Source organism: Epinephelus lanceolatus, chromosome 3 (assembly GCF_041903045.1).
Source record: "Epinephelus lanceolatus isolate andai-2023 chromosome 3, ASM4190304v1, whole genome shotgun sequence".
Lineage (NCBI taxonomy): Eukaryota > Metazoa > Chordata > Actinopteri > Perciformes > Serranidae > Epinephelus > Epinephelus lanceolatus.
This window is the reverse complement of record NC_135736.1, coordinates 49256978-49401156: the sequence shown is the minus strand read 5'-3', so window position 1 is coordinate 49401156 and position 144179 is coordinate 49256978. Positions and strand designations below refer to the sequence as shown.

Genomic DNA, 144179 nt, shown 5'->3' with positions numbered 1-144179 from the left:
TTAAACCTTAAGATAGCTTGCTGTTACATGAATACAAATCTCTTAATACTAGAATACCATCCACAGACAACTTGCTCCACTTGTAACTGCAAATTTCTGTTTGACTGCATTTTAGATTTTCGTCAGATCAAACAACCTGACAAAACTAAAAGCATGCATTTACTGACACTTGTGAGAAAAGAGGCATCTGAACAAATGTTTATTCTATTTATGTCACACAGATATGATTGTTCCAGTATCGGAGCCACGACACATCTTACTTTACCAACACTTGCTTCAATCATACCTTCAAGATAAGTTCATGTGTGCACAAGAGGGGTGGGCACAGAAGAAGGATGAGCAGCGTCTGGATGATATCTACACAGAGCTGTACATCACAGCTGGAGGTGACGTACACATCAACACACAGCATGAGGTCACACAGATTGAGGCAAAGAGGAAGCCAACAGATACAGAGAAAACAATCAAAGCCAATGATATGTTCAAACCCCCCTCTGGAAGATATAAACCCATTAGAACAGTGCTGACCAATGGAATCGCAGGAATTGGAAAAACATTTCTTGTGCACAAGTTTGTGTTGGACTGGACTGAAGGAAGAACCAATCAAGATGTGCATCTTGTTTTCCCCTTCACCTTCCGCCAGCTGAATTTATGGAAAAGAGAGAAGTTGTGTTTGGCAGAGCTCATTCATGAATGTATCAGGGAGACCAAAGACATCACGAGAGAAGCTCTTAATTACATCTTTGCAACTCTGCAGTCATCAGGAAACACCAACTTTGACAAGAGCAGGTTCAAACTTCTCTTTGTGTTGGATGGACTGGATGAGAGCCGCCTTCAACTGGACTGTTCTAATAATGAAAACCAGGAGGCAGACTTTGATGTGACAGACTTTGATGTGACAGAGTCGATCCCGGTGGATGTTCTGGTAACAAACCTCATCAAGAAGAATCTGCTTCCCTCTGCTCGCCTCTGGATAACCACACGACCTGCAGCAGCCAGCAGGATCCATTCTGATTTTGTGGACATCATGACAGAGGTTAGAGGATTCACTGACCAGCAGAAGGAGGAGTACTTCAGGAAGAGATTCAGAGATGAGGAGCAGGCCAACAGAATCGTCTCCCACATCAAGAAATCACGAAGCCTCCACATCATGTGCCACATCCCAGTCTTCTGCTGGATCACTGCTACAGTTCTGAAGACCAGAGAGGAAGGAGAGCTGCCCAAGACCCTGACTGAGATGTACACAGGGTTCTTGAAGTTTCAGGTTCATCAGATCAAAAAGAAGTACGGCCAAAAACAGTGCCTTCACTACGTTAAATCATTAGCAAAACTGGCTTTCCACCAACTGGAAAAGGGCAACCTGATCTTCTACGAGAGAGATCTCAAAGAGAGTGGCATTGATGTCAGTGGAGCCTCGGTGTGCTCAGGAGTGTTCACAGAGATCTTCAAAGAGGAACGTGGGAAGGATGAAGATGAAGACAAGATGTTCAGCTTTGTCCATTTGAGTGTTCAGGAGTTTCTGGCAGCTTTATATGTAGAGAGGAAACTCATTAACAGAAACAAGAATGTGATGTCTGAACCAGGGCAAACTTGTGGTGGACAAGTGAGAAAGGTTTTCAGCAAAACGTCTATGACAGAGGTCCACATGTTTGCTATTGACAAGGCCTTACAGAGTCCAAATGGACACCTCGACTTGTTCCTCCGATTCCTCCTGGGTCTTTCACTGCAGACCAATCAGAAACACCTACGAGACCTGCTGAAAAAGAAAAGAAGCTCAGAGACCAATCAGGATACAGTCGAGTACATCAAAAGTCGGATCAGTGAGAATCTGTCTCCAGAGCAAAGCATCAATCTGATCCACTGTCTGAATGAACTGAATGATCGTTCTCTAGTGGAGCAGATCCAACAGTACCTGAGTTCAGGAAGTCTGTCCACAGATAAACTGTCTCCTGCTCAGTGGTCAGCTCTCGTCTTCATCTTACTGTCATCAGAAAACAACCTGGACGTGTTTGACCTGAAGAAATACTTTGCTTCAGAGGAGGTCCTTCTGAGGCTGCTGCCAGTGGTCAAAGCCTCCAACAAAGCTCTGTAAGTGCACAAATAACTGCAGATACTAACTGTATTACATGTGCAGGGTTGTTCTTAAACAATGAATGTCTCAGTCAACTGATAGTTCCAAGATTGAAGTCCACAGATAAATTAAAATTACAGTGTAGTTCATTAAAAAAAACATTTCTGTACATTATCCTGATCTCAGACAAATATTGTGATTTAAAAAAAAACTGTTAGTGTAAAGTAATTCATAATTGTTTCGACTCATTAACTCAATAAAAGGCCCTGACACACCAAGCTGATGGTCAGCTGTCGATCAAAGTTGGGCCGTTGGTGAGCGTCTGCAGCCCTCGTCAGTGTAGTGTGTCCCGCTCTGATGGTCTTATTGCCGCTAGTCAACTTTTTTTTCCTACTGATGCAGCATGTTGAATCAGCATTGGCCATGGCGGAACCTGTCGGTAAATATAACAGTCAGTTCAGCTCAGCGCACAAAAACAGAAACGGAAGTGAGAAAAGTAAACGAAGAGCTAAAATCCAGAGGGAGTGAGACCAAAACAAACTTGTTCCATAAGGTCAGATTATTTTTCTTTATCAGGAAACGTTTCTGCTAAAGAGCTCAAAGATAGTTTGTGTAATTGGTAGAATATGCTCTGTCCTTCCAACACTGGATTGTTTTGTTAATGTTCTAACTGGCTAACTAGCAGCAAGATGGTCTCCTGGTTTCCCTGTTTGAATAAGGATTATATATTACCACCATTTGCTGGTGTGGAGAGTTATTTTCTCTTATGCAGGCGCAGAACATATGTGCTGGTTGCCACCTACTGTAGTCTTTGCAGTGTGTTCATGTGCAACGTTTTTGGAGGAGACAGCAATGTCAGATGACGCAGCAAGGGGCCTTCTACACTGCTAGTTCTCTGAAGTCAGTTTGGTGTGTCTGAGCCTTGAGGGCAACCACAGAAATGCAGTTTTCACACTGTGGACAATAGAACCAGTATTCATGTTTTTCTCTATTACTAACTCTCCTCCAGGCTGAGTGGCTGTAACCTCTCAGAGAGAAGCTGTGAAGCTCTGTCCTCCGTTCTCAGCTTGCAGTCCTCTCATCTGAGAGAGATGGACCTGAGTAACAATGATCTGCAGGATCCAGGCGTGAAGCTGCTCTCTGTTGGACTGGAGAGTCCACACTGCACACTGGAGACTCTCAGGTCAGATCCCACTGTGATACTTTTGTGTGACACTGTTTTGTGCTTCGAACATTTAATGTTCTTCTCAATCTTTTCAAAAAAAATTGCAGGGTTAGGGTTGGGGTTCAGAATTCATTTTTGAATTTGTGAAGGGATTCAAATTAAAATGTGGTGTTGCTCTTTCAAGGTTTTATATATAACTCTTTGCATGTATTGCCAATGGGTGAACGGCTTATATATTGAGACTAGGGCTGTCAAACGATTAATTTTTTTAATCGCGATTCATCGCAGAATTTCCATAGTTAATCGCGATTAATCGCGTTTTGAATTGCATGTTTAAAATTCTGTTATTTTGCATTTCAAGGCAGTTTTAAGCCCATAATGTAAAGCATTTCTTACCAGAGTGTCTTAATTGGGAATCAAATGAACACAAAGAAAGAATTTCCTTTTTGACCTTTTGTATTTTCTTTCAAAAAAAGTGCCATGTAGACCAACTTAATACAATACCTGAGTCTTCTACGATGTTGACTGGTCTGCAGTCAGTTGCCACCCATTTAGCGATCGCTTTAGTTAACTTCTTCGACGTATTTTCATCCATGGGTCTGCGGCGACTCCCATGCTCCAAAATGGTACTTTGGCGGAGCTGAGGCTCACTTGGCTGGGGTGCACCAGCTGCACCCAGGTGTTTAGCGTGGAGGTGGTAACTCAAACTCGACGTACTCCGGTGGTATGAAATAAAAACAGGAGGACTGTCCTGATAGTAAATTGAAAGTTTCAAAAAATGTTCAAAAATGCAGTCCAAACTGAAAAGTCCGAGGCACTCCGTGGTAATATTAAAAACCCTTTATTTAAGCACAGGGATATCTACGCGTTTCAACTACACGAGTCTTCATCAGGATATGAACCAGTCGAATTACAAACAGGTGTTTAAATCACATCAGGAGTGTGTGAAATGATCATGTGACTGGATCATGTGACAAATCAATCAGCCTATGCTGAGAACAGAAAGAAGATAAGTAAATAAACGTATAAGTGGCAACAGTTGCATGACTATGTGTGAATCACAGCAGTCGTCAGAATAGTAAAAAATACAAATACACAATTTATACATGTGTGACTGTCAGATTTCAACAGCAGTGGATAGCAAGACATTTATACTATAATAATAGATACACTATGGCTGTCTACAATAAGCTGAAGGGCAAAGAGTCTAAATTTTGGGAGACTAAATGACAGTGGTACTGCAGACTCAAAATAATGAAAGTATTTAAACTGAATATTTTATAATAAAGACTACAGTGACTGAATGATCCATGTGACCCTGTAAATAAACAAATAGTTCCTGTTACTTTAAATGTATTGAGTAGTCCATAAAGCTAAACAAATAAACACCTGTAACAGAAAACAATAAATACAAGCAATATTACAAGAAGGGAGAAAAGTCTGTCTCTTCATTGAGACCAGGGTGAGCAGTGGCCTTCAATGTATAAATCCAAAAGGTCTCATGCTGTAGGAGGCGCTTCAGTCTGTCCCCTCCTCTCAGACTGCTGGGAACTACCTCAATGGCCTTGCATTTTAAAGTGTCAGGACTGGTGTGACCAGCAGTTTTGTAATGTTGGGCCATGGGGTAGTTTGGGTTTTGAGTTCGTATGGCGTATTTATGTTCAGCCAGTCTTTCTTTGAGCTTTCTTTTTGTGCGGCCAACATAGAAGCAGCCACATTCACACTCCAGTCGGTAGACAACATGTGTTGTGTTACAATTAGCAAAACTGCGGCAATGAAATGTCTTTTGACTGGAAACATCAAAGAAGGCATTATCTCTTTTTATATTATGGCGGTGTCTGCATGCCCCACACCTAAAAGTGCCTTTAGGTTTGGGGAACCATGACTTGGGTTTGGAGACAGAAAGGTGACTCCTAACCAAGGAGTCCTTCAGAGCAGGGGCCCTTCTGAAGCAGAAGCCCGGAGATTCACTGAAGGCGGAGCGGAGGGTGTCATCACTCAGCAGAATGTCCCAATTTTTGTTAACAGTGTTTTTGATTTGGTGTGCCATGGTGCCGTATTGAAGGGAGCAAAAGATCTTAGGAGGCTGTTGTTTTTTTTCAGGTCTTTTGTCTAAAAGAGCATTTCTGTTCAATGTTTAGCTCTGGTCAGAGCGTTGTTAAGAGTGTCTTTTTTGTAGCCTCTCTGTTCAAAACGGAGGTGCATATCAGCAGCCTGATGCTGGAAATCATCATCATTGTCACACAGTCTCCTCAATCTTTGAAACTGACTGAACGGAATATTAGAGATATGATGTTTGGGGTGGAAACTGTCTGCTTTAAGAATGGTATTTCTGTCAGTACTTTTTCTGTAGATTGAGGTGTGTAGACATCCATGGCTGTCGATAGAGATTTTCAAATCAAGAAAATTGATCTCCTTCTTACTGTAGTCCAGGATTGTCAGGGGTCAGGACTTGGTCTCAAATGTAAAAAATGCTGGAGAGCTTCAAGACCATCACAGTGATCAATGTTCGTATAAAGGGACTCAACATCCATGGTAACTAGGTAAGTGTGGTAAGTGTATTTCTGCAAGTTTTTTAAGGACATCTGTGGTGTCTTGGAGGTACGCTTTCAAAGTACAGGTTGAGGGTTCCGTCACACTGTCGATGCCACTAATAATGGGTCGACCAGGTGGGGAGTTGAGATTTTTATGAATTTTAGGAAGTAGGTAGAAAGTAGCAAGTCTGGGGTTGGGGGAGAACAGGAAGTCACGCTCCTTGTTGTTGATCCATTGATTCTCACATGCATTGTCCAAAATAATTTTGAGATCTTGTTTGATGGATGCAATGGGATTTGAGAAGACTGGGGCATAATATCGTGTGTTGTCTGAAAGCTTCATTGATGTAATCTTGCTTACCCCAAATCACTGTAGCTCCTCCCTTGTCTGCTGCTTGTATTACAATGTCCTCATTATCGTTCAGCCACTGGATAGCTTGTCTTTCACCCTGGGTCAGGTTGGAGTATGACGCTCTTCTGTGGGTGTGAAAAAATTTTTCAACGTCATGGTCCACTTTTTTCATGAACGCATTCAGACATGCATTATTGTTTAGTGGAAAGAAAGTTGATTTGGGCCTGAAAGGGCTGTGTGGTCCGTTAACATTGTTAGCAGTTTGCACAGCAGCAGTTGTGGAGTTAACATTTCTGTTATAATACCAGGCCTTTAGATGTAAATTGCGGTAAAATTTAAACAGGACGACTTTAGTCTGAAATTGGTTTGTACTGTGAGTGGGGGCAAATGAGAGGCCATGAGATAAAACTTTCATGCAGTCAGGGGAGAGAGGTGTACCTGAGATGTTGATTACAGTCCCCTCGTTTGAGGCCGACGTGGTCGCAGCTCTCTTCTCTCTCTTCCTCCTCTTTCTGCCTCGTCTGGTCTTCTTTTTCGGTGGGCTTTGGAGGCTGTGCCTTGTAAAAAAGGCGAAGTTGAGGTGGAGGCCAACGGCCCCTCGTCCTCACTGGCGGAGGCACTGCTAGGCAGACTAAAAGACACGGAGCGTGCTCTTTTATTTCTCTGAGACGAACGGTGAGGTGAACGTGACCAGGTGTATACAGTACCTTCTTTGTAGTCTTGTTTATCACGCTTGAATACGACTCCGGTGGTAGTTAAACTCCGTTTGACACAGGTTGCATTTTACTTTTTACTTGTCAACTGAACTGTCTGGAAGTTTTTTAAAGTTAAACAAGCCGTTCAAAAGTCCAGTAGCACTCTTTCTTTCCATCACCGTGGTAAGTTTACTGCAGGAAGCCGCTTCGAAGCATGATGCTACAGCTAGAGGAGCCGACTACGGGTGAGTAGAAGGGACAAAAAGGCTCGCGAAATTAAAATACGATTAAAAAAAATAAACGCGTTATAGATTGCATTAATCTAATTGCGATACGCGTTAACGCTGACAGCCCTAATTGAGACCTTCCCAGACTTTGTTAGTTGACTGTAACAGCTTGTGGACCACCTCATACGTTAAGGACTCAGGATGAATTTTCGAGGAAAATCCAAAGCATGACATTTACGATGTTCCTGAGCGCCATAAATGTAGTTCTAACCTCTTTAGTAGTTCTAACAGTGTACAACACTAGCTAGCGTTAGCTTAGAAATGGAGTGTGCTTGTGTCAATTTGACCGACACCCACCACAACAAAGAGTACACACATGCTGTGTTTCTGTGCATTTTGCAGCAGCAGGGAGATGGACTTTCAATCAGCGATGTAGTAACTTGATGGTCAACACAAGACCCAGCAACAGGGGTCTGATCCCAGATCGCCCTGGCCGAGACCCAGCGCTGAGGTTTGCACTGGCTGAATTTGAGTTGGTTGGACTGAAGGCAGGCTCCAGTGACTTCATTGTTCAGGGCTTTGAGGCCAATTTTTGTAGTGGCATTGCGGTGGTACGGCAGTTTCCAGGGTCCATCATGTGTTGCTGAAAATACTTTTTCCAACGGACTTACATTGGTAAAGAGGCATTTATAAATCAGGGATACATTTTTTTAACATCAGAACCCCATGAAATGATGTATTTTACTAGCCTCAAGATTTTGTCTATTTGGTCCAGTAACATTTGGGAAGTCTAAAGCTGAGCTGAGATTAAATTATCTTCTCCCCATCAATTTATCAAAGAGCTAAACAAAAAATCCAAGAGGATATGCTGACATGTGAAATATATCGTGATTTTGGTGTTTTAGCTGGCTAATGTTAGCTAACTAGCTAATGCAAAAGACCCATGCAGTGTAGCTAAGTTATAGCTAGTTGGCTAACCTAAGCTCACTTGCTGATGTTGTAGCTAGCAAAATACTATCTGACTGGATATGTTAAAGCTTACAAATTTACTCCACCAGCTAAGGGGATCCATGTTACTGACGTATGTATTATGACAAACAGTTGATTTAGCCAGCAGAGTGCGTGCGGGGGCAACAGGATGCTGACTCCAACTTACCTAATGGTCACCTGCATCAATAATAACAAGGATTTTTATAAAAGTTATGGAACCTTTAAGCACACAAAGTAAACCCAAGTAGAAGTGCTGTATAAATGTTTATAACAGTTTTTACAAAACGAAGTGATGTTTTACCAGTGGTGAATTTGTATGCTTCATCTGATATGAAACTAGATCACAGAGCACAGATTCAGGGCTGGGCGATATGTTCAGAAATTCATATCTCAGTATTTACAGGCTGACTGGCGATACACAATATATATATATATCTCGGTATTTTCTACAAAATGAGCTCCATGTTGTCAGCTGCAAGTCAAAGCCACATTTGAGATGTCACAATCACTTTTATTAAAACAGACTGTGATCAAAATAAAATTCAAAGACTGAAAAAAAAAAAATAAATAAACAGCTGCACAACACATACATTAAAATGATATAAAATAAACAGCAGGGCTGTACGTTACCAAACAGGTGGAAATGCAGGCAGGCTTGTTCGCTAGATAGCACCGAGTTTCCAAGAAACCTGATCTGAATGGGTTTAATAACTAAAGCTAATTTGGTGGAAAAGAGGTCAAATATATGACCTGACAAGGACTGATGATCCATCCTTGACAGTGGACCCTGTTCACTGACTCTGAACATAAGGGACGTTACAGCAAAAGGTAAAGAAAATATATTTTTTTACTTATTTGTATTTCAGCTTGAGTCACTCCAGGCTCACAAAGAAATGCTGTCAGGAGCTGTCCTCAGTTCTCGGCTCCCAGTCCTCTCATCTCAGAGAGCTGGACCTGAGTAACAACAACCTGCAGGATTCAGGAGTGAAGCTGCTCTATGCTAAAATGGAAAGTCCACACTGTGCGCTGGAGACTCTCAGGTTAGATTATACTGTGGTGCTTTTGTGTAGCAACATGTTGAGGAAACATTTTTATGCTACCTCGCTAGAGCTGACAAAATCTGCAAACAACAGTCGCTCATTGCAGCCTACAAAAGCCAAAGTTGTATGCCAGAGCAAGATCCTCCAAGACTAATTACTAACTCATCGATGGAAATAAGCAGATTTCTAAAAAAAAAGATTTAAATCAAACATTGTGGACAAAAGAAACTGTGTTAGAATTTGACTTTATCTCTGACTCTCCTCCAGGCTGAGCAGCTGTAATCTCTCAGAGAGAAGCTGTGGAGCTCTGTCCTCAGTTCTCAGCTCCCAGTCCTCCAGTCTGAGAAACCTGGACCTGAGTAACAACAACCTGAAGGATTCAGGAGTGAAGCTTCTTTCTGTTGGACTGGAGAGTCCACACTGTACACTGGAGGGTCTCAGGTCAGATCCCACCGTGATGCCTCTATGTAACGTTGTATTGTGCCTCAAACATTCATGTTAGCTGTTAATTGGATGCCTATTGCCCAAACAGAACTTTATATTTCATGACCATCACAGTGATTGTGGCTACACTGTCAGTAGTGTTTATAATGAGCATGTTCAGATCCTCATATGTTCGCACTTTGAATCCTAAAAATATTCAACAAATGCACTTGACAAATACAGAAAACTGTGTCCTATCCACCTTATCCCTAGCCCTCACATAACCTTGCATAAGTTGTGGGCCTGACTCTCACTGCTGAACCAGAACTGGTGTTTTCCAGTGTTAACAGTTGAGCTAATCCTTTTTCCTGAAGGGATTGGGAAATAAAACGTGGAACTTCAAATGGCACAATGTGAAATGACCGTCTTAAAACATTGGTTGTTTACCTTTTTAACCAAGCGTGTTAGTGATTAGCTTGCCTTGCTACGTTAACATGTTTTAAAATGATATTGTTATATATTGTTAAATGGAACAAAGTCCAAGCCAGCTTACAGTAAATACTTTCTCCTTCTAAAAGATAATTTTATGATTTCTTCTATGACTCAAACAGACACTAATACATTCAGCAAACAACTGAAATGATTTGGTAATAACACAAGCTCCATGAAGCATTATTCAATGTTACATTTCACAACTAATGCTCGACTCGTCTGCCTTCACACATCTTTATAACTGCTGAGTTACATCAGAGTTCTGCTGAGTGACATATACAGAGGCAGCAGACCCCAGTAATATCAGTAATATAATGAAGTAGTAAAATAAATAACTTAATTTTTTTTTTTTGATCTGAAAGAAGTACAGTAAATTATTGACACATTTTCAGTCTAGATGATTAAACACATAATTGAAGGTATGCTGCTGAGCTGATTCTAGAACGAGCAGTTTTCTGATGTAGGATGAGAATGTACCTCCAAAGGGTCAAAAGTCAATTTCACTGTGACATCATAATGTTCTCCATGAACGCTTTTCTGTCCATTACGCAGCGTCATATCTCAGGAACAGAAGGGGAGAGATTTGGTCAGATAATGAAAACAGACTTAACATATTTGCGGATTGGGAGTTCCTTTTAAAGCCACTGCAGTAGATGTAAGGTCACAGAAGACATTGCCAAAAATTATCAAAATCATGTTGAAACGGCAACAGGCAACATGTGGAACTTGTTTCAATGCTATTACAACAATTTCAGTTCACATCTGATTTTCAAAGCCAAATGTTATTTGTGATACCAAAATTTTGAGTCACTGTCCTGGCTCCACAGTCCTATAGTTCTGACACACCAAACTGAAACACAAGAAAACAATGTTCACCTTATTTTATATTTTAGGTTGAGTCAAACCAGGCTTACAGGGAAATGCTGTCAGGAGTTCTCATCAGTTCTCAGCTCCCAGTCCTCTAGTCTGAAAGAGCTGGACCTGAGTAACAACGACCTGCAGGATTCAGGAGTGAAGCTGCTCTCTGCTGGACTGGAGAGTCCACAGTGTGCATTGGAGACTCTCAGGTCAGGATCTGTTGTTTAACACATTCAAATGTTGCTGGACATACAGGTTTATCACTGGTGAGATCCAACAATTGTAGGATTTTACTGTGTATACTCAGGAACACTGAGATAACAACTTTGTGCAAGAACATTTCTAAAACGGACTTGTTTTTTTTTTCTTTTCTTTTTTTAGCAAATTTTTTTTTAATGCTTCAGCAAAGTCACTTAGCAATCAAAATGTTAACTGACTGTTTATGATGGATTCTGGGGTGAATCACACAGTGAGGAAATCTGGCACTAAGCTAATTCTTATTGGCCAATTTACACTTTAAGAAGAAAGGACGCCCACTGATACACACACAAAAAAAATAAATCTGTGTGTGTGTGTGTGTGTGTGTGTGTGTGTGTGTGTCCAGGCTGTCAGGCTGTCTGATCACAGAGGAAGGCTGTACCTCTCTGGCCTCAGCTCTGAGATCCAACCCCTCCCATCTGAGAGAGCTGGACCTGAGCTACAACCATCCAGGAGACTCAGGAGTGAAGCTGCTGACCGCTGGACTGGAGGACCCACACTGGAAACTGGACACTCTCAGGTATGAGCAGACTACAAGAGCTCACAAACTGCTTGTCACACTGTCAAGCTGAGGACTGCTGGTTCACAGTCTGAGTGATCCTAAATCCAAGTGAAGGTTTAAGAAAACCGCTGATGAGGAAGGTTCTGAAGGTTCATTCTGACTTTGTTTCCCCCTCCAGGTTGGAACACAGTGGAGAGCAGAGGCTGAAACCTGGTCTGTGGAAGTGTAAGTGTGTGTGTGTGTTGACTTTGATTCAAGAAAACAAGGCAGCACATGTTAAAGTAGTTTAAACCAACAGATTGTGTATCTGCATTGTCAAGTTTTGATCTAATTAACAGTCAGTCTGATAATAAAGCAACAAATAAACCCGTCACGTGTGTGAGATGATGAACTGCTGCTGGTTTGTGTCTTGTTCTCTCCATCAGATGCCTGTGAACTCACAGTGGACATGAACACAGTAAACAGAACGCTCAAACTGTCCGACAACATCAGGACGGTGACAGCAGTGAGAGAGGAGCTGCCTTATCCTGATCATCCAGAGAGATTTGACTACTGGCCTCAGCTACTGTGTAAAACTGGTCTGACTGGTCGCTGTTACTGGGAGGTGGAGTGGAGAGGGGATGTTGACATATCGGTGAGTTACAGAGGAATCGGAAGGCGAGGAGACAGCGCTGACTGCATGTTTGGAGATAACAGTCAGTCTTGGAGTCTGCACTGCTCTGATTGTCATGGTTACGCTGCCACTCACAATGACAGAGAAACACACCTCTCCTCTACCCCTTCCTCCTCCTCCTCCTCCTCCTCCTCTGTCTCTAACAGAGTAGCAGTGTATGTGGACTGTCCTGCTGGCACTCTGTCCTTCTACAGAGTCTCCTCTGACTCACTGATCCACCTCCACACCTTCAGCACCACCTTCACTGAGCCTCTTTACCCTGGCTTTGGCTTTGGATGGCCTGGTTCAGTGTCTCTGTGTTCACTGTAGGAGGGAGAGTCTCCTCCTGTGCAGAGAAACACTCGCACTGCTGACACACACACACACACACACACACACACACACACACACACACACACACACACACATTTTTTGTAAATCATACTGGCTCAAAATTATGACAAGTCAAGTTTTAATGGTTTTCAGATTAAGATAAGCGCAGAAATAAGTACACATGCATAGAGGAAGGTTAAAAAGGAATTAAAAGCATATTAACATGCAGTACGTTGCAAACAAATTGACATTGTGGTAGCAGCAGAGAATAGTTCATGTAGAGTGATGTGATACCTGCAACGGTGTACACCAGAATACCATATAGTGGCATGCAAAAGTTTGGACACCCCTGGTTGAAGCGTCTTCTTAAATTTCGTTATAAAGGTATAACTTTACGCTGACAAGAGTACGCGCATAGTTCTACATATGCACATACACACACGCTGACATACACTCATGCACATACTAACATTGACTGCCTCATATTGGTCAGATTAAACCTGTGACCCTGCTGGGGTCTGCAGGACTCCAGTTCAGTGGACCGGGGGCCTTTATAGGCAGTTATGGAGATTTACAGTCAGGTCCATAATTATTTGGACAATGATACAGTTGTCATCATTTTGGCTCTGTACACCACCACAATGGGTTTTAAATGAAACAATGAATACCTGCTTAAAGTGCAGACTCTCAGCTTTCATTTAAGGCTTTTTTCAAAAATGTAGTATGAACCGTGTAGGAATTACAACCATTTCTTCACACAGTCCCCCAGCTTTAAGGGCTCATAAGTATTTGGACAAACTAACATAATCATCAATTAAACAGTCAGTTTTAATACTTGGTTGCAAATCCTTTACAGTCAATGACTGCCTGAAGTGTTGGACACATAGGCATCATCAGATGCTGGGTTTCTTCCCTGGTGATGCTCTGCCAGCCCTTTACTGCAGCCGTCTGCACTTCCTGCTTGTGTTTTGGGTGTTTTGCCCTCAGTTTTGGCTTCAGCAAGAGAAACGCATGCTCAGTTGGATTCAGGTCAGATGATATGACTTGGCCATTGCAGAACATTCCACTTCTTTGCCTTAAAAATGTCTTTGCTTGCTTTTGCAATATGCTTCAGGTCAATATCCATCTGCACTGTGAAGCATCGTCCAATGAGTTTTGAAGCATTTGGTTGAATCTGAGCAGATAATGGTGCCCCAAACACTTCAGCTTTCATCCTGCTGCTCTTGTCAGCAAGACAAGACTTCACTAGAATAAATACAGAGGGTTTATCACAAGATGCAAACCATTGGTTAGCCTTAAAAATGGAAGGCCAGATTAGAGTTTGTCAAAAACCATCTAAAAAGCCTGTACAGTTGTGGAACAGCATACTATGGACAGATAAAACAAAGATCAACTACCAGAATGATGGGAAGACAAGAGAAGGAAGAAGGGAAGGAACTGCTCATGATCCAAAGCACACCACCTCATCAGTGAAGCATGGTGGAGGTACTGTTATGTCATGGCCACGTATGGCTGCCAGTGGAACTGGTTCTCTTGTATTTATTGATGATGTGACTGCTGAGAAGAGCAGCAGGATGAAAGCTGAAGTGTTTGGGGCACCATTATCTGCTCAGATTCAACCAAATGCTTCAAAACTCATTGGACGATGCTTCACAGTGCAGATGGACATTGACCTGAAGCATATTGCAAAAGCAAGCAAAGACATTTTTAAGGCAAAGAAGTGGAATGTTCTGCAATGGCCAAGTCATATCATCTGACCTGAATCCAACTGAGCATGCGTTTCTCTTGCTGAAGCCAAAACTGAGGGCAAAACACCCAAAACACAAGCAGGAAGTGCAGACGGCTGCAGTAAAGGGCTGGCAGAGCATCACCAGGGAAGAAACCCAGCATCTGATGATGCCTATGTGTCCAACACTTCAGGCAGTCATTGACTGTAAAGGATTTGCAACCAAGTATTAAAACTGACTGTTTAATTGATGATTATGTTAGTTTGTCCAAATACTTATGAGCCCTTAAAGTCGGGGGACTGTGTGAAGAAATGGTTGTCATTCCTACACGGCTCATACTACATTTTTGAAAAAAGCCTTAAATGAAAGCTGAGAGTCTGCACTTTAAGCAGGTATTCATTGTTTCATTTAAAACCCATTGTGGTGGTGTACAGAGCCAAAATGATGACAACTGTATCATTGTCCAAATAATTATGGACCTGACTGTACCTTCCTTACCCCAGAAGAGGGAACTATACTGGAAAATACCAAAAACAAAAAGCCACAATGGCTGAAAGAGGTGTACCTCCACTAAGAAATGTGCCCACACTATCACCCAAGAGTGTGTGTTTGATCCTACAACATTTATTTCTTGCCTCTGGGGATCATATCAGCGTCTTGCAGTCTGACCTCGTGAATCTATTATATATTTTTATCCAGACCAGGTTTTATATTTACATTATTTTATCATTGCCAGTATCTTACCTCAGGTTTATTTATATGTTTATGGGGATGGTAAGCTGTACTAAGTTAAACATTACAAGGGTGCTCATACTGCACTCATAGTCGCTCTTTGTTATCCTGCAGTGTAGTGTGTTGTGTGTAGTGTGGAGGAGGTCAGGTTACAGTCACAGGCCTATGAGAGGTAACATCTGGAGGATATTGGAATCAAAGAAGGTTAAAACAGGAAATTGTTTTTGAGTGTTTGAATTGTCATTTTACACATTAACACAGTTCCCCTATATCATAATGCAGTTACTGATTGATGCTTTATATTGCTATGTTTTATTCTGATGATTATTAAAGGGTTTTCAGTTTGGCCCATATGTGTGTATGTGCTGTTCCTGGGGTTTTCCCAGACGAGCAGGTGGCAATACAGAAGACATGTGAGTCAAACTTCCCCACATGGGGTTGATGGACAGATATTGTTGGACAGCCAATTACTATGGGATTTATTGAAAAACTGTCCGTCGTGTCACCAAGAACTGGACTAGAGAGAATATGAAAAGGGTTGGTTTTTGGTGATCGAGACCTTTTTCAAGGCCTGCAGATGCCCATGTCTCTCTGAATAATATCTTTGCTCCGAGAGTCTCTGGCAGAAAACTTTGCAGTAGATAAAATCTTTAGACTTCCCTTGTGAAACCTACAGCCAGTGAAAGTTTGCTGAGAGCGGTTCTTATGTTGAAACCAAAGCAGTAAATGTCAGCTGGCTTTAGACAGATCTCTTTTGGAAAATAAAGAGATCTTAATTTAGGTGAGACATTATTGACAAATTGACAATCCAAATTTAAAATCAGATTGGCCTGATTTTCAAGGCAAATAAAATCTATCCAGACCAGTTCGACTATTTTTATCTTTTACTTTAACTTTTATCATTTTGAGTTTTTGACATTGTATTTGATTTAAGTTGATTTTTAGCTTTTTATACATTTGTTTTCTTTTGTATCTAAAATAAATACTCAATTTGAGAGAATAAAAATCAAGTAACAGCTTGAGACATATTTTCCTGAGTTTTTATTTCTTGCGAGGTGGCCTTACCCTGAGATAGTACCCTCATCCGGGTGATGCTTAAACGATAGCTTGCCTCTCACTGTGGTAGCACTCGTGTTCTTCACACAATCAGGCCAGTGGTAGTGTAAAATAAGAGGCCCCTCTTGGCCCCCTCCCCTTTCTGTAGCCGAATACTTGATAGTTTCAGGGCTTATACATTGCCCTCAATTCAGGGATGAGGCCAGTGAGCAGAGATCACTTGGTATTGTAAATTTAAACTAATACTTCTATCACTTAACAGACCGATTGGCACCTTAGGCTACATAGGGGCCCATGCCAGCAATCGAATGTCAGACAGAGAATCTAGCCCAGTTGGCTCCCTGAGGGCTATGGGCCCGCTAGCATAGTCCATTCAATCCATGAGTGTTGTGGCAGCAGATTAAAACCGTATCGTCACCGGCAGGACATTCTAAGTCTATCTAATCTAAAGAGAATTTCATGATACATTTTTAGACTATGCAAGTCTAAGAGTGCCTACTAATCACACAGGTGGGCTCGGCGGCCATGTTGGACAATCACACAGACAGGTGGGCTTGGCGGCCATGTTGGATAATCACACAGACAGGTGGGCTCGGCGGCCATGTTGGATAATCACACAGACAGGTGGGCTCAGCAGCCATGTTGGATAATCACACAGACAGGTGGGCTCAGCAGCTAACCAAAAACACAACACAGACTTAAATAAAATCAAAATGACACTTACTCTTTGTAGGTTAGCTGGGCGGTGGTAGATCAGTCTGTAGGGACTCCACGTGGGAACCAGAGGGTGGAGGGGTCAAGTCCAGAACACGCTTATTGTCTGAAGATCTACCTAAAAAAAACAACAAAAAATACAACAACCTAGAATTACCGCCCAGAGGTTGTACGACTCTGTACACTGGTCAGGTTTCTCTGACAGTCTCCATCCATGTCAGTGAAAACATGGATGCTTCACACACAGAAGATCTATACAATCAGCACAGTTTCAAGATTAGCGTCACCAATTCAGTATCTGACCAAATGTCTCCCCTTCTGTTCCTGAGATATGACGTTAAAACATGATGATGTCACAGTCAAGCTGACCTTTGACCTTTTGACCTTCATTATTTTATCCTGTTAGATGTTTGTGTCAAGTCTGGTCATTAATAGCACATGAATAATAAGTTATGGCCAAAACATGTTTTGTGAGGTCACAGTGACCTTTGACCTCCGGCCACCAAATTCTAATCAGTTTATTTTTCAGTCCTTGTGGATGTTTGTGTCAAATCTGAAGAAATTCCCTCATGGTATTCTTGAGATACGGCGTCCACAAGGATGGGATGAACGGAGAGAGAGATTGTGAACATTATTGTCCATGCAGACAACGATTTGTCAGCATGGAGAGCTACCATGGCTTTTGCCTATTAGGCTGAGATTATTATGTGTTTGTCAGCTGACAGTTATGTGGATGCTGCCGCTGGCTGACAGATTACACTGCATTCAAACAGCTTTCTCTGCCCTCGCCGTTACGTGTTAAGCAGTGCACAGGCGCACTGAAATGGAGCGGGCCCACTGACAGTCCTGGGAGTCCTGTAGAGACTTTTCCTCAGATAAAACTTAGTGTCTATCTGTCTTTGTTTAAAATGTACATTTTGCTCCGAGTTTTTGTCGACTTTCTGAGTTGTTGCTGCTCCAACTGAAGGGGGCGTTGATGTGAATTTTCCGGTTGGAAGCACAATAAATGGATTCCCCTCCTGTGCTTGTATCCTGGGACAAGGACAGTAGTCCAGTTAAATGTCCTCATCCAGCTGGAACTGTAGCTCCACTTCACTGTGGAAATGTACTGAGTGACCATGATTTTTGATTCAGCTTTCATCTAGTAATGCATGAAATTTGTAAGTTTGGCTGAACTGAACTCTTTAAACAACATTTTTGGGGGCTGAGGAGTGATGACACCGACCCCTGCTGTGGATAATGTCACTTGAAGGCCTCATTGATACTGGTTCTCTCTCCAAACTCATTTGAAACATTGGCAGCCCTGACACAGGCCCCTCAATGACTCTGAAGCTACAACAGTTACAGCCCTGTCATGTCAAGACAGTCAACAAAACACAAACATGGTTACATTAAAACAAGCACAGCACAAACTACAAGAAATAAACTGACTGCTGCTCACTGCTTATCACTTAGCAAGAGTCCTCATACTGACCTTGTGTTTTTCTTCAGTGTGAAAATGTCATCAGCTTTAGAGTTCAGTCTGATTCACACACTGCTGCTGATTGGAAACACGGGGCAGCTGCCTTCCTTCCTTTGCAGCAGGTTTAGTAACAGGTGTGTGAGTCTTGTTAGCTCGTTAATCAGAATGAACGTGCTGCTTGTTCAGCCTCTGAGTGGAGTCTGAGACTGATTCAGCATTTTAAACACAAAAAGAGACGTCAACTCATTTTGACACTCATTGTTGAACATGTAGGATTTCACCTTCCTGGAAACTGGGGAAATGTTGTACAAGTGGGCGGGACTAAAAACTCCAGTCAATAAAACTCTATCCCGTTGGTTGCCTCACATTTCAACCCTGTTACTACAGAAACTACAGGCATACTTGCCAACTCTTCCAATTCACGCGGGAGACTCCAGATTTTTAACCCTATCTCCCGCGATGCTCCAGGTCAGTAATTTCTCCCGCTAATCTCCCGATTTTACAGTGAAGGAAACAAGTAATATTGTGGGGGATATTTGTCGCAGTATCTGGCAACCCTGGCCTGCCTGCGCATATGAGGCAAGCCGGTGACGTGACTCAGTCACTCGCTGGAGGCAGTAGGCTCGATGACCACCAGTCTCTGTGTTGCTAAATACTTCAATAATTAAAACAGTCCAGTGTTAACACACAGTAGACTCTGTGTAGTTTATGATGAATGTATTCAGTCTCTGACGACTAAACTTCACCATCAGTCACACATGTTTTCTGTTCACACAATAAACCTTCAAATCAGACAAATACAATCTTAGTCTCTAAAATTCAATAAAAATTAGTAGTTTATCTTAAACATCATCTTGTTGAGTCGACATCTGAACCAATCAGCTGTTAGATCAGGTGAGAGCCAGGCGGTGCAGTCGGTGGAGAGCAACTGCAGCGCCTGGCTCTAAAAACTGCGGCCGCCTCGCTCTCGCGGTTTTTTCACCGTCCACTTTTGTAATACGTCAGAGCAAGTCGGGATGAAGTCGGACACAAAACTAACCAGCATGCATTGGCATGCACTCATTTCAACAATTAAAACTGCTCATTTTTTTCATTGTCCTCAATGGTAAACAGAATAATTTATTGAATATCAAATAAACAACATTTTCAGAACAAGTTTCCTTCATCAGGTTTAAAATAGAAGGCAAGAAATGACGACAATTATACGCACACCTGGCGAAGGAACCTTGTTCCTTGGGCCGATACACCGATGAAAAAAATCTCCCTATTTTTCACAACCCAATGTTGGCAAGTATGTACAGGCCTAGCACTGTCAAGCAGAGGAATCAGTGGAACATTTAGTTTTGCGTTGCCAAAAATATTGTCAAGACCATGAAATATTAAAGAGGGAAACCAGGAAGCTGCGAGTGAAAGAATTCAGTTTTAAAAAACGTATTTGACATGGGTGGAGGAGGACTGTTACAATATTTGTAAGAAACTGGACTGACAAAGAGAATTTATTTTTTGTTTTTGATAGTAGGTGGCTGTGATGCACCATGACACTGGCTGCCATCCGCCGTAAAACCTATAAGAAGCAGAGGAAACAACGGGCCTTTCTGACACCGGACCCTGCCCACTCCCACTTCATCTCAGAGTGTCACTCCATTTATAGTCACCTTAACAGCTGAATGAAGCTCCCTGCATCAAGGTGTAGGGTGTAAACACAGCAGCAGCTTTGGGACAAACTGCAGAGGAAAAAGGGATTTGCTGTTATATTTGGTTACCATGGAGAAAAGTCAAATTACTCCCATTTTCTGTTGTTTATATGTATCACTTTTATTTGATTTGTGCTGCTGTTTACTGGAACTTTGGTAGCGTATATCATCCCTTTGCCATTACAATAAATAAATAAATCGATAAATAACAATAATAATCAATTAACAAACTAGAAAAGCACTCAGAGAGTGCAGACCTCCGCCAAGTAGGTGATATTCCCTCCCCCTCTGCATCATATTTTGCAGCCTGCATCACAATTAGGTTATTTGCATCACTATCATTATTAGGTTATATATGCCGTCACCATGGAGACACAGTGTGTATTTATTTTGTTTTTATTTTGTACCAACACAGAATATAATATGTTTTTTTGTATTTTTCACTTTCTTTTTTTCCAACACAGAACATTAATTTCAACTTTAGAATTACAACAATATTTAGCAAGTAGAACAAGACGTGCATTCTGGCCACTAGATGGCGCTATTTTCACCATCTTTAGAAACTGGAATTGCTGCTGAGGCTGTCAGACCATAGACTTTATTTATTATTTTATCCACTTTGCTTCAACCGATCACCACCAAAATTTTATCATCTGTTCCTTGGCCCATTATCCATAATGAATAAAACATACACATGTATTAAACTTATCCCTGAGATTCACTGGTGATATTTCTTGTCTTTTACATTTGTAAAAATCTTCTTGTTTTTCACTCTGATGTTTAGGAGCTGTTCGGTTTTGCAGCGGTTCCTGTTACACTTTACTTACGTAGAGATTAGAGAGGTGCAGATTGATCCTAAATATAATTAAGTATTTAAGATGTTAACAGTATTATGATGACAGTATTAAACGTCTTTCTTAGTTTGAACAGTTTGCTTTATCTCAAAGCAATGTAATAGTGTAATGTACAATGTTACAGGAACTCACATGACAAAGAGGAACCTGAATAAGATGAAGTTGGAATTTCACTTCTGTGTTCACACATGTGCATTTCCTCATTCTCTACTTCTGATACACTTACTGACTCAAACACAGCAGCCAGACTGCAGAGTGACCTGACTCTGATGTTGTCGACACGTTCTAATGTTCTCCAAACTTTCAGGTAAGAGTTTTGTGATTTTCTTTCTATGCTTTGGCTCATTATGTTGATACAGTGATGCAGTTCTGATCTGTCACTTATTCAAAAATATTCAAATCAATATTTTTGAGACAAATCCCTGATTTCTTAAATGTCCTGTGTGTAGGATTTTGGGGGATGTATTGTCAGAAATGGAAACGATATAATGAGTCTGTTTCCTTTACAGGGTCTAGACTATCACAGGGCTGACACACAGAGACAGACAACCATTCACACTTATGGACAATTTAGAGTCTACCACATGTCTTTGGACTGTGGTACGACATAACTGTCCAGACTCTGCACACCAGTCACACCAACACAGCCCCTGTGTCAGCCAGTCAGAACTCACTGTTGTCGCACTCATACATTCGTGTTACAGTTTTCTTTCAGTTAACAAAACTGCCTGATTTTAGCAGGAGGCCACGATGACGGCAGAGGACCTTTTGAACGCTCTGGAGGATCTGAAAGACGATGAATTTAAGACCTTCAAATGGCACCTGCAGCAGCCTGACATCCTGAGAGGCTACCAAGCCATCAAAGTGTCCAAACTGGAGAAAGCAAAAAGATGGGACACAGTGAATGTGATGGTGAGCAGCTATAAACCTGATGGAGCTCTGAAGGTGACCAAGAAGGTCTTAGAGAAGATCAACAGGAATGATCTGGTGCAGAGTCTGTCAGACACCAGCTCAGGACCACGAGGTCAGTCACACTTTTTCACGTCAGTTGACATGAGCAACACAATACTTGTAGAGGAACAGGCTCTTAGAAGCTCATTGTATTCACCAAAGAAGAACAATTGGAGGCCTGATCTCATAATTATGAGAAAAGGTTCAGGTTATTAATCATGAAAGGCATGATGACACTACCTGATTTAATAATCTAAATTTCTCCTCAGCAGTGTTAATTTTGATGACAAAAACTATGACAAAACAACCTTTTTCTGCGGTGAAAGTGAGATGATGATGAGCTAAAAACAGATCTCAATAATAAAAACTAAAGACGTGATGAAAATGCAATTATCTTCAAATGCTGCAATAGACAGGCTGGTAAATAATATATATACATTTATATATATAATATAAATAGTCTGCACCAGGATGTTTGGGTTGGTGCGAGTTGTGAGCTGTAATTCAGCAGTAAATAATCAGCCGTGTGTGTCTGACTGTGGATGGTGGAGCTGCTGAATGGATTTGTGGAGTTTGTTAGTTGCAGCGGTGGCTGTTAGCAGTTAGCAGCTAGCTCCGCTCGCAGCCTTCACAGCTTCACCCCGCAGGACTCCACTCAGTCCGGACTGGAGAAGGTTTGTGGGTTGATGGTGTTTGACAGGCAGGTAGGAGGCTCAGTTATCTGTGAGTGTAGCTGTGCTGTAAGTAAACAGTCTGAACTCAGATCAGTTTTCTCTGACAGAGATGAAAGTTTAGTTTGAATCACCAACTCTGTGAGAGGACACCAGTTTAAACCTCCAGGCTAATATGTTGCACATGAAGAAACAAGTTGTGTTTCTGCTTCTTAACAGTCACATGGATAAGTCAGAGTTTACAATGAACCTGGGGACAAATCCTAGTTGGCTCACATTAGTTATTTGTTGAGAGCATAAATAGAGAGATGTTGAGCTTTTCACATGATGATCGGTAAGTGTGTGCTCGTAGATCAGCCCTTAAACCTGTCACACACTGCTGGAGACATGACACACACATTATTTTATACAACCTGTCACCTTGAGTCTGATTTATGATCCATGAATCACTGGATTAGTTTGAAGATAAGAAACATATAGAAAACATCAGGACTGAATGTTGTTATTGTGCCTTGAGTTAATAACCTATGAGATGTCCTGATGACGCAATGCACTTTTGCACATGAGGCTTATGGACATGAAATAAAGCAGTAGTATTCTGTATGTCATCATCAGAGAGTTCATGGAACACATAACCTGTCTCACACAGTGTCCGTGGATGTCAGTGATGTTGGAGAGACTTCAGAGAACAGAGGAACTTCCTCCTCTCAGAGAAAAGGTAAAGCTGCTATATTCTCTGGTTTGTATTAAAGCCCTGAGAGGTGAAGTAAAGTAAAGAGAAAGTGCAGTTTGAAAGTTTGAAATAATGAAACATAAGTTTTACTTTGTGTGTGAGGCATCATGAGTTTGTTACAGTAAAGTAAAGACAGGGAAACTCCCTGAGATTCCCTGAGTATCATGAAGTCTTAAAGTCTAAATTCAGTTCCCTCCATAAAATAAAAAAATAAAATAAAAAATCCCTACAAGCTTTTAAAAATCTTAAATTCCATTTTGTGCTGCAGGACGCTGTTCCAACCCCTTTTGTTTTGTTTGGTGGAGTTTCAGTCAGCAGCACCAGACCTGCAGCAAACACTGTCACTGCTGCAGCGCTAAGAAGCTCAGTCTTTACTTCTGATGTACAATACACACATGGACAACATACACACAGTGGTTGGAGTGAATTTGGTGCTTTGATTGCTATGACATTATTTACATTTGAATGATGACTAAAGTCTCAACTTGAACGCTTGTTACTCAAACAACTGTGAAGACTTCATATCGAACATGAGTGATGGTTTCAAGAACAGCTGCTAATCAATAAAAGAGGAATTCTGACAATTAGTCATTACGTAATTTGCAATATTATGAGATTTATATGCTGTAATATTTTATAATCAAACCTTCCCAAAAATGTTCTATATTTAGAAAATGAGCATGAGAAATGCTGAATAAACAGAATCTGATATGTAGCCAATACAGAGTGAGAATAAGACCCTACATCAGATCTGTCATGGTAAGAAAAGAGACTAAACCACCGATGAGGACGATACGTCTTTGGGATTTGAACATTTATGTGAAAACAGTAGAATCTGCTCCTCTAATGGCACAGAATTTACTCCACAGATGCTCAGTTATGATTTAATTGATCTCTGTCGTGTTTTTTGTTGATTGAACGGACAGTAATATCCCATTCAGACTGACACTAAAGGCCAAAGTGCATTAGTTAGGCTTTTTCACGGTGGAAATGCCTGATTTTTAAGTCTGCTTTAAAAATGTTAGTACAGACCATAGAGAATGAGATGGTTAAACTCAAAAAATGGTTTGATATAAACAAATTATCGGTGAATTGGAATAAAACTAAGTTTATGGTGTTCACAAATAGAAAAAAGGAAGAACGTGTTTCTTTGTCTATTAATTGTGTTGTGATTGAAAAGGTTTCAGAAATTTGTTTTTTGGGTGTAATAGTGGATGATAAACTAACATGGAAACCACATATTGCTTATGTACAAAAAAAGTGTCTAGAAATATTTCTGTTTTAAGTAAAGCAAAATATGTATTAGATTATAAAGCAATGAGGATTTTTATATTGTTCACTTATTGTGCCATATTTGAGTCATTGTATTGAAGTATGGGGCAACACATATATGAGTAACACAAAGCCATTGTTTTTATTACAGAAAAGAGCAATAAGAATGATATACAATGTTAATTTCAGGGAACACACAAATGAGTTGTTCAATAAATCAGGATTGTTTAAGTTTAAAGAATTAGCTGAATTAAGGACATTGTTGGTTGTGTTTAGAATGAGAAATGAACTTTTGCCTGCAAATTTGCAGAGATTATTTGTTTTAGTATCACAGGATGAAAATCATAGAAGGAGGTTTAATTTTAAAAGCAAAGGGTAAGGACTAATGTGAAGCAAATGTGTATTTCTGTTGTGGGTGTCAGAATTTGGAATTCTTTGGAATTGGAAGAGAAGAGCTGTACAAATATTTTTCAGTTCAAGAGGTTATTTAAGGAGAGAATAGAGAAGCTATATAAGAACATGTAATGAAATAGTTTAACTTATGGATCTTGGATTTGTTTATTTTCTTTGACCATCGTGTAAACTTTTTTTTTTTTTTTAACTGTAATAGCTGTAATGGGAACTTATCTGATGTAAGCAGTTATATATTTTAAGAAAGAGGCAGGTATTATAAGTTTACTTCATCCTGCTCCTTTCCAATCACTTAGATTGGAATGAATGAATAAAATGAAATGAATAAAAAATGAAATGAAAATATTGCCAAAAAAAAGTCAGCACATGGCTAATTGAAGCCAAACATTACACCTGTCGTGATATTAAACTATTTATCATATAAGATTCAGCCATTTAAGCATTCTTCCTTAACTTTGAAAAACAACCCTTGTTTCATTTCAGATGTACTTCCTGTCAAGTTCCCTGCCTGTGTGATTGCCTGTGATCTGTGCCCCATCTTATTTGCCTTAGTTTGAGAGTTCCAGCATTTTTGTTTAAGTATTACTACTGTGTGTTTAGGCCTTTTCCCGGGCCGATTGTCTGTATACCAACCTGTGCTCAATTGAACCCCCAAACTGTTATCCTTATCATTGTATCATCACTCTCACTCTCTGCATCTCACCCAACAAACTTGTATTTCTGTCCTCACTAACCCCTACTGAGCAACACAGGTTAATTATTTGATGCCATGCCAGTGTCATTTATCATCATTTATCAAGATTTTGCTTTTTAACTTTATGATTTTGTTCAGTAACTTGATAACTGTTCTTGCTTAGTCAAAACAGATAGTGCCAACAAACGCCCAGTTTGTTAACAAACTGTCCAGATGTTACAACTTGAACAAACTGACCAATGAACTCTTTCAACTGTGAACTTCACATCTTCATGCTCTCAGGGTCACATATCAGGTGCAATGAGACCAAAGGGGGGATGTTGGGATCACTGGACTCCACAGATTTGTTTGTGCAACTCTAAACTGGACATATGAAGACTTTTATTGTAAGCCCAGTCCTCTTAAAATGGTAGCTGGACTGCATGTTCTTTGTATTATAGAACAAAACAAAAGCATTTTGCACTCAATTTGCTGTTTCACATCTCAGTATGAAGTTCCCCTGTAATCTAGTTTTCATTCATCATTGGTCAAATGTGCGACCTGTGCAGTGTCACCAAGCCAAGAAAAGAACATTTTTGTTCTCTTTTGTTTTGGCATTGCTCTGTGCCTGCTCATGCAGCCACACTAAACTGAGCTTAATGATGGAGGAGCCCAAATAAGTTAGTGCCAAATTCTAACTCTGCAAAGATACTGAGCGAGTGGTTTTGAAACACAAAAAAGCAAAGACTGCACTGGAACCGCAAGCCTTCTAAGCCAGGTTCATCCACAGCAGAGGACTGCTGGCAAACAAGTAGCACAAGACAGCAACTCTTTCTTCCATTCATGGACTGGTAACTTAACAAGTGGGCATATCATAAGTAGCCTACAACAGTAAAGGCAAAGCAAGACTGTACCTTTGGTCAGTGTATGTGTAATGTGCTGTATTGATTTGACATTTTTCAGTAAGTTTGTTGTTGTAATCTTTTAGCAAGGTCATTGGATAACTGGCTTTGCTAAAGGCAGGTTAATGTAAGTTAGCTTATGCGTCACATAGACACAGTCTTGCATGCAATTTAACATCCCTTTTACTAACCCAGCACCTTTATACGACATAGATCTCATACACATATACTCTGATTTGGCTTTTGAACTTAGCTACTCTCATATAAGGAACTCAAATTTCTCGCTTCTCACGTTCCCATTGTTCCTTTGTCCTGACTTACCACATGTGGTCAGAGCCAACCTCCCCAACCACCTTATAGTTTTTTAAATAGTTTATGTAGAATAAGTTTATAGTTTGTTATAGATTGACACTGTTTTACAAAACCAGAACGCCATGGTGGAGATGGGTTTGCCTTTTTTAGGGCATGTATGGAAAATAGCAACATTTTTGTTTTAATGTGAGTTCTTCTTTGAACATGGGTGTATTTCCAGGTGGCAGTCGGGCCCCTCCACCCCATGGGCCCCAGTGCAACCGCACTGCTTGCACTGTCTATATTTACGTCCCTGTTTCTCTCCTGTCAGCCATTTTGTCTTTGTGTGTTCTCACAAACACCCTCCCGGTCTTTGTCTCTCTCCCCCTCTGTCTCTGTCTCTCTCTCACACACAAACACACACATACACACACACACACACACACACACACACACACACACAGACATTTACACATCCACATGTAAATTAAATCATATTACTTAATTAAATTAATTGTTATTTTTAATATTAGTCATTATTTCTGATAGCCATTTTTATACTTTGAACGAGTGCTCAATATGTAGTTTTTCTGTCGTGGAACTGCCTCTACAGAGCTTGTTAAGTTTTGTTACTTCTGCGACGTGCGACTAAGTCGACAGCTCTGTTTTTCTTCTTATTTATTTATGTTTATTTTAACAACAACGTTAACATTGCAAATGAAAATATCTTTCTTCTGTCAGATTTAGTGAAGAAGATTGCACACACGAATCATCTGTCTCAAGTCAAAGTCAAGTCTCAAGTAATGAATACAAAGTCAAAGTCATGTCGAGTCTTTTAATGACGTTAGTCAAGCAAGTCTCAAGTGATGATATATGCGACTCAAGTCTGACTCGAGTCAAGTCATGTGACTCAAGTCCTGCATCTCTGCAGACAACACAGGACACCCACAGAGGTCCTGTCTCCATTCTTTGACAGGTCAGAGGCTCCACTGTAGATCAGACTTGGCTCTGACCGGTGGAGGCATGGACAAAGAACCTCTGGGGTAACAGTTTGTCTCACAGATGCTCGACCAGATTGAGACCTGGGGAATGTGAAAGCTAGGTCAAATGCCTTGAGGTCTTTGTCACCTTCCTTGGGTCATTCCTGAGCAGTTTTTGTGGTGTGGCATGGTGCACTGCCTTTCTGGGGGGCTACTTCCATCAGGGGTACTGTTGCAATGAGTGTGGGTACTTGGTCTATGACAACATTTAGATGGGTGGAGTGTAGGGTTGGGTCGGTTCTCGGTAACACCAATTCAGTCCGGTACTCCGTCTTGGACTGGGTTTTATTTTTTGAGACCGACCGGGCCGCATACTTGGGCAGAACATACGCGGAGCGGACATCGCGGAGGTCCGCCCGGTAAAAGTGAACGTCCGCAAGCCCTGTGCGCGCAAAGCACGACCGCGCGGACTTCGCTCCGCGCACCAGTGTCACACAAAAGACTGTTCGCCATGTATTTTTCACATCGCGGGGATTTTTCACAGACATTTTTACACGTAGTCCACTCCGCTTATAGTAAGCCCGAGTCTGTGAGCACCTATGTCTGCCTCTTCACCAAGCGCGAGAGGGGGGTGGGGCGGGGACTGAGCTAGGAGGTGCGAGTGCGCATGCACCTCTACTGTAGCCTGGAGTTTGTTTAATAGTGACGGGGAGTCGATGATGGTGGACAATTTAGTCTCAACGAAATCAAAGAATGCACCACTATGGCAACACTTTGGCTTTGAGCCAGACAAAGGAGGCAACCCTTAGGCCCGTTTCCACCGCAGGAACTTCGGGGTAATTTTACGGGGCCGGGGCCGTTGGTGCGTGTCTCCACCGCAGGAACCACCCCCGAAGGACAGAGTTCCGGAACTTTTACGGGGGCTAAACAAGTCCCTGCCTCGGGGTAGGTACTCAGACCGGCCCCGAAAGACTCCTGGCTGGGGCTTGGGGATTACTTGGTGCTGATTGGATATACTCAAGGAGGGATGTGACGTCAACAGAAAGCAACAAAATAGCCGGCATTTTTTAAAACTCCGCAGATGAGGGTTAGCTCGTTCATATAGCTTCCGCCGCCATGTAAAAAACTCACTAAATGGCCCGTGAAAAAAAATATTTGTTCCAGCGGATATCTTAGTTACAACATGATTGAGCTAGCAAAGCAGTTTTGTGTTGCTATGTGTGGTATTTATTCAGTTATGGGAAATCACGATGTCTAGAAAGCATCAGTGGCTGCAGCTGACAGGGACAGCTAACAGCAGCATCTGTTAAAAGCCTCCCGTTGTCGGATACGACATGAAACTACTCCAGTTATCTCAATCATGTTGTAACTAAGACATCCGCTGGAAAAATAATTTTTTTCACGGGCCATTAAGTGAGTTATTACAGACATCGCTATCGGCTAACGGCTAACCTACATCTCCCCGGTCAAAATGGTCGCGCAACGATTACGTCACATCCAGAGCCCCTAACTTTACAGGAACCTTCCTCCGACTCCGCTCTCTCAGTGGAGACACGGCAGTTGAGAGGGCCGAGCGAGAGGACGTTCCTGTAGTAGTTCCTGCCCCCCAAATAGTACCAGGAACTTCTTCAGTGGAAACGGGCCTCTTGTTTGCACTGATTGAGTAAGCTGCAATATTTATTTGTAAGGAATAAAAGAAACAACTTGTTACTGTCACTCTGTTGTCCTAAGGTCGTTTTTTATTTTAAATGAGTCAATTGCGCCCCCAAGTGGCGAAAATCCGGTATTACCAACTTGATGCGTTTTTTTTTTACAAAAACCGAACCGTTTTTTTTTTTTCATACCGACCCAACCCTAGTGGAGTACGTAAAAGGCCATCCACATGAATGCCAGGACCAAAGGTTTCCCTGCAGATCATTGCATTGTACTGAAATGATCAATTTTATTTACTTCACCTGCCGGTGGTTTTGATGTTTTAGCTGATCGGTGTATAGTCCACTGTTAGGCTCTGGTTTTCTTATTTGTGACACTGATAATGTTACAAAAGCAATTACACTTTACACCTCTGTAGTAAAGCCCTGTTAGTAGCTGGTACAAGCATTACAGTTCTCAGCAGGATGAAAAAATTCCAACTTCAACCAAACTGACCCATGTGAGTTGGAACCAGGACCTAGCATATTCGAGATCATCACATAAAACACTAAGCCCAAGCCCAACCAAGCCCAACACCCCCAAAAAACACTAGCTGACTTCTAATGCTCAGGATTCACTGGCTGTGTGACTGTATATCCCTGCCAGAGAAGCTCCCTGCTCCAGGAGAGGAAGGACAGAGAGCCCAGCACGGAGCCTGGCTGCTGTCCGTTGCTGAAACAGATTATCTCCCCCCACCACCAGTACGATTTGGGCATAGAGACGTGGAATAAAATGCATTTCCTATGGCCGATTTTCAAAAAAAGTTGCTCTGCATTTGGATGGAAACTTGACTACTGCCTGAATTTGGTCAACTGGGGTTTTAATCTGACAAAAAATGTGCACTTCTGGGCATGTGATAGAGAGCAAGAGCACTTATTTGGACAAAACAAGAATCGTGACACTGATGCTGCAGGACTTGTTTGTGACAATTTATGCAGCAGATGGCAGCAACACCAGCAGCTGCTCAGTGGTTATCAGCAGGGCTGTGGTTGTACTGGGCAGCTCCCTGTTGCAAATGTTTAATCGCTGTAAATCTGAGGTGTATAAAAGGGAATGTGTTCGAATTTAAACCTTAAGATAGCTTGCTGTTACATGAATACAAATCTCTTAATACTAGAATACCATCCACAGACAACTTGCTCCACTTTTAACTGCAAATTTCTGTTTGACTGCATTTTAGATTTTCGTCAGATCAAACAACCTAACAAAACTAAAAGCATGCATTTACTGACGCTTGTGAGAAAAGAGGCATCTGAACAAATGTTTATTCTATTTATGTCACACAGATATGATTGTTCCAGTATCGGAGCCACGACACATCTTACTTTACCAACATTTGCTTCAATCATACCTTCAAGATAAGTTCATGTGTGCACAAGAGGGGTGGGCACAGAAGAAGGATGAGCAGCGTCTGGATGATATCTACACAGAGCTGTACATCACAGCTGGAGGTGACGTACACATCAACACACAGCATGAGGTCACACAGATTGAGGCAAAGAGGAAGCCAACAGATACAGAGAAAACAATCAAAGCCAATGATATGTTCAAACCCCCCTCTGGAAGATATAAACCCATTAGAACAGTGCTGACCAATGGAATCGCAGGAATTGGAAAAACATTTCTTGTGCGCAAGTTTGTGTTGGACTGGGCTGAAGGAAGAACCAATCAAGATGTGCATCTTGTTTTCCCCTTCACCTTCCGCCAGCTGAATTTATGGAAAAGAGAGAAGTTGTGTTTGGCAGAGCTCATTCATGAATGTATCAGGGAGACCAAAGACATCACGAGAGAAGCTCTTAATTACATCTTTGCAACTCTGCAGTCATCAGGAAACACCAACTTTGACAAGAGCAGGTTCAAACTTCTCTTTGTGTTGGATGGACTGGATGAGAGCCGCCTTCAACTGGACTGTTCTAATAATGAAAACCAGGAGGCGGACTTTGATGTGACAGAGTCGATCCCGGTGGATGTGCTGGTAACAAACCTCATCAAGAAGAATCTGCTTCCCTCTGCTCGCCTCTGGATAACCACACGACCTGCAGCAGCCAATCAGATCCATTCTGATTTTGTGGACATCATGACAGAGGTTAGAGGATTCACTGACCAGCAGAAGGAGGAGTACTTCAGGAAGAGATACAGAGATGAGGAGCAGGCCAACAGAATCGTCTCCCACATCAAGAAATCACGAAGCCTCCACATCATGTGCCACATCCCAGTCTTCTGCTGGATCACTGCTACAGTTCTGGAGGATGTCATGAAGACCAGAGAGGAAGGAGAGCTGCCCAAGACCCTGACTGAGATGTACGCAGAATTTTTGAAGTTTCAGATCCATCAGACAAAAGAGAAGTACAACCAAAAAAAGTGCCTTCACTACGTTAAATCATTAGCAAAACTGGCTTTTCACCAACTGGAAAAGGGCAACCTGATCTTCTACGAGAGAGATCTCAAAGAGAGTGGCATTGATGTCAGTGGAGCCTCGGTGTGCTCAGGAGTGTTCACAGAGATCTTCAAAGAGGAACGTGGGAAGAAGAAAGATGAAGACAAGATGTTCAGCTTTGTCCATTTGAGTGTTCAGGAGTTTCTGGCAGCTTTATATGTAGAGAGGAAACTCATTAACAGAAACAAGAATGTGATGTCTGAACCAGGGCAAACTTGTGGTGGACAAGTGAGAAAGGTTTTCAGCAAAACATCTATGACAGAGGTCCACATGTTTGCTATTGACAAGGCCTTACAGAGTCCAAATGGACACCTCGACCTGTTCCTCCGATTCCTCCTGGGTCTTTCACTGCAGACCAATCAGAAACACCTACGAGACCTGCTGAAAAAGAAAAGAAGCTCAGAGACCAATCAGGATACAGTCGAGTACATCAAAAGTCGGATCAGTGAGAATCTGTCTCCAGAGCAAAGCATCAATCTGATCCACTGTCTGAATGAACTGAATGATCGTTCTCTAGTGGAGGAGATCCAACAGTACCTGAGTTCAGGAAGTCTGTCCACAGATAAACTGTCTCCTGCTCAGTGGTCAGCTCTCGTCTTCATCTTACTGTCATCAGAAAATCATCTGGACGTGTTTGACCTGAAGAAATACTCTGTTTCAGAAGAGGCTCTTCTGAGGCTGCTGCCAGTGGTCAAAGCCTCCAACAAAGCTCTGTAAGTGTGCAGATAACTGCAGATACTAACATTGTTGCCTGTAAGGTTATAATCAATGACGAATGTCTCAGTCAACTGAAAGTTGCAAGAGTTAGCTCACAAATTGAAGCATTAATCAATTGGAAAATCCTACAAATTGTTCCTTCAGTTTCGTTGTACCTACACAGACTAAAGCAGCCATAATATTTATAAAGATTTGTCATATTGTAGTTCATTTAAGGCTTAATTTAAAAAAACATTTGATCCAATTTGAATATATATATATTTTTTTTTAAATTAATAGCTGTTACATCCCAGTAGTATACACAATAAAAAACAATTTTTGTCCAAACAGTCCTCTCATCACTTGGGACCTTTGATCGTTTGACTCATCAGCTTAGTAACGGCAATTGTAGAAATCTCATGCCTTTTACACTGAAGATATGAAACCAGTATCAGTGTTTGTAAATATCACCATCTCATCTTCAGGCTGAGTGGCTGCAGTCTCTCAGAGAGAAGCTGTGGCGCTCTGTCCACAATTCTCAGCTCCCAGTCCTCTCGTCTCAGAGAGCTGGACCTGAGTGACAATGACCTGCAGGATTCAGGAGTGAAGCTACTTTCTGCTGGACTGGAGAGTCCACACTGTACACTGGAAATTCTCAGGTCAGAACTCAGCTTCTGTTTCACAGTAGGGTTTAACAGAGTGGATTACACTCAAAAACACTGTGGTAACTTTTTTTTCTGAGAAATTGTCTGGGAACGATCTCACAGATGTCTGCTGTCTGGCCGCAATGATTAAAACATTTCAAGGAAAAGTCAATGTTTAATTCTAGTATTTTGACGGAGTCTGTCACTCTGTTATATTTTTCTTCTCCACTGTGCTAGCTTACCTCATGAGGTGTTAGTCTGTTAGTGTTATGTTTTAGTGATTGTTGTGCTGCCCCTGAGTGATCAAAAATTAACTGTTGCAGATTTAAGTCAAAGTACATTGTTGGAAACAGGTTCTGGTGTCATTTGTCTGTATACTAACGAGAACACTTAAAAGCAGTGGACTGATGAGAAAATTGAACATGTAGTTAATTCTAATCATGGAATTCACACTGACAAAGAGGGAATAGATGCAAATGAATGAATTAACATTATTTATTTGTGTGTGTGTGTGTGTGTGTGTGTGTGTCCAGGCTGTCAGGCTGTCTGATCACAGAGGAAGGCTGTACCTCTCTGGCCTCAGCTCTGAGATCCAACCCCTCCCATCTGAGAGAGCTGGACCTGAGCTACAACCATCCAGGAGACTTAGGAGTGAAGCTGCTGACTGCTGAACTCGAGGACCCACACTGGAAACTGGAAACTCTCAGGTATGAACAGACAGCAACACACTGTTTCATATGGACAACACACTGTCTCTCTGTCACACTGACAAGCTAGACTGTTAGTTCACAGTCTGTACCTGCAACACTGCTGATAACAGTGAAGATGGTAACTGATATGCTGAGAGTCCCTGCTTGACCAATATTTAGGGGTGCAAAGAAAGTAGCTAAGGTCAGTGACTTCAGAGTTACTTTGTAAGGATGTTCCCATTTTGTTTTTCAATAAAAGTAGATATGGTACATGGCGTATTAGATATAAATGTAGATTTTTATTAAATTTGGCCAAAGAATATTCAACAATATAACTATTTGCCTAACACAAGTAAACACACGGCAATGACAAGTCTTACTCATGCAAAAGTGAAAAGACTTCAGTACTGGACAGTGCCGATGCAGACCAACATCCCCCTAAAAAAATCATAATAATAAACCTTATGTAGAAAGGGCTTTTCAATACAAGTATGTACAAGTACAATAAAGTGCTTTACATGGTTCAACTCGGATTTAAAACAATGCAGATTTTAGACAAATATCAACAGGCAACTTAAAGAAATTCATAGAGACAGGTCAGCAAAGTCGCCAACAAACTGCAGCAAAGACAGTACTGAGGACAATTATATCAAACAATTAAAAAATACCATACCCAATGACAATATAAAATTAAAAAAACAGCCAACAGAGCCCTGCCTGAGGATCTGGCTGCAACCTGGCACATAGGGGAGCAGCATCTCAGCAATGTAGCTGTGGGCTGAACCATAAAGTGCTTTAAAAGTGATCAGTAAATCTTAAAATCATTTCTAAAACTGACTGGTAACAGTGAAGAGAGGCTAAAACAGGGCTGATATGGTCATGTTTTCTAATGTTTGTTCAAAGCAGCTGCATTTTGCACCAGCTGAGGGTGTGAGGTGGCTTTTTAGCTTAACTCTGAATACAACAAGTTACAATAATCTAACCAGGAGGATGCTTCTTAATTGATAGAAGCAGGAGTGGACAACACCTGTATTTTTGTTTTCAAAGGAGAGGTCACTCTCAAATATCACACCAAAGTTTCTGGCTGCAGGTTTGACATTTCCAGACACAGAACAAAATGGTTATTTAAAACAGTGATGGACTTTGCTGGAGAACAGAGAATTATTTCTGATTTGTTGTCGTTAAACTGGAGAGGGTTTTGGGACATCCAGGACTTTATATCTGATAGACAGGATAAAAGATGATTAAAATTGCCTTCTTTGCCGTTTTTTATATAACATATAGTATATTTGTGTGTCATCTGCATGACAATGGTACTGGATTTTGTGTTTGTTTACGATGTGACCAATCAGTAGCATGTTTATGCACAATAACGAGGGGCCCAGGATGGAGCTTTGGGGGACACCTTGGGTCAGAGTTATTGAGGATGAGGCATTGCCTAAGGTGACTGAGAAAGACCAGTTTGATAGAAATTTATTTAACCCTAACCCAGAAAGTTCTGTGATCCTATTTGTCAGAGTGATTGCTGTGATGGGAGAAGTAGGAAAACAACAATGAATCATCACACACATACATGACAGAGCATGTGGGTGTTGTGGTGAAACAGGAACTGCAGAGCTAGGAGAGGAGTAAGGAAAACTTCCAGAGCATCTCATCATGTCGTCTTTCTAAAGTTTGTGACAGGAAAAAGAGGTTGTTTGACAGAATGCGATCCATTAATCTGGCTTTGCAGGGGACTGGGAATCTTAAGTTTAGTTGAGTCTGTGTATGAAATGTGTTTTTAACTGCTGCTGTTTTGTCTTACTGATGGATGAGTGAAGGTTTATGAAGCTTATTGATGACGAAGGTTCATTCTGACTTTGTTTCCCCCTCTAGGTTGGAACCTGGAGGTGAGCAGTGGCTGAAACCTGGTCTGAGAAAGTGTAAGTGTGTGTTCACTTTGACTCATGAAAACAAGGCAGCACATGTTAAAGTAGTTTAAATCAAAAGTTTGAGTATCTGCATTCAGTGCTCCGTTTGAAAGAGGATCCTAAAAGATGAGTATTTGTGTCTTGTTCTCTCCATCAGACGCCTGTGGACTCACAGTGGACATGAACACAGTAAACACACACCTCAAACTGACCGACAACAACAGGACGGTGACAGCAGTGAGAGAGGAGCTGCCTTATCCTAATCATCCAGAGAGATTTTACTTCTCATATCAGCTGCTGTGCAGAACTGGTCTGACTGGTCGCTGTTACTGGGAGGTGGAGTGGAGAGGAAAGGTTCGTATATCAGTGAGTTACAGAGGAATCAGGAGGAGAGGAGACAGTGCTGACTGCAGGTTTGGAGGAAATGATCAGTCCTGGAGTCTGAGCTGCTCTGATATTGTTGGATACTCTGTCTTGCACAACAAGAAAGACAAAGACCTCCCTCAGCCCTCCTCCTCCTCTGTCTCTAACAGAGTAGCAGTGTATGTGGACTGTCCTGCTGGCACTCTGTCCTTCTTCAAAGTCTCCTCTGACTCACTGATCCACCTCCACACCTTCAGCACCACCTTCACTGAGCCTCTTTACCCTGGCTTTGGGTTACGGTCTGGTTCCTCAGTGTCTCTGTGTTCACTGTAGGAGGGAGAGTCTCCTCCTGTGCAGAGAAACACTCACACTGCTGACACGCAGCAAAATTTTTGTAAATCATACTAACTCAAAATTACAAGAAAATATTTCATTCTTAAAACATTATTTTTCACTGCACGTCCATTGATATGGCCAGCTGTATGTTTCACGGTATGTTTCATCGTGTGCAGCAGCAGAAGTGTTTCAGGAGAGTGAAAGCTCTTGCTGTCTTCAGAGGATCTTTGTTTTCCTCCTGGTGCTGGTGCCCAGCGCTGATTGGGTGAGCCCATGTGATGTCACTGCCGTGGATAGGCTGATCTTGAGGCTTGGGCTACATAACATCTGGGTTGACTGAGATGATGCAGAGGGTCGAAACTGTTGCCGCTTTTCCTCCTCGGCTTTCCGACTTTGCTCTGTGAGACTCTGTGATTTACTGTGATCTATTGTTCTCTGAACAGTGAGCTCAGTTATCTGATGAAAGTGTTTGTTTTCTGCTGAATCAGTTGCTTGCTCAGTATCTGTACACTTGCTTGGGGCTAGAGATTCTCAATGTGTGTGTTAGTGTCACACTAGCTTAGCTTAGTGTGAACCCCATTTGTAAATATTGTACCTAAACCAAATCACTGTGACATCATGCTAACAACAGTCACCTCTGGGAAGAAAACTGGCAGTTGATTGTGATTGCAGAGATATAAAATCAGCAAAATTGTTAATTTCTGTTGTCATTTTCAGCAGTAATTGTAACATTTAAATATATTTAGTTAAACAGACGTTTGTGCTGTACTTATTTTATGTACTCTGTTGTTTTGCTATCATTTTCCATGAACCAAATCTACTGACACGGAAGATAAACAATGTGCTGCTGTGGACAGGGTCGCAGCAAAACATATTTTTGCCACCTAAAAGAGGTGGTGGAGGTTTTACGGTGGTGGAAGGAGCGTGCTAGAATAATTAAATTAATGTTCATCACAGCAGGCAGACTGAAGATGTGTTCAAAGGACAGCAGCTGCTGCTGTGGAGGACATGAACTGTGTGGATGAAAAACAAAACCGTGCTGAAATCTTTGTTCATCTGTCCAGATGTTTTCATAGTGTTGATTAGGGATGCACAATAATGGATTTTTTGCCCATATCTGATATGCCGATATATGACAACTCATTTGATCAATTACCGATACTGTTATTGATATATCCACTTTTCCCCACCTAATTTTAGTGATCATCAAGTCTCTTCTGTAGTGGAATTAACATCAGGTTATACATGTATACTCTTATCGTTATTTTTGTTCAAAAACAATTGTTATCATAAATTAGTATTGTCTATAACCCTGGAAATCCAGAGTTCTCGCGAGAGCACAATTTGAATTTGCTCAGCGAGTCACTCTGGCAATCAGTAATGATGCTCATTACCTATGCCCATGAAACCGAGCTGCACCAATCACATCGGTGTATCTGATATAGGCGGGCCAGAGGCGAGCTAAACAGATGACGACAGCGCTGCGACGACCAAGTCCGGAATCAGTCAGTAAACATTGCAAGATGGCTACGGATGAACACCAGTTGTTTGAAACGGCTTTGGCCGCTACAATGAACGAGTTAGACTTGGCTTTTTCTCTAAAAGAGGAACAGAAGACGGCGCTCAAATCTTTCCTTTGCAAGAAGGACGTTTTTGCTGTTTTGCTGACCGGATACGGCAAGAGTCTAATCTACCAGTTAGCTCCGCTGGTAGCTAAGCGTATATGTCACCCTGTGTATTGTTCTGATTGGCCGTAGTGTTATCCAATTGCGTGCAGTTTACAAATGCATGCTTGGTGCCGCCCCTCGAGTTGGGCCATTTTCATTACTCATGGCCAGACCCTAAATCTTTCTAGATTTGGGTCTGGATTTCCAGGCTAATTGTCTATCACATTACTAGCAAAAAAACACCAAACAAACAAACAAACAAACAAACAAAAAAACATGCACGTGCAGAATTCAACAGATTTTCATTTTGGATCACCTCTGAAAACTAAAACTTAAAAAATCTGCAGATTCTATATGGGCCTGGTAATCAGCAGTGTTGGGTAAGAGTTACTTTAAAAGTAATCAAAGTACGTTACTGCGTTACTTTTTAAAAAAGTAACCAGTTACTTTACTGCGTTACTCCCTGAGTAAAGTAACTCAATTACTTTAAAAGTACTTCCAACGTTACTCCCTGAGAAAAGTAACTCAAGCACTTTTAAAGTACTTTTGAGTATTCTACATTTCCTATTGGCCAATGGACCACAGGGCACTAAGCCTACATTTTTTTGTCTCCAAAATTAAAGTAATGGACCACTTGCCCTTCACTGAGATCCAGTTCTCCCATCACAGCCGTCACTTTGACCAGTAGAAACACACAACGATCTGCTGCCGTAGACAACTGTATGACAACAACACCCCAGCGTTTTTAATATTTCCTCTAGGGATGTTACCACACAGAGTAAAAGGGGGAAATGATGGTGTGAAACAGCAGAGGCACTTTGTCAACCTGCTGAGTTAACGTTACTGTCATTAGCATCAAGCTAGCAAACAATGGTACATCATCACGGTTGGACATAAAGTAATAACATTAACAAATAGCGGCGGGGCTTTTACTCACCACAACTGCAGAGGCTCCCAGCTTCATTTGAAACAGACTACATTATAGACGGTCCGTTATTTATTAATCTCTCTGTGTGTTTATATATTTACTTTTTATCCGCTCCATTGTCTTTGTAAAGTTAACATATCGCACCGTCATTTCAAATTCAATACTTGTTTCAAATTAAAAGCTCCTTATAACCTCAGCTGAGAGAATCCCTCCATTTTCTAAATAGGCTTTTATTCTGAAACATTTGTCAGAACTTCCTGTGGAAGATACAGTAGCTTGACAGTTTACATATGGCGCTTCAAATGTAGCTCCTGCCATCTGCTGACGCTTTTAGGTGACTACAACAACATGTCGGCTGGCACATGAACACACACAGTGACTCAAATAATAGTAAAAGTGATAAAAATAAGACAAGAATAACCCGATGACATCACACACGCCGTGAAAGACGACCGGGGATAATTGGTGAGTACCAGCGTGTAGCGTGTACCAGGTATAATGCAAGTCCTGAGTCTGAAATATGTCTGTCAGCGAGTCCTACTCCACCTATTTAGACTCCACCGTAGACAACGGCAGCATTTCTCCGGCCACGTAGCGAGCCACAAGCTCCGTGGCTTCTTTCAGACTGATAGGTTTAACGTTATCGCCGTTATTAGAACCAAACGACAGCCGTTGCTGTTTCGGAGCTGAAGGACCAGCGTTCTAAAAGTAACGGAAGTAACTGATGTCTTGTTTGAAAATGTACTCAAGTGTTTGATTACTCAAACAGCAAACTAACACGTTAGGTTACTCGTTACTGCAAAAAGTAATCAAAGTCAGAGTTATACCCAACTCTGGTAATCAGTAACGTATTCTTCTACACAAAGAGTAATACTGTAAACTAACTTATTACTTTCAGTGAAGGTAACAAGTAATCTGTTATGTATTACAGTTTCAAAGTAGCTGATGAAGTCCATTCAAAAGGTGTATCAGGGATCCCACAGTAAGAAGCTCTGAATAGTTACTGTCTCTTCCTCTTGTTCATTATTCATAACATGCAGTCAGTTTGCAGTCAAATAAAACTATAAATGCTCATAATCAGCTACTTCTTCGTGAGCGCATTGTGAGCGCATTGTGATGAAGAACATTAATATAAACATCAGAAGCATTCAAGTGTTGCATGAACCTCTGTCAGTCACCAGAATGTGAGTTCCCCACATGGGTCGTGGTGATGCAACATGGCAGTCGCCAAAACAATCCAGTCAACAACTTACCTGTCAGTCTGTAGAACCTCACGTGACCTCATTATTCATTCATTCATTCATTCATCTTCTAACTGCTTCATCCTCTTGAGGGTCGCAGGGGGGTGGAGCCTATCCCAGCTGACACTGGGTGAGAGGCAGGGTTCACCCTGGACAGGTCGCCAGACTATCGCAGGACTGACACATAGAGACAGACAACCATTCACACTCACATTCACACCTACGGACAATTTAGAGTCACCAATTAACCTGCATGTCTTTGGACTGTGGGAGGAAGCCGGAGTGCCCGGAGAGAACCCACGCTGACACGGGGAGAACATGCAAACTACACACAGAAGGGCTCCCACGCCCGGGATCGAACCGGCAACCCTCTTGCTGTGAGGCGAGAGTGCTAACCACCACACCACCGTGCCGCCCGACCTCATTATTGTAATACAATAATATATCAATTATTTTCCCCTTAGTCCAGGCCAAATGAACTGAACTACAGGTGTGAAAGCACCCTTAGAACCAGCTGCAGTTTGCAGCACTCGGGCCAGCGTTGGCTCAGTGTCTGCACGCGTTCATCATGAGTCTTGAATCTCCATGAGCCAAACCCACAATTTTTCTATCTTGGAAAGGTTAAAGGACAACGAGAGTCAACTAAACACACAAACACAGCATCATGCAGTTGTGTAATGTAAAATTTTACAGGAACTCACACAACAAAGAGGAACCTGAATAAGATGAAGTTGGGATTTCACTTCTATGTTCACACATGTGCATTTCCTCATTCTCCACTTCTGGTAAACTTATTGACTCAAACACAGCAGCCAGACTGCAGAGTGACCTGACTCTGATGTTGTCGACACGTTCTAATGTTCTCCAAACTTTCAGGTAAGAGTTTTGTGATTTTCATTTTATGCTTCAGCTCATTATGTAGTTAATACAGTAATGCAGTTCTGATCATGGACGCTTGTATGATGGGTACACTTTGTATGATATCCTATGAATTAGTGCCCCATGAATGATGTTGTGTCCTTAACATAAAGTTATAATTAGGAACTATAATTAACGTAAAGTTACAAAGGTGAGGTTATGGAAAAGAAACATGGCGAGGACGTACCTTAAAATGATTCACACAGTTCTAAACAGCAGTCTCCAGGGATAAGTTCTGTATTTTTTCTTAATTTATTAAACCTTTATTTAACCAGAAAATCTAAAAAAGAAAACCTCTCAAGATTAAAAATCTCTTTTTCAAGAGGGTCCTGATCAAAACAGGAAGCAACGTAAGTTACAGACAGACAACACAGACCAAAACTACAAAATAAAACCCACCCCAGTCTGGGCCACTCGGGACCACTCTCTTGTTTACCCCCTTCAGAGCACTGGTTACATGATTGCAGCCCTCCAAAATATATGGCTTACCGTATGCAAAGATTAGTGGCTCATGATTTCATAGGGTAAGTATGCATTATTTTTCATAGGAAAACACACAAACAGTGCATGAGAACAGCCTGATGTGAGTGATGTGCATGGCGTTATATTAAGTGTGGTGTTAAAAAGTGGTCAGTGGAACCAAAGCTAATGGATAATGTGGCAGACTTCAGCTCTTTGAATGTGTGGCTGTAACTGTCCAGATTCTACAAACAAATGATTGCTTGATTTTAGCAGGAGGCCACGATGACGACAGAGGACCTTTTGAACACTCTGGAGGATCTGAAAGACGATGACTTTAAGACCTTCAAATGGTACCTGCAGCAGCCTGACATCCTGGGAGGCTACCAAGCCATCAAAGTGTCCAAACTGGAGGAAGCAAAAAGGCGGGACACAGTGAATGTGATGGTGAACACCTATAAACCTGATGGAGCTCTGAAGGTGACCAAGAAGGTCTTAGAGAAGATCAACAGGAATGATCTGGTGCAGAGTCTGTCAGACACCAGCTCAGCACCACGAGGTCAGTCACACCTTTTTATTTTGTATTTTCAGGCAAAAACAGTGAGTTGACATGAGCAACACAATACTTGTAGAGGAACAGGCTCTTTGTACAGACGCTCATTGTATTCACCAAAGAAGAACAATTGGAGGCCTGATCTCATAATTATGAGAAAATGTTCAGGTTGTCAATCATCAGAGGTGTGATGACACCGCCTGGTTTATTCTTTTATTTACTCCTCAGTTTGAGACACTGAGATATTAATGCAAGCAATGTATCCTCACACAATTCATATGATATCAGACAAATTAGCACCCATGAATGACGTTACATCCTAATCAACGACATGGAGTTTAGGTTTAGGCAAATAAAGCTACTGAGGTTCAGCTTAGGGAGAGGAAACATGGTGAGGACGTCCTTTAAAAATGACTCAAAGTTCACATAGTTCCAAACACTGGTCTCCAGTGGAAGGTCTCTGGGAAAGTGTTCGCGATCCATCCACCACTCAAGCCTATCCCCTTACTGGACCATTTGCAACCACGTCCTTTTTTCCTCGCGTCAGTGCATTGGTCACGTTTTCGCAGCCTTCTAAAATATGTGGGTTATGCTCGAATTACTGGCTCATGATTACGTAGTGGGATATGTACGAATTTTGGTGCATTGCTTTTCATGGGAAAACAGACTGTGAAGTGAAGCAGCAGAGAGTGGCAATACCTGTTAGGACGACACACCTCTGGACCGGAAGTGATGTGGTGGGGGAGCACAAATGAAGACAGCGGAGGACCGCTGCACCATATACTGCCGCCCCAACGATCAGTCACCAGCTGTGGCCAATTAAATGCAGCCACATAATGCATAGATCACCGCCCTCTATGCTGCTGCAATCACAAACACATTTTTAAAAAAAGCTAAAAATGAAAGTTAGTTAACAAGCACTAATTAAGTTAATGATAAATAAGGGGTAGTAAGTCCAATTAAAAAATAACACAACCTGTCCCACACAGTGTCAGTGGATGTCGGTGACATTGGAGAGACTTCAGAGAACAGAAGAATTTCCTCCTCTCAGAGCGAAGGTAAAGCTGCTGTATTCTCTGGTATGTATAAAGTGTAAGTTTTACTTTTTGTGTGAGACATCATGACTTTATTGTAACTGTGGGAAAGCAAAGACAGGAGAACTCACTGAAATTTAGTCAAAGCATCATCAGAGCGTCCACACGTCTTAAGGCAGATTTATATTTGTGCTTTGGCTCTACGCAGATCCTACACCGTAGCCTAAGCAGAACCTACGCCAGTGTGAGCACTTAGACTTGTGCGTTGGTGTGTCTGTTTTGCTCTGCAGTTACACCTCTAAGACACTAGTTGGCGGTGGAGTTTCTTTGAAGTGCTGTTAAGTTCGATTGATTCAAAACCTCTAACACACATTAAACATGGCCTTATAGCAACAAGTGACCCTTCGCTAAGTTCCGCCCCTGGAACCCAGACTGGCCAATCATGGCGTGGCATCGGCTGTGTTCCATTGGAAGAAGATATATGTTTCTTCCCTGTTCCAAAACCAAAGTCAAACCCAAAAAGTGTAGGGTTATGTAGCTACTGAAGGTAAAGCCCTCTGAATGTATACACATGCTGCTTTTGCTTTTAAATGATTGTAACAGTGAATAAAGACCTGTACAGGAACCAGTGAAGGGAAGCAGGGAAAACTTTGCTGATATTCAACCAGCTTGTTGGACTTCCCCCAGGTCTCCCTGTCCGTCCGCCAGTGGAAGTCCAGTGGCAGATGTCTGGCGGCTGGCAGCAGTTTTCCCTCACTGGTGAAGGGACAGTTCTCACTCAGCAGTGATGTGGTGGTTCACTTTTACACTGTGATCTGTAGCCTATAGTTTGGCTTCAGCTTCTAACTATCTTTGTCTTTTTAACCTGTTGTTGCTGCTGAGTCAGTTTGACATCCTGGATATATCCTTCAAACAGACTGCAGACCCCTCTGTCTGCTTCTCTCAGGAGTAGCTTTTTTATTTTTCTAAAAATATTTCTTCAGGGAGAGCAGTTAGTGACAGTGTGGGCTCCATGCTAGCTCCGACAGCTTGACCGGGGCCTAGCGAAGGGTTAATTTTTAAACACAAATACACAAATCAGCTCCATTATAACCCACAGACAAAACACTTGTGTTTTTACCTTGCATCTGTTTCATTCTCATGAACACAATATCTCAAGAACACCTTAAGGTAATTCCTTTAAAGTTGGTACAAATGTCCACTTTGGGTTATGAATGAATTGATTAGAATGTGGTGGTAAAAGGTCAAGGTCACTGTGACCCTGTCTGTCACATTCTCAACACAATATCTCAAGAACACCTTGAAGAATGTTTTTTAAAAATTTTGTACAAACGTCTACTTGGGCTTAAGAACAAAATGATTAGAATTTGGTGGTCAAAGTCAATGTGACCTTACAAGACATGATTGATGTCTTGTAAGGTCGTTATGGCGTTATGGCCAACCATAACGCATCAATTCATACACTAATTATCCCAAAGTTTTATACAAACGTCTTTGATTTTATGAGGAAATAAAGACATGTTATATTCAAATAATTGCCTGTGGATATTCTCATTTATCCAGGTCATAGTTATCTCAAGGTAACTGAATCAAACGCAACTGGACTTAGTTTTGTCTTAAAAGACGTTTCACCTCTTATCCAAGAGGCTTCATCAGTTCATGCTTGTCTGACTAGGCTGGAAGTAGTCTGACAAACTGGTGTGGAAAAACCCAGGTATTTATCCTCTGGGGAGGTCTTCACAAGGCCAATGATGTCACTGGTTCATTAGTGCTCCAACGGTGTGTCAACGACAGGCAAGGATGATGATGCTGTCCTTTTATCCTTGCCCAGGAGATTTAACAGCTTAACCTTTAAAAACAATGGTCATTCACAAATGACCTCATGTGACTCTAACAACCGTCGTTGACACACCGTTGGAGCACTAATGAACCAGTGACATCATTGGCCTTGGGAAGACCTCCCCAGAGGATAAATACCTGGGTTTTTCCACACCAGTTTGTCAGACTAGTTCCAGCCTAGTCAGACAAGCATGAACTGATGAAGCCTCTTGGATAAGAGGTGAAACGTCTTCTAAGACAAAACTAAGTCCAGTTGAGTTTGATTCAATTGCCTTTAGATATTCAAATAATTGTATTTTGGCTGATGTCATACAGATGTGATTGTTCCAGTACCAGAGCCACGGCACATCTCATATTACCAACACCTACTTCAGTCACACTTCCAAGATAAGTTCATGTGTGCACAAGAGGGGTGGGCACAGAAGAAGGATGAGCAGCGTCTGGATGATATCTACACAGAGCTGTACATCACAGCTGGAGGTGACGTACACATCAACACACAGCATGAGGCCACACAGATTGAGGCAAAGAGGAAGCCAACAGATACAGAGAAAACAATCAAACCTAGTGATATGTTCAAACCCCCCTCTGGAAGATATAAACCCATTAGAACAGTGCTGACCAATGGAATCGCAGGAATTGGAAAAACATTTCTTGTGCGCAAGTTTGTGTTGGACTGGACTGAAAAAAGAACCAATCAAGATGTGCATCTTGTTTTCCCCTTCACCTTCCGCCAGCTGAATTTATGGAAAAGAGAGAAGTTGTGTTTGGCAGAGCTCATTCATGAATGTATCAGGGAGACCAAAGACATCACGAGAGAAGCTCTTAATTACATCTTTGCAACTCTGCAGTCATCAGGAAACACCAACTTTGACAAGAGCAGGTTCAAACTTCTCTTTGTGTTGGATGGACTGGATGAGAGCCGCCTTCAACTGGACTGTTCTAATAATGAAAACCAGGAGGCGGACTTTGATGTGACAGAGTCGATCCCGGTGGATGTGCTGGTAACAAACCTCATCAAGAAGAATCTGCTTCCCTCTGCTCGCCTCTGGATAACCACACGACCTGCAGCAGCCAATCAGATCCATTCTGATTTTGTGGACATCATGACAGAGGTTAGAGGATTCACTGACCAGCAGAAAGAGGAGTACTTCGGAAAGAGATTCAGAGATGAGGAGCAGGCCAGCAGAATCGTCTCCCACATCAAGAAATCACGAAGCCTCCACATCATGTGCCACATCCCAGTCTTCTGCTGGATCACTGCTACAGTTTTGGAGGATGTCATGAAGACCAGAGAGGAAGGAGAGCTGCCCAAGACCCTGACTGAGATGTACGCAGAATTTTTGAAGTTTCAGATCCATCAGACAAAAGAGAAGTACAACCAAAAACAGTGCCTTCACTACGTTAAATCATTAGCAAAACTGGCTTTTCACCAACTGGAAAAGGGCAACCTGATCTTCTACGAGAGAGATCTCAAAGAGAGTGGCATTGATGTCAGTGGAGCCTCGGTGTGCTCAGGAGTGTTCACAGAGATCTTCAAAGAGGAACGTGGGAGGAAGAAAGATGAAGACAGGATGTTCAGCTTTGTCCATTTGAGTGTTCAGGAGTTTCTGGCAGCTTTATATGTAGAGAGGGAACTCGTTAACAGAAACAAGAATGTGATGTCTGAACCAGGGCAAACAAGTGGCGAACAAGTGCGAAAGGTTTTCAGCAAAACATCTATGACAGAGGTCCACATGTTTGCTATTGACAAGGCCTTACAGAGTCCAAATGGACACCTCGACTTGTTCCTCCGATTCCTCCTGGGTCTTTCACTGCAGACCAATCAGAAACACCTACGAGACCTGCTGAAAAAGAAAAGAAGCTCAGAGACCAATCAGGATACAGTCGAGTACATCAAAAGTCGGATCAGTGAGAATCTGTCTCCAGAGCAAAGCATCAACCTGTTCCACTGTCTGAACGAGCTGAATGATCGTTCTCTAGTGGAGGAGATCCAACAGTACCTGAGTTCAGGAAGTCTGTCCACAGATAAACTGTCTCCTGCTCAGTGGTCAGCTCTCGTCTTCATCTTACTGTCATCAGAAAACGACCTGGACGTGTTTGACCTGAAGAAATACTTTGCTTCAGAAGAGGCTCTTCTGAGGCTGCTGCCAGTGGTCAAAGCTTCCAACAAAGCTCTGTAAGTGTGGAGATAACTGCAGATACTAACTCTGTCACATGTGATGGGTTGTACTCAACGATGAATGTCTCAGTCAATTTCAAGTAACAAGATTAAGTCAACAAATTGATAAGTTGATCAATTTTAATGTCCTTTTATCTTCTGTATGATTGGTCCTCCACAGATGAATGAATGAAAATTACAGTGTAGTTCATTTAAGCCTAAAATGTATTAATTTTGTGATCTGACTCTTTTTCAGACTGAGTGGTTGTAATCTGTCAGAGAGAAGCTGTGGAGCTCTGTCCTCAGTTCTCAGCTCCCAGTCCTCCAGTCTGAGAGAGATGGACCTGAGTAACAACAAACTGAAGGATTCAGGAGTGAAGCTGCTCTCTGCTGGACTGGAGAATCCACACTGTACACTGGAGACTCTCAGGTCAGATCAAATTGTGATACTTTTGTGCAACATTGTATTGCACCTGTGTAAATTGGAGAGATTTCTGGGTGAGCACATGAATGTGTAAGCTTGATGCCTTCAGGGCACACACACTGAGAGTGGACTTTTAAGTGAAGTAGTACACATCTTGTGTCCAGCATATTTCAGACAGAAAATTCTAAGCGGAGCGGGCTGTCATAAGTTTTCATCATAACACATGACACTGTTTACCCATTAGTGAAACATTCTTGAATTATTGCTAACAAACTATATGAAAGAGACAAATATTCCTTTGGTTTATACTTTGATGACAATATGTTCGCACTTTCCATCAATAACAATCCACTCGATATATACACTGAACCCTTTTCTCTATCGTATCAAGGCTTTCTCCCCACTCCATTATATATTCCATATGTACAGGGATGATCCCCCTGCTGTCAGGGTACGCAGATACTTCTTTAAGACACACCTGCTTGTCCAGTCACGCCTGGGGCTAACCTACAAAACACCCAGTCATCTAACAATGTTGTTTAATGGATCAAGCCCTTTCTCTGCTGGTCTCTCCCTCCAACTCTATGCCTGGCAAAGCCACCTGCCCTGGCAGGAACTGCTGAGTAATGGATGGTCTGAAGGCTATGGCTTCACAAACCTGTTTGGCTAAACCTGGAGCCATTATGGCCCTATACCAAGGGCACAAGAAGTTTCAGGTAGCCCTTTCCTGAGGGACAACTATCCACCTCTGGAATGGGATGCTCTGGCACACCCATGGCCTCAAGGTCTGCTTTACGCCTTTCCTCCTTTCACTCCGCTCCAGCCCCCACTTCAGCAAAACCTGCTGTAGCAGGCGAGCAGGACCCTGTTCCACCAGCAGGGCTCAGATTGGTGGTCTGGCCCCTGAAAGGGGCGGCCTCCTAGCTTTGGGCTTGTCAAAGCCTGTAGTGAGGACTATACAAGAGGCCCGGGCCCCATCCGCTAGAGTTGCCATTTTGTACCTAGGGATGTGTACTGAAACCCAGTACTAAATTAGCCCCGGGGCTAAATTATCAAAGACCATAGTTTTGATGAGCTCTGATGGTATTGATTCCTTTATCAGTACTTTTACACATTTTGGTATAATTCATTATCATCCTGCAGCCTCTCATCTGCGCACTGTGCCAGCACTGATCTCCACCACATACACACACACGCCTACACGACACGGTAACTGGTGAACAGCTGAGCGGCCCCGGTGGAAACGAAGTTAAGATAACTCTAAAATCACCTGATTTGACGGCAGCTACTCTCGTTACTGTTAAGTGCAATTCAACCTTAGCTAGTAAGATGCCAATAATGTATCAATACATGTGTTCAGCATGATGAACATGTAGACAGCAATATTCAATATGCTCCTTCCACAGTCTCTCATCCACCGACACTAAAGTTATGTCTTACACGCTGATTTAGACAGCACGCTAGTTCGGCTAATAGTGAATTGTTACTAATAAGCTTAAATGACAGCTGTCTGCATGTAGACTAACTTAGTTTGACACTTTTAAACTAAGCTGCTGGCTGAGACAAACAGCCCCAACTCTCTCTACCAGCACTAATGTTACCTGCACACAGTGAATCACATCAGCAGAGAGGGAGCAGGACAGGAGGACAGAGGACAGAGGACAGGAGGACTGACTGATGAATACTAAACTTCACTCAGTATTGTGATGTCTGGAATAATGTTTATATAGTGACTTTTCTGTTGTAAAAATTACCGTTTCAGAAACAACAATTTGTTTTATTTCAAATATTCAATAATCCTGTTCTGGATTTATTCTTTTTAAATCAATATATTTTCTGAAAAGCAGTTATTTAGAAATAAAAAAAGAACCTATAAGAGTACCGATAAAGTACCAAATCAATAAGGAGTATCATTAAAATCTTAATGATACCCATCCCTATTTGTACCGCTGGGAGACGGCTCTACACGGTGCAAGGTTCAGCAGGTGGACGCCTACTCAGGCAGGGAAGTCTGCCCTAACCTGGCAGGGATAATGGCAGGGATAATGGCAGCCGTCAAGGCAGTTCGTATGGGCACATTCACACTAAGCAAAGATGACTGTTCCCTGATTTCCTGGTTTCTCATAGGTGCCCATAGGCTGACAGTTCAAAGGACTAGACCTTTGTCCTTTCCATGGGATTTGGATGTAGGCCTCGGATCACTTCAGCGCCCCCCCCCTTTGAGCCCCTTAGGGTTGCTGAACTGAAATGGGTCTCTCTCAAAACAGCATTCCTGTTGGCCATTACCTCTGCCAGAAGGCTAGGTGAACTCCGTGCACTGCCAGTTCACAGTGTATGCTGCAGGGTCTTGCAGGATGAGTCGGGTGTAATCTTTTGCCCCAGTACAGCGTTCCTGTTCAAGGTTCCATCCGAGTTCCACCTGGCTCAGCCACTTGAGCTATGGGCACTTTCCCCTTCTGAAGGAGGACAGGAGGTTGTGCAGCTCCTGTCCATGCTATGCTATGTCAGAGCCTCGGCAGACAGAGTACATCAGGGAAGACTGATCAGCTGTTTGTTTACTTCAAACTCAGTCATTTGGGTAGACCCTTGTTGAAGCCTGGGCTGTTCCACTGGGTTGTTGACACAATTCAGCAGGTACAGTCAGGTCCATAATTATTTGGACAATGATACAGTTGTCATCATTTTGGCTCTGTACACCACCACAATGGGTTTTAAATGAAACAATGAATACCTGCTTAAAGTGCAGACTCTCAGCTTTCATTTAAGGCTTTTTTTTTTCAAAAATGTAGTATGAACCGTGTAGGAATGACAACCATTTCTTCACACAGTCCCCCGACTTTAAGGGCTCATAAGTATTTGGACAAACTAACATAATCATCAATTAAACAGTCAGTTTTAATACTTGGTTGCAAATCCTTTACAGTCAATGACTGCCTGAAGTGTTGGACACATAGGCATCATCAGATGCTGGGTTTCTTCCCTGGTGATGCTCTGCCAGCCCTTTACTGCAGCCGTCTGCACTTCCTGCTTGTGTTTTGGGTGTTTTGCCCTCAGTTTTGGCTTCAGCAAGAGAAACGCATGCTCAGTTGGATTCAGGTCAGATGATATGACTTGGCCATTGCAGAACATTCCACTTCTTTGCCTTAAAAATGTCTTTGGTTGCTTTTGCAATATGCTTCAGGTCAATGTCCAACTGCACTGTGAAGCATCGTCCAATGAGTTTTGAAGCATTTGGTTGAATCTGAGCAGATAATGGTGCCCCAAACACTTCAGCTTTCATCCTGCTGCTCTTCTCAGCAGTCACATCATCAATAAATACGAGAGAACCAGTTCCACTGGCAGCCATACATGGCCATGACATAACAGTACCTCCACCATGCTTCACTGATGAGGTGGTGTGCTTTGGATCATGAGCAGTTCCTTCCCTTCTTCCTTCTCTTGTCTTCCCATCATTCTGGTAGTTGATCTTTGTTTTATCTGTCCATAGTATGCTGTTCCACAACTGTACAGGCTTTTTAGATGGTTTTTGACAAACTCTAATCTGGCCTTCCATTTTCAAGGCTAACCAATGGTTTGCATCTTGTGATAAACCCTCTGTATTTATTCTAGTGAAGTCTTGTCTTGCTGTCAAGAGCAGCAGGATGAAAGCTGAAGTGTTTGGGGCACCATTATCTGCTCAGATTCAACCAAATGCTTCAAAACTCATTGGACGATGCTTCACAGTGCAGTTGGACATTGACCTGAAGCATATTGCAAAAGCAACCAAAGACATTTTTAAGGCAAAGAAGAGGAATCTTCTGCAATGGCCAAGTCATATCATCTGACCTGAATCCAATTGAGCATGCGTTTCTCTTGCTGAAGCCAAAACTGAGGGCAAAACACCCAAAACACAAGCAGGAAGTGCAGACGGCTGCAGTAAAGGGCTGGCAGAGCATCACCAGGGAAGAAACCCAGCATCTGATGATGCCTATGTGTCCAACACTTCAGGCAGTCATTGACTGTAAAGGATTTGCAACCAAGTATTAAAACTGACTGTTTAATTGATGATTATGTTAGTTTGTCCAAATACTTATGAGCCCTTAAAGTCGGGGGACTGTGTGAAGAAATGGTTGTCATTCCTACACGGTTCATACTACATTTTTGAAAAAAGCCTTAAATGAAAGCTGAGAGTCTGCACTTTAAGCGGGTATTCATTGTTTCATTTAAAACCCATTGTGGTGGTGTACAGAGCCAAAATGACAACAACTGTATCATTGTCCAAATAATTATGGACCTGACTGTATATGTGTTTTTGGGTGTGCCGGTCTCAACCGGACTTTGGGCACACTCAGCCCTTGGGGCTGATCCCTTATGAGCCTTGTGGCAGGGAGCCTCTCTCACTACTATATGTACAGCAGCCACATGGGCATCTCAGTCCATATTCTCCAGGTTTTACAGTCTGAACTTAGCAGCCAGCCCCTTCTTCAGTGAGTAAAAGATGGATGTGACTAAACAGTGACTAGGCCTTGTGGGCTATGCTAATTTGTCACCTGTTTGTGTCTCCCTTGGTGAGCTCAGCTGTTTGTGGGCTGACCATGGCCAATTCATTTCAGTTTGGCCTTGCCTCTTGCAGGGCATTTAATTTGTTTCCTTGAGTCAGTCTTGTGTCTTGCTGACTAGCCTCAGCCGCCCCTCTGCATCTCAAGCTTTGCCTTTGCTGTTTGCAGGGCCTTGAGGTAAATAGTTTACGTGTTACCACTGTGTCACTGATTGGGCTTATGAGTAGCATTGTCTCCTCACTCAAAGAGTTCACCATACAATGGAAATGGAATATGTGATGGAGTGGAGAGATAGTCTTGATACAATTGAGAATGTGTGGTTACATTGTAACCTTGGTTCTCTGCAGCTTTAAGGCCACTTGGAGACAGATTTGATAAAACTATTAGTGATTACGTGCCAGCACAGGTGATTTATAGGTTAACCCTAGGATGTGGCTGGGCAAGCCCATGTGTCTTTTAGAAGTATCCACATACCCTGACAGCAGGGAGATCATTCTCTGTACATATGGAATAGAGATAGTCTATCCACTCAGACAATCAAGGTACAATGTAACCATACATTCACACTGAACATATCTGGGATGCTCAAGCAAAATAGAGGAAATATTCTTTATTTCTATTTCAGCTTGAGTCACTCCAGGCTCACAGAGAAATGCTGTCAGGAGCTGTCCTCAGTTCTCAGCTCCCAGTCCTCTCGTGTCAGAGAGCTGGACCTGAGTAACAACAACCTGCAGGATTCAGGAGTGAAGCTGCTCTATGCTAAAATGGAAAGTCCACACTGTGTGCTGGAGACTCTCAGGTTAGATTATACTCTTTAACATTTAAAAAGTCACCTGGAGATGTACCGTAAAACTTCCATTATAAACCCAGTCTCTTTTACTAGCCTGGCGTGGCTATACATTCTGACACTCCTGTTGCAGTTAGACGCCTTGTCTAGTTGCTAAGCAATTCATTTTTTATAGAAGTCTTTGGATGTACAAAAGCGAGGTGTTGGCTACCTCAAATTATGTATCTCATTCCTCAATTACCCTGTAAGTTATTCATATTTCTGTAGTCTGTAAGGGTCCTCAGATCAAAAGAAACAAAAGTTGTTTTTTTTGTGAAAATTAATCTAAATTGTAAGTATTGTTTAAACAGGATAAAGTGGTGTTGTGTCGGTATCCCGGGTGCCATAATCCTTGAAAGCCGTGACTATCTCTCTCTGATGTGCTGTCTGACGAAGCTAGATCAGATGAATGATTCAGCCTAAATCTGAACAAGCAATATTCATACTGGTTTATATAAACAATTTGATTGTATCTCCTCATCTTTGCTGAGCAACATGTGAGAGAAAATAAAGGCCAGTTCCAAATAGATGCCTGTTTCAAATATAGGTCCATTGGTTTCAGTGGTTTAAGCAAATAAGGGCCTGGGATATTAATTGAAGTTTAACGGTAGTTTACAACTAGTTCACAGAGATTTAGTATTAGCATTGTCTTATCCTAGCTAGCTAGAGTTGATAAAATATGCAAACCAAAGTCACACACTTCAGCCTACAAAATCAATAGTTGTCTGCTAGAGATCAACAGATATACAATGTCAGGACTCAACTTCAGTTCTTAGATCCCAGGCCTTTAATTTGAGAAAACTGGAACTAAGAGCCAGATCCTTCATAACCAATTAGTAAGTCATCAATAGAAATAAGGAAATTCTAAAACTGAGAAGCTTTTAGTACATTATAGAGAATAGAAACAGTATCAGTATTTATTTATCTCTGACTCTCCTTTAGGCTGAGTGGCTGTAATCTGTCAGAGAGAAGCTGTGGTGCTCTGTTCCCAGTTCTCAGCTCTCAGTCCTCTCGTCTCAGAGAGCTGGACCTGAGTAACAACAACCTGCACGAATCAGGAGTGAAGCTGCTCTCTGCTGGACTTGAAAGTCCACACTGTACACTGGAAACTCTCAGGTCAGAACTCACTCTGATGCATGTGTGTAACACCATATTGTGCCTCAAAAAATGTTTTATGGTCTAGTTTCGCACTGCATGCCTATGACTGAATGAGAACTTTATTTTTCATGACCACCATAATCAGCAAGGTAAATTGCTTGTGTACGAAAATCTACTTGTCAATAAACCTGTTTTTTAAACTCCTTTTCTCCACTGCAAAACAGTGGTAGATGTGTCACAAGTGTCCTAAAGAAAAAAAATCTGAAACTTGTCATCAAAAAACACATCAGCATGCAAAAATATCAAACTAAAATGAAATGTTTTTAATGTGCATGTTTTATTATTTAGTGTCAGTATATGAGTTTCAATGTCAGTGTTTCCTTTATCAATTCAGTTTTTTTCTCAAAATCAAATGTTATTGTCAATGCCAAAATTTAAAGTGTCCCGGCTCCGCCACAGACAGTTCTGAGAAACTAAATTGAAAAATCAGAAAATATGTTTCTTATTTTTCATTTTAGGTTGAGTCAAACTAGGCTCACAAAGAAATGCTGTCAGGAGTTCTCCTTGGTTCTCAGCTCCCAGTCCTCTAGTCTGAGACACCTGGGCCTGAATAACAATGACCTGCAGGATTCAGGAGTGAAGCTGCTCTCTGCTGGACTGGAGAGTCAAAACTGTACACTGGAAACTCTCAGGTCAGGTTTCACCACCTGTTTAACAGATGGTCATTTAAATGGTATTGGCCATACAAATTAATGTCACTGATGATATCCAACAGTATTTTGTTTGCAATCACTTGACTATTTTAATGTAAAAAATTCGGATGGAGGGCAGGAAGTGATACGTTTATATACTGCATGAATTGGATATAGAGGAAAGTGACTACATACATTGTTTTGGATAAATCTGTGGGCAGCAGATAACGACAGAAAATTGAACCTCATGTTGGTCGTGTTACATACAAAAGGCCACAACTTGGCCAATTTACTCGGTGTGGAAACGATTGTCATTACGAATTACCTCGTCCTCCGGACCCCATAACATCACTAATGTTCCTAAGTTAGCTGCTGAAAGCCTATGGGAGTCTAGTGGACGACAATAGTTTTGTGTGCCACTGGGTCGACAACTGAAACTACTGCCGCCCTGTGTTTGGTTTGTGAGTGAGCAGCTTAAGTATAACTGTCTTTTATATTTCAACTCTATGCATGAACGCACCACCTGTCAGACTAATGTTACTAGGTAATGTTAGCTAACTTTAGATATTTCTATCTTTAAGGTTTACTGTTCCTAGAGGTTTGGTGAAACACCGGCTCATGGCTAAAAACACGGGGAAGTTGTCACAGCACGTTGTTATCCCAACTAGGGGCATATTTAACACAACACTTAAGCTTGAATGTTTGAAATTAGTTGACTGAAGATGGAAGTTTTTGATCCACATCTGCTGCTGTTTCTTAGTCATTTTTTCTTCTCCCCTTTACGTCCCACTATTTTTGAGACTTAAAGTGGCTGTTTGTTCCAATTTGATCAATTGGAATAGCGGTAAACAACACAAATCCTAGGCACCTGTGCAATGTTGGTAGTCTTTGCCTCCAGTTGCTTGCCCTCCATCTGGACAGGGCACCAATTTATGACATCATATGCAAGTGTAGGATAACTGATTTATAACTGATTCTGTTGTCATTAACACAGGATGATGAGGAAGTCTGATTATCAAGGAAAAGGACACCCATTAGAACACAAAAAGACATGTACTTATGTGTAAACTCTGTGTCTGTCCATCTGTCTCCAGGCTGTCAGGCTGTCTGATCACAGAGGAAGGCTGTACCTCTCTGGCCTCAGCTCTGAGATCCAACCCCTCCCATCTGAGAGAGCTGGACCTGAGCTACAATCATCCAGGAGACTCAGGAGTGAAGCTGCTGACTGCTGGACTGGAGGACCCACACTGGAGACTGGACACTCTCAGGTATGAGCAGACAACAAGAGCTCTCACAGTTTCTCTGTCACATGGCCAAGCTGACACCTGTTGGCTCACACTCTGTACCAGATCTAAATCCAGATCAGGATTTCTCGTAGGGTGGATGACTGACTTTGCTCAGGACTTTGTTCAGACTGTTGCAGCAGCATTCTGAGTGAGCTGCAGATATGCAAGATCTTTTTATAAAGAGGCAAAGGCTTGAGGCTCTGAGTGAAGATTTATGGTGATGAATGATGAGGAAGCTTCTGAAGGTTCATTCTGACTTTGTTTCCTCCTCCAGGTTGGATCACGGTGGAGAGCAGAGGCTGAAACCTGGTCTGAGAAAGTGTAAGGGTGTGTTCACTTAGATTCAAGAAAACAAGGCAGCACATGTTAAAGTAGTTTAAATCAACAGCTTGTGTATCTGCATAAAATTTCTCAATGAAGTAGATCCATGACGACGAGTCATTGTGAAGTTCTGATCTAATAGTCAGTCTGTTAATGAAGCAACAATCTCTTAACAATTCGACAGCCTGCCTTCCTGCAGGCCCTCACATGGTTTTGATTTGACCTTTGATGATTATAATGTGTAAACAACCACAATGTTTAAGTGCTTTACTCAAACAAACTACTGTTGGAAAGCTCCAGTCCTTGCAGCTCAATTGTCAGTCATAACTCATACTGTGAGTCGTTAATTCTGTTTTGAAAAGCGCCTGGACAGAAGTTTAAAACGTGTAAAATGTTTTTCTTCTGTGATATTGTAATCTAATTTGAATTTGGACTATGAGAGGCTTCATGCTACGGTCCCCTTTTGTTTCCCAGCTAATACCTCCTTCTTGTAGTCATCTGCAGCAGCTTTTTTTAAGGAGATATTTAGGCGAAGATAATAAAAAAAACACTTTCATTTCATTGTGTTGAGACTTCTATAACTCAGTGACAGAAGCACTCAGAGTGACTGAATCCAAATGTCCGCACTTCACCACACTTGCAGACTCACAAACTTTGCGGGCGAGTTCACGGGAAGTCCGGGAGTGCTTAGGGCTGTCCACATCCACAATTCATTCAGTCCACAAGGGGCCTCAAGCGGACTTTCTGCAGACTTCCAGAGAGTCCGCTTGGGGTGCAGACTTCAGCATACTTCAGTAGTTTAATTACCCACAATTCCTTGCAATATGGACGTGACATTTTAACTTTTCCAAACTGCTGACAGAAAAACACACTCACACACACACACACACACACACACACACAAAACCACATAAACTTATTATAAATTGCAATATTAAAACGTTACTTGAATAATGTAGGCCAGATATGAAATTCAACAACATCATGATACAGAAATATGTGGAAGTATAGGCTATAGAGGTAATCAATATGCATTTTAAATTTTGCAGCCTAGCCTATAGAAGCTGTGCAATCTGATCACGTAGGCGATTGCTGCAGTGATCACCGTATGCATGATAGTCTCTTAAATGTTTCCACAGAAACGAGCGAAACAGACTCCAAGCCTGTGTATTAGCTCCTTTTATAGTGCTGCAGACTCCTGCTCTTGCAGACTTTATGTGATGACAGTGAAGACGTCACATTACGTACGCCTGAAGTCCGCGAGGGCTCAGTCTGCAAGTCCAGAGGGTGGAGATTTGGATTCAGCCAGTGATTCTGACTCAAGTGTTACCATTCCAATGAGACCATGAATGTACGTGTACTAAAAATGGAACAAGAATAGCTTTCAGACTACTTTGGCTATGCCTTGGAGGGTGTTTTAGATCATCATATAGTGATAATAGGAGGTAAATGATGAACTGCTGCTGGTTTGTGTCTTGTTCTCTCCATCAGATGCCTGTGAACTCACACTGGACACAAACACAGTCAACAGAAACCTCAAACTGTCCGACAACAACAGGACGGTGACAGCAGTGAGAGAGGAGCTGCCATATTCTGATCATCCACAGAGATTTGACTACTGGCCTCAGCTGCTGTGTAAAACTGGTCTGACTGGTCGCTGTTACTGGGAGGTGGAGTGGAGAGGAAGAGTTTATGTATCAGTGAGTTACAGAGGAATCAGGAGGAGAGGGAGCAGTGCTCGCTGCAGGTTCGGAGGGAATAACAAGTCCTGGAGTCTGAGCTGCTCTGATGTTGATGGTTACTCTGTCTGGCACAGAAAGAGGAGTACAGTCCTCTCCTCCTCCTCCTCCTCCTCCTCTGTCTCTAACAGAGTAGCAGTGTATGTGGACTGTCCTGCTGGCACTCTGTCCTTCTACAGAGTCTCCTCTGACTCACTGATCCACCTCCACACCTTCAGCACCACCTTCACTGAGCCTCTTTACCCTGGCTTTGGCTTTGGGCTCGGGTTATTTTCATTTAGTCCCTCAGTGTCTCTGTGTTCACTGTAGGAGGGAGAGTCCCCTCCTGTGTAGAAACAACCTGTCCTGCTGGGCTTCCATTTATACGGAGGTCACCTCAGCTCTCAACTCTGAACCCTCCATTCAGTGTTTGTGCCTTTTACGAAGATAAGCAAGGCATGAAATTCCCACCTTGAAGAAGCAGCTTAAAATGGGCTAATGACTGGATCTTGGCTGGCACTGGTATGACATTTTGACAACGTGTTATTCGAGCATGGTCTCACTCCAAGGTCACTGAAATCCGGCGCTTGGGCAATGTCATGCGGCATCAAAAACCAATGACAAAAGACATCCTTTAACTTCGGCATGGTACGCGGCTGGTTGCCGTTGTAGTTTAACAGTGACCGGCAGCGTTAGAGGGAAACACATGGGGAGTGGTGGTGGATGGGTCCAACAAACACCGACTTTCACCCCAGAGAGTGGTGTCCACGTCCCGCAAGATTCTAAAGCCAAACCCTGTTCACTTTTCCTAAACCCAACCATGAGTGCATGTTGCTGAAGGAAAAAAAACAGCCAATTCACGATGTTGTATTTACGTAGTGCATTTATTACAAGAGAGACTGTATGTAAACATGAAATTTCCTTTGGAAATGGAAGTGTAGCTTGAAAGAAGAGAACTTGACACAGTGTCCCAGAACGTCAACAACCAACACACCCAGGATACCTTGCATGTCATGTGTGGACGTGGAAAGTCCATGACCAAAACGTCAATATGTGACGAGGTCGGACTGAGGATGTGTTGGTTGGTTTGATTTTAAAAGTAGCTGTTAGCAGTTAGCGGCTAACTCAAAGACGAAGCATAGTGGCTGAAAATGTCGGTTAAAATGTGAAAACCATGAGGCTCATTTACCCTCAGAGCAGAGGACGAGATCAGTCGCCATATAACATATAACGACTATTATTGACACGTTAATGCCATTGTTATTGTTAAGAAAGCTCTGACGACGCTTATCTCATATGCCACACTAGAGGCAGACAATGCTGTGTTTCACGTCACGCCTGTCACGCCTGTCACGCCTGTCACGCCTCTTGTGCTTCCACGATGCCGGCAAGCTGACTATAATCACACACTGGAGCGACATGACACCACTGTTTGCTTCTGTGTAAAAACGTAAAGGTTGCATAGAGAGGGGACTTTGTAGTGGCTCTATAGCGCCATCTCTGTGTAAAAAAAAAAAAGGCAGTAGTTATTCATACGCACAAGAAGACATCAGTCTCATTTCTTTCTGGTAAATGCACGACATGTCTGTGATTTTAAATAACTTGAAGCAACTTTAAAAACATTTTCATTCTGATTTGAAGGATTTGTTACTTCACGCAAATAAACACAGAATCTATTCTCAATAAAATCAGGTTCTACACACACATAATATGAAAATACAATTTTTCTAACAAAAATACTAATCATCTTAAGGTCACGACATAGCCTACTTAAATGATACTCGCAGTTTACTCAAAGATGCCTCATAATTTTAATATATTTAAAGTTTATATGTATGGATAGAAAATTCAGTTATATTACAAAATAATATCTCTCAAAGACAGAAATTCAGATAGGCCCCAATAGATAGGGGACACATACACACACTAGAGTGTGGCTACCCGATCCGAGTCTGACGGGTCGGGCCGGGTTCGGTCAAAAATGTATAAATTGTATTCGGGCTCGGGTCGGATTCGGTCAGCTTTCAGTGAAAATGTAGTGTAAAAATAAATAAAATCCTATTGTCTGTCCTGTTTATTGCTTGGGGACTGTTATTTACGTGACAACACCTGAACATAACACACACTCATTGGCTGTTTGTTTCTACCTCTCCACTCGCTGGAAGCCTCGGACCGGATATTTCTATATTTCTGTTATAAGATTACAGAGTATCGTTTATGTTACACGCCAATAACATTTCACTGCCTCAGTCTGAGACATTTAAGTATCGTTTCATGTCATATGGCATGCTGCAGCCTACGTCATTCATGGTTCTGGTGATGTTGCTCAACATTACCAGCACCGCCTCTTTCACATGAACACATGAGAGACAAGAAATCCAGAATTCAATAAACTGCACCCACAAACAAGCTGAGAGCCAGTGGCCCCACGGTCTGGATGAAAACCTGACTGAGCCCAGCTCAGGGTCGGCTGAGGCCTGGATGATGCTTTTTTTGTGAGACAGATTTCTGCACATATATCGATATGTACGATTTCATATTAAAGCAGGCCAGGTAGGCACACCAACATTTACTAACATTTGGCTGGCACTGCACCATCGTGGAAGTTTAAGAAGCAGTCTCATGCCATCGTTTTAGGCCACATTGAGTCTTTGTTGCTCTTCCTAAAGGAGCGCCACTAGGGGGCAGAGGAGTGCAAAATGCTCTAAAAAGAGTGATCTTCATGTTAACTGAACACAGGCTGAATTTGCGAGTAAGCGTATTAGCTTATACACACAGCTTGCCACACTGTCTGTGGATATCTTTGTCATCAGATAAATCATTGACAACATAATGACCGACATATTTGATCTCATTACACAACAACACCAGATAGCAAGAATTCAGGAAATACTAATTTTCTGTCTTCTTTACTTCTAGCTGGTTTAAATCTTATTTATCTGATCGTTTTCAGTTTGTTGACATTCATAATGAATCATCCTTACGTACCAAAGTTTGTTTTGGAGTTCCGCAAGGTTCTGTGCTCGGACCAATCCTATTTACTCTATATATGCTTCCTTTAGGTAAAATCATTAGAAATCACTCTATAAATTTCCATTGTTATGCGGATGATACTCAGTTGTATTTATCGATGAAGCCAGAAGAAAGTAATCAATTAACTAAACTTCATAACTGCCTTAAAGACATAAAAACTTGGATGAGCACCAATTTCCTGATGTTAAATTCAGACAAAACTGAAGTTATTGTTCTTGGCCCCAAACAACTCAGAGACTCTTTATCTGATGACATGGTTTCTCCAGATGGCATTGCTCTGGCCTCTAGCACTACCGTAAGAAACCTCGGAGTAACATTTGATCAAGATTTGTCTTTTAATTCTCATTTAAAACAAACCTCACAGACTGCATTTTTTCATCTGCGTAATATTGCGAAAATTAGGCCTATCCTGACCCGAAAAGATGCAGAAAAATTGGTCCACGCTTTTGTTACCTCAAGGCTGGATTACTGTAACTCTCTATTATCAGGTAGCTCTAGTAAGTCCTTAAAAACTCTCCAGCTAATTCAGAATGCAGCAGCACGTGTACTAACAGGAACTAAGAAACGAGATCATATTTCTCCTGTTTTAGCTTCTCTGCACTGGCTCCCTGTAAAATCCAGAATTGAATTTAAAATCCTACTGTTAACTTATAAAGCTCTAAATGGTCAAGCTCCATCATATCTTAGAGAGCTCATAGTGCCATATTATCCCACCAGAACACTGCGCTCTGAGAACGCAGGGTTACTCGTGGTCCCTAAAGTCTCCAAAAGTAGATCAGGAGCCAGAGCCTTCAGCTATCAGGCTCCTCTCCTGTGGAATCATCTTCCTGTTACGGTCCGGGAGGCAGACACCGTCTCCACATTTAAGACTAGACTTAAGACTTTCCTCTTTGATAAAGCTTATAGTTAGGGCTGGCTCAGGCTTGCCCTGTACCAGCCCCTAGTTAGGCTGACTTAGGCCTAGTCTGCCGGAGGACCCCCCTATAATACACCGGGCACCTTCTCTCCTTCTCTGTCTCTCTCTCTCTCTCTCTCTCTTGTATTCTATTACTGCATCTTGCTAACTCGGCCATTCTGGATGTCACTAACTCGGCTTCTTCTCCGGAGCCTTTGTGTTCCACTGTCTCTCAGATTAACTCAAAGAAAAGTAGACAGAAAGCTGCCTAGTCAACCTCTGTTACTAACATGAAATGATTCTGATACAGAGTGTAAATTAAGTAATATTTCCTTTAAAGCAAAAGTACACACGTCAGTGCTGTGCTTACGTTTGAAATTAAACTGGTTGTCAGTGGTAGCGCTGTAGTTTTCCAGTCTGCTCAGGAGGATTTTCTCCAGCACTTTAGACATCATGCTTGCTGAGGCTGTAGGCCTATAGTTTTCCATGCTTTTTATTCTGCCAGTTTTGTCCTTTATAACAGGCACTAATAAAACAGACAGGATGGAGTCAGGCAAAATCCCATGAACTAAAAAGCCAGTCAGACAGATGGCAAACAGGGGCAAAGTTTTTTGCTGGCATATTTTAGATGTTCAGCAGTTATCTTATCAGCTCCACATGGTTTATTACCCTCTAAAGCCAAGACAGCAGAGTGAACCTCTTCTGTACTAAAACCAACATCTTAATCATTATCAATAATACCCACATGAAAAGTATACAGTTAAACAAAAGGAAAGACATCCTGGGTAAGTTGAACATCATCTTCTTCATGTAGTTTGCAGCAGGTATTTACACACTGAAAACCAGCAGGCTTGTAAAGTGACCTGCAAGCAGGCAACCTCACAAAGTCCCACAGAGGTGCTCCTGAGACAACTGCCTGTAAGCAACTGACACCAACCATGTTGCCACAACACTACCAAAAACCCCCAAACTGATGCAACCAACAGGGTAAACACCATCTGACGTAGCGGAGACAGAAAAAATGATTCATGATTAATGACCATGTACATGGGACCATGTCACCAATAAACAGTGCTCAGTAAAACTAAAATTCAACCTCACCACTCAACAACTTTCTATTAAACAAATCTGCTGCCATAAACCCAAAGTAGCAAAAACAGCCTACTCACCAAACTTGTGTGTCGCCCAACAAAACCAGATACCAGAGCAAAAGCACATCGCAGCACGCAGCCAAAACCATCACACAGCTGAACCAAGTCACCTAATCAGCACGTGCTCCCAAAGGTACAACACACTTCAACACACATCAACCTGAATGGACGAGCCCTCAGCAACACAATCAAACTGGGCCAAGTCACCACAAAGCCTAAATGTCATCTAATAACATGGAACATGGAACAAGGATGGGAGATGAGTCGAGTTTACAAAGAAAACAAATTAATTCACAAATTAATGACTGAATAAACATGAAAGTCAGTAATCAGTCACGTCTGTGTGTATGAGAGGCCGTTTACACGTACACGGTGATTTTGATAAACAGAGACATCTTCCTTCGTTTGTGCCCTTCGTTTACACGCAAACAGAGATTTCTCCTCTGAAAACGAGTCTTTCTAAAAACTCCGGCCAGAGTGGAGATTTTGGAAAACTCCGGTTGCGCGTTTGCATGTAAACTGAGATAAACTGAGATAAACGGAGTTATAGGCAGCCGACGTCACAGTATGCGCCAGAACTTGCGCCTGTGTCAAAAGTGTGACCTATGTTGCTATGGTGACAATGGATACATGGAAGGCTTGAGCTTCTCGTTACACTGCCACCTACAGGTCTGGCATGCTCTTGTGTATATATACACGGTTAAGTGTAAACGAAGATCTTTTTGAAAACGGAGACGGTGAAATGTCCGTTTATGAAAATAGCCGGCAACGTGTAAACGGCCTCTGAGTGTGTGGAAATGTCTGTAGATAAAGTGAAAGTGCCGTGAGGGAAGAGGGAAGTCTGCTGTAAGACGATGAGCTTTACCTCATGAAGCACACTGGTCCAGGTGTGGCTCATGAGGTAAATGACGCCCCTCTGCCTTAACAGCCCAGAAAACACCTGGTGCAGCAGAGGGGTCGTCACTCTGCCTACCTGTATCTTTAAGAATTTAAGTTGTTTTACTTCTTTTACAGATCACTCTACTGCTTTTAAACATTCCTCGTGTGTCCCATTAAAGTCCTGGTGAGAGCACCGTCTGTTTTTATGCCCCTAAAAACTGCGGAGTTCACGGCCCACATACAAAGGCTGTGTCCTCGCTGCAGCGGCCGCAGCTGGTGCTCATCGTCGTCATCTTTTCCTCTGTGTTTACTGCACTGTTTAACCAAAACAGGTGTTACGCCGAGTTGTGGCTACCCACCAAGGTTTGCATGCACCTTGTGGGAAAGAGAAAACTACCGGACATTGTACATTTTAATATACTGATTCTCTACAGGGAAGTATGGTTTAAGAAGGAGACTGTTCTTTGTGGACTTCATCAGCAGTGATGAATGATCTGACTTCTGAATGTTTGGAGTCACCAATGTTTTATCAGTCTCAGTAGCAGTAGCTTTCCCTAAATACAGTTGGTCTGAAATTTGCATGTTTTCATGATTAATCTCAAAATTTTGGAGGAAAAGTCTTTTGTCTTCTATTTCACTTTCTGTGTTTTTTTTTTTTTTTAGCATTTCAGACCGTTTTACGAAACTCAAACTCAACAGCCAAGATGGCCCAAAATATGTTCTGATAACAGCATTTGATTCATAGATCCCCAGAAATAAAGTTCCAATGTTGATGCATTATTCAGCAGAATTCCTGTTTACATTTATGTAATTCAGACTGTGGGGCCGAAATGGCCTCAAAATATCAGCTGATCTCACAGTGACTGACAGAGGAACTGAAGAGGTTCTTCACAAAGCATTGAAACGTCCGCACCTGTTGCTGAGACCTTGCCAACAGCGCAACGGACGACATCACCGCTGGTCCGTGAGTCTTCATCTCTTCAAACCACTTCAGCACTTGCAACTTGATACCTGTGAGCACAGCTGTGACACAAGTAAAATCATCTTCAACACCATTCGTAGCAACTTCAGAGTTAGTCAAGACATCTTCATCTCCAATAACTTAAACTTCATCTCCACTTTCTTCAAGTCAGATGACCCTGACTGAAAGTTTGCCAACAGCCTTCATTCCTACTTTCAGAAACCAGTGAGGTCAAGCTCATTACCAGCCACTTAGGGCCATAATAGACTTGCTGCTTGATCGAACATACGCGTGCACAATGCGCCGTGTCTGTGTATGTACTTGCTGCAGCACTACGCAGCCAAAACACACAATACTGGCGGTTGGAAATCAAACATTAGAAAACAACACCAACATTGGTCCACAGGGGGAGCCACAGCGATCGGTCGCATTTTAGCCATTTTGAAGCATTTTTCTGTTGTTATAGCGCCACCCAGTTGCCAATTAGAGTTAAATTTCTCCAGTCACCTTGAGGCGTCCTGTTCTACATATCTACCAAGTTTAGTAAAAATCCATATGGCGGTTAGGCCTAGATAAGAAATGAGCTCTCTAGCGCCCCCATTTTGTTTGATGGGGTCAATAATGGAGGGGTCCCCTCAGATTATGTGTGGTCATATGCCTACAAAGTTGCGTGGTGATGGGTGAAACCCTTGAGATGTTATACACCTTTATGTGATGAGCCACGCCCTCCGCAATATTCATTGCCTTATAGAAGCTCAGTTTTAGTAAGTTTTCCAACTTTTGCCAAGAGGGAACTTTAGATATTGGTCCCTAGATTATGTTCACCCAGTTTCATGCAGATCGCTCAAACTTCCTAGGAAGAGATCCATTTGAAGTGTTTTTCAAAACATTCAAAATGGTGGAAAATCTATATAAGCGGAAGTTATGGGTTCTTGAGGCAAATGTGTTCCTCATGAGGAGAGGCATCTCTGTGCAAAGTTTCATGTCTCTACGACATACGGGGCATGAGATATGCCCATTCAAAGTTTGACATTTCAATGGGTTGCTATAGCGCCCCCCTTTGGCCAATTGATGTAATATTGCTTCATTGGCATCCTCCCATGACCCTCTACCACTATATCATTATATAGTAAGATATAGTAAGTAAGTGTGTGTGTGTGTGTGTGTGTGTGTGTGTGTGTGAATTTGAAAACAGCTGCAGATCCATATGACCTTTAAAGGCTTCTACAAAGTTGCCTGACTACAAATCACTGATGCCTTTCAGACTTTGAACATCTCTCTTTTAAATAATGCGGTATTATAAATTTAATAATAAACACGCTTCATATATAACAATGTAAATTTCAATTATTTATTTACACCCTGACCGCTGCGTGTCAGGTTGTTCAGGCAGCCGTTGGGCCGCCTTCAGACCGGATGTGGTCCTGATGAGGACCGGATGTGGATCGAATGAGGACATGATGGTCGGAGCAGGAGGAACAGCTGATTTGTGAAGGTGAGAGCGGCTCAGTTTGTTCACCTCAGGTTCGTTTATGATTTAAATCCTTCGGTAAAGTTTGATTTCTGCCGCTCAGCTGTGAAAACAGGAAACCAGCCAGTTTAGCTTCAAGCTAACAGGCTGCTAGCATCGTGTCACTGCTAGCTGTGTTAGCTTAGCTTACACAACTGTTAGCAGGTTAGATAAGTGTTGGTTATTCAACGTGAGTGTGTGTTGTGATGTAGCGTCATTAAATGGCAGGATGTGGTTTGTTTCTTTGCAACACACCGCGAAATAACCTGTGACACAATTAAAAGTGCTGCTGTTTTTCACGCTTGTCATGCAAACAGTTTATTTTAAATCATATTTTATATGAGATTGTTATCATCGAAAATTTGACAATCTGATCCGTTTTTACAGTTTCTTAAGAAAACATTAAAATTCACAGTAAAATAAATACAAAAAACAGTCATTTAAAGTTCCATGCCAAAATATAAAACAAAACGTTGCCCCAGTGCTTAAAAAATTATATGACATGTCTCCCCCCTTATGCACCACCCCTCCACCCTCATCAGTAACGACCAGTCCCTAAAATGACTCTGACTCTTGCACTTATGTTAAAGCAGGATGTTACTGTTGGAGCTCATGTTGAACTATTAACTATTGATTATTTTCTCCATGAGTCGACTGATCGCTTTGTTTGTGACAATCGTGAGAAACGTTAGTCACAGTGACCCAAAGCCCAGAGTGACACCTTCGCACTGTTTGTTTAAGCTCAACATCATTTCTAATACATCACAATGATTAACATGATTGCTAAGACATTACAGTGACTTAAATGCAGAATTTAATATCAGAATATTTGCTGATTTGTTGCTTTGATTAATAATGACCTCATCATTGTAGCTAAAAGAAACAAAGAGTGTGTGATCACAATAAAATGGTTTTGACCCCCTGCTCCTTCAAGATCCTGAAATGAGAAAGAAAGTTAATCACAAAAAAATCATCTGTGTGATGACAGGAAAACTAAATAAATGATCATATTCACTTCTGTGTAATGTCTTTGTTTTGCACTTGTTGTCAGTGTTATTGGGAAGACGACACCAGCAGAGTCAGATCTGTATTTTGTATGAAGGCAGAGCTGACACATGTCCTTGTTTGTGTTTCCCAGCTCGGTGCCCGTCAGTCATGGGTCTGCGAGAGTTCTGGAACAGCTACAAAGTCTTGATTGTGATGGGCACGAGTCTGGGGCTGATCCACTGGGGCTGGTACAACCTGAAGTCAAACCCGCAGCTGCACAAACACAGAGAGGACTACATTCCTGAGCCCGGCATCGTCACTTACGTTTCACCTCCTGCTGCTCCGCCTGCTGCTGCTAAAAGCAAGTAACCTACACCGAGGTATGTAACTGTGTCTCACCCTGCAGCACCTGCAGCTGGTTACCTGTGCTCCAGTAAAGGTTCAGTGTGGAAGATTTAGGGGAAGTTAGTAGCATCTAGCAGTGACGATTACAGATTACAACCAGCTGAAACTTCTCCTGGTCAGAATTCCTTCAGTGTTTGTTGTTCAGGAGCTGAATTATCCTCAGAGGTCTCCTCCTCTCAGAAGCTAACAGAGCAGGCGCCTCACTTATAACCACCATGTACACACAAAAAGAGCTTTGAATGTGTGTACACCACTTTCTAAGCATAAATTGGAATTTATGAAGAAAAGCTTGACGAGGAAATGTGCGTAAATTTAGGGAAACTAAAAGTTTCATAAATCAGAATATTTTTTGGCACGTACACTTCCTCATTTTATGTGAGCAAATATTTGGTGTGGATTCCTGCAGAGTTTTATACACGAGACCCCTGTTTGTCTGATGCTGATGGTGACAGACAGGCTGCCGACTACGGTGGCTGTAAGAAAACATGATTGTCCCTGTTTAGAGCTGGTGTTTGTTTGTCCGCTCTGGGCTACTGTAGAAACATAGCGGTGCAACATGGTGATCTCTGTAGACGAGGACCTGCTCACTATGTAGATATAAACGTCTCATTCTGAGGGAACGAAAGCACAACAATTCTTATTTCCAGCTGATTATAGACTAAAGAAAACAGACTGATTACATTATATTCCATTTCTGACAACACATCCCCCTGAATCCTTCATACGAGAGCTTTAAAACACCACCAGGGCTCAGCTGTGTTCAACCTTAGTTCCTCTTCTGTCCACTAGGTGCCGCTCTAAGACAACTCTCTCTGTACGAGAGTGTGCCGGTGTCAGATGGTGGGTCACTGCTGCTACTGCTGGCTGTATGTGCTTATGCCCCGCCCACACACACATCACTGTAGCCAGTATTTCACTATCACTATCCTCATTCAGATTTTAAGAAGCTACAAATTATATTCAGCCACAAAATAAGTCTGAAAAGCTGCAAATCAGAACAAAGCACAGAGAGTTGTTGACTAGAGATGATACGCCGTCTCACGGCGGTCACTTCCTGTCAACGTTACAGATCAGAAGCACAGAGAGTTGTTGACTAGAGATGATACGCCGTCTCATGGCGGTCACTTCCTGTCGACGTTACAGATCAGAAGCACAGAGAGTCGTTGACTAGAGATGATACGCCGTCTCATGGTGGTCACTTCCTGTCAACGTTACAGATCGGAAGCACAGAGAGTTGTTGGCTAGAGACGATACGCCGTCTCATGGCGGTCACTTCCTGTCAACGTTACAGATCGGAAGCACAGAGAGTCGTTGCCTAGAGATGATACGCCGTCTCATGGCGGTCACTTCCTGTCAACGTTACAGATCGGAAGCACAGAGAGTCGTTGCCTAGAGATGATACGCCGTCTCATGGCGGTCACTTCCTGTCAACGTTACAGATCGGAAGCACAGAGAGTCGTTAGCTAGAGATGATACACCGTCTCATGGTGGTGACAGGTTTTTACAGTGTTTGAGAAGAGAGTGTTGCAAGAAGTTACCAACTTGTCTCATCGTCAGTCTTTGGTCTGACTTGGTAGTCAGTATTTAAACTGTGTAAATGCAGTGTTTGTGTCTTCCTCTCCTGCACAGGTGTCGGTATGAAGCCTCAGAGCTGGCTCAGGAGGAACTGGCTGTACGCAGCAGGCGGGGTGTTCGTCACCATCCACCTGGCCACTTGGCTGATGCAGAGAGCCATGAAGAGCTCTGCGCGCTCTGAGGCTGCACTCAGACAGAAAACTGCTGAGGACAAACTGGACTGACATTTTGTCACTTCTTCATACATGTCAAAGAAGAACGGGAACAGAGCGGAGGACTGTGACTGACACTCAGAGATCAGCTGTGTCCCTTGTTTCTCTTAGAATATTAAATTGTGAATCACATAACTGCAGCGAGAACGCTGCTCTGTTGTTTTCTTCTGTTTCATTTCAGAGTTGATTGATGAGTGTCTGTAAATTAATCAATAAACCAATAAAATGATCAGAAGTATCAATGAAATCATGAAGCCAGTCATTAAATTAACTATAGACAGTACTTTAGTTTGAAACATTTGAACATTTTGAAAAGGTCCGACTCTATCTCATGTGTTTACCAGCTGACAGGAAATGAAGTTGGGCCAAAGCTGCTTCCTGTTCTAATAAATGCTGCACATAGAAATACAACTATTATTATTACATTTACAAATTTAATTCAAACAATAATATCTTGAAGAAGCTGTGGTGTCAAGGCGACGCTTGGCTGTATTCTCTGTTTTTCTTTATGTTGAGAGCCAAACTAAAACTGATCTAGATGAATGAAAGAATTAATTTTTATTACTGTGTCATGCAAGCAGTTAAGCCCAGCCCGCGTGGGCTTACAAGACCACAGATTCGGCGTGAGCCAGGATCAGAGTCCAGCACACATAAATTCAGAGCGCATTAAAAGGAGAGAAAATGAAACAAAGCAGCAAAAGCATCATATATGATCAGATCATCACGCTGGAAGACCAAGTTCATGGATCACACACAGACGCGTTCAGATTCCTTTTATCGTCACTTTTTTAATGAAACATAAAAACAAAATACTGTTTCATGTCTAAAACCAGCAAAACTAAAAGTTCTCAGTGCAGTAAAATGATTCAGTTAATAAATAGATGAATAAATCTAAACTAGAAGCTACTAAAAAGGCCGATAAAGTGCAGGGAAAGGGACTGGGTGAGTTCATGTGTGCTACAGTTAATTCACCGGTGTCCACAGAGGCTACTGCAAGCATCGGTCGCACCGCCATGTTGTTTTATACCATGTGCATGATGGACATTTGTCATGTAAAATGAAAGAAAGATCAAAACAAATAGTTAAACAATCTTGCCTTCTCTTCCAGACTTAAGTGACAGATTTGTCAAATTCAACACAATAAATTAGACAAAAAAAGCAAAGAAAACTTTATGACATTTTTTATTTTAAAGGTTTAGATTAATATTCAAGATAGAATCTTAAAAAACCCTCACAGGATGAGGACACAGTGAAGACATGAAGACAAACTATAATCACTGAGGCTTCGCTCTCTGCTAATCAGCCTCGTGCTGCATCTGAACCGTCAACCAAAGAAATTATCAGTTTTAAAGTTTGATCACATTTTGTTCCTGAAGTCCAGCCTGAATCCAGACGACTTCTCCTGATTTTTTTGGACCAAAGATATCCTGATCCTACCAAAATGTTTTATCTATTAACATAAACTGAGAGTTTGATCCAGATCAAAACCAAGATTGGATTACATCATCTCACATAAGTGAGTACACTCCTCCCATTTTTGCAAATATTTCATTATATCTTTTCATGGGACAACACTATAGAAATGACACTTTGATATAACTTAAAGTAGTCAGTGTACAGCTTGTATAGTAGTATAGATTTACCTTCCTCTGAAAATTACTCAAAACACAGCCATCAACATCTAAACAGCTGGCAACATAAGTGAGTACACCCCACAGTGAACATGTCCAAATTGTGCCTAAAGTGTCAATATTTTGTGTGCCAGTCATTATTATCTAGCACTGCCTTAACCCTTTTGGGCATGGAATTCACCAGAGCTCACAGGTTGCTTCAGGAATCCTCTCCCACTCCTCCATGATGACATCATGGAGCAGATGGATGTGAAGACACCTTGCACTCCTCCACCTTCAGCTTGAGGATGGTCCACAGGTGCACAGGTGAGTTTAGGGCTGGATACATACTTGGCCAGTCCATCACCTTCACCTTCAGCTTCCTCAGCAAGGCAGTTGTCATCTACTAGGTGTGTTTTGGGTCATTATCATGTTGGAAAACTTGAAGGGACAGTTGTCTTGGTGCTCTTCACCAAGGTGCCACACATGCTGAAAGAGCACCAAGACAACTGTCCCTTGCTTACAGTCAAGTATAGTGGTGGCAGCATCATGGTTTGGGGCTTCATGAGTGCTGCCGGCTCTGGGGAGCTCGGTTCATTTAGGGAAACATGAATTCCAAGCAGAGCATGATCGCCCCTCTTCAGAAACTGAGCTGCGATGCAGTTTTCCAACATGATAATGACCCAAAACACACCTAGTAGATGACAACTGCCTTGCTGAGGAAGCTGAAGGTGAAGGTGATGGACTGGCCAAGTATGTATCCAGCCCTAAACTCACCTGTGCACCTGTGGGCCATCCTCAAGCTGAAGGTGGAGGAGTGCAAGGTGTCTTCACATCCATCTGCTCCATGATGTCATCATGGAGGAGTGGGAGAGGATTCCTGAAGCAACCTGTGAGCTCTGGTGAACTCCATGCCCAAAGGGTTAAGGCAGTGCTAGATAATAATGGTTGGCACACAAAATATTGACACTTTAGGCACAATTTGGACATGTTCACTGTGGGGTGTACTCACTTATGTTGCCAGCTGTTTAGATGTTGATGGCTGTGTTTTGAGTAATTTTCAGAGGAAGGTAAATCTATACTACTATACAAGCTGTACACTGACTACTTTAAGTTATATCAGAGTGTCATTTCTATAGTGTTGTCCCATGAAAAGATATAATGAAATATTTGCAGAAATGGGAGGAGTGTACTCACTTATGTGAGATACTGTACATCATCTCATATGATTTCACAATTCTTTTTTACTAATTTTAAACAACCCATTTTCAAGATTTGATGCAGTTGAATATCTAAGATCTGATCAGCTGTCTTGTGACCTGGGCCGGCAGAGAGCCAGCCTCCCTCCCTGTAACCTGATCTGTAGAAAACAAAGTTACACGCTGAATTTCACGGGCGGGTTTCTGAGTATTTAGAGATGGAAAATGTTTTCCATTCCTCTCTCGTCCTCCACACCAGTTACAGCCCAGTTGTTTCAGCTTTTTCACTCAGCCAAGTCTGCCGGTGTCTTCGGGATAAAAGGCGATTTGTTGACTTCCGATAACAAACCTGGACAGCTTCAGCTGTAATATGAGACTGAATAATGATCTTTGTGGTTGTTGTTTGTTTGTTTGTTTACTTATACACCTGCCAATAGAGATGCGTGTGTTGACAAACAACCCGCAGGTCGGGTCAGAAAGTGACAGAGCAGCGTTCTGAGTAAGTTAGAAATAACTTACAGAAACACACACACACACACACACACACACACACACACACACACACACACACACACACTGGTCATTCCTTGTCAGTTCACAGAATTTCTCTCTCTATATATACTAGAATTCATATTCAAATAATAATAAGTGGATGAGACCTTACATTACACTTAACTGAAAGGCTGTTTATTTAAAGTAATGTAACATAATGTATCATTTTGTCTGGGAAATTTTCAGTTACCTACATGGCAATTCTCACTTTCCTGCATTCACATAGGCTACATTAATTTAAGTTCACCAGTCATTAATTATTTGCAAGCCTTCAATTGTCAGTGTTCAGACAGTCTTGTTCATGTTACTATCAAAAAGTACCAGTCTTACATCTTGAAAAAAGTTTTCATTACTTCGAAGAATGAACGACATATTCAAGTTTTTGGCTTTTGATATGCAGACATATTTTAATTAAAGGGTTCAAACACAGGCTACATAAGCCACCAACATAGGCTCGTAGCCCTAGCCCTTAAAATCATATGAGCATTTTCAGCAGATAAATGTGAAAACAGCCTTCGAGTGTCAAGCTCTGCACATACGTCATTCTGCACAGTGAGGCTCAAACATTCATCTGTAGGAACAAGAAGAAAACACATTTTTGAGTGGAGGAGGATAAGTTATTGTAAACCATGGTTTTTAAACCTTACAACCTGCACCTGACCCCCTATGAGAGCCAACCCATCCCGCAGCGCCGCTGTCTGAGGTGCTGAACAGGTACTGTAGGCCAGATGCTGCAGAGAAATCCGTATTAACAAGAGGCAGAAGAAAATAAAATAAATCCAATTAAATGACATATTTGCTGCCACAGAGTAATTCTGTGAACTGACAAGGAATGACCAGTGTGTGTGTGTGTGTGTGTGTGTGTGTGTGTGTGTGTGTGTGTGTGTGTGTGTGTGTGTGTGTGTTTCTGTAAGTTATTTCTAACTTACTCAGATCACTGCTCTGTCACTTTCTGACCCGACCTGCGGGTTGTTTGTCAACACATGCATCACTATTGGCAGGTGTATAAGTAAACAAACAAACAACAACCACAAAGATCATTATTCAGTCTCATATTACATTTGTGGGAAGTTATTATAGTTTAGATTTTCACTTTCCCACATATGTAATAATTTTCCGCAAATGTAATAGTTATTACATTTGCGGAAAATTGTGTGTTACATTTGTAGTAGGCAGCTGCTATTACGTTTGTGGGAAATTTATTACATTTGCGGGATTATTACATTCAAAGCTGCAGATTTGTATTACGTTTGTCGTTTATTACATTTGTGGGCTTTTACTACGTTTGCGGGTGTAACACAACCCCTTAAAATCAAGCAGGCCTCAAGCCCAAGTCCAAAAGCATTAAATGCGTAAGAGAAGAAGAAGCCGGTAACAACATGGAGAAATCTACATCCAGAGCCGTGACTTTTTGGACGGACGAGGAGACACAGTTCATGCTGCGTCAGCTGGAAGAGTTAAATATTTTAAGAATACATGGATGGGAGGAAACATAGAACGGTGACCTGTTCAAAAAAGTGGCAGAACAGCTGGACAACGCTCGATTGTTTGGTCTGTGACAGAAAAAGGTCCAATACTAACAAGCTGAAAGGGGGCATATCTCCACCTATCGTAGAGGAGTCGCACATACTTGGCTCAATAAATGGATTCCCCTCCCGTGCTTGTATACTGGGACAAGGACAGTAGGCCAGTTAGATGTCCTCGTCCAGCTGGGACTGTAGCTCCACTTCACTGTGACTGGAAACGTACTGAGTGATTTTGGCTTCAGACATAGAGACCAAAAGCCGCCTTTTGCGGTGGTATGATACGCCAGTGGATGGCGTCAGTTTTTAACGTGGCCAAACCGAATCTTTCGTGGTGTTACGATGCACCGCCAGTCAGCTGGACATCACCTGTTGTGGCAGTATGAAATACAAACAGGTGGCATCAGTACATGACACAGCCAGACGGCACCTGCTGGTAACCATGTAGTATAAAGAGTTGGACAGTCTCTACAGGGCGGGTGGATGAGTCCAGCAGCCCGCTATTTGCTTCCCGTATGAATGTTGAGCCAAACCATGATGTTTTTCCCAAACTTAACCATGTGCTTGTGTTGTATGGTGTATACTGACGCACCATCCTGGAACATCAACAACAAACGCAGGAGGATACCTTACATGTAATATTTAGACGTGAGTGGCACTGAGTAAGCAGAGATGTGTGACGAGTTGGGATGAGAATGTGTCAGAGACGCACCAAAGTTCACGGACACCATGAACGTCTCCTTAAATCGCACAATAATCCAACGTCATGGTGCACGATCGCTAAAGTCGTCCATGATTGTCTGAACCAAACTGGATTAATCTGTTGAGTAGATGTTGAGATACTTGACCTGATGATGGCACTGAATGAAACATCAGAGGATCACCAGAGTGGTTTCAGTGAACCCTCTGGGCACCATGATGGCAAGTGATAAATTTCATGACCACCTATGTAACTGTTGTTGAGTTCTTTCAGTCTGGAGCAAAGTGGTGACGACCAGCAGCTGCACAGCTGACGTGGCTCAAACTGTTTTACAAGAGAAGCAGTTTGAAGTCTTTAAAACTTTTTCTGTATTTGCTTTACTTTCCAAATCAATAACTTAACAAGCTTCCATAATTACACGGCAGATTGTGTTTGGTGGTTTTTGCTGAATCAGAATTCAATTACTGGTTATCATTTAGAGGCGTCCAGAGAGGCGATTACAGTCATTGATCATCCTCACGCCGGCAGACGTGTGGCGTTAACCACCGCTTGAGACTCTTCTGCATGTTTAAGTGTTTCTTGTTTTCTTCATGTTACTTTGAGTCAGTGTGTGAATGTGATGTGATCCTGTACAGGAGCCCTGACACAGTGTGAGAGACGCTCAAAAGACTCCACAGGAAGCCTTTCAGGGTTTTTCCCATTTGGTCCTTTTCAGCCCTTGAAGCTCATATCTGAGTATGGTCACAGTTTAAGATTTGATAAACAGACCAATGATCCATTTTCAATTATCGATCTGTTCAAAGATTTATTTGAAAACTATTTCTCAGTGCGGTTTGATTCATAACAGAACGAACAAGAGATGAAAAGACTTTTTGGCTGATTAGTGAAACTTACTGTTTCTCTCTGACTTCATGAACCAAACATGATCCACTTCACAGCAGCAGCAGTAATTAGTCCCACATCTCCAAGAGAGATGAAAGCGTAAAGAACGCAGCGTGTTTGCCAGTTTAATTTGATATTGATCTGCTGAAGCCTGGTTTGGTCTCTCAGAGGGGGGAGGAGGAGGAGGAGGAGGAGGAGGAGGAGGAGGGTGCGTTTGTTTTAGTCAGGAGGACACACAGCTGAATAATGAGCGGTTATTATGGTGCCATTTAAGAGCAGCTTTAAATCACTGTAGGACCGTGTTCCTTCCTTTCTTTCCACTTCCCTGCTGCTTTCTCCTCCCTGTGGTTTCATGAGTCAGCCTTTAATATGTGTTTAAATTTCTGATGGAGGTTTTATTCTGATTATTAGTGGAATAAAACGCTCTGAATGCAGTTACTATGTTCACACGCACATATTAGATTAATAAATCTCTCAATACATAAACATAATTTTCAAAAGTTCAACAGTCGGACACAAGATGTCTCCAAATTCATTCTCAGTGTTTCTGACCTGGAGGCTTCAAGTGTCCTCGTCACTGTTGCAGTTTCATGCTGGAGCCTGATTGGCTTCATAGCAGCTGTCATGGTAATATCATAGCTATATCGTAGGCAGCTGGACTTGCTTGGATTTCTTGAAGACACGTTACCTCTCATCCAAGAACCTCACATCCCTGTGCACTTTAAACCCAGTAACACACTGAGACAGAAGCACAGGAGAGCCAGCTCGCAGGTCAACACTCAGCTGTCCATTTACATCTAAGTGTGGCAAGTGGAGGTTGGGGATGAGTGTGTTGCCGAACAACGCCACTTGGGGAATTTCGCCCCAAGAAGTAGTTACTATTTTGAGGGAGGCTAAAGGTCACACAGGTTCGGATCACCACTGGGCAGGAGACGATGTTTAAGGTTTAAAAATATCCTTTATTACACAAATTCTTATTAAAAAAAAGTGTCAGAATTACCAGTCTGTACCACAACACTAAATACTGGGCCAAAAGGGGAAAGGACAGGGCTGGGGCTTACCACAGCAGCCCGAAACCAAAAAAACTAAGCTATCACCTGTGACACTGCACACATGCACGCTGAGGAGAAGTGAAGAACCCGCCACCAGGGACTGGGTCGCTGCTCTGGGCTCACAGCACCTGTCCACAGGGAGAGAGGCAAAATTAAAATGGACACACACACGCACGCGCAAAATTTAATCAGTCACATTAATCATGAATCAATGAACAAAATCAACAGCAGGACCCCAGAAACCCAGGAGACCGGTTAGGCCTCCGCCAACAGCTCAGTGATGAGCAAGCGTCTGTCAGAGTTATGTGCTGAGGGTTGTGGCCCCAACTTAATCCAGAAAAACCAAAACAACAAAAGAATCAAACGTTAAATGACGCTAAAATAGCAGAACAAAAAAAACCAACAATGCCAAAACAGTAAAGCCAAAACAGCAGTGTCGTCCTGGGAGCCGTGGTGATGAATTAATATTTAAACGGACCTCACCGGTGCAGTGTCACAGCAGGCCAGGCAGCGGAGTTACTTCCACGGCGTCTGCCTGATCCAAACTGTGGCACAGAATATTAACAATTAGCCGGGAGCGGAGCAATGGGTGAGAAGGAAAAGAGAGAGCGGACAACGCTAACTTACCATGCGGAGGCACAACCACAGGAGGGCTTCCAGCGGAACAACCTGGCCCCACGGCAACAGCAGTCTGCCACTGCAGCAAAGAAAAGGACCGTGTCACCAATGTGCATATGGCACGCTAAGTGGGAGAACAGCGGTGCGCATACCTGTTATGCTGCGAGAAGAGACGTGTGCCACGATGGCAAAACACGCCAGACAGCGCTCCGATGCGCTCGCGGCCACGCCACAATGGCTCCACCACACCTGCACAGGCTCTGCGTCCCTCAGTGGAAACAAAGCTTTGATTTACTTTAATTTCACAGATAAGAAACAATAAATTGTGAAGACAATAAAGCCTCCACTAAAATAGCATTTTAAGTCTTGTGTGTGATTGCGTATTCTATTACTGCATCTTGCTAACTCGGCCATTCTGGATGTCACTAACTCGGCTTCTTCTCCGGAGCCTTTGTGCTCCACTGTCTCTCAGATTAACTCATATCACAGCGGTGCCTGGACAGCGTGACGTGTGTGGTTGTGCTGCTGCCGTGGTCCTGCCAGATGCCTCCTGCTGCTGCTGCCATCATTAGTCATTAGTCATACTTCTACTGTTATTATACACATATGACTATTGTCACACATGTATACTGCCAGATATTAATACATACTTTCAACATATTGTACCACAGTAGCCAGAACTATAACTATAATATTATTACTTTCATTAATGTTGTTGTAAGCTACTGTCATTACCTGCATCTCTCTCTCTCTCTGTCTCTCTCTCTGTCTCTGTCTCTCTCTCTCATTGTGTCATATGGATTACTGTTAATTTATTATGCTGATCTGTTCTGTACAACATCTATTGCACGTCTGTCCGTCCTGGAAGAGGGATCCCTCCTCAGTTGCTCTTCCTGAGCTTTCTACCGTTTTTTTTTCCCCGTTAAAGGGTTTTTTTGGGGAGTTTTTCCTGATCAGCTGTGAGGGTCTTAAGGACAGAGGGATGTCGTATGCTGTAAAGCCCTGTGAGGCAAATTGTGATTTGTGATATTGGGCTTTATAAATAAAATTGATTGATTGATTGATTGATCCTGGCTTCATATGACCAGAGGAAATCTCTGCTAGCTGCTAGGCTAATTTATACAATGTAAAATGCCATAGGCTTGTGCTAATAACGTTAGCATGTTGTATTTGTGGGGAAAATGTGTCCAGATAAAGACAAGTGTTTGTCTGTGAATGCTGCCAGTTATAGTGAAGCTGACTTGTGTTTGAAACTGTCTCTATTAAGCCATGTTTAATGTGTGTTTAATGTGTGTTTAACGTGTGTTTAACGTGTGTTTAATGTGTGTTTTGAATCAACTCAACTTTACAGCACTTCACAGAAACCTCGCTGGCAGACTAGTGTTTTGGAGGTGTAACTGCAGAGTGACACAGACACCACCGCACAAGTATAATTGCTCACAACAGCTTGGGCTACGTGTGTAGAGTCTGCTGCACAAGTATAAATCTGGCTTAAAGGAAAAGGGACACTCCTTCGAGGACAGCAGTGTGCACATCTTGGACAGAGAAGACAGATGGTTTGAAAGAAGCCATCTACGTCAAACTGGAACGACCATCGTTAAAGAGAGGAGGTGGCCTATGACACCATGTATCACCCACCTACAATGCAGTTTTGGGATCCCTCCCCAAATGACTTCACACCCATTCACACCTGGACCCATGTAACCCTAATGACACGCAAGATGGCCAGGTGGGTCAGTGACTCACATGTGACCCCTATGACTCTGCAAGGGTCAAGTTGTTTTACATGATGCATACCAGTGTTCATCTCTCCTCTCTCACACAGCTCCGCCCCCTCACTCACTTACTCACAGTTTCTCCATCAACACTCAGAGAGACACAGAGCTGCTCCTCTGTTTCATCTGTCTGTTCATTGGTCCACAGTGTGACATTAGTAGTGTGCACTATATGTTGCACGTGCTGCACTAAATCAGTCTGTGACATGACTGAAATGACAGCAGCAGCACACGTACAGTACTGTGGGCCTTTTCCACTCTCACGTTTGGCCGCGCTGAGTCAAGCCAAGCTGCGCCAGAGATGGATCCGAAAGTCAGGTCGTCTGCCCTCAAGTGGGTAGTGGTGACGTCTTACCGACCGCAGCCAACCCCCGAGTGACCCCTCTTCTCCCCCTCAAACAAGCCGTGTGTGATGTGAGACTCTCCTCCCCTCTGTCTGCAGGAGACCAGAGAGACAGGTGTCTTTAAAAGTCTCTTTCAGCAGTAAATAATCAGCCGTGTGTGTCTGTCTGTGGATGGTGGAGCTGCTGAATGGATTTGTGGAGTTTGTTAGTTGCAGCGGTGGCTGTTAGCAGTTAGCAGCTAGCTCCGCTCGCAGCCTTCACAGCTTCACCCCGCAGGACTCCACTCAGTCCGGACTGGAGAAGGTTTGTGGGTTGATGGTGTTTGACAGGCAGGTAGGAGGCTCAGTTATCTGTGAGTGTAGCTGTGCTGTAAGTAAACAGTCTGAACTCAGATCAGTTTTCTCTGACAGAGATGAAAGTTTAGTTTGAATCACCAACTCTGTGAGAGGACACCAGTTTAAACCTCCAGAATAACATGTTGCACATGAAGAAACAAGTTGTGTTTCTGCTTCTTAACAGTCACATGGATAAGTCAGAGTTTACAATGAACCTGGGGACAAATCCTAGTTGGCTCACATTAGTTATTTGTTGAGAGCATAAATAGAGAGATGTTGAGCTTTTCAGATGATGATCAGTAAGTGTGTGCTCGTAGATCAGCCCTTAAACCTGTCACACACTGCTGGAGACATGACACACACATTATTTTATACAACCTGTCACCTTGAGTCTGATTTATGATCCATGAATCAGACTCACTGGATTAGTTTAAAGATATAGAAAACATAATGACTAAAACATTTTGAATTTCCATCGACTAAAACTATGAAGGATAAAAATGTGACTAAAACTAATGAAACATTTTCATCTCAAGACGAATTGACTAAATCTAAAATAGCTGTCAAAAATAACACCAGATCAGGCGTCTGATCAGGATCCTCCTTGGTGCCTCCTGTTAGAGGTTTTCTGGGCTAGTGCAGCTGGTAGGAGGCCCCGGGGCAGACCCAGAACACACAAGAGGGATTGTATATCTCATCTGGCCTGGGAACACCTTACGATCCTCCAGGAGGAGCTGGAAAGCGTTGCTGCGCAGAGGGACGACCTGGCCCTGGATAATTTGATGAAAATGGATGAACAGTGAAAGTATCTTCCTGTGTGTGTTATTCTGTGAGAGAAGATGGCAACTGCTGGTGGACAGTTTAGTTTTGTGGAGGTTCATCCTGTTTATAATGTGGGTCGTGGTCACATAACGTTCCTGAGAGGTTCATACCTGAAGCCTTTTGTTGATCTCGTTGATGGACAGATTGAACAGACTGACCTGCTGACTTTCTGGTTATGATGCGTCCCTCCAACCACCAGACCACCCTGCTGACTGCCTGACCTCGTGTCAAACTTGTAATGCTAATTTCCATTTTCTGACTTTGATCCTGACTCTGCCGTAATCATTCCACTTCCCTTTTTTAACCACAGCTAATTCATAAAACCCCAGTTCGTTCCGCCAAAACACCGCTAATGCAGTTGGTGTCAAACTCATTTACATTTCTGCTGGGAGGATGTCGGTGTGTTGTGCATACCGTGGCTTGGCGGCCCGCAGTGCGCTCCCCCACATGGCTGTCGTCCAGGTTTAGGATCCCTGAGGCTGGTGAGCAGCACCGCAGATGTTTACCCCAAAACCAAAGCAGAGAAACTGCATCCTAAGCAGTACTTTTCCTGTCAACGCTACCTACTGGTCCGTTTGGGAACAGTGAACCAGGCTGAACTCGCAGCGGTGGATTTGCATCTTTGTGAGAAACAACAGACCACCCAAACCGGACTGATTCAAGTCATAAGAGCGAGAGCGAGTCAGTGTAGAAATGCCACCAAATCCACTGGCAGCAGACTGTTTAACAATGAGTCATTTCAGCTGCTGAAGTTTAAATTGTGTTGTTCTTCATCATGTGGCTTTGGAGATGCACACACTTCAAAATTCAGCCATTATCTCATGAGTCAGACTGGAAACAAACACTCAGGTCGACACACAGCAACATGTGGTAGTCATTACACTCCCCGAAACTATCGCTAAACACACACACTTATACACTCTGGGATGAGAATTCATGGTATGTACAACGGTCTCTGCTGTGGCTTCAGATTTAGAGTTTGGACGAGATGATCTGGCTTCAGGTCAGCTGGAACAAATCTGTTGGCCCCAGCTGACACTCGAGTTTAGATTATTAGGAATTTTAATAACCCTCAAAGGAGAAACTCTCTGTGCTGTAGTCAGTAGAAATAGTACAAACAGTGCTGGACATTAAACATTCAAAAGCAAGTACTTATGGTGAGACTACGGCAGGACTGGAACTGTGCGCTTTGTAAACCACAAATACGTTACATTTGTACATTTCACACATATCACATCAGTGTTTATAAAATGATGCATCTAGGTGGACGGTGCGTCACCACTCTGCAGACCAGCAAACAACAAAACCTGTGTTTTAGGGAGTCATTGCTGTGTTTTCAGCAGCTTTTTAGCCACCAAACGTGGGTGTTTTTAAGCAATCTGTTGCTGCGTTTCCTGCCGGAATAGTGCCACAAAAAGCAACGTTTTTTCCCCAAGACATCACTGTATTACCTGCCGGGATAGTGCCGGCATCTAGGGATGTCAGCTTTGGTTAATTTGGGCCTTTCGATAGCTCGACACCCATCAACTAATTGGTTCATTTTTAAGAAAAAAAAATGCAGAATGACCTGAAATACAAGAGCCCTTTCTTTTAGTTTGGCACTCCATTGACTCAGTGAGCTTTAGCACCACATTTGAAAGTGCTATTCATTTAGAGGTGGTGACATTTTCATGTTTTATGATGTAAATGTTTTGCCTTTTATTTTCTGGTTGGCTTCGCCCTCAGCCGGCTGGCTAACATGTGGAAATACAGTGCCCCCTTCTCCACTGGTTAGCTAACATTAGCCTTGGCTGATCCTGCACTGTGCACCGCCCAGGTCAGATGGGAGCTAGCAACGCGGCTCATTTGTGTTTGGTAAGACTGTGAAAGCATGGTGACTGCCCTCCAGTCTCCCCCCAGGTTGCCCTGATGGGTAAGCAGCTTCATTTTGAGCTGCAAAACCCTTTTAGCATTGTTAGCTCTGTTAGCACCACTAGCTGTGCTGACACTGCTAACAGTGCTAACAGAGCTAACATGGCTGAAAATGCTAAAGGGGGTTTGCAGTTAATAATTGAGTCACTTATCCACTGGGTCCACAGCAACACTTTGGGGTACTAGCGGTAATTGCCAAATGGAGCGGTCCCGCTGGCTCCAGGTGGTGTGAGGTGCAGTAAACTTATGAGTGTAAAAATTAACCTGTAGACATTTGTAACTGTTGGAAAATATTCTTAGTTAACTGATTAACGGTTAATCCAGAGATGGGGACTCGAGTCATTGTGACTTGGACTCAAGTCGACTCAAGTTGGAAGTTAAAGACTCGAGGCTTGACTTGAGACACGATGACTTGAATGACTTGAGAGTTATTCACATCATGTTTTCGGTTAGAATATAAAATTAATAAATTAATTTAAAAAATAATGTTGATTACCCGGTAGGAGTGCAGGCTGAGAATGGCGTTGTCATGATTGGATCACTCCCCTGTCAATCAGTCATGCCCTCTCTACGTACCTTACGTGTTTATTGGAGAAACAGGCCCTCTTATATCAGATAGGCATCAACATGTCAGCGGGAGGGGTACCGAGAGTCATCGTCTTCGGCTTTCGGAATTACCATTATTACGGCAAAAGACGAACAGCACAGTGCAAGACATGTGGCATAAACATCTCGGGCAGCCAGACGACAACTTCAAACTTTGTTTGTCATTTGAAGAGCCATTCTGCCCAGTAAGTGCTTGTCAATTAGCTAATATTACCTGGTTAGTCGGTAGTTAGCTAACATTAGCTTATACCATACGGGGGTGGGGGGTCGGTTTGGTGGAACTTGTTTTTTAATTTACTTGCTAACATTAACCCCAGAAAACGTGAGCGAACATTCCGACCAGTTCATCACAAGACCGGCTGTATGTTTTATGAACGAGCAACACAGGGTTAAATGAGCTAAATGGGTGATTTTGGCCGCTGCCTTGGTTAGTGTGTGTGTGTGTGTGTGTGTGTGTGTGTGTGTGCATGGGGGTCGTCCCTGCAAAGTAAACATTGCAGTGATGAAGTGAATGTTTCCTGACAGTTACTTATATCTTGTCTTCTCACTTTATTAAGATCAGATTCTGCAGGTAAAATTACAATAATAAGGTGACTTGACTTGGACTTGACTTGACCTATTACAGGACTTGACTTGACATAACCTGTGACTTGACTTGACTTGCCCAAGAAAAAATGACTTGGGACTTACTTGAGACTTGAAGGTTAAGACTTGAGACTTACTTGAGACTTGCACTTGCACATACATGGTCCCATCTCTGGGTTAATCGTCGACGTCCCAAGGCAGATATTTTTAAGTGAGCTCTGAAGAAATACAAGAAGTTTTTAAATGTGTCAGTGGATCAATTCAGCGTGACAGGGTTAATAAACACAGGTCCTGTCGTCAGTGTGGATCAAAACAAGTCCGTTCACTCAGTGAATTAATAAAATATTTCTGCAGTGTTGAGCCTGCTGTGTCCTCTCAGGGAGCGGTGAGCTCAGAGTCTAAAGGCCAAACATGAACTCCTGTTACATGTTTTGTATTCGAGTAATAATCTGCTCCATGTGAGTTGGCCGGCTGAAAAAAATTCCTCTCACCTCCAGTGGGTTCATGGTGAAGGCAGAAGTCTCAGCAGCAGAGATCTCTCCCTTGAATCTTTAAACCATCACAGTGTGTGTGGTGAGTGTGTGTCATGCAGGCTGCATGCAGGTAGGAGCGTCAGTGTTACTGACACCAGAAAACAACAGGACGACGGAGGAAATGATCAACTCAGCACTTTACGTGTGTGTGTGTGTGTGTGTGTGTGTGTGTGTGCCTCCAGCAAGTTTGGGTCGGAAAAAGGTGACATCAAACGATATCCCAGCATTCCTCTGTCTCTGCAGACGGGCGGAGCTCCTGGGAAACACTGAGTCACAATTTATAAAGCCACTCAGATGGTTGGTATGTGTGTGTGTGTGTGTGTGTGTGTGTGTGTCTGTTTGTTTGTGTGTGTTTGTACCTTTCTTTGCAAACTAAACTGCACACCCCGGGAGCCTGTACGGCAGAACACTACAAAGAAAAAGTGTTTTTCTTGCTCTGTTGGGTTCGTTTTTGGATATCAATATCAGAGTGGCAACATCTTGTTGAGCTGAACTCATTCACAGCAGCGGTGCAAGTCACACCACACCAACTAGGACTCGACACTGACTGACAGCCGACTGTCAGCTTGGTGCTTCAGGGCCTTTAACATCTCCAGCAGTGGAGAGCAGCTACTTTACTCTGCTCCACGGAAATTTCAAGACGCTGAGCAGTTGCAGGGTTTTTACATTAAAACAGACTGAGCAGAACATTATCTTCCTCACCATAGAGTGGGTTTACGTTGTTTAATGCTGCAGCGTGTGGTGGTCAGCTGGTTTACGTGCTGATCGCTGCTCCACTCCGTTAAGGTTCGCAGTCACAAACGTATTTAGACGTTAAATTAAAACCCCTAGTAGCACATTCACAAGAGCTTTGCATTGTAGATCTGAAGTTTTGCACGTTTGACTGCTAAATTTTGTCGGTACTTTATAGTGTGACTGTTTTTGAATGTTTCCTTTTATATGTTGCCAACTTTTGGAGGTACAACTTCTATCTGAGGATTTAAAGAATAAAGTGTGGAAGCTTTATGTCAGATTTGTGTGATGCCACATTGTTAGATTGGTTGTCTGTTTATCTTTTAAATAAAAACTTTAAACTTAGTTCGTGCTTCTGTGTGAAAACAGCGCCATCCATTCTGGATGCTCATATTTTTTATGAACAGTAAACTGAACACATCAGTTTGAAACTTATGAACTTGGTGCTAATGGCACTTTAGACGTCATAGTTACTGGTACTGCTTAGACCAGTCTATACGGATATTTGAAGGACTTTTATTAACAAATCAGTGCAAATTTCAGCAGAAAAATGTCACTACAACATGAAAATTGTGTCCACCAGATCTGGATAAACAGGTCTGGACATCAGGCTTTTGACAATGAATTTAGACCTCAAGTGAATCATCCAACCAGTCTTGAAAAACAATGATGATTACAAGACTTTTTCTTTTAAGAAAAATGGAGGACCATCGGCATTGTGGCCTCACAGCAAGAGGGTTCCTGGTTCAAACCCTGAGGTGGGGTAGCCCTTCTGTGCGAGTTGGGGCGCAGCGTGGGTGTCCTCCAGGTGCTCTGACATGTTCTCCCTGTGTCAGCGTGGGTTTCCTCCAGGTGCTCCGACATGTTCTCCCCGTGTCAGCGTGGGTTTCCTCCAGGTGCTCCGACATGTTCTCCCTGTGTCAGTGTGGGTTTCCTCCAGGTGCTCCAGCTTCCTCCCACAGTACAAAGACATGTAGGTTAATTGGTGACTCTAAATTGTCCGTAGGTGTGAATGTGAGTGTGAATGGTTGTCTGTCTCTATGTGTCAGCCCTGTGATAGTCTGGTGACCTGTCCAGGGTGAACCCTGCCTCTCACCCAGTGTCAGCTGGGATAGGCTCCAGCCCCTGTGACCCTCAACAGGATAAGTGGATAAAGAAAATAAATGAATGAAAAATTGAAAACATAAACATAAACTATATAATTTTTTGGGACTGTGAATTCAAAATTTAGATTGAGATATGAATGTGAAGTGAACTGAACTTTGAGCTGCTGTGAAGATGGAAAACTGTTTGAAGTAAAACACAGATGTAAAAAACTGTTAGATACTGTAATGTTATTTATTATAAAATAGAATAGACATAGAGACAGAGATGCTAAATAAATGATATTCCAATGTGTGTGGTCAAAATCAGATTGTGCACATTACTGTCCATGAAGGCAACTATTTGAAAGCTACCATGGCTTTTGTCCTGTAGGCTGACAATGTTGTTTGTTTGTCAGCTGACAGTTAGTGGTTGCTGCTGTTGGCTGACAGATACAGCTTTCAACAGCTTTCAACAGCTTTCAACAGCTTTGCGAGGTGTTAAGTGGTGCGATGGTGCACTGAAATGGAGCGGTGTCAAAATGCCACATCAGCATGAGGTTTTAATAGTGGAGTGGAAAGATATAAAACAAACTGTAATGTCAGGTGATATTGAGAAGACATGCCAACTTACAACAGCCGTGATAGCAGTGTCTATATATCCTACCTCGCTTACCATTGTTGTAATAACTCCTCATTGGTTCCAGCACGCCATTTAACAACGCTTGACAACAACTTGATGCTAGTCCTGCCTGTTGTGCTGATTGGTTAACTCCCCGCAACGCTCATTGGTTGAGGGTGCTCTCAGCCCTAGAGTGGTCTCCTTTGGTCTGAATCAGGGACTCATGTTGTTCCAAAGTTGTATAATTGCCTAGAGTTGGTTCGTGTTCTCACGGCAGCATTTACAAGAGGACCAGATCAAATGCCTTGTGTGAGAAAGCTGCTCTTGATTGGTCAGAATTTCCATGTGGGAAAAATCCAGGAAGTAAAGCAAACGTTGAAGAAGAGTACACTTGCAAGATAAATGTGACACTTTCTAATGTCACAATGGAGGGACAACTACGCAGGTTGATTTTAGCGCTGCTCATCGTGGACTATATTGCTGTCATTGTTCATTTTAGTCAAACCATACAGTTTGAAAACGAGGCGCGGCTCCAACTAGAAAACAATGTTTTGATGCATTGGATGTGCTGAATGTGCACATTAAGGCAGTACAGGAGGAGGTGCACATTAATAATCCTCCAGGACTGTAACATGCTCATGTTTAACCCAAACAATGTGTCATGTGACTGCAGTTGCTTCACATCCAGGTCGGAACACCTTCTCACCACAAACCAACCGCACCAGAGTTCCTTTGGAACCGGACCGAGACCACCTCTTCAAGAAGGTCTCAGTCTGGTTGTTTTGGTGTGTTCACACCTGCACAAACAAACCGCACTGAGGGGGCAAATGAACCTGAGTTTGACTGAACTAAACCAAACAGGGCAGGTGTGAACGCAGCCTGAGAAACTGCTGTTTCATGTCACGATGCCAGACCAGAATCAGTCAACTCAAACTCGATGGCGTGGGCGGATTCAAAGGTATGGACCAGGCAAAGGAAATGGCAGACAGTGGAACAACCTGAGTAACTGTGGAAAACAAATGCAGTGTGTCCTGTTTTGTCAGTAATTCCTCAGCTCTGAAAACAAAACAAAAAAAACAGCAAGAAGTCCAGTTGCCTTGGCAACAGCAGCACCAACAGTAACACAACTTGGAAACGCTGGCGCAATTTACATAGATTCTGAATCCATTTAATGCCATCTTTAATCGCCTGACAGTTTGATACTTGCTGCTTTCAGTTGGTACCAAAAAGTACTGAGATTCAGTACCCAGCCCGAGATGTGGCGGTACATGACATGACATCTCAGTCTGACCAGCTCTCTACATGAAAAAGAAACACAAACCAAACTACTGCGTGGAGAACAAACGAGTGTTTAGGAGGAGTTTAGCCTTCAGCATGTTCATCCACAGCGGGAGGTTTTTCTCAGAGAACGAGTTTCTTTGTGCAGACTTCTGTTTTTTTTTTTTCTCTCTGTTTGCAGATTTGATTGTGAGAAATTGAGTCAAGATGTTGGACCTTCTTAGAAAACACAGCGGACAGAAACGGAGCAAAGAGAGCGACAATAAAACATGTCAGGAATCATGATGGGATCCTGAATCACTGTTGTTTCATTTACTCTTCTGTGTTCAGCCGCAGGGAGTTGACGTCAGGCCTTCTCTCCTCGCTGTCTCCAGACTCCTGCAGTTCCCACAACTGTTTCTGCACAGCTGAGTCACACTGCCCCACACACACACACACACACACACACACACACACTCCAACCACACCCCTCACAGAGCAATTTGTGAAAACACTGAGTTCTTGAATTACAAAATCCATAACAACCAGACTGGAGTTGAACTTTGAATCGATCCTCTCGGGGCTGAAACCTTACAGCTCCACATCTGCTCACATTATTAGTGCAGTTGGTCACAGCGGGCATTGAACCCCCAACCCCTTGGCATTGTTAGTGCCTTGCTCCACAGAGGCTCGCAGCATCAACTCTCCAAACTTTAATGTCTTGGTTGAAATAAAGCGCCTGGCAGCTCCGCTCCTTCCCTCCGTGTTCGACATGAAGGCGGGCTCGGGTTTCTCAGATGGATTAGTGGAACGTTGTGGAGGCGGGCAGGCGTTGGTGATCCTAATGATCACGTTAGCTCTGCTTTTCCAACAGCTTTGAAGCAGCGAGAGAGCGGAGGTTCAGGTTTCATGACTCGGACCATTAAAAACAGCGAAAAAACCAAAGGGACACTGGACTGAGTTTGGTGGCTGTGGAGCTGGCTGAACAAAAGCACACACACACACACACGAGGAGGAGCTGTGTGTGTGTGTGTGTGTGTGTGTGTGTGTGGTAAAGACAGTAGGGTTTAACCATTGTAGTTTTTGAGTTACTGATGGCTGGTGTTCTGTGCCTCGTTCTGTATGTACCTCCTGAGCCTTTGTTTGATTTGCATGTTTAGGATGAGAAAGACCTGATAAATACACTGCTCCAAACTAATTAAGGGAACACTTAAATCACACATCAGATCTTGATGAACGGATCATTCAAGTTGAAAGTTTTTACTGATGCACATTGTTTAATGTGTTTGAAATCATCAACACACTGAGAGCCGGACTCAAAATCAAAGTGAAAAATGAAATCACAGCTGATCCAACTCATCATGTGACTCAGCAGTGTGTTCGGCCCCCGCCTGCCTGTATGACCTCCTGACAACAGCTGGACTCCTGATGAGTCGGAGGATGGATCTCCTCCCAGACCTGGATCAGGGCATCAGTGAGCTCCTGGACAGTCTGTGGTGGACGCATCGATACATAACGTCCCATAGGTGCTCAGTTAGATTTAGGTCAGGGGAACAAGAGGGCCAATCAATGACATCACTGCCTTCATCATCCAGGAACTGTCTACACACGCCACTCCTGCACCAGGAGGAACCCAGGGCCCACTGCACCGGGAGGAACCCAGGGCCCACTGCACCAGGAGGAACCCAGGGCCCACTGCACCAGGAGGAACCCAGGGCCCTCTGCACCGGGAGGAAGCCAGGGCCCACTGCACTGGGAGGAACCCAGGGCCCACTGCACCGGGAGGAAGCCAGGGCCCACTGCACCGGGAGGAACCCAGGGCCCACTGCACCAGGAGGAACCCAGGGCCCACTGCACCAGGAGGAACCCAGGGCCCACTGCACCGGGAGGAAGCCAGGGCCCACTGCACTGGGAGGAACCCAGGGCCCACTGCACCGGGAGGAAGCCAGGGCCCCCCTGCACCGGGAGGAACCCAGGGCCCACTGCACTGGGAGGAACCCAGGGCCCCCTGCACCAGGAGGAACCCAGGGCCCCCTGCACCGGGAGGAACCCAGGGCCCTATGCACCAGGACGAACCCAGGGCCCTCTGCACCGGGAGGAACCCAGGGCCCACTGCACAGGGAGGAACCCAGGGCCCTCTGCACCGGGAGGAACCCAGGGCCCACTGCACCGGGAGGAACCCAGGGCCCACTGCACCGGGAGGAACCCAGGGCCCCCTGCACCGCGAGGAACACAGGGCCCTCTGCACCGGGAGGAAGCCAGGGCCCCCTGCACCGGGAGGAACCCAGGGCCCTCTGCACCAGGAGGAACCCAGGGCCCACTGCACCGGGAGGAACCCAGGGCCCACTGCACCGGGAGGAACCCAGGACCCACTGCACCAGGAGGAACCCAGGGCCCACTGCACCGGGAGGAACCCAGGGCCCTCTGCACCAGGAGGAACCCAGGGCCCACTGCACCGGGAGGAACCCAGGACCCACTGCACCAGGAGGAACCCAGGGCCCACTGCACCGGGAGGAAGCCAGGGCCCACTGCACCGGGAGGAACCCAGGGCCCTCTGCACCAGGAGGAACCCAGGGCCCTCTGCACCAGCATAAGGTCTGACAGTCGCTCTGAGGATTTCATCCTGGTACCTAACAGCAGTCAGGGTACTGTTGGCTCTGACATGGAGGTCTGTGTGACCCTCCAAGGATCTGCCTCCCCAGACCATCACTGACCCACCGCCAAACCGGTCATGCTGGATGATGTCACAGGCAGCATAACGTTCACCTCGGCGTCTCCAGACTCTTTCAGGCCTGTCACATGTGCTCAGTGTGAACCTGCTCTCATCTGTGAAGAGAACGGGGCGCCAGTGGTGGACCTGCCAGTTCTGGTGTTCTCTGGTGAATGATGGAGCTGCACGGTGCTGGGCTGTGAGCACAGGTCTGACTAGAGGACGTGGGGCCCTCATGCCACCCTCATGGAAGCTGTTTCTGACAGTGTGGTCAGAAACATGCACACCAGTATTTTGCATCTCTTTGTGATCGTTTTTTGTCTTTTTGTAGACAATAGTGTCTCCCTGAGGTCATTTTGTGTCTCTCTGTGGTTCCTTTACATCTCTGTGGTCTCATTGAGTCTCTTTCTGGTCGGTTAACTTGAGTGACATTTGTGACACTTTGGATCCCTGGGCCTGTGCCCAGTTGGGCTGTTCAGTGATCCATCCATGGGCAGAAGACACATCATTTAAACAAAATGGACTAAAACATGTAAGAAATGTATTTTCAGTAGTTTAAGTCTGTCAACAAAGTAAAAACAAAGTATTTTTTCTTTGAGTAATACATACATATATATGTATATCCTTTTAGTCCAAGAAGCGTAGACAGACAGAGAGAGTCAGAGTCTGAGTGTGGAAGTCGTGGTCTGAACCATAATGGCAGGGCGAAAGGAGGGGGGGGTTAACCAACAGGGAGGGAGAGATTGGCATCACAGAGTAACTCAGAGCATGAAAACACAAAGTGGCCACAAAACCATCCAAATGATGGGCCACATAAAGCTCGCTGTTATCCACTGACAGAGACTTTCTTTGCTTATCAGCGTCTGATTTGGATTCCTCTCAGTCTGTTTGAAAATCACAAAATTTGCACAACTTCAGAAGAATGCACATAAACACAGCCCTCCATGGTGAAGCGACCACACCGGAGGGAGCAGCCTGTTTGGAGGAGCGGGGCTGCAGTTCCCTTCACTCTCTTTGTTCTGATCAGAGTTCGGGTATCGGAGCAGAGATTCCTGCAGGGAAAGCATTTGGTCATGTTGTTTATCTGTGAGGGACGGTCAGTCGTGCTGCGTTCAGAGCTTCATAAACATGTCTGCAGAGGACAGTGTGTGATCGAGATAAAGACCAGAGGATGTCTGGAAAATCGGAGACAAAGCAACTTCTGTTGCTGCCTCCGATAAACGCCTTTATGAGGCGAGATGTGTGTCCGGGTCAAAAGAGCAACAAACCGAAGCCTTTGGCACGTGCATGAAATGGTGGATTTTCTTTTCATTAGGGGTTCAAATGTCTGGAAGGACATTGGTGACTCCTTCACCAGCTGACAGTGTCCACACATGAGCACACGCTGCAGTACTGCAGTGACATTCTATAGGGACATTCTTGTTTTTGTGTGGCGGCCGCTGTGGTCAGAAGCTCCTGTGGACGAGTGTGTTGGAGGAACGGTGATTTGTAAAGTGAAACGTCTTTATTCAGTGTTTTTATGGATTAAATCTGCCGGGGCCTCATTTATAAATGTTGCTTACGCACAAAACGGTGCCTGAAAGATGCACGCGCCACTTCCTGCGCAAACGTTGTGATTTATAAAAATAAACTTGGAGGGAGAATGTGCGCACGAACATTTTGGAGACGGGAGAAACTGGTGGCGCAGATGGTGAGGTGGTGAACTGAAGCCAGATTCAGTTATAGCCACTTAATCATAAACACCCAAGTCTGCAGTGTTAGAGATGTGTTCCTTTAGTGAGCCATTAGGCCTACTACTGTATTTGTTCATATATCATACTTCCATCTTCAAATGATATAGAGCAGTGGACAGCACTGATTGATTATTAATTGTGACAAGGTGTGTAACAATCAGTCTAATTGCTGAGTAAGCATATACATAGCGCGGTGACAGCCATGCGTAATGCTGCACAATGGATGCGCTGGCACTGCTGGAAGATCACGCCAATGGTAGGATCAGGATGGAGAGAGTCTTTAGGGACCATGAAGATTTCCTGGCCCATGATGATGACTGGCTAATAAGCCGATTTAGATTCCCTAGAGCAGTGCTCTTGGATCTGAACTGGGTCCAGTGTTAGACAGACCGACCCGCTGGAACCGCGCCATCCCAGTGCATATACAGGTGCTGACCACTCCGGGGTTTCTGGCAACCGGCTCTTTCCAGCGGGAATTAGCTGACAGGTATGTGTTTGATATGATTAACAATATATCGTGTTATATGTTCTGTCTAAAGCCCCTTTTGGGTATAATGCAGTTAAATTCTGTCCTTAGGTCTGGGATATCACAGCCATCCCTCAGCACAATGATGCCAGCTGTTTTGGATGGCATTGTTAACATGACCAGTCGATACATCAGGTTTCCTTACACTGTGGGTGAACAGGCCAACATTAAAAGGCAATTTGCAGCAATGTCCGGTTTCCCAAATGTAATCGGCGCCATAGAGTGCACTCACACTGCTCTATCACCCAACAAAGGTGTGTAAAATTATTAGGGCGTGTGGTGTTCTGCACAACGTGGCACTGAGGGACGCCATTCCTGTCCCGCCTGGCCTCCCTCCCCCCCAAGGCTCCGTGAAGGTGTCATGCGGCGTTTGTAGTCAGCAAGTAGGTTTCATTTTTTAACAAGATCTTTAATGGAGCTGGCAATTTCAGACATGACATCACACGTTACTCATGATGTATTTGTTGGAGTTCGTCTCTGACTTCATTGAATGCACTGATGGTGTCCCTCTGCCTGCACTGGTGTTGGGGACAGCCAGGCCTTCAGCCACGGTGCCAGGACACGCCGTGCTGGGAACCTCCTCGTCACCCACCGCTTCCAACTCTAGAGTGACTGAGGATACAACATTAGTCCACTGTGCCTTTTCACAAGTCTCTGTTGAAATATTTAATTTATACATTTAATAAACAGATCAAATTGTACTTAACCGGTGTCCTCTCTGGTCTCCGCCATATCTGTGTCTCCTTCCCTCTCTGACACTGTGCCACACACGCTGGCCGTCCCAAGGATGGAGGCTATTTTGGTGTCCAGCGGTGTGGGCTCCGGTGTGCCCTGACCCCCACCTGTAGCAGACACGCTTTGACGGTGCCATGCCACTCTCCTCTTGGCCTCCACCTCTTCTTCTTCACCTCTCACACTATATACGACGGTGACGACGTGCTGCCACTCACTTGTTTCTCTTTATTAGCGATGCCATACTGTGGCCACCAAATATCATAATTTTTTGGGCACACGTACACTTAAAGTAGGATCCTACCAGTGTTTCATGAATGAGGCCCCCGGTCTGTTTGTTATGGAGAGGAGGAGACCTCTGTGGATAATTCAGCTCCTGCTCAGCCGTGTGCCTCACTTTCTAGTGTTCCCTGGAAACGGTCTCTGTTGTCATGTGGGTTTTTTTGTTTGTTTTTTTCGCAGGTGCAACTTGGTGATGTTTTCTTAACTTGCAGTGTGTTCAGCTCCCACGGCCTCCGTACTAAAGGGTTAAACGCTCTGAGATTTAGAGAAGACTTGAGCTTTAGGAATGACATGCGCAGAGTTTCTATCAAACTGGCATCATCAGCTGCATCAGTGATCAGATATTTTTTTAACTCCACATCTTTTAAGAAACATAACTTTCTCCAAACATTACGTCACTGTTGCCACTAACAAACACAAAGACTTTCATTTGAAATATGAGAAAAACATGTTTTATTTATTCCTCCATCATAAACTAACGGGGCAGATGACTGAAGTCAAACATGGTTTCACAGCCTCATTTTATCCTCCAGTCAACAACAGGAAACACGTCACATGACAGTTCTACAATGTTGAACTCTCTCTTCAAGTAAAGGTTCCCTGTGGAGTTTTAGACCTTTGTCAGACCTCACTGAATGTAAACGTTAGCATTAAACTCCACAGGACTCCTTTCGATTACTCAGGTTTGATCATTCAGATGTTACAAACATGGAAACAGGATCTACAGCTCAACCCTTTTTTTCTTCACACTGTATGTACAAATAATTACAAAACAAGTCGCGTCCCTTAAAGAATTTCTTTTCAGTAGCAAAAGCAATATGTCTGCCACCATGTTGGTTTGTATAAAACAGCCCAGAGGAAAACGTTGGCATTGTACCTTTCTGCAAACCATGTATGACACGTTACATTTGTACGTTTGATGTCAACGTTTCTAAAGTGACGCAGAATATGAACTAGAGATTTTGATTAATTTTGCTTCTGGTAGTCTGACACCCATTACCCGGTAACTAACAGGTTAATGTTTTATATATTAAAAACACAAATGAGGTGAAATACTAGAGGCCTCTCCTTTTGCTCTGGCGCTCCACTGACTCTGAGAGCTTTAGCGCTGCATTTCAAATCGCTACTCATTTAGAGGTGGCCAAATTTAAATGTTTTGCCTTTCATTTTATTTTCTGCTGGATGTGCTGACAGACAGGCAGCTGGTTGTGTTAACACGTAGAAACATAGCCCTGCTGGTTAGCTAATGTTAGCCTTGCCTGTTCTGCACTGCACTAAGTTAGCTAGCAGCGCCATTCATTCACTATTATTGCTGGTAATGCTGTCCTGGTGTGAGTTTGGGAAATACAATTAAATAGTTTATCTGAACCAGTCCAAATATTAGGTGTGTAAAAATTAGGCTTCTAACGTATCATTTATGTGTTTTGTTACGGCACTTGTTTAACGGCACCCGGCACACCGACACAACACCTTTTCCTGCTAAAACAATTATTATTTTTACAATTATTTTTTAGGAAAAACGCTTTTGATTCTGTTGATCAGTGGACCCTTACAGACTGAAGGAATATAAATAACTTACCCAGTAGTCACCACTTGTTTATTCGTCATGCCGGTAAATCTGAACGCATTACGGTCTTCCTTCAGTAAAATGAAATCAACCGAGCTCACTGTAGGTAGCATCTCCATATTGGCAAAAGTTTAAACATTAATATTTGTATGTGATCTAAACAGCTAACTGACATTAGGTCAGTAGGCAACTAACATCCTGATTTTATACATCCATAAAAATTAACTGCTTGGCAACCAGACCAGGCCTCTGATTGAGACAGGCCTTTACTGGTCAAAATGTGTAGCCACACCAGGCCAGTAACAGGGACTGGGCGTTTAATTGAAGTTTTACGGGTATGTGTCTGTGCAGGTTGGATACTTTGACGGGGCGTGGTAACTGTTTATCATTTTTTAATTTGGCCAATCAGAGGCTTACAATCCCCATCAATCAAAAGCTGATTTCACCAATACGCTGACTGAACAAGCTGTCAGTCATTTTTTAAATTCAGCCAATCACTTCACAGTATTATAAGGGGGGGGGGGGGGGGGGGGTAAATCCAATTCGTTCTCTGGGGTTTTCATTACTTTGCAGACATTAACTTTATAAAGCTACTTCATTATTAATTCAGCCGGTCGTGATGATGCAGCAGTCTAACAGTAAATATTTTTTAGGTCATCATTGTAAAAATAACCTCGGCTTTGGGTTCAAAATTGCCAGTTTAAAGTGGAAGTAGACAACTTTTCCACTAGCTAGCGCACTCGCTTGCTAGCTACTACTAGCTTAGCTTGCTAGCCTAGCGTAGCACTTACTTAAATAGGGATAAAATTATTTAATAGTGTCTCTTTTTTTAGACTTTAGAATATGTTATGGATCAAATCCTGATAATGACACAAATCATTTTGTGTGGGTTAAAATTCATCCACTTATTTACAGATGGGGTTTTTTGCCATGTAAGTCAATGGGAAAAAGTCTTTTTGGGCTGCAGGGCATCACGTGACTGTGTAGTTTCACTGTTTGTCCACTACAAAAAATATGTCTTCAAAACCTGGTGCGCTTCCTGGGAAAAAAACACTAGGGAGGTGCTCAAGTGTTTTTTGTGTCTAAACCTGAACACGTTCACCACAGCAATGTTGAAACAGGTTTTATCCATTATATAATATTGTACAAATGTAACGTATCTGCTGTTAGCGGAAATGTACAATGCCAACCATTTCCTCTGGTGACTGGTGTGTATAAAAAAGACCCTCAGCAGCAACATCTGTCTGTAACCACCCAGCCTTCACCCCCTCCCCACCCTCTCCATTTACATGTAGAGTACTAACAACAGAACATCCTGGCAAACATACCAACAAAACGGCATCAGGCGGACAAAGTACAAAACATTTAGTTGAGGCACAAAAATGCCCGAATCCAAAAGGCTAAAAAACTATTCTTTCAAGAACACTTTTAGCGTTAAAATATATATAAAAAAATTCATTAAGAAGTCTTGAGTTTACAAAGCTGTCAAACTCCAAACAAAATTCATAAATTAAAGAAAAGGAATATCTTAAGGCTCTTGACGATTAAGTTAATAAATCAAATTTGCACAATGATTAATTAAAACATTATTTACACATCTATACAGAAACATTCTACATGGACGGTTCTTCATATGGACTCAAATTTTCCCCCCAAAAACAAAATAAATATTTTTCCAAACTGGTCAAGTGCTGTGTTGCAACAAAGCACTGACTCAAAGATACCAGTCGTGCATGTACGTCTCTTAGCAAGGCTCCTGCACACCCAGATTCTGTCCTTTACGAAGGCGTCCACATAATGGGAGATCCAGCCAACCGCAGTGGACCGTTCAGACCAGCGTCATAAATTAAACAGCAACATCCATCTCGACGTTCAGTCCTGAACAAAAGACGAATATAAAAAAGAACCAGAAGTCTTCCACCACTGGAGGGGGGGGGGGGGGGGTCTGATCTCTGAGGACCATGTGTTCATTCTGAACCCCGCTGGTTATACAATATATTCCATCCTGTTAACACTCTGTGTCTGCAGCTGCCTGTTGTCCTGTTTGCTAGTCCAGTGTGGGGGTTTGCCTGTTGTACAGTGGGGGGGTCGTTCCTCCCAGTCTACCAGCGAGTACGCCGGCGGTGCCCGGGGGAACCTCGCCTTCTGTAGCCTCTTGTCCATCTCATCCTCATCTGATTGGCTTCCAGTGTCCGACTTCCGGATCTTGGCGTTTACGGCGTTCTTGTCCTCACAGAGGTGGTGATGGAGAAGGTGGTGGTGGTGTTGGTGGTGCTGGTTGGGGGGGTTTTTCTCAATGGGGTTCTTGATGTGGTTGAGCTGCTCCCGGGCAGCACTGACGCTGTTGTGGAGGGCGTTGTTGTCCTCGGTTGCTGGTGCCAAAGACGCTGCCGACTGCGTGCTGACCCCAGTGTGGGCACTTTGCTTCCTCCGCCTCCTCACGCACCACAGCAACATCGAGGCGATCGCCAACACCCAGACAACGATGACCACAGAAACCAGCAGGGGCACGAGGTGGTCTGCTGGACAGACAGAAGAAAGGAGGTCAATAAACAACTCAAGACTCTTGATTTAAAAACTAGACTGTGCACATTGTTTTAAAAATTTTGAACAAAACTGTAACTGAAGGACCGGCCTGACATTTTGAAATTTGTTTCCTGCTTTAGCCAACATCAGACAAGAAGATGGATATCATGGATGGATGTCACCTCTGTGTGTCCCGTATGCAAATTTGAGAAAGGGCTTTCACATCGCCACGCAGTAACTCACAGTCTCCAGTCAAGTTAATGAGGGAAAGGCTGCACTGGGGGAGTGGCTTTCAACATGGCGGTAGCACTATAAAGCGGTTGCCGCTAGGGTTGGGTCGGTTTTCGGTAATACCAATTTGGTTTGGTACTCCGACTTGGACCGGGTTTTTTTTTTTTTTTTTTTTTTGAGACCGACCAGACCACATACTCGGGCGGAACGTACGCGGAGCGAACTCCGCGGAGGTCTGCCCGGTAAAAGTGAACGTCCGCAAGCCCTGTGTGCGCAAAGTACGGCCGCACGGACTCCGCTCCGCGCACCAGTGTCACACAAAAGACTGTTCGGCATGTATTTTTCACATCGCGGGGATTTTTCACGGACATTTTTACACGGAGTCCGCTCTGCTTATAGTAAGCCCGAGTCTGTGAGCACCTGTGTCTGCCTCTTCACCAAGCACACAGCAAGCAGGAGAGAGAGGGGGGTGGGGCGGGGACTGAGCTCGGGGGTGCGAGTGCGCATGCACCTCTACTGTAGCCTGGAGTTTGTTTAATAGTGACGGGGAGTCGATAATGGCGGACAGTTTAGTCTCAAAGAAATCAAAGAATGCGCCACTATGGCAACACTTTGGCTTTGAGCCAGACGAAGGAGGCAACCCTTGTTTGCACTGATTGAGTAAGCTGCAAAATTTATTTGTAAGGAATTAAAGAAACAACTTGTTACTGTCACTATGCTGTCCTAAGGTCGTTTTTTATTTTAAATGAGTCAACTGCGCCCCCAAGTGGCGAAAATCTGGTATTACCGACTTGATGCGGTTTTTTACAAAAACCGGACCGTTTTTTTTTTTTTTTCTTCATACCGACCCAACCCTAGTTGCCGCCCACATGCACACTCACAGATTTTGCTCTGCCATGCTGGCTTCATAATGTTCTGGTGGTAAATTGTCCCAATATGTGGAAATCTTTGGCTATGTCAGTGATTTCTGTCGCAATAAGCTAGCTTGCACTTCTTCCAGTGCTCACTGAAGCACCTGCCTGTCAGCGCAGCCGTGGATCATAGCAGCAGCAGCAACCACTTCAAAAAACACTCTGGTTTTGGGGGGAACAGTCTTGCCTGTAGGCGGTTGTCAGGGTGGGTATTGCACTGTGCAGTGAGAGCAGTTTTAAACTGTTGGTTACAGGTTAATGGGTGTCGGGCTATCGAAAGCAAAATGAATCTAAAGTGACCCGTCTGCTCAGTCGGTAACTCAGACGTCATCACAAAGTGTAAAAACTGTTCAAAAATAGTCTTTGGCATCAAGAAAGCCACTAAGTGCTCCTTCTAATTTAGATTATTTTGTCAAACTATAATTCCCAAAGTCAAGAATGAAGTTTTCTGCTCAAATAAATGAGAGTTGTAAAGCGCTGATGTTTTTTCCATTCAGTGGCTCACCGTTGGGGTTGTGGCTCTGTCGTCTCTGGATCCGAACCTCTGCGATGGCGCTGATGATGGTGCTGTTGGCGCTCCTCTTGCTGACCAGATCCATGATCCTGTCTGTGATATCCTTGACAAAGGTCAGACCTCTCCTCTGGTCGTCTGTCGACTGAAATATTCAACACAAAAACTCCATTACAGCCTGTTTATCTGTGACAGTTCAGTCTAAATAAACGCTGGTACCCTCTAATCACTGATTCATGCAACACAATAAGTCATGAAAGCTTTTCCATTCCTAAAAAAAATCATCTGGCACAGTGGATGCATTTTATTTCTCTGGCTGCAGCAGCGACAGTGTTGGTGCTCTTATCTCCAGATACTTGCTCCATTTCCATGTTCTAATTATAGAATAGGTTTGGATTTAGACTCTAGACTTTTGGTAAATGTTAATGTGATGTACTGGAAACCAGAGGAAATCAGGACCAGATCACATCAGCTGATGACAGCTTTAAAATCATCACACTACGCTGCAGAGTTTTCTTCTGCTTTGGTCAAACACTAACGCCGACAGACTCTCAGACCAGATGTGACTCACGATGGCTACGTGGATCTCGTTGTTGGCGCTGAGTGAAGGCTCGCAGGTCATGGAGACGGAGGAGTCGGAGGACAGATTCTTGACGACGTAGAGGCTCCTGAGCTCACGACAAACCTGCTCCACCGTCACACCCTGTAACACACACCAGAGGAACAACATCAGCAAGGTATCAGATATTCTGTGTGACGGTAACCGTCAGCGGTGGAGGAAGTATTCAGACCCTCATACCACACTGTGAAAATACTCTCTTTCAAGTCAAAGTCCTGCATTGAAAACGTTCCTTCAGTTAAAGCATGTAGATATAATCAGGAAAATGTCCACCCGTGACTGTTACACCAACCAAACCACCCAATTTTCTTGGTTTCCTCTCAGGGACACGACTGTCCTGTATTTCTCCAGATTTCTGACAAATTTTCACACCCTGTTTCTGGCGCTGTAAAGTAGACCAATGACTCATCGACAAGTCTACCGTTCGCCCCTGCCAGTATTGTAAGTCAGGTTTCCATGTCTTTTTAATACAAAGCAGGCGGAGGTGCTCTATCAGTACTGTGAAAGTAACTAAACGCTCGGTCCGTATAAAGAAACTGTGCCTGTAAACCAGCCGTCAGAGGTTATGATGTCACACCTGCACAATATAAAAGGTAGAAACTGCCGCTGCAGGAGGGCTGGGTGATGTAGACAAAAGTTCATATCTCGGTTCTCTCCATGTTACAAAATAGACTACAACCACTGAGAAGAACATCAACGCGCGATGATCCACCTCACACACAAACTAGCAGCGCATCACTGTACTGCACGTGTGCTGCTGCGCTCATGACCAGACAGATTAAACAGAGGAGCAGCTCTGTGTCTCTGGGTGTTGATGGAGAACGGCGTTATGTAACGCAACTTGACCCTACATTGATATAAATGGTGTTGTCTAAATTCATATCTCGCTTGAAAATATATCGATATATTGTACACAGTGGTTACATCACGCAGCCCTACGCTACAGTGCCGTTACAGTCATTCCCAGACTGCAACCATACTGAGACAGACTGAGATACTGAGAGCGCAGATGTGGAAACAGTGACCAATCAGAGCTGAGAGGGCTGTTTTGGGAGGGGGACTTAAAAAGACAGGCGCTAAAATGGCGTGTTTCAGATGGAGGGTGATTAAAGGTGTATTCAGGCAGGAAGTGTGAGAAAAACAGATGTGTTTTTAAACAATGTTTGGTAGAAACCACAAATACAAGTGTGATGCTGAAAAGCTCCAGTGTGTAGGATTTAGGCAGATATATTGTCAGAACTGAAATATGATATTTTCTTTAATCAGCTGAAAATAAGAATCACTGTGTTTTCGTTCCCTCAGAATGAGACGTTTATATCTACACAGGGAGCAGGTCCTTGTCTACAGAGATCGCCCTGCTGCACCGCCATGTTTCTACAGTAGCCCAGAACGCTAGGCTAGCAAGTGCCTTGGTGTGCATCACTAAGAGGCCCCGCCTTCAATTCTGGCAAATTGTGTGCAAAGGATCATGGGTACCTCATCCCTGCTGAGGATGCAAACATGCATTTTTGAAAATTCTCTGAATTTTCTGAATCTGAAAAAGACTCAGTTCTCTGTAGAATTCAAGGACTCTTTGACATCGGTGGGATTCGATGATGTGGCCTCCTTGAAATTCAGCTGTTTAAGGATCTTTCCTCGACCTTAAGAAGCACCAACTCACTCTAGATAGGGACACTTTTTGTGTTCGTCACCATAGTTACCAGATGCTCTGCAACAAGAGCGTCACAAATACACAGATTTTTTAAACATTGAACACCTTTATTCAGTGTTTTTACCGGTTTTATTCAGCTGCTCTGTTTGTTTTAAGAGGAAGACATCTGAGGATAATTCAGCTCATGAACAATGAACTCTGAAGGAATTCCACCCAGAAGTTTCAGCAGGTTGCAATCTGCAGTCCTCACCACTAGATGCCACTAAATCCCCCTAAATTTTACACACTTCATTTAAACGAAAGATGAATGCAGTTTGTAAAATTTGCTGTTTTGATTTTTCCATCGAGCACGAGGGTCGCAGGGTGTGATGAACTGAATGAATTACAACTGAATATTAGTTTATGCCAGAGATTCACGCAGGTTCAGGTCAGAGAGTTGAATCATTCTGTATCCTTTCCTGAGAACTAACAGTATTTAACATTAAAGTGTGGCTGCAGTTCATTCGTTAAACGTCACCAAACGCAGGAAACAAAGTCTCTGAAACTCAAATTTTTCTGGAGGAGAACCTTGAAAAATCTGAGTTTCAATCTGCCGACCTTTGCTCAGTGTGCAGATAAAGTTGGACAGAGAGAAGATGAAGGAGGAAGACGGCGGGAAACCAAACTGACCGTTGCCATGATGTCCTTGTTGAAGGTGAAGGTGACGTTGGCGCAGCTGCTCTCTGAGTGGCACCTGGCTGTGGGCGGGACCTGGTGGGTGGGGCTCCAGCACTCCCCCTGGCTGGAGCAGGGCTTCACGAAGCAGCGTTCGTCTCGCACCGCAAAGCAGGTCTGACCGGCCGGACAGTCGGCGCTGCGAGGCTTACTGTGGAGGCTGCAGGCTTTAGGTCCACACCACAGCTGCCAGAGACAAAACTATCTGGTCAGTTTTTACATTTTACTGTGACGGAACAGAACGACGTCCATTTCCTTAGTTGAGAATGAAATATACTTTTAACTACTTTCCTACTTTCCAATATAATATTGCCACACAAAAATGTTGTGATACAATGCTGTACTGATTTCCCTCACTCCTAGTTTTTTTATACAGTACACAGTACTCGTAACCATGAGGTCTCCGCTGTACCTTCGTGCAGGTGATCCTGCCGTTGTGACAGTGGCAGGTGTTGCAGTCTTCGTCCCATCTGCTTCCATCCAGAGCCACCAGCCCTCCGACCACACAGGGCCTCCCCGACGCTGCAGCACAAAAACCACCAGCAGCACCATCACCACTCAACTCTGATCAACACCAACACCGACTTCACACGAGTCAATCTTCAGATCACAGTACCAGCAGTTACATTTACTCTACGATTCATCCGCTGGTGTTTTGAATCCTGATTTTTTGTTTTCATGCCGAGGACAGAGACATTATGTGAACATCAAGTCTCAAAACTGTTACAGCATAAAAACTCTTTTTAAAAAAGCAAACAAACTGTGTGAGGTTTTACCTTCCTGGCAGCGGGGGCCGGTTCTTCCTGGTGGACAGACGCAGCGGTAGCCGTTGATTTCATCCACGCAGGTGGAGCCGAATGAGCAGGGAGACGACTGGCACTCGTTGATGTCTGAAAGAGATGAGGGTCAGTTTTTATTTTAATGTTACATATATTTCTCTGTCCTCAGTAACACAGAGAGGCTGAGAACTATTTACACAGAGCTGTCAAAGAGAAACATCTGCAGCTGAGTTTTATTATTGATTATCTGTTTGTTTGGTTTTTCACTTAATCATTTAAATAATAAAATGACACAATAGTGAAAGAATGTCTGTTACAGGGAGATTTACTTAAGCATCAGTGTCTCTTTTCAGAAATCATGACCCAGTTACTCAAGATGTTCCACAGACCTTGTTGTGAACAGTTTCATGTAGGAACCATTTCTACCGACCTGCACCCATCAACCGCATCACTGTGCAGAAGAAGTGTGTGAATCATGGACAAGAGGCTCGTGACATAAATGGCATCCTCCTCAACTGAGCTTGAGCCTCAGCGGGGTCTGGTACCCAACGGTTAACCCACAAAAAGCTGAGCAACAGGTACAAATATGTGTATATATAAACTCATGAGTAAAAATGAACTCCACGTCGGCGGGCAGCAGGTGAGAACAAAATCTATTTTTAATTTTTCAGAATAAAACAGAGTAAAAAGCTTTGTAGTATATGTGTAATATTCTAACATCTAAATCTCTATTATCAAGCTGCAGTTGCTTTTATTTTGAAAGGGGTTAATCACAGGTGTGGCTTTGACTTCGACATAATGACAGGTAAAAGGTCAGTTCTGGTACTGAGCCTTATGGGTATGGGCGGGTTTTCAGAAATGGACCCCGCAGGACTCCAACATTAACTAGCTCAGTGTTGCTAAGTGAGCTAGCGGTAGATTCACACTTCTCTCTGCGCAGTGATACAGTTAGCAGGTGTAGTTCAGCAGAAAGAAAATAGTTCCTACATGAAACACAACAAGGTCTGTGGATTATTCTGAGTAACCCGGTCATGACTTCTGGAAAGAGACACTGATGTTGACCATCTAGTTCCACTACATAGACTCTGTATCTCACACCAAAACTGTCTACACGGATACACAGCACTACAGGTGAGAGGAAAAATATGTAGTTTAGATTTTGGGGTGAACTGTCCCTTTAACGTAAAGGAACAGAGGTAGAAAGAGACGGAGCTAAAGTAAGACGACAGAAGAGCAAAGCAGAAAATGAGAAAGGCGCAGAAAAAGAAACAGGAAACACATTAGGAATAATAAAGATGAGCGGAGGGATAGATGTTTGTGAAAGGGTCAAAGGTCAACACTCACTGATCCTGCAGTCTGGGCCGGCGAACCCCGGAGCACATTCACACCGATACCAGTTGTCTCCATCCACACAGGTCCCGCTGTTGTAACTGCAGGAGGACAGAGAGGAGCTTTAACACTGTGTGCAACAACAAGACTTTTATTCTGGAAAAAAAAAACAAGTGCGGTTTTTCCTGTCTGAGTCATTTCCCCGTGAAAAAGCAAAAAGGTTGCTATAAATCAATAACCCTGACCGTACTGAGCTGGAGCCAACACTCATCTAAACTACACGCTGAAAAATATTATATTTCTTATTTGTGTTTTCTTTTTAAGATACGAGCCGTCTCAGACTCTGTGGCTTGCAGAGAGGAGAGTGGGAGCTGAGCAGATAAAAAGTGAGAGTGGCAGCGAGCAAGTTGTTTTGTTCCAGATCTGATTTGCTGAACGAATGCATGACGAGGAGGAGGAGGAGGCCAAAAAGGAGAACTTAATGTTGGATATGAGTTTATCACTACAAACGTCACAGCTCTCACCGTCAGAACATGAAGTTTTGACTGGAGCTGAAGGATCACATGCTGCTACCAGACATCTCGAGCTTTGCAAACTAATTTCAGAAATGTTTTATCAATGTTTTCTTTTGTTTTACAGAACAGCAGCCGTCATCAACATCAGACTGTTCAGTTAACTCGGCTCACTGTGACTGAACTCAGGGATTTTAGTGTGTGTGTGTGTGTGTGTGTGTGTGTGTGTGTTGAACTCACCAGGGATGAGGACTGCAGTCGTTGGCATCTGGAAAATAAAGAAAAAAATATACCGTGTTAGACTTCAGTCACTGTGTTCGCCACATCGCGCAGGTTTGAACCTCTTCAGTCCGACTCTGGATGAGAATATCGATCAAATCAAACATCCTCTGCAGCTCGGACAGGGCAACACTTTTTCTCTACAACTTTAATACAGACTACGATTTAAGTTTGACACAGACATCGATGGTAACCAGAGCACAGATCCTTTTCTTTGAGCTGCACAAACATCAACAACAATGAGATAAAAGCGAGTCACTCACTGTGGCTGCAGGTGGCGCCCTCCCAGCCCTCCTTACAGACGCAGCTGAAGGAGTCTCCGTCCACCACACAGGTTCCTCCGTTCTCACAGGGACTCGGCAGACAGCTGCTGTTCTTCGCTGGAGACACAAACACGACTGTCAGACGTCTTCACTGAAACAGACACGCTTTAAAAATGAAAAAGAAAACGTGGCATCATGCTGACCAATGTTACAGGTGGCGCCATCCCAGCCAGCGGCACACAGACACTTGAAGGTGTTGCCCTCGTCGTAGCAGGTTCCTCCGTTGTTACAGGTCGCCTCGTCGCACTGACTCTCTCCTGGAAATAAAAACAGACATCAGCGAGTCGGAAAATGAACCTCTGGACACCTGCAGGGCTCAAACAACACACACATTTTATGTTTGTGGGAACTCCTCCTGTCCTGTTTGAGAAGGAGAATGTTCTCAACACACAAAGGAATCCTTTAGTTTATCACCAACATTCCCACACACACACACATATAAACTCACTGGAGTGGCAGGTCTTTCCCTTCCAGCCGTTGTTACACTCGCAGTAGAAATCGTTGACCAGATCTCGACAGACGCCGCGGTTCTGACAGGGAGAAGAGCTGCAGTCATCGACATCTGCGCAACAAGAAACAAAACGTCAGAGCACATCCAACGTGTCCGCTCTGCACCGAGCTGAGGACGAGGAGGAGGAGGACGAGGAGGAGGAGGACTCACTGTTCTGGCAGGTGGGTCCGTCCCAGCCGTCGGCACAGATACACTGATACTGACTGACTTTATCAATGCAGGTTCCTCCATTCAGACAGGGGGCGCTCTCACAGTCGTTTATATCTGACAGATGCAAAGAATTATTATTTTCTTTTTCAGTTGCGTTGTTAAAGTAAATGTAAAGAAACAGAACACAAAAAAGAAAACCAGATTATTATTATGGGATGGACAAAAACACAAAGCAGAATGTAATATTAATGTCTGGACTCACTCTCGTGGCAGTATGTCCCGGTGAATCCCTCCTCACACTCGCAGCTGAACTGCCCACCAGCCTGACTGCGACATCGCCCATGAGGGCCGCAGACATTGGATGAAATCAAACGCACCCCGCCCGCTGTGCTATTGGACGCCACCGCCACTGTGCAGCTGTCAATCACTGGAGGAGGAAGGAAGTATGCTCATTTATTCTTCTGACTCAGAGTTAGAGGCTCAGATTGACACCACTCTCATGTCTGTACAGTGAATATGAAGCTGAACATGAAGGTTAGCTTAGCTTAGCATAAAGACTGAGACAAATGAAACAATCCTTCCTGTGAATATAGAATTACATTTTAGTTTCTGTCCAGGAAGTTCCAGGAAACAGAACCATAAACCAGAGTCTGGATATGATTAAAAGTCTTTTCTAAATACACTTTCCACCCGTGTGAGCACTCGAACATGAACGAGATGACTAACGAGTGAACATGGAGTGCATGTGAACCTTTGCAGGGTGTGGTGCGGCAGTGGTCCTTCAGGTGAGAGCAGTTCTTGCCCTCGAAGTCTTCGGGACATTTACAGACGTAGTCGGACGCCAGGTTGAAGCATCGGCCGCCGTTCAGACATGGACTGTGGAGGCAGTAATCGATGTCCAGCTGTGGACAGAGAGAACAATTCAGCTTCTCACTGTGACAAACGACACGTCAGCATTTCTTGTGTCTATGGCACCTGTACAATACACATCACCATGGTAACCACTAACAGATCGCCAACAGACCTTTGAGAGGACTCCAGGGTGGCTGAAGATTTCAGATGTTAATGACTATAATCATTTTTTGACAGAAGCCAATCAGAAGCCAACAGACTGTCGATATCTTTAAACACACTCTCTCTTCAAGAGCTTCAGTTCCATCACCATTATCTGACGTCTGTTAGCTGAGAGCAGATTTTACCAGTTTGTGGGTCAGATCCTGGTGTGCTGGAGAGACGTTTGTGTTAACCAGCCAGACAAAGACGTGGTGTAAAGTTACAGCGATTATCTCAGGAAACAATGAAAGGAGAAGAGGAAGAATGTGAAGGAGGAGGAGGAGGAGGAGTTTAAAGCTCCAGTGTGTAGGATTTAGGAGATGTATTTATAGAAATGGAATATAATTTAAGAAGTCTGTTTTCTTTAGTGTATAATCGCCTGAAAATAAGAACAAACGTGTTAGAGTGAAGCTTCACTGCTTCTCCTCCGACAGCACTCGTTTCACTGTACTCTTGAGACTGTCACTGGTGCACCGCAGATCCAAGGAGGAAATGCTCAGCCGCAGTTCTGACTGCTTATTTCACTCATAATATACACTCACCAGCCACTTTATTAGGTACACCTTGCTGGTACCAGGTTGGACCCCCTTTTTAATTCTTGGTGTCACAGATTCAACAAGGTGCTGGAAACATTCCTCAGAGAGTTTGGTCCATATTGACATGATGACATCACACAGTTGATCCATGATGAGAATCTCCCGTTCCAGCACATCCCAAAGGTGCTCTATTGGACTGAGATCTGGTGACTGTGGAGGCCATTGGAGTACAGTGAACTCATTGTCGTGTTTGAGATGATGTGAGCTTTGTGACATGGTGCGTTATCCTGCTGGAAGTAGCCATCAGAAGATGGGTACACTGTGGTCATAAAGGGATGGACACGCTCAGCAACAATACTCAGGTAGGCTGTGGTGTTTAAACCATGCTCAGTTGGTACTAAGAAAATCTCCCCCACACCATTACACCACCAGCAGCAGCCTGAAGCGTTGATACAAGGCAGGATGGATCCATGCTTCCATCTGAATGTGGTTTTTCCAATCTTCTATTGTCCAGTTTTGGTGAATTGTAGCCTCAGTTTCCTGTTGTTAGCTGACAGGAGTGGCACCTGGTGTGGTCTTCTGCTGCTGTAGCCCATCTGCTTCAAGGTTGGACAAGGTGTTGTTGCTTCAGAGATGCTCTTCTGCACACCTTGGTTGGAACCAGTGCTTATTTGACTTCCTGTTGCCTTTCTATCATCTTGAACCAGTCTGGCCATTCTCCTCTGACCTCTGGCATCAACAAGGCATTTTGACTCACTGGATATTTTCTCTTTTTGGGACCATCCTCTGTAAACCCTAGAGATGGTTGTGCTGAAAATCCCAGTAAACACTCAGACCAGCCCGTCTGGCACCAACAACCATGCCACGTTCAAAGTCACTTCAATCACCTTTCCTCATCATTCTGATGCTCCGTTTGAACTTCAGCAGCTCGTCTTCACCATGTCTACATGACTAAATGTTAATGAGCTGCTGACACGTGATTGGCTGATTAGCTATTTGTGTTAACGAGCAGTTGAAGAGGTGTACCTAATAAAGTGGCTGGTGAGTGTAGCACATAAACAACACCACATGAATAACTGAGAAGATTCAGGTCAGAGTGTGGAAAAGCACACTTCCTGTTTCTGTGTCTTAGCGTCCGCTCACCTGACAGCGACTTCCAGAGAAACCAGGTGGACACAGGCAGTGGAAGCCGTTCACTTCATCGTGGCAGCGGCCACCGTTGAGGCACGGCCCGCTGGTGCACTCGTCCACGTCCGTCTCACAGTGTTCGCCGCCAAAACCTGGAGCGCACACACACTGATAACCGTTCACCAGGTCCTGAGTGAGAGAGAAATAACGACAGTTACTGTACGTATGCATTAAGTTAGTTAACTAACATCCAAACTGAGCCGTTAATTCCTACAATCTCACACCAACACTTAAACGGCTCAACTCTGTTGTTAAACCTGTGAATAAACACAGGGTCACGTTAGCCGTGTGATGCTAACAGTTAGCCCTGTCACTCAGTACGTCACTGTGACAAATTCACTTTAGGACCATTTCAGTCAGACTAACACAATAACTTGATTTTCTCTGATGTCATGTTAACATACTGACTGTGTGTGTGTGTGTGTGTGTGTGTGTGTGTGTGTGTGTGTGCATGTAGATCTGCAGTAGTAGTAGCAGTCACTGGACAAAATTACAGTCGCATAGACTTCACTTGGATTGGCTGAATTTGCGTTAATTGTTGTGACCGCGACATCCTGAGGGGACTGATTAGCTTTCAGCTAAACTACACAGCATGTTCAGAGAGGTCAAATACTTTGACTTTTTTATTAAATTAGTCTTTAAAGTTTTAAATGTTACACTTGTAGTCAGTACAGTTTGTACTTTCGATTTTGTTTCACCCTCTAAAAAACTGTTTTCAGTGAGAAACTCTTTCCCTCCGACTGTGACACTGAACCATAAATACTGTAAATCAATCTGTGTACGCTGAACATGCACAGTGACGGGTAACGCTGCTGATGTCATGTAATCTGGCTCCTATCAGTAAACAATAAACCGCTGTGACAAGAAGAACAGCAACAAGAGAGAAAGGAGCAATCAGCATTTGTACAGAACAAGACAGACTGTTTATCTTCTGTTGGGAAACGAGAGTGTTTGGATAAATCAGATCTGTTGTTGTCATGGACACACACACACACACACACACACACACACGCAGTCATGTCTCATGCATGGCTCAGCATTTGCTGTTTATAGCTGCGGTGAAGACAAAGTGTGTGTGCTGCACAAAGAAAAAGGCCTGAAAACAAACTCCAAACAGGAAGTGTGTAAATCAGTTGAGGCTCACCTTGCATGTCGCTCCGTTCTGACACTGACCTCGACAGTCGTTGATATCTGCGGAAATAAACCAAGTTTTTTGTGAGATTTTGATAAAAACATAAAATAGAAAAAGAGCAGTTTTCCTTCAGATGAGCAGCTGCACGTCGAGCAGGAAACATTTAAACGATTGTTCTGAAAGGTTTGATGTTACCAAGCTTTTACCTCGTGATGAACTTCCTGCTGCTCTCCTCTTTCTACTTCCTTCCTACTTTAGAGCTCAGTTTCAGGCTGAGAGACGGCGAACACTTAAACACTTAAAGGTGTTCTATGCAGGATTGTCAATTACGGTGTGTGAACACGCTCGCCAGTGAAAATAAAAGCCAACCCCAGATTCTTGTTTAGCGTTTTCTCAATATATTTGTATTTTTTCAGTGCGGTGTCTCTTGGATGCCTGCAGCTATCGGTCTGGCACCCGGTCGCTACCTCTTTATAAAGCTCCAACCTCACCTGAGAGCTGTGGAGGTACACGCCCATAAAAGTCCTGAACACAGAAAATAAGAGACAAGAATTACTGCCCCGCGGCTGTATGACTTGTGTGAAATCACATCGACCTTTGACCATAAAATTCTAATCAGTTCATCCTTGACTCAAAGCCAAGTTTGAAGAAATTCCCTCGAGGTGTTCTTGAGATATTGCGTTCTCAAGAATTAGACAGATGAGGTCACAGTGACCTTGACCTCTGACCACCAAATCTAATCAATTCATTGTTGAATCCAGGTGGATGTTTGTGCCAAAATTGAAGAAATTCCCTGGAGGTGTTCTTGAGACATTACGCTCATGAGGTTAGGATGTACGTACATATGTATGTACACAATGCTTCATGCCACGGCTATTGGCGGCGTGGAGGCATAACAACATAAAAACTCCAGGCAGAGGGCGGAGTCTCACCGCCACAAAGTGAGAGTGTCATAAGTGATGACTGAGAGGGATTACTTCTGTATGACAGGAAATCCTGCGTAGTGCATATCTTTAAAGTCGAGATAGGCAGTTTTATTTAGCGTCATTGGGCAAAAGTCCCATAATAACTGCTGATCATCTCTTAACAGTGTTCAACAGCCCGGCCTGAGGCACGGCTGCCGGCTGCTGCCCTCTCACTCAATACTGGACCAAGTACAAATACTGATTCACGTCAGTCCCTTAGACACATACACAGGGGGAATAGGGCTGGAACATGTCGAGTAGGGCTGCAACTAACGATTATTTTCATTATCGGCTAATCTGTTGATTATTTCTTCGATTAGTGGACGAATCATTTTATAAAAAAATGTGTTTTAAAATGTTGAAAAATGTCGGTCTGTCTCTCCCAAACCTCAAAATGATGTCATCTAATGTCTTGTTTCGTTCTCACGCCAAAGGGTTTTAGTTCACTGTCATGGAAGAGTGTGTAAAGCTGCCAATATCTGAACATAACAAGCTGCAATAAGAGTAGTTTATAGTACTTTTTTATGGAAAATGACTCTAAGCGATTAGTTGACTAGTAAAATAGTCACCGTTTATTTTAATAGTCAATTAGTCATCAATTAGTCGACTAATCGTTGCAGCCCTAATGTCGAGGTTATCCTTTAAGAGCACTGGATAAAAAAAAATCTGATGACAAAACACCAAATCTGACTTTTAACTTTTAGGACGACCCCCAAACGAAGTTTCAAAACAAAAGCCTTTTGTTTCTCTCCAGATGTAAAGATGATTGTTTTTGCTGCAGCTGCCTCGTCCCATCTCCTCCTCATTACACAGATCATCAGTGTGGCGCTGGTGCGTCTTACTCACTGGTGTCACAGTTCTGACCCGTCCAACCAGGGACGCACTCGCAGAAGTATCCGCCAATCAGGTTTCGGCAGGAGTTGGCGTTGACGCAGGGGCTGTCATCACACTCGTTGGCATCTGAAACACAACAGTGACGAGCAGAATGAACAACCTTTTTTACAAAGAGCAGTTAAAATACACCCTGATGTTGTCAGATGGATGATTCTGTACAAAAATCGAGCAAAGAAAGGAACCAATGAGTGCAACTTTAGGTCCTTTAGTTTATATCTACACAGGGAGCAGGTCCTCATTTACGGAGATCGCCATGTTGCACTGCCATGTTTCTACAGTAGCCCAGAAGGGACAAACCAAACACTGACTCTAGATAGAGACATTCATGTTTTACGTAGTTCGTGGCTCCTCTGTGACGAGCAGCGTTGGAAAAACATTCTTTGTTTCTACTGGTTTAAATCAGCTGAGGTCTCATTTATAAAACAGTGCGTAGGATCCACACTAAAAATGTACGTAAAGACAGAAGCCAAAAATGGCGTGCAGCAAAAAAGATATTTGACAATTTCTACAATCTCGTCTCCTGGTAAGCATGGGTTAAAGTTTCTCCATCAAGTCTGTTTGTATAGATCACAACTTTCGCACGGGAAGTGGCGTACGCCTTTTTCAGGCCTCGGTTTGGGCGTACGCAAAGTTTTTAAATGAGACCTCAGGTCTGTTTGTTTCAGAGAGGAAGAGACTTCCGTGGATAATTCAGCTCCTGGTGAAAACCTCCTGAACAATCAACACTGAAGGAATTCTAACCAGGAGAAGTTTAATAACTTGCAGTCTGTAATCCTCACTGCTAGGCGCCACTAAATCCGTCACACTGAAGGTTTAAAAGACGCTTCATTAGCTCGCATCAATTAACCAGTCAGTGAACAACAGAGGTCACAGATGTCAAAGGTCAGGAGGAAGAGCACCAGGACCACAGATGGAACAAATACCATTCCTGAGTCACTGGAATAATGAAATGTAAACAGAGTTAATGGATTCATTTTGAGTCCTTGGTCAGCAGGAGGAACGACTGAAAGCAGTGGATGCGTCTAAAATCATTCAGCAGAGGAAAACAGAGTCCAAATCGAGGGCTGGCAAACTGAACGACACAGTTAGAGGTTGAGGAGCATGCGGCTGCTGGCTGGTGGAGGACTTGGGCTGCAGTGAGGCGATAAGCCTCCAAACCACAACTGTTTCCCCCGGGATCATCCTGGAGATTAGGTGAAACACCTCAGGGGCCTCAGTGAGAGGCGGTGAAGGACTGGAAACACCACAGGAAGCTGACGAGATCTATTTTTATATAAAACTGATGGAATATCTCCACAGTGGAAGAGATGAATCATCACAAATAAAGTTTCCTAAACAGCCTCAAACCTCAACCACAAATGTGAAATGTCTGATGGAGCAGAGCAGCCGTTCGGAGTTAAAGGAGCACTGACCGATGAGGCAGGTCTTCCCCGTCCACTGAGGAGGACAGGTACACCTGAAGCCGTTAACCATGTCCTGACAGGTTCCTCCGTGACTGCAGGGGTTCACCAGACACTCGTCCACATCTGAGACACACAGACAGAGACAGGAAGTGACCAGGTTCATGGAGCATCACAGGAGGTTCAGAGAGGATCTGATGAAAGGTTTCAGCAGGTCTTACTGAGGGAGCAGGAGGGTCCGGTCCAGCCGGGGGAGCAGCGACACTCGAAACCCTGACTGGTCTCAACACAGCTTCCTCCATTCAGACAGGGGCTGGACAGACAGGCGTGGTCCGCTGAGACAGACAGAGACAGAGACAGAGACAGAGACAGAGACAGAGGGGAGGGACATCTTCCAGTCAGCTCAGTGGTTAGACACAAGTCACTGACAGTGAAGATTCATTTACCTATGTGAGACTTAAATACAGACGAGACCTTTGAACCTTCGTCTTGTTTCACTCAGTTTGCTCTCCTTTTATTTACTCACCCTTGGTCACTACCTGTGTGACTACGGACGCCATGCATTGATTATTTCAGGATAACATGAGCTGCTCACACACGCCATCAGCCTCTGTGTGTGTCGTACTAATCATGTACTATAACATTTTTTTTTATAAAAGAATAGGTTTGACATCTGAGTCTATATCTCTTTACACTGTGCTGCATCATGAAGAGCATTACGCTGCATTAACTTTTAACACTGTAACCATGGAAACAGACAACCATCACCTAGATTACCTTTGACATTAAAGAAAATGTCTAAACATGACGATTACTGAAGTGAAACGAGGCGTCTTTTTAATGATTTCTAACCAGCTGTGTGGACATTTATCCACAGTGGACACCAGACACACCACTGTCACTGGAAAGAGTGAGTCATCCTGACACCGGCGGTGTGTTTATGGTGTGTGTGTTCACATTTGACTGAGTAATGACTCGCTGTGAAGACGTCGTGTGACTTTAAACACAAACTGGGGTGATTAAAACGTAAAGGTTCATCCTCTGGGGAGCAGGATGAGATCAGAACGTGTCATGACAATCTAACCAGCAGGTTCTGTTTCTTTTGCATGGGTAGAATTTTTCTTCTCCTGATGAGTTCAAATCCAGCTGTCACCAAAATGATTATGATCTATCCTCTGGGGATAATGACTGTACACAGAGACTGTCATGGAAATATGGCCAGTACTTGTTGTAGACATCTTATTCTGCACTAACACCATCATCCTCATTGGGCAGCTGACACTGAGTGAGAGGCAGGGTTCACCCTGGACAGGTCACCAGACTATCACAGGACTGACACATAGAGACAGACAACCATTCACACTCACATTCACACCTACGGACAATTTAGAGTCACCAATTAACCTGCATGTCTTTGGACTGTGGGAGGAAGCTGGAGCACCTGGAGGAAACCCACGCTGACACAGGGAGAACATGCAAACTCAGCACTGAAGGGCTCCTCCATCCTGGGGTCAAACCAGGTAACAATGCTAACCACGGTGGTGCAGTCATACAGTTATTTCATCAGGACTTCAAATCAAACCAAAATCTACCAAAACTAAATTTATTGACCTCCTTCATTCTCTTCATGATTCTTTTGGTTTTGGTGTCACTATAATATTCACAATGTTTCATTCAGGTTTCCTTTTTACTTTCATAAATCCATTTTTACTGTTACTTTCCAATGTCTTTATTTTGTAATATTCAGTGTTTAATCCTGTCAACAGTAAAACTGAAGCTCTGAGTAAAGGGCAGAAAACGCTTCATAGACCAGACAGTTGAACCACGGACGCTGCTGCTGCTGCTGCTGCTCTCACCTCTCTGACAGTTGACCCCAGAGAAGCCGTCGGGACAGGAGCAGTGGTATTTGTCTGGTCCCGTGTTGCTGCAGGTTCCTCCGTTCAAACACGGCTGCAGCGTCCCACACGTGTTCAGATCTGCAAAGACGCAACCAACAGGTTACCTCACCAGACAATCAGCCACAAAGTTCACCAGACACATCATCGTTTTATCTGTTAAAATGGTAAAAGATGTGTTCGGCAGTGTGTGTGTGTGTGTGTGTGTGTGTGTGTGTGTGTGTGTGTGTGTGTACCTTTGTCACACAGCTGTCCTCCATAGTTGGTGTCACAGAGACACTGCCAGGGCTCCACACAGCTGCCGTGAACACAGCCGGGATGAGGGATACACTGATCACAGTACTCGCCCTGCCAGCCATACAGACACCTGACACACATACACACACACACACACACAGTTACAATAATTTCTATTTATGAAATGAGGTCACTGGCTCTCATTTGTCTACCATACAAACGAGCGCAGATCCGAGCGTGGAAATCTTCTTATGTTTGGGTTCATGTGTGATTCATGAAACGTTCTTAACTCCTGATCACAGTGAATGATTGACACCAAAACATTGAAACCACTGACAGGTGAAGTGAAAAACATTGATCATCTTGTTACATTAAAATGTTCTGCTGGGAAACCTTTGGTTCCGACATTCATGTGGATGCTACTTGACAAGCTCCACCCACCTGGACCAGACCATATAAACCCCCTCATGGTGACGGCATTGTTGATGGCAGTTGTTACCAGATGATCAGTGTTGTTGACTTCACCTGTCAGTGGTTTCAATGTTTTGGCCGATCGGTGTATATGGCAGCTGAAAACAATCGTCATTTATTGGGTTTTGAGGCCTCGCTCAAGGCCGCTCACACTGCTGTGCTCAACAGCGCTGCAGTGGACACAGTCGAACTCCAGCTGATGTTGAAATATTTAATTTATACATCCATGATATGTTCTGACCTTTACCCTCAGGACAGTAATAATATCAGCCTGTAAGTTATATAATTCAATGAAGCATCAGATGAATCATCTGAATCAGAGCCGGGCACCAGTGGTGTTCAGCCTGGAGCCGGCCTGGAGCCAGTCCAAATGTGCATGGATGATTTATGGTGTTAGCATAAAATAACATTTCACTGAGCAAAAGAACTGTGATAAACTCAAATAATGACAATAAATCAGATTTTCCTGTCTGCAAAATTCTGCACAGATAAATACAGAGTTCCTGCAGCTTCAGGTGAGTTAGATCTTAGATGTTTAGACTCTTTTTGTGCCACTGGAAATAAAATTTAGGATTCATTTTACAATAAACAAACCTGAAAAAAAAAACCTAAACATGAACTGACATCAATGACGTGGAGTGAGGGACAATTAAGTCCAAATGTTGACTGCAATGTAAAACATTTTTGTTCTAGTGAAAAGCTAACTACAGACTGAGGACCGTCTGAATGTCCCAGCTATTATTATTATGCAAATTATTTACAGATTTTACAGTTCAAGGTGAGAAAAGAAAAACAAGACATGAACTCCTACTTTCCATCTCAGAAACATCTTCACCACTTTTGAGACATTTTAAAACCAACTGAAGGTTTATTTTTAGCTTCATTCATTCAGATTAAGGATTCACAGGAACCCTGATAAAACACAAGAACAAGTTTCATCTACTACTAAAAATTGTTTCAGTTGACGACAGCGTGGATTTTGTGGCTCTTTAGACGACGTCACCTGACTCTCTGGCAGACAGCTCTGAAGCCATTTTTCTCCCACATTTATGACTTTATAATCTCACACAATATTCTTTTTATCCCTGTAAATTTATGGTTTTAATCTCGTAAACTCTGATTTTATTCTTGCAATGTTACCACCCTGCCACACACGGCTCCGTATTTATTTAGTTTTAGTTTTTAACCTACAATACGCTGTTGGGACTGAAGGTGTTCTGACGCTGGCGCAGAAAATGAATTTAATTAATTTCTTGTTTGATTGTTTTAATTTTTGGATGTAACTAAAAAAATATTGCTGTTTGTTTTCTGTGTTTCTCAAAGTGATTTTTATACATTGTTGCACATTTACTTTGACATTGCGCTGTATGTTGTGATCAGTTTGCTCAGTTCAGTTTTAATATTTTCCATTTGCTGAAACAGTGATTTTATATTCAATTTATAATATTCTGAATAAAAAAAAGTTAATAAAGAGATCAAAATAAAAAAAAAATATTCTAATGACTCAAAATGATAAAATCAACTCTTGGAATATTTCATTAAATGTTGACATCGTCTCCAGTTTGACTCCAGTTGGGGACATGTGTATCATGTACTTCCTCTCACTCCGTCTTGTGTTTCCTGTCGTCATCTCTGCCGTCACCATCAGATACAGACACACAGAAAAGGTGTGTTGCTTGTGTGTGTTTTTGTGTGTGTTGGTTCTCACTTGCACTCTCCAGGAAGTTTACAGACTCCGTGTTCGGTGCTGCAGCCCTGCCTGCAGATCGCTGCAGAGAGACGGAGAGACAAACTATGAGCAAACACACCGTTGTCACACATGTCTCCGGTTTCCTACAGGCATCTAAACGCACCGACAGGAAACAGTCCCGCCGCTGAGCTGCATCATCAACACAGTGACAGTGACTACAGGTCAACTGATGGATCGTCTCTCTCAGAAAGTTTTTAGTCTCTCAGGGTTCCCACATTTTCATGGACAAAATGTGAAAACTTTTCCATGACTTCCGAGCCCATTCATCACATATACTGTAGAGTGTACTTTCATTCAAATGTTTATTATTGTATGAAAATTAATCAGCAACCTTTCCAGTCTCTAATAGTTGGTTATGTTCATTTCAAATCCTTTAAACTACAGGTACAGTCAGATTTACAAACACTTACTGTGTATCAGCCTGGTGCTGGCTGTCAATCACTTTTACTTATTCTGTGGCTTTTCCAGGTTTTCCAGGACCGTGGGAACCCTGGTCTCTGGAAGTTTTACTTCTCTTTTTATTGACTTTTATAGAGAGAGAGAGAATGGATAAAAACACATAAACTAAACTAGAATAACCATCCTGTGGTTGCATGACTCCGCCCACCAGTCCACCCTGTAGTTGCATGACTCCGCCCACCAGCCCATCCTGTGGTTGCATGACTCCGCCCACAAGTCCACTCTGAGGCTGTATGACTCCGCCCACCAGTCCAGTGTCTCTGACAGTCTCCATCCATGTCAGTGAAAACATGGATGCTTCACACACAGAAGATCTATACAATCAGCACAGTTTCAAGATTAGAGTCACCAATTCAGTATCTGACCAAATGTCTCCCCTTCTGTTCCTGAGATATGACGTTAAAACATGATGATGTCACAGTCAAGCTGACCTTTGACCTTTTGACCTTCATTATTTTATCCTGTTAGACATTTGTGTCAAGTTTGGTCAGAATTAGTGAATGAATTCTTCAGTTATGGACAAAAACATGTTTTGTGAGGTCACAGTGACCTTTGACCTTCAACCTTAACATTCTAATCAGTTTATTCTTCAGTCCAGGTGCACGTTTGTGTCAAAATTCCCTCAAGCTGTTCTTGAGATATCACTCTCACGAGAATGAGATAGATACACAGTCACAGCAACCCTGTGACTTTTGACCACCGCAATCTAATCAGTTCATCATTGAGTCGAAGTGAACGTTTGTGCCAAATGTGAAGAAATTCCCTTAAAAGGGATAGTGCACCCAAAAATGAAAATTCAGCCATTATTTACTCACCCATATGCCGAGGGAGGCTCACGCGAAGTTTTAGAGTCCTCACATCCCTTCTGGAGATCCAAGGGGAGAGGAGGTAGCAACACAACTCCACCTAATGGAGGCTGACGGCGCCCCAGATTCAAACGTCCAAAAACACATAATTGAAACCACAAAATATCTCCATACTGCTCGTCCGTAGTGATCCAAGTGTCCTGAAGCCCCGACATAAAAAGTTGTTTGGAAAAACCTCATTTGAACTCTGTTTTTAGCCTCATTGTAGCCTGTAGCTCTGACTGCCTCTCTGGGCACCACGCTTACTTGTGTGCACTTGCGCGCAAGACCAGCGAAAGCACGTGAACACACATGAAGGCAGTGCCCATGTCTCATGGTCTCACACAAGCACGCACATGTGAGCTCGGTGCCCAGAGAGGCAGTCAGAGCTACAGGCTACAACGAGGCTAAAAACAGAGTTCAAATGATGTTTTTCCAAACAACTTTTTATGTCGGGGCTTCAGGACACTTCAATCACTACGGACGAGCAGTATGGAGATATTTTGTGGTTTCAATTATGTGTTTTTGGACGTTTGAATCTGGGGCGCCGTCAGCCTCCATTAGGTGGAGTTGTGTTGCTACCTCCTCTCCCCTTGGATCTCTGCAAGTGATGTGAGGACTCTAAAACTTCACCTGAGCCTCCCTCGGCATATGGGTGAGTAAATAATGGCTGAATTTTCAGTTTTGGGTGCACTATCCCTTTAAGGATTTCTTTCGATATCGTGTTCACAAGGATGAGATGGACAGATGGACAACTTGAAGACATAATGTCTCTGGCCACGCCCATCATCACATTTGATCATGAAGACCGATAAAAACCAAAAACAGGACACTAGGAGGCTGAATATTACATTAAAAAATCTGTGTTTGACACTAATGAATGTCGCTGTCTAGAGTCAGTGTTTGGTTTGTCTGTTCTGGGCTACTGTAGAAACATGGTGATCTCCATAGACGAGGACCTGCTCCCTATGTAGATATGAACATCTCATTCTGAGGGAACCAGAACACAACAATTCTTACTTCCAGCTGATTATACACTAAAGAAAACAGACATTTTAAAACAATATTTCCTCCTGAATCTGACATACTGGAGCTTTAATCTGTATTTTAATATAAATGCAGGAAGCAAACGTCTGCCTGGAAGGAAGGAAATTCTATTATAAACTGCTGATGTGAATCACAGGTATAGTTCCAATGTATCAGTAAAACCCTCGGGGAGCTCACCAGTGTTGCAGTCTGGACTGGACCAGCCCTCCAGGCACGTCTTGTTGCCGTTGTGGTCACACTCGTAGTGGCCGAAGAACTCGTCCCGCGGGCGGCAGAACTTGTTGCAGCCGAAGCCGTAATAGTGCTCGTCGCAGCTGAGGCGGACCTGGAAGTGGAACTGAGCCACGGGGCCGTTGTGCTTCAGGCTCTGCCACTGACGGCTCGGGTTGATCATCCCTGAGTGGACGGCCCTCTCGATCACCGCCCCGCCGACGCCTGTAAACAGATCGGTCAGAACACTGAGGTGAGGAGATGAAAAAAACCTTCCAGCTGGTTGTAAACGGAGGAAAAGACGCATCACTGGAGTGCTTTTATTGTGAAAGAACTGCAGGCACAACAAGTGTTCGACTTAGTTAACACTGACTTGTGTCTGTAGACACTGCTCTTTAATACAGCACAAAACAAAATGTCCATCATCAACTTTAAACAGCCTTAAGTGACATTTTGCTTCTTTTGTTCAACTTGGAGTCAAAACTTTCAGTTTATTACCACAGAAGAAGAAAACCAGCAACAAACAGATCATTAATGATTGACGATTCATTAGCAGTCATATCTGCAGATCGTCTTCAGCCTGACCGAGTGTCTCTGAGCCTCGTCCTCAGCAGCTGGACAAACTCTGACGGTCTCTGTGAGGACAGCAGCAGCTGTTGGCTGCTGTAATATTCCACAGAGTTTTTAAAATGCGGAGCTGCTCTGTGGTATTTCACCGGCGGGGTGGAAAATGCGGTCGGGCCGAGGTGACTGAAAGAGCTGAAAAGAACCTGCAGAAAGCTCCAAGCAGGTAACACCACCGGCCTGGAAGCAAACTGTGACACTTCACATCACGATGGGGGATTTAAAAAAAAAAAAAAAAAAAAAAAAAAACAGGTGCCAAAACTGGCGCCGAGGTAGCAGATCTGAAAAATAGTTACCCTCAGAAAAAGGCTGGATCCATTCCGTCCAGGATATTTGAGCAAATATTCAAACCTGGCACGTTATCGATGAATACCAGCTGAGCTGTGGAGCCGACACCTGCCTGAGAGCTGCAGCTGGAGAAAAACCTGACGTCCTGCTCCTGTTTCTGAAAAGACGATATGACGCAGGGAGTCTGGGTTTACAGACAGCTTTGTTACTGGAGCATAAAAAACTGATTTAAAGCAGGGTTGTACGCAAAAAAGAAAATCTGTGACAACACTGAATATTGTGACCATATCACTCATAAACGTTTAATTAAAGTGTACTCAGTTTTCTGCTAAAATAATACGAATTCCTTTTTCAATTGAAAAAATGAAATAAGGATGCACTAATTTATCAGCTGCACATCTGTAGCTACCGATATTCTTCTTGTTGATTAGATGATAAGATGACATCACCAAGGGCAGAGGTCGATGTTTTTCTGTTGTGTCTCAGGTTAAAAGGCAGAGCTCTGAACTGACGGCGACCCGTCGTGAGAGATCCTCCCCGGGAGCAACTAGTTATCATTAGCTGTTAGCAGCTAGTTATCGTTAGCTTTTAGCAGCTAGTTAACATTAGCTGTTAGCAGCTAGTTAACATTAACTGTTAGCAACTAGTTATCATTAGCTGTTAGCAGCAAGTTAACACTATTAGTACTTTGTTAATGTTAGCTGTTAGCAACTAGTTATTGTTAGCTGTTAGCAGCTAGTTAACATTAACTGTTAGCAACTAGTTATCATTAGCTGTTAGCAGCAAGTTAACACTATTAGTACTTTGTTAATGTTAGCTGTTAGCAGCTAGTTAACATTAACTGTTAGCAACTAGTTATCATTAGCTGTTAGCAGCAAGTTAACACTATTAGTACTTTGTTAATGTTAGCTGTTAGCAACTAGTTATCATTAGCTGTTAGCAGCAAGTTAACACTATTAGTACTTAGTACGTTAATGTTAGCTGTTAGCAGCTTGATAACGTTAAGCGGCAGCTAACAACATTACATTTTTACACCTCATGAAAATGCAATAATCAACCTTTGTGCAATACTCATTGTTATTGAAAAGGGCTTTAACGCATCACAACGTAACTCAATGTAACCACTGTAACTTTTAGTTCTGGCCAACAGTTGCTTGCAGCTAATGTTAACTAGCTGCTAACAGCTAGTGTAACCTGTGATATCAGCTAACATTAATTAGCTGCTAACACCTCACACTTTACAGCCAATGTTAACTGGCTGCTCATAGCTAACAACTAACGTTAACTAGCTGCTAACGGCTAACATTAACTAGTTATCCTTCTGCTGATGTCATCATAGATTTGTTGTTCACAATGAATGTAGCATTATCAGGGAAACAACAGGTTGCGTTCTCTGACACGTTGACACCAAGTTTACTGTGTTTTGTGATCTTGATGGAGTCCCAGGAAGATCTTCTTTTTGCCCCCGGGACGACTGGACAACAGGATGCTGGTTGCTACAAACCACTTGCCAACGTTGTATTCTCCTTATACGTGCTCATTAACAATTGGTAAATTTCACCTTATTTGCTGATAGACCGATGGCGGTCAAGAAGGAGAATATCAGCCGATGCTGATGTTCAGCCAATACATGCATCCCTTGCTGTTAGCTGTTAGCAGCCGGGGGCCAGAACTAACAGCTAACGGAGGTAACACTGTGTTACGTTGTGATGCATTCAAGTTCTTTTCGTAAAAATGAGTTCAATGTTCAATGTAATCTTGTAAAATGTAGTTTTTGGTGAGAAACTTGAATAAATCAGCTGTTTGAAGGAGAGATTTGTCGATGTTTTCACAGCAGTATAAAAAAGATATTAGAGAGAATTAAGATATATTTAGTAAAAAGGCTTTTGAAGCACCTCTGTTTTTTGTTTGTTGATTTTCATGTTTCAAGTATTATTTAAGGTTCTTTCATGAATGTTTCCAATTGCATTTGTGGTCATTCAAAAGGTAGTGTAACAAACTGAATGACTGTAAAACAGTTCAGTTATTTTAATGAAGATTTCTTTGTTTTCCAGGAACAAAAGGAGACAACAACAACAACAACAACAACAAATCTTCGGTATTGATTATCAGACAAATTATTATTTTGCCTACAATTTCACAATCGAGCATCCTTAAAAGGACAACATACTTTTACTGACCACAACTGAACACAAAAAGAATCTCACAGTCTTTCACCTTGTGTTTATCGCACAAGCCGACAGTAAAAAACACATAGTGCAGCCGTGTTGGGTTTATCAGCTAGCAGTGTCCGGCTGCTAGAGGAGGTCGGCTGCTACCTGAGCTGAACCACAGTAACACAATGATGCTGGTGTTTATTAGAGACCACGTGACGGGAGCACTTAACCCGCTGATGCTAAACTGAGAGGGTCAATATTTGTTCAGTCCTCGTTTGGCGTGACAGCGGCTTCAACCTCTCAGCTCTGTTTGTCTGCTGATGGTTTCTGAACAAACTCCCTCCAACATCATAACAGGCACATTCTGGTTCCAGGTTTGGACTCAAATAAACTGGACTCCTCCCCCTCCCCCCTGTCCCTCGCTGCCTGCACTGAAGCCCACCTGAGCAGAGGTCAGCCGACTTCGCACTGGGCCTATAATGGTTCCCTGAAGGACGCCAAATACAGCACCGAGCCAACACTCACTCCGACCTCCTCGCTGACCGCCGGGTGATAAACACACACTCAAACTAAAGCTGCCAGCTTCACTCTCTCCTCACACACTCTCTACAACCAGATTTCTGAATGGGACTCATCCAGGGCATGTACACACCTCCAGAGGCTGCTGGAAGAGGGGCGGGGTTACTTCAGCGCTGCAGTAAACAAGACAGGGAACTCAAGAAGTCTGTGAGGGGTGGAAACAAAGAGGGGGAATAATGTCTCTGCACAATTTTCAGACTGAGACAGAAGTTTGTTAACAGTCATTTAATGTCTTCTGTGTGGTTTAAGTGTAGAATCATATTTACTCAAACCTACTGATGAGTTTAATGTGACAGTTTTCATCATAACATGAATTCCTGTGCAGAAACATTATGAGATGTACATTAATAATATTGGTTTTCATTCTCTGAGCCTTTGTGTCTGTTTTTCTTTTTCTTTTTTACATTTTATCTAATTTAACCCTTTGAATTCTGCAACAGAAACAGTCCGTAAGTGCCTACATTGGTATTTTTGCAATGTCATCACTTGAAATGTCTTAAAATGCTTCATATGCCTAAAATCTGTACTACGTGAGCTTTTTAATGAAATTTAAAAAATAATTAAAAATTAATGAAATTTTGTCATAAAAAAAAAATTAATATAAAAATCCAACCATGTTTTTTCCATCACATTTAACACAAAAAATAAACAAAACATATTAATCAGGAAGATTTTTAAACGTAAAAACAGAAACAAAATATTTTTTTAACACTCCATATTTGAACCATGTTATTTGTTCTATGCTTGGTTTTATGAGCGGAGTGAAAAGGTGTGATGGATTCATCAGTCATTCCTCTGACCCCACCGCACGTTTTTGCACCACATGTTACATATCGCAGTGATGTCATTACAGGCGTCCATCTTGATGACACATCAGACAGAAGCCTTAGCTTTCTGCTGCGAAATAAAATTAATGATCTAGCTTTTAAAGTGAGAGAAGAGAGTGGGCCGTCAACACCAAGGCAGCGACTGCACTCTAAGAATTCTCGGGAAAAATACACTAGATCAGAATCTGCTGGTGACCTTTTCTCACTCCACTATTGAGGGCATGTACTGCATCATGGCGTGGTACGCTGGGACAAGAAGGCTTTGCAGGTGGTCCAGAGGATTACTGGCTGCCCTCCATCCTCCTTGGAAGAGATCTCCAGCTCCTGCTGCCTCAGAAGGTCCGGAGCTATCCTCGATGACTCCTCCAACCCAGCACATCACCTGTTTGACTTGATGCCCTCAGGCAGGCGCTACAGGTCACTGAAAGCACCTCAACCCATAAACTCATTATATTTAATATACACTCACCGGCCACTTTATTAGGTACACCTGTTTAACCACTTGTAAACACAAATTGCTAATCAGCCAATCAGGTGTCAGCAGCTCATTAACATGTAGTCATGTAGACATGGTGAAGACGAGCTGCTGAAGTTCAAACGGAGCATCAGAATGATGAAGAAAGGTGATTGAAGTGACTTTGAACGTGGCATGGTTGTTGGTGCCAGACGGAAACATGTAGGTTACATGTTTCCAGTAGCCTTTGGTTGTTCTTAGTAGTTTTAATATTTTAGTACTTTATAATCTTTTTACCTTCGTAATTGTTCTGACTGGTGTTATTCAGTTTTGTGTTTGTGTTCATGTTTTATTGCTTTAGATCTGTGTGTCGTTCTTTTATCTTGTACAGCACTTTGGTCACTGTGGTTGTTTTTAAATGGGCTTGACAAATAAACTTGATTTGATTTGAAGGGTTTGTTGGCATTTTGGTGTTTCTTGGACAGTCGACAGTGAAGAGGCAGACAGGTAATAAGGAGAGATGGAGGGCTGCGACATGCTGGAATCAAACCAGGGACGGTGCAGTGTTGAGGTTCAACCACTGGACTACCAGCGCGCTGCACACAAAGAACAATTTAATTTGAGCAAACTGCAAAATGTCGTTTCATAATTTAAGTATTTGCAAAAAAAATCTGTATTCATAATGTCTCGTCACACGTTCAGAACTGAGCTGAAAATATAACTCAGGATCATCAGTCTCGACCACTGCTGGTCTGAAACACACAAATCAAAGACTCGCCTATAATTTGATGGATAATATTGATCCCCGTCCATCAAGTCCAGAATCTTCACTCATCATCTGGACTTTTCTACGAAACCTTTCAGAGTCTGAACAAAGCTGATCCGCCTTCACGCACACGTGATGTCTTTGTGGATTCAAGGTCTGTTCAGCACAGAGCTCTCAGGTCAAAGGTTGAGTTTGTGTCGGTGGGAAACAGAGCAGAGAGGAGTGACGCAGGATGATGAAGATGAGGATGATGATGATACTCACTGCCGGAGGACGAGTCGTTGTTGAAGTCCAAGGCTTCCACGATCAACGTGTACGACCGCTGCACACAAAGACAGGCAGAGAGAAAATCAATCAAACATTTTATTAAATCAAAAAAACAATCTGATGATTTGCTGCGTTTTGATACGACGTTTTTACAGATTAAACATTTTGGATCAGATGTCACTGAGACAATGTCATGAAACTATTAATTATTCCCGACATGTGCAGAGAACATTAAAGCTGATCTCTGACTGGATTTAATTCAAAACAATTAAATATGATTTCATTCACGCAGCCTCAGTTACTTCATATACACCAATAATATATAAAAATGTTTTAACTGCACGACTTGTAAAAACATCTCTCTTTTTTGAAGATTTTGGACGGAAACAGACGAACAAGGAAAATAAAGGCGCAACATTCACAGCATGGAACTAACTGCAGAATACACATAAGATTTTACACAGAGGCAAACAAACGTATTGAGTGAGAACAGGCTCAGATACAGATCAGCATCTGTTGGCTGACGCAGCTGACACACTGAAACTGAAACGATTATTTTATATATTTTAAATAACTTCAACACTGGCGATCAGTTTTAATTCTCCTCTCCAAAAAAGACCTTTAATGAACACGAACAGATCAAATTAAGTTTTAAATGACAAACACAGGAAACAAAATTTTAAGGCGTCACTGAAACATCCTGACGTCTCTTCAAGTGTGTGTGTGTGTGTGTGTGTGTGTATGTATGTGTGTATGTATGTGTGTGTGTGTGTGTGTGTGTGTGTGTGTGTGTGTGTGTGTGTGTGTGTCATTAACTCAGATCACTTTGAAACTCTTTGTCTCTCTTAAGGCCACAATCGCTCTCACCGCTATCGAATGACAGACAGCCCAGAGCTTGTGTGTGTGTCTGTGTGTGTGTGTGTACCTGCACATGCTATTCAGTGAGGACGAAAAAATGTATTTTATAAACAGAGCACATTTTGGCAGGTCCTCAATTTTTCAAAGGCCTGCCTGAGGGTTAAGACTTGGTTGTAGGGTTCAGGTTGGGATGAGGTTTAGGTTAGTTTGGGGTTAAAACGCAGCGCTTTGAAAAGAGCGCTCCGACAGCCCGGGCTCTCGGGGAGTGGTGGCACGGGATCTACTTAAAAATGATCATTTATGAGTCCCAGTAGGGTTTGGAAGAGCCCCATGAACATTACAGTAACGTGAAATTTTGGATAAAATCTGAGGGTGCTGGGCCACAGTGCTCCCGTCCCACAGGGTCTGTGGAGAAATAACCTGGTGACTGCCGATGAGATTTATGAGATAAATAAATAGATAATTAGGTCCATGAATACATCAAAGAATAAATAAATAAAAATAAATACATGGCTCATTATGTAGTTTTTTAATTTTTATTATTTATTATTTTTTGATTTATGAGTAAATTTAAATTTTCATCAATTATATGCAAATGATTGGATTTCCAAACACTGTCCATTACACACTCTTCCAACATCTGCATCTAAAGTAATAACCTGGACAAACAAACATGTTCCCTCACATCTGCAGTATGATCTGTAGGCACGACATGGATGGATGACTGAACGAGCCTACTGGGCACAGGCCAAGGGGCCAATGTGTCATGGGGCCCCCCCACCTTCACATGCACCAACCAGGGAGACACACAAAGGACACTAAAAGACCTCAAAGAGACACCACAAACTGTGTGTCTTGTTCTTGTGTAAAAGAGGTGGTGGGGCCCTTTGCATATCTGTGCCCAGGGGCCCATTGTCTCATGATCCGCCCACGAGGCCGGAGCATCTCACCCCCTTTTTCCATTGTCACTCTTGGCCACACTGAGTAAAGCCAACACCGATTTGTGTTTCCACTGCCAGTTTAGACGCATCGTGCCACACCAAGCCACACCGGACATGGACCTTCTCAGGAGCCGCCCGCCCTCGAGCGGGTAGCTGTGACATCTGGCCGACCGCAGCCAACCCAGCTTTAACAGTCGAGCATATTTACAGCACAAACATTGTCAGTGAACCCAGAGGGCAAAAAACACAAACTAAACTATCGTTCATTAATTGTTACCGAGGTCAAAGGTTCAGTTAATCATGATATTGATTTGAGGTCATATCGCCAGCATTAGCTAGCTTGTTGAAAAGTTGTCTGATGTTACTTCGGCATAAATTATATTATACGTGGACGTCTCCACAAATATTAACCTTGGCTTATATTTCCTAACAGCTGGCATGCCTAAAACCTTATGAGTTTGCTAATATCAGCTAGCTATGCTAATGTTGTTAGCTAACTAGCATTAACGTTAGCCTAAATTATCACATTCAGCTTGTTCTTTTGAAGTTTGAATCCTGCTTCATATGATTTTTGGTAACTCGTGAACCATGGTGTAAAGCAGAATACAAACAAGCTGGAAAAAAATTCAAAAAGTTTAATGTAATAATTTAAGCTAACATTAATGTTAGTTTGCTAACAAATTAGCATTAGCACCATTTCAGACTTCCTGCTCCGAGGTGGGGACCGTACAGGGTCTGACGGTGGAGGTGGGCCTGAGCATGGAGCTCTGCAGCTGGACCCTTCTCAAAACAAAACAAAGTATTTTCTCCACAGACACAAAATCACTGCGAGTCAGCTCTCCTGCTAACGTCAGACCTGTGTGACAGCCGACCACCATCCAAACTACGGTGGGAAACCCGCCACAGAGCCGAGCCACTCAGCGTGGAAACACTAGAAACCCGGTGATGTGATGAGTTCCTGGTTTGTTGCGGCGTCCATGTCGTATCACGCTCTTTGATATAAAACATGCTTTTAAATGTGCCTGAACTTCAACTTCGGTGGTCTCCCATCATCCCGTCCACATTTGTGGAACCCTGCTGATGTTGGCGTAGATCCACAGCAGCTAGACAAACTCTCCTCCACCGACACTCAGCCCTGCAGGAAACCACAGGCGCTCCATGTCGTTCACAGATTAGTGGTCAGCTCGGGCTGTGATGTCAGGTTATCGAGCTCTCAGTGCAGCTGACAGGATTATTGGAGCATAATGAGCCATAACAAACATCACACAGGGGATTCATTCAGGTTTCTGTCTTCTCTGACTCCGCTGAAGATGGAAACATACACACCAGCACACACGAGGAACAGCTCTATATTTAGCCTCCATCTTTGGAGAGTGAGCAGCTGCACTCAGCAACATGTTCGCAGCCAACGACACTGTTAGTTCAGCGTTCATGTCCACTTCCTCAAAAACTGCTCCTGAATTTATAAGACTTTATTAAAGGATCATTGCTGTTCATCACAACTCGTCTCTCTGAGTAATAACAACATTATTATCTGAGATCTGAGAACGTCACTTAGAAGAAGAAGAAACCCGAGCAGTCAGACCATCAGACAGGTGGGAAACAAACCTCACCTGAAATATCACCAACAAGCCTGCACGGTTTGCACACAGCGACAGTAAATACAGCAGGTCAGAGCAGAAACAGGAAATGAGTCTGTAAACTGTGATTCATGTTTACGACTGAGAACTTGGTTGATAATTTTACCGTTTGTCTTCTTTGTCTCTCTGACGATCACGTCCTGCCAAAAACCCTTAAAATTACAACTTATCAACACATTAACTTTACTTCTGGGGTGAAACATTATTTTGAAAAGATTTATCTATTCTATCTATTGATCTGCCTTTGTTTTTTTTAAACTTTAAACTTGCCCTGTGCCAGAAAACAACCTCGTCCCAGACAAGACTTCACAAACCCTCTAAACATCTGGATCAGAAAATGGTAGGCCTGATGTGGGTGAGCCCCGACATCCCGAATAGCATCAGAGAAGCGCTGTTTTGTAACGTGAAACTGTTTTATTCAGTGTTTTCAGCAGGTTGAATAACCTGGTCCATTTCTTTTGGAGAAGAACAAACCTCTGTGGATGATTCGGCTCCTGATTAAAACCTCCTGAACAATGACAATGAAGGAATTCAGGCAGGTTCACTGCCAGATGCCACCAAATCCTGCTAAGTCTGACACACTTACCCCATAGAACCACCCTTATAGGCGTCATATGTCGTCATTATGGGAAAAAAGAGTTAAAGTGTTCTTTATTGACTGCGACCCCAACAATAATCAAACACATGTCTTCTTTATTTATCATTTACACTTCTGGCAGCTGAAATAAAGCTGCTTTGTGCTTTCAACATATTTTCTTTCCTAACTGACAAAAATTAGAAGCAGAAAGTAACAAACTCAACCTCAGTGCTACAAATCTGTGAAAGCCCTCCTGATTGGTCCTCAGCGGCTCCACACAGAGCGCCATGTCTCCAGTGTACCGCAGCGCTGTTTACCCCGACGCCACATAACTGTCACTAATGCAGAACCGAGCTAACGTGCTCTGAACAACTCTTGCAACATCCTTGCGTCACTTCTCTGGCTGAAACAGGATCTGGGCGTCGGGCTGATGCGTCCCGACCCCGCAGGAAAAATAAACCCACCGAACGCAGTGGGTGGCACCTCGAAGCATTTTAGCAGCTAATTAGATTTTAAGGCGAGGGTGAGAAGGAGAACCTGACAGCTGGTTACCTGCCAACAGGTTCCGCTCACTTCTTGCCAAAACATCTACCAGCATTCGTTGGTGATTTCCCATCACTCCCCGTCCCTTTGATTGTTTGATTGAGGAGGTGGAACTGCTTTCTCTGGCTGCAGGCTCACTGTGGGAAAATAGTTTGTGAGCAGGCAGAGCCAGGCGACATGTGGAGGCAGGTCCAGGCAGGGAGGAGGGAGGAGGGAGGAGGAGAGCTCCGACCTCAAACTGCAGCCCAAGAAGAAAAAAAACTTCCTCTGTTTATGTTCTGTTTGGTGGTTTATCGGACGCCTCGTCCAGGCTGACCGACAACATGATGAGAAGGAGATGCTGTTCAGGCATCACTGACCTCTCACAGTAAGAATCTGGAACATTCAGGACTCCCTGAGGGGATCCACAGCAGAGGAGGAACACTTTATACCTGACATACACTGCAAGACTCTGAAAAGACTAAAGTTTGACACTCTGACATCTGCAGACGATGTTTTCAGTCACACATTCTTCAGTTTGCAAAGTAGGAGTGAGGGGGAAATCAATACAGCGTGGTATTGTGATATTTTTGTGTGGCAATATCTAATCATCACACAGACACCAAGGATCAATTTGTTTATTTTATAAATCCTTAATATTACAAATACAATTTAAACGTCAGGTAGCCTAGTGGAACAATTGACCTATGGCTAAGCCCCGCCCTCAAATGCAATGAGCCAATCACAGTGCGTATAGCCATTCCCATACACTGGGACATTCTCTGCCTGGACGTCCATTGAAATGCATTACAGAAAGTCAGTGTTGTTCGGTTTTATGAGCTTTTTCTGAGATTTGAAGTTTAAAAATGGTCAAACGGTGTGCATGGGGTACATGCAACTCTGACACAAGGTATCCTGAGAGGCTGGGCAACCAGGTGTATTTTTACACTTTAAACCACATCTCAACCGAGAAAAGTGTCTCCTTTGGATAAAGTTGTGTGGTAACGTTAGACCACAACATCAACTCAACGTGAATAAGATTAACAATGATGTCTACATCTGTTCTAAGGTAAGTCAACATTGTGTTTGAGGCAACATATTGTCACTTTGCTGGAAAGAAATATAAAGTTATCTTTAACATCTCTAGCTAACGTTAGCTAAAGTTAGCCTAACGTTAGCTCCTAGCTGCGTTGTTCATCATGTCACCTTGTTTGCTGGGAGTTCATTAGCCTATTTTGTTCTAGTTTTGTACTTTGGTGATCGTACATCATTGTTAGCTGTTGTCCAAAGGGCTCTAGTTAAGCTAACGTTAACTTCTGGAGCTTAGCTTCATTAACTTATCTGTAATGGCAGAGATAACAAAGGTTGGCAAACGTTATGCTGAATGATTCAGTGTAAATACTGTAGCACCAAACTAACGGAGAGACACTCTTGGTAAAGATGGTAAAAAGGCCGTTATCCTTTTCTCATATTCTGAGCCAAAAACCTTAACTTCAGTGGCACTTTAACTTGTTGTCTTTGATGGTGACGGCAACCAGATGCGGTTCACAAGCGTACACTAGCTATGTTTCCATCCAAAAGTGATTTGAATCATTGGGAAATGCACATTAAAAGAAATATGAATCCTGTGTGTTTCCATTAAATGTACGGACTTTGGTGAAAACTACTAACTCGTGCGAGTTTTCCGCAGAACCGGAAACAAAACAAGTCTCGCATTCTTCTTCTTCTACGTTTTCTGGCGGTTGGCAACCAGCAGTAAATGCATTACCGCCTTCCCGACCCGGAGTGTGGATATCACCATGGAGAGAGGTGCACTACGTCAGACTTAATTCAAACATAACTGTTTCCATCCCCCGTTTTGCGAATTAACATTTTTTCAAATCCACCACAACCCAGCTAAAGCGAGCGTGTTTTAGTGTGTGCGAATCAGGGGATTTTAATTCGAATTTTGGAGTTTCCATCATAATTTTCCGATCCGATACTTCTAGATGTGCATCTGAACAGGCTGATGGAAACATGGCTAATGACATCTGATCGTTATGTCCCCAAAAATCATCAATTGCCTCCTGTGAAATGCCGTGTACTGTGACACCTGCCATAGCGCCGGGCACTGAATGTTGATAATTTGTCTGAGTGAGTAGAGGGGGGCGTGGCTTAGCCATAGGTCAATTCAATCAGTTGCTTTTTCAGACATTTTGCTGCAATAAAAATGACTGAGGTGAGATAAACAGACTAACTACTTTATTTTATTTGATAAACCTGTTGATGTTGACAGAGTTTCCTTTGGGGACAATACAGATGAAAAAAGATAATAAATCACAATATATTTTATCACAATACCCAGTGTAACGGCAACAGTTCAGTTTAGGACTAGATGTCACAATCCCTGATGCACATACTTGAATCTATGAGTGGGAGTGATGGTGCCGTCTGGGGGTCCAAGTGGGAGCCACAGGGTTAGGTGGATAGAGTCAAGGAGAGATGTCTGTGCGGACTGAACTCTTCCCCGCCGGACCGGGCCATACACTCTACCTCCTTCTGCTCCCTCATTTTGATAAGGGAAGAAACTGACAGGAGAAAAATGTACCCGACTTTAATCGAGGTGGAGCTGAACTGTTTGGTTGCTGCTGCAGAAACTTGCGATTGTGGGTTTGAGTTGGAGCCAAGCTTTGTTTTGAATTTTCGCCCACTGAAACATTTTGAATTTACGTTCACTAACAGGTTTTGAATTTTCTTTGACTAAAACTAGATGTCCTTCAAAAGTGACCAAAATGTGACTAAAACTAATAAACATTTTCGTCCATTAACACGGCAACACTGGAAATGTGTCTGCGACAGAGAAATAGTGTAAAGTCGTTGGGTGTGAGGCCACATTCAGATTAATACGATATTAAAGAGAGAAGAGCAGAAACACAGTGGAGAAGCTGCTGAGAGTTTTGTGCTAAATATTCATGGTTTATATTTGACATTATTCACCATCACTAGCTTCTTATTTTTTTTTTGACAGAAACAAAAAACTCTGTCGCTGCAGTTTCATCATATTGTTCTGTGTCCATTTAAATCAGTGCTGTTGTAAGGATCGCTCTCAGTCTGTGTCCTGTCAGATTCTGACATTTGTTTTTTTACAAAAATCTTTGAACTTTCTTTGCATTAATTCCTTTTATCTATGCACAGATTTTTGTACATGTTGAAAAAGACTCTTACATGTGACAAGCTTTAATAAAACTGAGACAGTTTGCAGACGATCCCATCAGTTCTCAGATGGATTTAGTTTCACTTAATTTCTGTTGGAAACGAACCAGCAGAGACTTAAGAGCCTCGTGTCTTTGTTCACTGTGTGGTGACGTCGATGAACCGGTTGATTGTTTTGAGAAGTCTGGACCGTGTCAACACACAATGATAACTGTGGCAAAGATCCAACTGACATGACTTTGACGGGAACTGCAGGGACGGAGAAAAAGGAAGTGAGGAGGGAAAAAAGCAAGAAAGGACGGATGGGAAAATAATAATAAAGGAGCGACTGGATGTTTCCAGCGTCCGTCAGCAGTGGGACTCTGGTCACCAGAAATGTCCATGTTTGGTCGACTAGCGGAGCCACATCTGGACTCCTCTGAGCCTGGCACGTAAAAGAAACATAATTCACAGCTGGGCAGCTATCGGTCGGAAAATGCAGACAGATTTCTCTCCATGCTTCCCTCGCTTTTTTCCTTTCTTTGTAAAAGTCATGGTCACAACAGAGTGGAGATGTAAGAACGAGACTGAGGAGGACAGAGGGACAAATCTGTGGCTGCTGTCAACCTTTAGTTTCACATCAACATGGAGCCAAAGGCTGAACTCTAAATGTCAATAAAATGTGTCCAAAGCCTTTTTATTATTCAGGCTTTGATCTGAGCTTGTTGGTATTTTTGGATGCTGTAAAAATGTAAGTTTGCCTTCAGCTCAGACCACAGTGGTTTTATAAGGAGAGCAATGATTGTTACTTTGGTGATCCTCTGACTTTTTCTCTAGCGCCATCATCAGGTCAAACTTCCAATAGTCCCAGAGGAGAACTCAAAGTTTGGGCACCCCGAGACATTTGAGCTGTCACACAACTTTTCCCAGGGTCTCCCAGGGACCTTAATGAGCTTGTTCACAGTAATCATTAGGAAAGGACAGGTGATGCTCATTTCAAAGCTTTATCCTCTGACTCCTGAAACCTTCTCCCAACAATCGCAGCCATCGGCTCCTCTAAACAGCTGCCTAGCTCTCTGAAAACTAAAAGACCTGATGAAGACTAGAAGAAGATAGCAAGGTGTTTTCAGGGAGCTGTTTCCTCAGTTGGTCATGTCATTAAGAAATGGCAGTTAACAGGAACTGTGGAGGTCAAGTTGAAAACTGAGAGAGCTGCTCGTAGGATTGTTAGAAAGGCAAATCAAACCCGTTTGACTGCAAAAGACCTGCAGGGACGTCACATGAAACATGTCGAAAATAAGCAAATTCTGAATGTCTGATCGATTAACAATGTTTATTTATTATTCTTAATTAGGACTGTGACTCTATTCAAATGACAGATTATTATTTCCCTGGCAGATCATTTTGTTTTCAGACACTGACTGTTGGGCAACCAGTCAACCATCGTGTGTGTGTGTGTGTGTGTGTGTGTGTGTGTGTGTGGTCTGTTTAAGACATCATCTGTTCCAACACAAACCCCATCTTTAACCAGGGTTTAACTCCGTTATCTGACTTTTGCTTCAGAGCAAAACATCAACACGTGCTGGTCACATGGAAAAAAAAAGAAAAAAAAAAATCAGCTGTGAATATTAATCGTTTCCCTTTGGTGACCTCCTGACCTTTCCTCTAGCGCCACCCTCAGTGCAAAAGTTCCCTCTCTACACAAGAAACTTGTCGTCCTCGGAATCAGCTGCACAAAAACAAAAGGTCAGAAATGCCTCGATCTCCTTCCTGTTCCTCAGAGGATGAACCCTTCATGTTTTTGATGACCTTGTAAGGTTTCCTCTAGCGCCACCACCAGGGCAAATGTTCCCCCTCTACATAGTTAACTCGTCCTATGAATCAGCTTTTGCACAAAATCAAAATGTCAGAAATGCCTCGATCTCCTTCCTGCTCCTCAGAGGATGAACTTTTACATTTATAAATGACCTCATGAAGTTTCCTCTAGCACCACCATCAGGAAAACTTTACACCGTTTCGACTGAATCCTATTTACATATTAATTTATGTCACGCCGGTGAGTTGCATCACTAACTTTGCTCTGGTTGCTGTTTTCCTGTTTCAATACCACCTCCACCACAACTCACACGTCGTCCCTCCCTCCACCCTCCAGTCCCGACCCTCCACCCCCAGCATTGTCCAATAAACCCCAGCTGCAGCCCAGCCAGGGCCCTGCCCATTGTTCCCACAGCACTCTGCTAATACGAACCAAAGAAAGACAAAAAAAGGATGAAACTGAAAAAAGCTTCAGAGAGGACGAGACACCAAAACACAAAGAGAAAGACAAAAAAGAGGGCAGGAGGGAGCTCTGTGAAACATATAAGAAACTACTGCAGGAGAGGAGGAGGGTGGATGAAGTGACGGTGGAGTCTCGGGTGAAATGCCGCAGGTTTGGCATGACTTTACACATCCTGAGCCGCCATCACAGCTCCAATAAACACGACTGACGCACACAGAGAGGCTGTTTGGGTTGGTCCTGCAAGTTTAGAGACAAAAAACAACAACAGAAACCTCATCCTGCCCGACGACCGCGACAGCTTCATTTAACATGCCAGTTACCAGGGTCAGCAACAGGAATGTCCTGCAGTCGGCCCTTCACCCCCCCACTCCTCCCCACGCTGAGAGGTCAGGGCAGATAACTACCACAACAACTCAGGAGAGAAAGAAGAAGAAACACTCTGTGCCCTCAGCCTGCTGGTGCCGCTCCTGACGGCAGCGGCTCGACCGGAGCAGTTTGTTCTCGTTTGTAGTTCCAGGCAGGAAACCACAGCAGCCACTGATGAGCACATGAGACCTCAGCCAGTGTCTGCTGAGCACCACAGGGATCTGGACTCAGAGCAGATCAACCCCGAAGATGATCCGAGCGACAACCAGCTCCAAATCTGCTGCTAATTCCCAAGCAGGGAAATAAACAGGACTCATCAGTCCAAGCCGACACATTCATGACTCAGCCAGCAAATACTGTCAGATAATAACTGATAATTATTACTTATAGATCAACTTCATGACTCAGACTCTTAAATTACAACTTACACACACACACATGAGATCAAAAAGTGTTATAATTAAATTCAATTATAACTTTGTAGGTTGACTCATGTAGCTCGGATCAATAGAGATGTTACAGGTCTGCAGGTCACAGTCTGAATAGTCTGGAACGTTCATTAGCAGCACTGTTGGAATATATTGCAGGTCGAAGACATGGCCCTAAAATAATATCAGGATATTTCAGGGTATTTTTGCGATAATGACATTCTTGATGATATGACAAATTAGTATGTTTTTTAATTAATTTAAGAAGATAGAATATCAACAGAATCAGTGATGTAGTTTCACAGTTTGCTTCAAATCTTCAGTAAAAACTAAAATGATGTTTCATGTCTTCAGTTTGTGAACAACAACAGTAACTCAGAGTCAGATTCAGATCCTGTCACAATATTAATAGTTCAACTAAATCAAATCTACCACTAATTACACATTTAAACAAATGTCCCCTGGGATCTATATATATAAATCAACAGCTGATTTCCTTCTCTGTTTTTATGCTCTGCCATTTCTCCTCTAACCACCAGGCTGTAACCTGTGACAGGCTGTTATGAGACAGTCACATATATGGAGTTTATTCACGTAGGTTTCCATCACCAAAGGTTTGTGACAGAATCAGAGAGGAGAGGGAGAGATGCTGTGCTGCTGCCAGAGGAGCCGCTGAATGAGTTCCCTCTGAGCGCTAAGAGAAGGAAAACATTCAGGACGCCACACTTTATTCCACACTACTGAAGCTGCTCCTCTTTTTACTGGAACCACAGAGGAGTAGTTAGCTGCTAACTGCTAACAGCTACTGTTTAAATCCTCCGCAGTGGGTCGCACACATAACACATTGTCAAAATGTCACACCTGTCCTGCGCATAGTCCCGTCCTGCCTGGTGTCCTGTTTATACAGACATTGTTTTCATACCTGTGATGCCGGCTTAAAGGCAAGGCAACTCTGTCCCTCCATTCCGCAACTTCCCTACCCGGCAACAGAAAACATCATCTGTCTAAAAATACCAGACAGCAACTAACAACTTATTTAAACATCCTGATGTTGATTCGGCACTGATCCAAACTTTAGTCCAACAGCTGGACATCTGAAGAAAGAAGCAGTAAAAACTGGAACACAACCAAAACACGACATCAGTGAACAATAGAACTTTGAAACTCACCGGCCACGCGAAGCTGAACGGCAACACAATCCTGTCTTTGTCACTCTTGGCATTGCGTAAAGAAAAGGTATTCCCACCGAGCACAGGCGTGGTGGCGATGCCGAAGCTGCAGGGCCCGGCCGAGGAAACCTTCAGCTGGTACTCCTTCAGACACACCCGGAAGTAGGTGTCGCATTCGTCAGCCGTGCATCGCCGATCCGTCGCATCCCGGGGTCCGTCACAGCAGGCGCCAGTCTGCAGCTGCCCGTTAATGTTCTGCATCGACAAGATCTGAAGCTCAAAGTGTCCTGAAGCTGAAGAGACCTGCGGAGAGGATCGACAGGTGAGTTCACGACAGGTAGAGGAACAAATAAAGCACCAAGACTCCACCGTACAGCACGGTGATTATCGTACACTGAAACTTAAAAAAACGCAAGGAAAAATATCATCGTACACTGAAACTACAAAAGTGATTTCTACAGTGGCCCAAAGGATCAAAATAAAACATTTCAAACAACACTTAATCACTCCAGGTTCTTAAATGTGAATTGTGAGAAAGTTTAAAGACCAAATATATTCAACAGTTTAACTTTAGAAAACCAGGGCTGTGGGTAAAAAAATCTATGCAGCATATTATTATTATTGCATGGCAATGACGTATCAATACACGGACGCCAAGTATCAGTCTTTATCATAAACATTATTCATTTTTGCAAATACACATTTTGTTACAAGTTTTAGTGCTAGAATAATAAAATCAATGTATTTTCCTGTCCACTAGATGGTGCTGATGATTTGCTTCCTGGTGAGGTCAGCAGAGGTCTCAGGCAGCGCCGTTTGGCAGGAAGTTCATCAAAACAAAGATGGAGGCACCGAGACAGAAATCATAAAATCAAACGTCTGGACTTATTTGGGATTTTCTAACACAGAAGGAGGACTTGGATATGACACATGTGAATTAGAGCAGTGTCATATGAGAATAATATACTGTGGGAATACTACAAACATGTCCCCTCACAGGCCACCATCCGGTGATAGTGTTAGCCGCTGACGGCCACGCTAACACTAAACCCGCTCTGCTGAAAAACACAACCAACACTGAACACACTGAGCTCGACACAACTACCATCAGAAAACAGCACAGTCCATCACCTACTTCCTGTGCAAAGATGTAGACTGCTGTCTCACGTCCTCCAAACTCGAGCACAGGTCAGTCTGTCTGCTCCGTGTCACATCAATAAAAATGATTAAAGTCGATGAACAATCTGAAAACTTTATCTTAAGAGATCAAACTGATGTTGACAAAGTTTTCCTTAGTGGAAATAATTTGCAGTTGGAAAAAAAGGTAATAAATCGCAATACCCATATCGTGGGTCCTCTGGCGATTCCCACCCCTGAGTGTGATGTCACTCTCACTTAAAACTGAAGCAAAACAGTGACCTTGATTAACAGCAGTTTGTGGCCTGTGCAGTGCACAAGCCCAAAACAGACAAAATCAAATGGAGTCTACATCCTTAATAGAGATGCACGGTGGAATCGGCACATCATCGGCATCAGCCAACATGCTTTTTCTTATTGTGCACAATAAATGAATATTACACACACTGAACAGTGTTGTATTTCATGTCTCCATCTGCTGGTGGGCCATCACGCTGAGAGTATGTATGTATAATATGATGTTAATTCCACTACAGAAGAGACTTGATGATGATCACTGAAATTAGGTGGGGAAAAAATGGATATATAGATATTGGTTATCAGCCAAATAAGTTGTTATATATTGGCAAAATATCCAATATCGTGCATCCCTGATCCTTACAGAGCGAGAGTCCCGTTCAAAAAGACAAATCTATTTATTAATGGTCTCTTAAATTTCTCAACTAACGTCTAAATTCAAAGTTAAACCCCTGAATCACTGCTGTCAGAGCAGACGGAGGAGCTAAAGCAACATCTGGTTTGTAAAGCATCAAACTCTGTTTTTTTTAACCCATTAAAGACACTTATTTGAGCACAGTTCACCTGCATGTGAATCACTTCACACTCAGGACAAATCACGTCCTGCCAAATAAAAAAGGAAAAAAGTTACATTTATAACTCATCAGCTCACTGATTCTGTTATAATGGATTTAAGTAGATCAAATAAATATGATTTTAAAAAAAAAATTCTATCTGCTTTTATTTTTTAACTTGTAAAACCTGCCCTGTTTCAGGAAACAGCCTGACAGAAATTCACAACTTCAAACTATCAAAAATGTGTTAATTGAAAGAATGAATGTTGTGGCTGAAATAACATCTAATGAATGTTTGCTCAGTAGAATAAATGGTGATGAGGAGGAAGGAGTGTCCCCGTGGGGCCGGTTATGGACTCATATCAACACAGAATGAAGGCCTATATGATGATGAACCTGCTCTGTGACTGTGTGACACTGCAGAGTGACGTATGAAGACACGTGTGTGACATGTCATTGTTTGTTAGTTTCCTTCTCTTCCCTTCCAGACTTATCTATTATTATTGTTATTATTATTATTATTATTACTATTATTATTGTTTTTATGTACTGGAGTCCACCTCCATACAAATATGTGCCTTGTATTCATGTGTGCCCAGAAAATAACACACACACACACACACACACACACACACATATATATATGTATCATTTCCCAGCATTACCAAAGAGAACAAATCAAAAACTGCATAAATAATTAATAGGTTTTACCCCAGTTCTCAAGAATGAGCATTTATGAATGTTTAACTGATACTCTCATCAGTCAGAATGAGGAATGAAAACAGGAGGTTATTGTTGGTTAAACAAACGAAATTAAATTTAAAAAACCATTTTGTTGATGCATGTTTGTGTGCAAAGTCTCTCCTGAGAAAATAACTAAAATAAAGGGAGACTTTCCGTCCAGATGCATTTCCTACCCCCAATATTGCAGATAAATAAATGTACACGGTTTGATAAGCATCAACTTTTATATCACAGTGTACCTCTAAACCGGTGTATCACTGCAACCATGAATGTAACTGGTGTTGATTCAGTGTGAGAGCAGCCTGACGAGCATCAACACACTCACAGGACTTTTTAAAGCTGTGTTATCGCTTCAAAGTTTCACCAGCTGCAGTTAAAGATCATCATCAACATCAAGAGGAACTATTTAAAGCCCAAATGTTTCAGCTCACTTTGACTTGACACAAGTTTTCCTAAATTTTGTGGAACAGCTGATTTATGAAAAAGCATAAATCTATATAATGTCCTGCAGACCCTGAGAGCAGGAGCCCACAGCTCTGCAGGCTGCAGTCTGAACCAGACTCTGGGTACCTGGATGCGGGCGGAGAGCAGCAGGAGCTGCAGGCTGAAGGCGGCGCGGAGGAGGACGGAGCTCCGTGTGAGGGTCATGCCGGCGGCGGGCTGCTGCCTGGCGGCTGTCGGGGCTCAGTGATAGTCGGTGCGACCCTCCGCTCCGGGTTTGAAGCCCTCCGGATGGGACATGCACAGCTGCAGCGTCTCTCCCTCCAGATATCTCCACGACAGGAAGCAGGAGCCGTCCTGCCTCGGTCCTGCACCGGAACCTTTTGTCTGCTTCAGTCCAGCTACTTTTCTCTGGGTACTCCCTCTGAGCGCCGCGTGCACACCGACTGACTGCAGCTGAAACACGGACAGCGCTTTGACGAGCCCCCGGAGGAGGCTGGGTAATATCCACCGACGAGGGGCGGGGCCAGAGCACTAGCCACACCCACTGCTGAATATGAATGAGCAGCGGTTTGTTTACAGTCAGTTGACACGGAGGTGCAGAAGTGGCTTCACACATGGAGGCCAAAACCCCCAAAACTGACATGAGAGGAGTTTAACGCCTGAATGATAATTATAGAAACAGCAGAAGAAGAAAGTCAGAGCTGAGGATGTTTGAATTATTACCCAAATACTGCACGTATGTCTCACTCTGTCTGGAACTTCCTCAGTAGTGATGCGACTGGTACGGAGGCTCCGAAGTGTCAAAAAAAAAAATCAACCAAACCCAAAATATTTTCTTTTCATTCAACACACAAAGTCTATGATGTAAAGTGCTCAAAAGTCCTGGACATTAAATATACTTCTTCTATTCAAAGGGACAGTGTGCAACATTTTCAGCTGTTCATTGGCAAAAGTCCATGTCTGCATTCATAAACATGTCATCACTGGTGCATCATCACCTCCACCAATAATCTGACTTATTCTCGTAAAAGGAGAATTTCAGATTTGTTTGTACATTGTGCGGGTAAGTCTTCTGGAGGGTTCCATAATGTTTCGCCATCTTGAAAATACCTCCACCAGTGAGGGACACACAGCCCCGCCTTCAGCGTTTTCGTTGAGAGCCAGGCCAGCGCTGCGTGACTGAGGAGCCGAAGGAGAGGAGCAAGAGGCGCTTCACTATGAGCCTGGCACTACTGCAGCATAACACAGTCCCAGTCTCTGAGCATAATGCAGGATCATGCACATGCAGCATCACGGGACACGGAATCCTCGTCGCCAAGAAAGCGCAAAAGGGAATCAAAAAGGCAACGTGAGCGGCGAATTCAAAAAACGAGGGTCAACATCGGGGCAGCCTTTCCCAGGTGGAGAGAGCTGCTGAAGGAGAAAGGTTTAAAAAGGGACACTGACGTTGCCTGCTTTCTTCTCGACAGGTAAAAAACTTTACTGCCTAAATGAGCTCCCCTCCTCCTCCTCCTCCTCTTCCTCCTCCACGCCTAGCTCCTACCGATCCTCTGCCTCTCTGTCCTCTCCCTCTCTCTCCTGCTGCAGGCGTTGAATCACCAGATGAAGATCAAAATATAAATGAATAATGTAACCCGACTAATTAGTACACAGTTCATGCTTGTTACACTCTGAGGATCACACAGTGTCGTAGAGCAATATCAGCACTTTGGGGACATTTGTTTGTGTTCGTTAGCAAGTTGCCAACCACACACACACACACAGCGCAGCGCAATATAAATCACTATCTTGCTTCTTGGTACACTGTGGCTTTAAAGGATTTTTTTTAAGGGATAGTGCACCCAAAAATGAAAATTCAGCCATTATCTACTCACCCATATG

The 144179-nt window shown here is 43.1% G+C and overlaps 5 protein-coding genes and 1 long non-coding RNA gene across 15 annotated transcripts in view; 4 read left to right on the top strand and 2 right to left on the bottom strand.

The window, feature by feature from the left end:
* The window catches only part of LOC117255665 (NACHT, LRR and PYD domains-containing protein 3-like), a 19603-nt gene extending 6382 nt beyond the window's left edge, over window positions 1-13221 (top strand). For both annotated transcript variants that reach the window (XM_078166700.1, XM_078166699.1), the window contains exons 5-12: window positions 222-2088; window positions 3081-3254; window positions 8901-9074; window positions 9342-9515; window positions 10883-11056; window positions 11452-11625; window positions 11786-11832; window positions 12033-13221. In XM_078166700.1, coding sequence (XP_078022826.1) covers window positions 222-2088; window positions 3081-3254; window positions 8901-9074; window positions 9342-9515; window positions 10883-11056; window positions 11452-11625; window positions 11786-11832; window positions 12033-12589 — 3341 coding nt within the window. In that variant the 3' untranslated portion in view covers window positions 12590-13221. The remainder of the gene's footprint in view (window positions 1-221; window positions 2089-3080; window positions 3255-8900; window positions 9075-9341; window positions 9516-10882; window positions 11057-11451; window positions 11626-11785; window positions 11833-12032) is intronic.
* Window positions 13222-21068: 7847 nt separating this feature from the next.
* Window positions 21069-61097, top strand: LOC117255641 (NACHT, LRR and PYD domains-containing protein 3-like). Of its 8 annotated transcripts, XM_078166708.1 has the most exons (13): window positions 21082-21138; window positions 21573-21855; window positions 23103-23171; window positions 30694-32557; window positions 33026-33199; window positions 33718-33891; window positions 47539-47712; window positions 52870-53043; window positions 54013-54186; window positions 54687-54860; window positions 55955-56128; window positions 56421-56473; window positions 57959-61097. In XM_078166708.1, the coding sequence occupies exons 2-13, from the start codon at window positions 21582-21584 to the stop codon at window positions 58513-58515; spliced, it is 4035 nt and encodes a 1344-aa protein (XP_078022834.1). In that variant the 5' UTR covers window positions 21082-21138; window positions 21573-21581; the 3' UTR covers window positions 58516-61097. The 8 variants fall into 8 exon arrangements, with proteins under 8 accessions (XP_078022831.1, XP_078022827.1, XP_078022834.1 ...); XM_078166705.1 differs by lacking the exons at window positions 23103-23171; window positions 30694-32557; window positions 33026-33199; window positions 33718-33891 and adding exons at window positions 43238-43327; window positions 45437-47300 and having other exon boundaries at window positions 21069-21138; window positions 21570-21855; window positions 56421-56467; XM_078166701.1 differs by lacking the exons at window positions 23103-23171; window positions 30694-32557; window positions 33026-33199; window positions 33718-33891 and adding exons at window positions 43238-43327; window positions 45437-47300 and having other exon boundaries at window positions 21069-21138; window positions 21570-21855.
* A 6672-nt stretch (window positions 61098-67769) lies between these two features.
* Window positions 67770-70040, top strand: LOC144462568 (uncharacterized). The gene is made up of 2 exons (XM_078166725.1): window positions 67770-67981; window positions 69636-70040. The coding sequence occupies exon 1, from the start codon at window positions 67770-67772 to the stop codon at window positions 67968-67970; it is 201 nt and encodes a 66-aa protein (XP_078022851.1). The 3' UTR covers window positions 67971-67981; window positions 69636-70040.
* On the top strand, window positions 69644-70040 carry LOC144462569 (uncharacterized). Its single transcript, XM_078166727.1, has one exon. The coding sequence runs from the start codon at window positions 69644-69646 to the stop codon at window positions 69803-69805; it is 162 nt and encodes a 53-aa protein (XP_078022853.1). The 3' UTR covers window positions 69806-70040.
* A 7255-nt stretch (window positions 70041-77295) lies between these two features.
* Window positions 77296-78197, bottom strand: LOC144462572 (uncharacterized). Its single transcript, XR_013490828.1, has 4 exons — window positions 78082-78197; window positions 77939-78008; window positions 77795-77856; window positions 77296-77439 (listed from the first exon to the last, which is right to left on the bottom strand). It is a non-coding gene; the product is annotated as an uncharacterized LOC144462572 (long non-coding RNA).
* A 16755-nt stretch (window positions 78198-94952) lies between these two features.
* jag1a (jagged canonical Notch ligand 1a) lies at window positions 94953-142756 on the bottom strand. Of its 2 annotated transcripts, none has more exons than XM_033624755.2 (26): window positions 142425-142756; window positions 139123-139425; window positions 127170-127227; window positions 121179-121436; window positions 118609-118669; window positions 116429-116559; window positions 116154-116273; window positions 114519-114632; window positions 114310-114423; window positions 112850-112963; window positions 111051-111097; window positions 109862-110035; window positions 107881-108031; window positions 107392-107556; window positions 107130-107243; window positions 106917-107030; window positions 106612-106725; window positions 106409-106525; window positions 106107-106134; window positions 105370-105455; window positions 104023-104136; window positions 103659-103768; window positions 103202-103432; window positions 100834-100965; window positions 100257-100407; window positions 94953-98605 (listed from the first exon to the last, which is right to left on the bottom strand). In XM_033624755.2, exons 1-26 carry the CDS (start codon window positions 142500-142502, stop codon window positions 98070-98072), a joined length of 3735 nt encoding a protein of 1244 aa, XP_033480646.2. In that variant the 5' UTR covers window positions 142503-142756; the 3' UTR covers window positions 94953-98069. The 2 variants fall into 2 exon arrangements, with proteins under 2 accessions (XP_033480646.2, XP_033480647.2); XM_033624756.2 differs by having other exon boundaries at window positions 94953-98602.
* Window positions 142757-144179: the final 1423 nt, after the last annotated feature.

Bases quoted from the DNA above. Each gene is read 5' to 3' on its own strand.
- LOC144462568 (XM_078166725.1), top strand. From the start codon at position 67,770: ATGGGTCTGCGAGAGTTCTGGAACAGCTACAAAGTCTTGATTGTGATG.
- jag1a (XM_033624755.2), bottom strand. From the start codon at position 142,502: ATGACCCTCACACGGAGCTCCGTCCTCCTCCGCGCCGCCTTCAGCCTG. The intron at 112,964-114,309 runs GTCAGTGCTCCT...GTTGTGTTTCAG, and splicing joins GGGGAAGACCTGCCTCATCG to ATGCCAACGAGTGTGATGAC. The intron at 110,036-111,050 runs GTGAGCCTCAAC...TCTCTCACTCAG, and splicing joins AGAACGGAGCGACATGCAAG to GACCTGGTGAACGGTTATCA.
- LOC144462569 (XM_078166727.1), top strand. From the start codon at position 69,644: ATGAAGCCTCAGAGCTGGCTCAGGAGGAACTGGCTGTACGCAGCAGGC.
- LOC117255641 (XM_078166708.1), top strand. From the start codon at position 21,582: ATGACGGCAGAGGACCTTTTGAACGCTCTGGAGGATCTGAAAGACGAT. The intron at 23,172-30,693 runs GTAAAGCTGCTA...TATGTCACACAG, and splicing joins TTCCTCCTCTCAGAGAAAAG to ATATGATTGTTCCAGTATCG. The intron at 32,558-33,025 runs GTAAGTGTGCAG...TCTCATCTTCAG, and splicing joins AAAGCCTCCAACAAAGCTCT to GCTGAGTGGCTGCAGTCTCT.